The sequence below is a fragment of the Buteo buteo genome, chromosome 18 (assembly GCF_964188355.1).
Source record: "Buteo buteo chromosome 18, bButBut1.hap1.1, whole genome shotgun sequence".
In the NCBI taxonomy this organism is placed as follows: Eukaryota; Metazoa; Chordata; class Aves; order Accipitriformes; family Accipitridae; genus Buteo; species Buteo buteo.
In genome coordinates, this window is record NC_134188.1 from 5,738,531 (window position 1) to 5,882,709 (window position 144,179).

General features: G+C 40.6%; 2 protein-coding genes across 3 annotated transcripts; one reads left to right on the plus strand and one right to left on the minus strand.

Moving 5' to 3' along the window:
- The first annotated feature begins 6,184 nt into the window (after nt 1-6,184).
- Nucleotides 6,185-7,189, plus strand: GPR12 (G protein-coupled receptor 12). The gene has a single exon (XM_075050413.1). It carries the CDS (start codon nt 6,185-6,187, stop codon nt 7,187-7,189), a length of 1,005 nt encoding a protein of 334 aa, XP_074906514.1.
- Nucleotides 7,190-43,624: 36,435 nt separating this feature from the next.
- Nucleotides 43,625-118,512, minus strand: WASF3 (WASP family member 3). 2 transcript variants are annotated; one of them, XM_075050695.1, is made up of 10 exons: nt 118,407-118,512; nt 99,399-99,492; nt 70,283-70,425; nt 63,041-63,175; nt 59,594-59,747; nt 57,423-57,540; nt 51,192-51,367; nt 48,014-48,277; nt 46,011-46,381; nt 43,625-45,295 (listed from the first exon to the last, which is right to left on the minus strand). In XM_075050695.1, exons 3-10 carry the CDS (start codon nt 70,413-70,415, stop codon nt 45,138-45,140), a joined length of 1,509 nt encoding a protein of 502 aa, XP_074906796.1. In that variant the 5' UTR covers nt 70,416-70,425; nt 99,399-99,492; nt 118,407-118,512; the 3' UTR covers nt 43,625-45,137. The 2 variants fall into 2 exon arrangements, with proteins under 2 accessions (XP_074906796.1, XP_074906795.1); XM_075050694.1 differs by lacking the exon at nt 51,192-51,367 and adding an exon at nt 49,140-49,306 and having other exon boundaries at nt 43,629-45,295.
- Between the last annotated feature and the right edge of the window lie 25,667 nt (nt 118,513-144,179).

Genomic DNA, 144,179 nt, shown 5'->3' on the forward strand with positions numbered 1-144,179 from the left:
AAAAGTTATTGAAAGTACATATGCAGAAGAAGTAAAAGAAAAGCAGGATGTTTTGTTAAAGGAAGCAGGAAAGAGACACAGTAGCTACCAAAAGAAGTGTGAGGTGTACATGCAGGGAAACATCTCCCCAGACAAACAATTTTGAAGACCCTGAATACTAAGCCATTTATCAGACAGGAAAGAAAGGAGCCCACTGGCAGAGGACAACTCCTCAGAGCAGCCTTGGTTACTGAGAGCATTTGGCACCCAAGGGAAAAGGCATTGTTTTCAAACATCTAAGATCATCAGGGTATCACGTTCTTTTACCTGAAGAGAACAAACTGTGAGTTTTAAGAAAATTTTCCTTGCTGTAATAACATGCAACAAGGAAAAAATTAAATTGCTGCTACTTTTGGGTAAGGTTTTTCTTCTGGCTTGTGCCTGCATACAACTTTTATTTGATAAGGGCATCTTCCAAAAAGAAATTAAGAGGAAATGGAACCATTACTCGCCCTGGATGTGTTGTTCCAGTGCTTAATTATCTTGCTATTAAATGTTTGAGCTTAATTTTTAATCTGAACTTCTCTAACTTCAGCTTCCAGACATTACACCCTTTTCTGTTAGTTTCAAGAGCCATGCGAAACCTTGGTGAAAGCATGCTGTAATCCAGTCATCTCTTGATCTTCTTTTAAACTAACTGAACTGTAACTTCTATAAATCCTTCACTATGAGACTCTTTCTCAGGTCTTCCAATACAATTTCTGTGACTCTTTCCTGCATTCTCTCTCATTTCTCAGTACCTTTTTAAAACATGCTGGCCTGAACTGTATCCAGCTTTCAAATATTCATCTGATTGGTCCCCTGTCCAAAACTAATATTACTTCCATGTTTCTCTTCATGATTCTCCATAATCACAGCAGCCCTCTTTGTTACAGCTCTGCACAGGGAACTCACATACAACCAACTACTTCCTGTGCACAGTCAATGCTTTCCAGTATGCAGTCCCCCATGATGTAGGTATGACTACATCATCTCTTCTTAGAAATACAGTTATGCATTTAGCCGCACATATTAATAAATTGTCTGAACAAGCTGTGTGACCAAAAGCCTCCCTTCTCAGTGCCCTGCCTTCCTCTTCATTTACCATTACATCCATCTTTGTAACATACCCATTCTTTGCCAGCAGTCCTCTGGGTTATTGAATAACTGCAAGTCTGGCACAGGCTCTGCTGGAAGCTAGTGTTTTAAGAGGTTGTAGCAAAACAGGTATTAATCCCCTTCATGAGTATTTTAATGAAAATTGGCACTTGCGTTATAATGACATACGATAAGTGCCTTTCAAAAATCTGTTCCATTTGTAGAGGAACGAAATATATCTTCCCATTCATAATAACATTATGTCTGTGTGACAAGACTTATTTTCTATTAAACTGATACAGATTAGCAAGTATTCTTTTACTCTCCATTTTCTTTCTTTCCTTCAGAAACGGACAAAGGACTGATTTGGGATAAGGGAATAAACTCAAAGCATTCTCTATATAACCCTTACTTCAGTTATGCTCCTAGTTCTTTTCAGCTTGCCTAGCGATTAAGAAAAAAATGAGTGAAGACTTCAACACTTTGTTCACCAATGGGAGGAAAAAAAGTTAAAAAAAAAAAAAAAAAGGGTAAAATGGGCTGTGCAGTGCCCAGGGTATTCCAGTTCAAAGATTCTGACAGGTCAGTAACAACTGCACAATTTTGTGCATGGGCAGAGTTTGGCTCATTACATGGTCTAAGCGTCTAAATGACACTCATGTAACACTGAAGATTAAATCAATGTGAAGCTGGCTCCCTGTCAAAATAAAAAAAGATTGGCAAAGAGGAAGGAATTAAAAGGAAGTGACAAACACATCTACAGAACCTCAAGTCACTTCTCACTTTGCGGGAGAGAATCCTTGAAGTAATTAAAGGCAAGCCCAAGCTGGGCAGAGAGCATTCATAGAGAAGATAGATGCACATTTGAAAGTAAAACTTACCCATATTTTTATTGCTATCTAAAATACTTAATGCTCAGCAATAGAGAAATTACAGAGAAAAGTTCAGGAGCCAGGTAGCTGGGCTGTAAGTACTTTAACACTCTATATAACTGTCACAAGTGTTGACAGAAAAAATTATTATAATAACTCTTTAGACATTTGCATATAGAATTCTATCTATATGTTACTTTGCTGCTTTACTGGATATTCATTTTTCATCAAATTTTATGCTTAATAAGTTCATCTTTCAAAGTTTTTAATATTTTTCTGAATTTTAAAATTCATATTTAATACCACTGTGAATATTTAAAGAAGATTTTAAATCTCCTGAAAGAAAATTCTAACAAAAGCCGTTTATAAATGCACACAGGCTGCTGTCATATATTGGGGTTCTTCACACTTCCTTTATACAGCTAACCATTACTATCTGCAAGAGTTGTTACTAGAATATGAGCTTTCTTAGTATTTTTATTTAAGTTACTATGAGACTACGTATGGGGAAAAATCCAAAGGAAAAATAACTCCAGGTAAGAGTACACTGAGGTCTTGCCATTTGATTAGGTGCTTCTTCAGGGTGGTTTTGGTTATGTGGGTTAAAGCCTAGGAGCCTATAAAAAGGGATAAAGAAGAGAGGGTGGTTAGAAAGGAGTGAGAGAAGCATGGAGCCCTGTTGGATTTTCTAAAGAAGGCCTGCTAGCTGATAAGGCCCCAGGTGAAAAATATGTCAATGTGTTACTTAAGGATCATTTTTTCCTCTCTGATCTGGGCTGTTTGGTTTCTATGGACAGCTCTATACTTAACTCACTGGGTAAATCAGGATGCATCCCAAAGCCTGATGCCTGTACTGTTCAGACCAGGAAGTCACTGGACCAGGTGATGCTTTTCATCCCTAGGCTGTATGAACAGGTTTCCCATCCATAGCACACAGGGTCTGGGAAGCAGACTTGCCACTCAGGACGTGGCCGGGGCATGGCTCTGGAGAAGCAGTTCCCATGTATTGCCAGTCATAGCTACCTGAAGCAAGGTACAAGTGCCTGAACTCATCCAGACCTCCTGGACACCTCCAGGCCACAGGCTGCCTGAAGGGTGAGTAACTTCCAAACTATGCCCTAAGATAGATAACAGCATGAGACTTCACAGCCGATGCCTCAGGGTATGCCAATATTACGCAAAATCATATTGCGTTACCTGAGATAGGCCAGAGTATCTTTGTACATCACCACAGCAGTCACAGCGTCAGACAGGCATCCTAGCTCAGGTTCAGAGCCAGCACAGCCTGACCTCAGCTTCCTCTTCCAGCAGCACTAGGCTGTTCTGTGCTAGCTTGAGGGTCAGCAAACATCATCTGTATCAGCATGTTCACGAGAAAGAGACAGAAATCAGCAGTAAGACAGTGGTACAAAAGCTCTTTAACTACGACCCATTACTAATTTTTGCATCTGTTAAACTTCACAATGCCTAAAAAGAAATTTTCCTCAAAATTACAATTGTTCTGTAATGCTACAGGATGAAATCCATCCCAATGCCATCTGCCCTAATGACCAAGACAGTCCACTGTCTCACTAACAGTGACAAACTGGCAATACAGGATACAAACATTAGCTTGTTTATAATGCGTTGTAATTGGAATGGAAATCATTCACAAATTAACTAAGTGAATAAACACAGCTCTCCAAAGTCCTAAATTAAAATATTTAATTGAAATGCTGGTCTGCCCCATTTGTGAAACAAATGTTTAAACAGGATGAAGAAAAGCTTTTGCATTTTTTAATGTAACTGTTCTAAATGTAAGAGTGACAGATGCTGAAACACACCAAACATACTCAGTCTAGATCACAGGGAAGTATTTGTTACACTGTCACATAAGAAATCAGTGGATAAATCAGGATGGCAGCGATCAGCAGCAAGGTGATACTCATTTTTAATCCTTGTTATAAAGCATAAGAGTCACCAGAAATATGAATGAATCATCTTGAATCATCCAGCAAAGTTTCACAAGGCTTAGCACAATGACTGAGGTAGACCTGAATGAAGGATGGCACCGTGCATGCCTGCTGAGCGCATTACTCAACAAGGGAGAAGGAAATCTTCCCTCCAGATTCCAGTCATCCCCCATCACCAGATTTTCCAAAGTGCTTTAGGTGTACAGTGGTGTAAATGAGGACAAAGCACGTTTTCTTAAAATTGCCCAGGCTCTTCTAAAGACCAACTCATCCCACTATTTTGGCATGTCCTGAAGGACAGGCTTCTCTCCACTGACAATACAGGGGACCTTGGGAGACTATCTTCTGCGCACAAACGTCTACATCTAGTGACTAAAGCTGTTTGGTGTGGTTCCTCTGACCCAGGGGCTTCTCTGCAAGCTCAGTTTCTAACCCACTAAAAGTCCCGCTGGCCTGCCTGCACTATCCAATGTGTAACAGCTTTGCAAACCTGGGCACGTGTCCCTAACGTCACCCCTCTGAAGACGGCAGGCATCCCCATGGCCAGGCTTCCCCAGCAGGCTCTCTGGATGCTGTCCAGTGCTACCTGCTCTGGACCTGATACTGTGCATCGCTCCTTTAAATGTTTTATACTGTATTTTCATATGGTTATACACCACAGAATCACAGAATGGTCGAGGCATTAAGGTGCCTCTGGAGATGGTCTGGCCAAGCCCCGCTGCTCAAAGTAGGGCCAGTTAGAGTAGGTCACTCAGGACCACGTCATCAGGTTTTGAGCATCTCCAGGGATGGAGACCCCACAGCCTCTCTGGCCAACCCATGCCAACACTCGACCACCCTCAGAGTACAGATAATTTTGACTCATCTCACTTTTAAGAGGCTCTGCTGCGAGCGAAAGGCCAGCTGACCACTGCAAGACCAGCGAAGGGCTTGCTGGGCGAAGCATCGCATTATTGAAAGGCTTTTACTCGACCTCCGAGACCTCCTCCTCCTCCTCCTCCTCCTCCTCACCAAGGTGCACAGCCGCTGTTAACACCCACCACCACCCGCCACAAATTAAAGCCCGGAACGCGCTTTGCCCCAGACCCTCCCCGAAACCCCTTATCCGCTCCCTTCGGCACCTCAAACCCACGGAGGGTCCATCCCCTCCTTCGCCCACCGCCGCCGCGGGGAACGATCGCCTCAGGGAGGTGGCGGCGATACCTCAGGGGCGCTCGCGCGGGAAGAGGGGGGGGGGGGGCGGGGGGAGAGGGGCGGGGAGGAGCGGGGGGGGCGACCGCCCCCCCCGCTCCTCCCCGCCCCTCTCCCCCCGCCCCCCCCCCCCCGCGCGCGCGGCGGGAGAGGCACCTGCGCAGGCGCGCGCGCACGAGGCGAGCCCCCCCCCCCCCCCAACACACACACACACACCCTGCGTGCGCGCGCCCCCGCGCGCGCGGGTGGCGGGGGGGGTGGCGGGGGGGGCGGCGGCGCGCACCTGCGCTGCGCCCTCGGCCTCGCGCCGCGCCGTGAGGGGCGGCCGGTCGGTCCCGTCTGCCGCCTTGAAGGGGACCACGGCCACCCCTCTGCTTCTTCCTCATCCTCTTCCTCTTCCTTCCTTCCTTCCTCCGACCCGCCGGGGGAAAGCCCAGGTGACCGCCGCCGGGGTTGCGTGGCGTGTGTGTGTGTGTGTGTGTGTGTGTGTGTGTGTGTGTGTGTCCGCGTCGAGTTTGTAAGTTCTCAGAGGATATCGGCCTCCCCCCCACACCCCACCCCAGGCGGGGTTTCCTCACAGGGGGTCGGTGAAGGATATCCCCCCCCCCCCCCCCCATACTTGCCGCTCCCTCCGTGACCAAAAATAATCCTACTTTGAAATCGTGGCTGCTGAATAACGGGGTTATTCAGCCCCACAGCCGGCCCCCAAATTACAGCGCTTGGGGGGGGGGGGGGGTCGTTTAGCTGTTTTATGGGCTCCCTCCCCTGCCTGTGCTTTTTTTCCCTATGCAGGTGAAGGGAATTACCGTTGGGATCACTCAGCCTCTGTGTGTCGGTCCCTTGGCAGATAATCTCGGGCAGTTTTAAATATTTCCCCCCCTTTGGTTTGTTGTTTTGGTTATTTTTTTTTGTCACATTTATGTAACAAGTGCCTGCCTGCACATTAGATTGGTGTTACCGTCTAGGGCGTTGCATGCTCTGGGGGTGCTGTATCCAGTGCTGTGTCTGAACATTAAAAAAAATGTCTTTCCGTTGAAGAAGACAGGGGTTAAAATGAATGAAGATCTGAAGGTTAATTTGAGCTGGCTGCCCCAGGATCATGTAGAAGCCAGCTCTACCGAGAATGCCTCAGCCGCAGGCTCCTCCCTGGTTCCTGTCGTAGACCCAGAGCCAGAGCTTTTGGTAAACCCCTGGGACATTGTCTTGTGTACTTCAGGGACCCTTATCTCCTGCGAAAATGCCATTGTGGTTCTTATCATTTTCCATAATCCCAGTCTTCGCGCCCCCATGTTCCTCCTGATAGGCAGCCTGGCGCTGGCAGATCTCTTAGCGGGCATTGGATTGATCATCAATTTCGTTTTTGCATACCTTCTGCAATCAGAAGCTACGAAACTGGTTACGATTGGACTGATTGTTGCCTCTTTCTCAGCATCTGTCGGCAGCTTGCTAGCTATTACTGTTGATCGTTACCTCTCCCTGTATTACGCTTTGACTTACAATTCAGAGAGGACTGTCACTTTTACCTATGTCATGCTTATATTGCTCTGGGGAGCATCTATCTGTATTGGACTGCTGCCTGTAATGGGCTGGAACTGCCTCAGAGATGAATCCACCTGCAGTGTTATCAGACCACTCACTAAAAATAATGCAGCTGTCCTTTCGGTCTCTTTCTTGCTTATGTTTGCCCTCATGCTGCAGCTCTACATTCAAATCTGTAAAATAGTGATGCGCCATGCCCATCAGATTGCCTTGCAACACCATTTCCTGGCCACTTCCCACTATGTGACCACCCGAAAAGGAGTGTCTACTTTGGCCATTATTTTGGGGACTTTTGCTGCTTGCTGGATGCCTTTTACGCTCTATTCTTTAATAGCAGATTACACTTACCCTTCTATATACACCTATGCCACCCTCCTGCCAGCTACCTACAATTCCATCATCAATCCTGTAATATATGCTTTTAGAAACCAGGAGATACAGAAAGCACTTTGGCTCATCTGTTGTGGCTGTATTCCATCTAACCTGTCTCAGAGAGCAAGATCACCCAGTGATGTCTGATTGGCAGCTAGGAGGACGCTCCTTAACATGTTACTTTCCAGACATTCTTGCAATGCTGTTTTTGGTTTAGATGCATTCATTAAATGGTGTGTGATGGTTCATATAAAAACCACAGGATGCACTGACGTTTTGTAAACAGAAAACCCCAGTGACCAAAATGAATCAAGTGGTTTAAGGGAGATTTCCAAAATCAAAATAACCAGTGTTCTTACAGATTTATAATGTTGCTCAGGGTCTTTTTGTTATATTACCCAGACTTTGCCATGTTTGCCATAATTTTACATTGTTTGCTAATTAAAATTAGATTGAAACAGCATACCTCCTTTGAAATTGTTTATGTGATTGAGTTTAGTCATACTGCATGTTACAGTCTGTTGTCAGGATATTTTTTCCCTCTAATTCTTTCTGAAACAGAAAAAAAAAAAGAAAAGAAAACCCAAATCCTGTTACCCCATTTGTATGTCATCAGAATACTCTTCAAAATAATGGCCAATTGTACTGATTATATGGTATTTATTGCAATAATCTCAGTGCAACAAATTTGCTCTAAGTGAGGAAGTACTTGTAATAGCTTTTTATTTTACATCTCAGCAAGAATTAGCTTGATAATTGTTTTAACGGGTTACCTGTTCTCTCCTGAGTTCTGGCTGGATGTTAAAACAGAAGATATGCTTTGCCTTCCTTTTCAAAAGTCAGCCATATGTTTTCACTTAGATATGGGATAACAGAGCTCATTATAGTGTTAATTTTAAAAGGAATTCAGGGGAGATCTTCGAAATTGATGAAACAATATGGCCTCTTTTGGCTATGCATTTGTAACAGATGTGAGTTGCTCAGACAAGTTTATGTTTTCAGAAGTGTATAAGAAAATATCTGATAAAATAACCTACAAATTGCTTGCGACACATATTTAGCACCTACGTGAAATGGTTCCCCTTAAGTTTGTTACAAAGTAAAAAATATTACCACTTGTTTTCATTGTTCTGCTATATAATTTCAAATACTGAAGTTTATAAATACTGAGAGCATATCTAGTTCATAATTGTATGCAACCAGAACATGAAACAATATTTTCTCCTTTTCTGGCAGTTTCATCCGTTACAGATTGTGATTCTTCGCACTGTACGCATGTCAGTTCACTTCATTATAGGATGATAGTTCTGGTCTAAAAAGCAGAGCTTCCTCTCATGAATGGTTAAATTTCAAACCGCTTCTAACCTTTTACTGAAGTCACATTTGAATGCACTAGAAATAAATCATTGTTTTCTAATTTGAAGACATGATTGTCAGAGATGAAATTTTCTTGGCACCTGTCTTTGTGAAACTTAAGGTGTACCCTAATGACAGTGCATGGGAGTTTATAGTACCACTTCCATTAGTGTTGATGGGAGCTCAATGTGTTAATGCCCTGGCATCAGTAGGAGGTTATATTCCCTTGAATGTCAAAGTCAGCATACTGTATTCTTGCTTCAGTATCTTCCATTACAGTTTAAAAAAACCCAACAAACTCAAGTGTAAAAATAGCAATATTTACAGTTCAATGAAAAAATATACCTGTATAGTATAGATAGTAGAGACAACTGTGTTGCTGGTCTGGATTTTTCCAAATGGAATCTGTCCTTTTCACATGGACATTTGGATGACTGTAGCTTTTTGTGGTAAAGTTTCTGTGACATTAAGAATCATACGCTATACACAAAGCTGAATCTCAAATGTGAATGAGTTGTCTGTAAACAAGGCTCTGTAGAGGTTTTTATGAGCAATAATTAATTTTAGTTGCAATGCTGGGTTCAAATTCCATTATATACTTGGTTCAACCTTCATAATATTTGGCTCTTACTTTGTAAAGTGATTAGTTTAATAATTGCATGGCATGGTCCAGTAGAGCTGTGAACTTGCAGCTCCCTTGGCTTCACTGCAATTTACAGATGCTCAGCACAGTTAGACTATGGCCCCTGCTCAGCGTAGGATATTGGTGTTCTTTATCTACTTCCAAATGCTAATGAAACTCTAGTCATTGCATTTTGTTATGAATTTTTGTATAAGAAATAATCACTTCCTAAATATCCATGCTATGTATGCGTGCAGTTTTGCAAGTATGCAAAGTATTGGGAATAAATGGCAGCAAAAGCCATGAGCTGAATAATGTAGAATGGCACTTCTAGAAGCAAAAAATAAGTTAAAGTCATGCAAAGTTTACCCACACCCTTTTTCCCCCCCATTTGTTCTTCTGTATCAAATTGCCAAAAAGTGTTATGAAGATGAGCAGCTACAACTGTGACCAAGATTCAGTCCCGAGGGCAATTGTTGGTTTGCTTATGCAGACCTGTTCTCATCCTCTTGGATAACCTCATAGGCACTAGTGTTTTTCTCTCCACAACACCTGGGTAGTAGGGAAGCCAGAAGAAAACAGCACAGAGGGAGATAATGTAGTCCCCTCTTCTCTTGCTGGTTCACCTGGTGTCCTTGTCATCTTCCTCGCTCCACAGGCTGTCAAATCCACAGAGACTCTCCCGAGTGCCGGGGGAGCCGACCTTTTCCTTGTGCCAGAGCAGAGAGATTTGTAATTGGAAGCAGCTCTCCTGAGGAGCAATGCGAGTCAAACGGAGGAAAGAAAGATTAATTATAGAGGTCCCACAAAGCTAGCTCATAGGGATGTGATTTGCCCTTGTTTGAGGAGTAGCACATGGTTACCTTTCACCACAAACAGATGAGAAACATGATTATGCCTCCCAAGCTACTGCTGTGACCTCCAGTGAGGGTATTGTGTCTTCCAGAAATATGTTCTTAAATTGAGACTGTGCAGCATAGGCCAGAAAATTCTTCTGGAAGTCAATGACATAGGTTTGCCCACAGTTGTCAGACCAAATGTTAACATGGTTTGTAGTACCAGATAGATGCTATGTAACACACCTGTGAATGAACTCTTGGGAGTAGGGGCAGAGCTGTGGGTACAAAGCTGCCTACCTCACTTGCACAAAAGAAATGCTTGACAGACAGCCACTTTTCAGACCCTGCAGAGTTAAGCAACTCTCTACTATCACCTCAGAGTTACAGTGTAGGCCCCGGTTCTGTATGGTGAGGTGCCAGTATCCTAAGATCCATCTGAAACTGGCAGAAATCCAGCCAGCTTGCAGGATTCTGTCCTTTTGTTGTCCCATCAAACACCACCTGTGCGTAGGACCAGAGGTGTTAGATTCACCATTCTATGTACAGTGAAGTATCTTTCATATCTCTATCGTAATGACAAAAGACATTTTTCTTAATGCATAATTTAGTTTAAAGAATTGCAGTTCATTTTTATTTATTAACACACATGACCCAAAGTCAGTAACAGGTTGTATCTTGATGGGCAAAATTTACTGTAGTCAGTTTTTTCATATATTTATCCTCAAAGCTTGGGAGAGGTTTTTTTTTAATTGTCTCTTTTTTTTTTTTTTTTTTTAAACATTTCTCCTAACAGTAAGATTTCAGCAATAAGGGGAAATATGTTTTTAGCACAAGAGCAATAAAATCCTCCATGTTGCAGGTACTATAAACTGCTGAGTAAACTCAGAGCAACAGAGAGGAAGCAATATATTCTTTAGACAAAAAATAGTAACTTGCATAAGGACTTTAAGTAAGCAGAAGTCTTCCTTTGTTAAGCAGTTGCTATCGGACTGATGTGGGACATCATTTCTGGTTGGTTTGTGTTACAGTTATTGAGTTCCTGAATAGAATTACTCAGCAATAACCTCTTACCTTAGTTCTTGGATCCTGAATTTGTGCTATGTGCAAGAGAGGATTATGTACTGCAGTGGGGATTCTTATTCTTTTCATTGTTTGGCATTTAGTTGTACAGCGTTCTATGGATAAATTCATTGCGTTCAGGATTTCCGATTGTAACTTAATACTGACAATACTCCTCACTAAACAAAAACTGAGAATACCCAAATTTGTCATGCCCATCAAGATGGACATGATAAATGGTGCTAGCCCATTCTGAAGACAGCTTGGCTTTTAAAAGAATAAGATTATGGTATCATTGAAGAAAACCCCTAACAATGCCCAAGGTATTTGGATGCAAGCTGAAAGGCTTGCTATCGCTGCTGTATCTTCCTACCATGGACACTCAGTGACATAAGCAGCTGTGTCCATTCTTTGGGTTCGGGGGCCAGCCTTGAGGCATCTTGGAGTCACCAAAACCCCTCCATGGGCAGCAGCGAACTTTGGCTTAGACCAGCAGCCATTCTGTCCCCAAAGAGTTATTTTTTCTGTTGCCTCATTTTCTTAGGGTTTGTTTAGCTTTTGAAAATGAGGTACTTGTGGATTCATTTCTCAAAAGTGATAAGCAAACTGCCCTATAACTGGGAGTTTGGATAAAATAGCATCGCTACAAATCAAGCCCCTGAAACATAACTACACACTCCTTACTTTTAAAAAAAATGTGGTTCTGTAACATTCTGAACCATATTTTCAAAATGTTGGCCCTGACTTTTGTGGAGAGAAAGTATGTATGGTCTGGTTTTTGTATGTACAAGAAAGAAAAATAAGAATTGGACTGAGCAGTCACTATTTAAAAAACCACCAGCTATTCTGTCACTGTATCTGAGATACTGAATGGTTCTTAGTCCTTGAAAAAGAAACCAACTCTGGCAACTTTCTAGAAAATCCTGAATACCCACAAGTCAGTGTAAAAGCTTTGTAGCAAAAGTAGGAGGTCTAGCATGGTTGCCAGTGCAAAACAATTTGATGTAATAGCTCTCTTGTGAGTGGGAATAGGAACAGTGTACCTGCACACCAGCTGTAGACAGCTCAAGTCCTAGGTGTATAGGAGTAGCGCCAGAAAAAGGTGAACAGCATTTCTTTAAATCGTTCTGCTGCAAGAAGACAATATCAGGTAGACTGTCACTGGATACGGATCCTGTGTTGTAAGAATTCAAGAATATTTTAAAGTGCTAGTGCCCAGCTATTCAGGAAAAGGTATCATGGTGGTGTACTTTTTGAGGGGAATCAAGAACGCAGCTAGATCTATGAAAGAAGTAATTAAGGATGATATTAAATATCTACGTGTAGACTCATCACCTCTCTTTGAGAGAAGGTCTGAGAATCTTAAGGTTTTACTTGGCTGCCTTTTGGAGCAGCTGATTCTAGAACAAGAGGTTGCTCCAGTACATATATTAAATGCAGTAAATAATCTGTCCTTTACATATTTATCAAAGGGAACAAATAGCTATTTGCAGTCAGAATTGTTGTTTGCAACTAAACAACATCTTTTTAATAATACTATAGGAAGCCATTTTATGAAAACAGTTTGATAACTTCAGTAGTAAACTTAGGAAAACAAAATTTTCACGTGCTTAGCATATTGCAAACTTAGCATATTGCATGTTAGCAAGAAGCCCTGTAACTTGATTGGTATTAGGCAGCAGGGCTACTCAAAAGCATGTGAAATTTGGTGCTTAACCAAAAAAAAGGCCAGTGCTGATAACAGTACATTGCTATAATTGGGAAACACAATTTTAAATAATATTTTGATTTCCTGATATTTTTTTCTGGTTTTTGAATGCTATTATATAAAGCAGTGGTTTACCCTCTCTTTCAGTGCTACATTTAGTTTAGTTCAGTGATAGTTCAGAGATGTGCAATAGAGAAAAAAAAATAAGATGTCTCAATCTCTGCTTATAGAGAGGGGACTAAAAGGAAGGGGTGTGATTTATATGTCATGAATAAACAATAGTACAGGAAAGGTAAATTAGGCATGCATCTCTCCCCCATCTGTCAGTAAAAGAATGATGGAATTCCCAGTAAACTTTAAAGGTCTCATATCTGGAAATACTTTTTTGGTGCAAAAGGAAATTACCCCATAAAACTGGGTGCTACTGGCTTCTTCAGACCAAAAATTTGCAGTCCTTTTTAATGGATCAGAAATCTGGATGAACTGCAAGGATATCTGCTTTCATATTAGGTGCACAATGAAAGATGAGAGGGTGGAAGTCTATGGCTTGGCAGATCAGCCAGGTACTCAGTGCTTGAGCTTGGATAGGAAGGATGCTCGAATAAATGTGTCCCCTGTGAGAAGGTTATTTTGAACCGTCCATTTTGAACATTACCTGACATACATGGAGCATCTGAGAGGGGCCCTGGGGCTGCCGTTGTTCCAGGGTGTAGTGTAGCTGTCCCGTGTCCTTGAGGCTGGCAATATTGCTGTTCTCATTGAGTGCTGTCCAGAGAATAGAAAGGAGGAAATACGATCAGAAGTGAGGTCCTCCTTCCTCGAAAACGTGACCTCATATATTTTGTTCAGTTTATTACTTGTCTTGTTACCAATGTCTTACATAGCCCCATGTGAAATCAGGAGAGGGTTTTTTTGTGGAAAAATATTGAAAATATGAAAGTAGAACCAACAGCAGATTATTTTACAGTAAGTCATTATGTATTTCTGTTTCTTCTGAGGAGCAGCTGAGTCTGTAAATTTGCAGTAACTGTTTCTTTGAAAACAATATGCCTTTGCACTAAAAAACTAAAAAAGTCCATGCTGCAGTTTATTCACAAAATTATTGTGATCTTCTAAGCCAGACAAGAAGAAACAGCTGCATATTTCACCGTGTTACACAAGCTTCTTGTAGAAGAGAAGGAAAAAAAAACCCACCTGAATGTAGGTTAGATGAAACCATATTGCAGTTAACTAGTGTATCACTGCTGTGATGCAAACTAATTCAGTGCCATTGAAAGGATTAGGGGACATTTTCCAGAGGAGGTTCTTTCTCTGCAAATGGGTTGGGAGAGTAAAACTCATTTTAAAATAACAGAGGTCAGTTCAACTTGCCATCCCAAACTCCTTGAATTGGCTTTTAAGGAAATTGTCCTCACCTCACCAAACCTTTTGTTTTGCACTCTACATGTGCCAAGGCAATTTTTACAAACTTGCTGACATGCCTAGATATTTAACTGGACAAGATAGTGTTATGGGTTTCCCCCCTCCCAGGTGAGGGGAAGACTTTTATGTCCCAGAACTAGTGAACTGATTTATCTGATACCTCCAAGTAAAACAGACCTTTCTAAAAAGCAGAGTACTTACAGACATCCACTGCACAATTAGGGGCTTCATTAAATTGCTAGTGTAGAGTAATTCAGTTGATGGCCATAGGATTACAGGGGGTGGGGTATTTTCCTTTTTTTTTCTTTTTTTTTTGGTGGGGTTTTGGTCCCCCTCCCCCCCCCAGTAGTAAGATGTCTGGCACAGTCCTTTTTGTTACAAGATAAACGTTGCTTTATGGTTGGACTTGATGATCTTAAAGGTCTTTTCCAACCTAAATGATTCTATTATTCTAAGAACCTGCTTCTCATAAGTACAATGCTGTGTTCTTAGGTAAAAGCTTATTTATAAAGGTTTTAATAGTTGGTTATAATCCTTTCAAATATATCAGCAGCACTTTTTCATTGAATAACTTCAGTGAGCATTTGCCTTACACTGGAAATTTATCTGATTCACCTGCAAGGGGGGCGGGGGGGGGGAAGCAAGTGAACTGCTACAGTTTTCTTTACACTGGTGATACTCTTTTTTTTTTTTCCTCAAACCATTTGATCCCAACCATATGATCTACTGTGATGTCTGAGTATATTCCTGGTTTCTCAAGGAAAAAGCAAGCCAACTGGACATGCTGAAGACTGCATCCTGCAGGGATTTACCTTAGAAAATGGAGGGGCCTTCCACTTTTAAGGAATAGATGCCAACAAAAGAGATTTGAGTTTTTTTAAAAAGTATAAACTAATTCTTAAAAGGAAATACCTGTGTCCAGGTTTAACTAAAGAACTTAAGTACTAGTTATATTACATGCTGAATGGAGAAACAGTTTCTTAGAGTATTTTGGTATACCATTAACTTAAGTATTATGAGCTATCATACTTAAATAGCATAATTACATACTTAAATATATATACATAATCATTCTGATAATTTAATTTACTTTTTATATGTATGATATGCTAGATGTCACGCTTTATACCTTCAGTGTTGTAATGGTCCTGTAACCAAATGTAACCTCTTTGCTGAGGCAGTTTCATACAGTTAAATAAAAAACATTGCCAAACTTATATGAATGTTGGAAACACTGAAAGATTCAGTGGTAAGTAATCGATATTTCAACAAAGACAATCCGAAAGTTTTGGAAGGGAGGTGAATTCTCATGACTTTAATTTGGTCAAATCCCACTGCCAGCTTTGGGATTGCAGGAATGTGTTATACGGCTACATATGGGACAGAATACAAGAAGGATATTTATCATTAACATGAGCCTGTATAGCAGTTACATGTTCCTGCTCATGCTGTTCCCTCTCTCTCTGTCTTTCATAGGTGATTTGGTAACAGGACTGCATAGATCATGACTCTAAATAGCAGTCCACACAGTCATATAACACAGGTGCACATTTTGCACTGGCTGATGCTAACCTGGAGAATATTACAGTATCTAAAAAATCTTATACATTTATTTTTAAAGGGCACATGAAATACACATATGCTTCAGGGGCATTCTAGGGAAAGGGACTAGGACCTGTAAGATTTAGGGCCAAGGTATGGAGCTCTTAATGCATTGATTACTTATGGTCCCCATAGAATTTTCCTCTTAGTTCAGTGTTTGCTAAGATGAAAATCATCAAAATAATCAGGAATTCAGCTTCCACTGCTTTCAGGGAGGATATATTTTATAGTATGTAAATGAAAGCAGCATGACCTGGCCCTTCAAAAATTGAGATACCCACATTCTGAAAGGGATGTACTATTGTGTCCCCATGGAGGTCGGGGAGTTGTGCCCCATCCGTGGGTTTTTGTTTTGCTGCTCTTTGGTTGCCCTCTGACAATGTACTCCCTTAAGGTATGAACAACACTTGGTCCACCTTGTGGTGCCTCTGCCCCAGAGGGCTCACAAGAAAATAGCACGGAGGCGAGGCTTTTCCACAGGGTTAATTGCAGGGTCAAAGCATGCTAGGTTTGGAAGGGAGTTCTGCTCTCAGCAGAGAGCTTTCTGAAGACGTGATAGAAAATAGTGGGCCTTCTTCAGTCACATTCCAACCAAATTTCAGCTCCTTTCTTTTGTATTTGCCTTAAGCAGAGAATTCCCTTAGTTGAGGAGGAGGAGACTAACTCATTGCTGGGAGTTAGCACGCTCCAGCATGCAGCTTTTTACACAGCAGCTGTCCCAGAGCAGAGCGGCTGAATGTACAGTAGTCTGCTTCTGAACTCAGGCTGGTCCCATAGGTTAAAATGTATAGGAGGAAAATGTGGTTTTCCAGAATGTGGAAACAGTATGTGTGATTTGTGCCAAAAGTGTGGAATGGGTATTGCAGCTGAAAAGGCAGGTAAATTGCCTAGATTACATACACAGCAAAATACTCAGGCAATCTCTAGGGTTACTTGCCTGTGCTCAACTATATTTTCCATTGAAGCTGATAGCAGTCCCATGTATGTATGGAAGAGGAGAAGAATATGGACTTTTCTGTTGGGCCTCAGCCAGAGCTGAGGGCATTCTTATTTGTGTCATTATTTCTAGAACGAGCCACATTAGACCTCTATCCATTTTGCATGTCTACATCTTCTTACTCTTTGGAGCTAAAATCTACACTTGTGTTGTCCTTTTTTTGGTCTCAGCTTTACTGTCACAGCCAAAACCTACAAAAGTTGATTGTAAATGTGTTTACGAATAAAAAGAAACTTCATAGCATAAAATGTTATAACTGTGCCTCTGAAATAAAGCTGTAAAACTCTGTATTTAACTTCAGGCCATGAAATTTGGAATACCCTGGCCTAGTAGAACCACTCCTAATTTTCTAGACTTACTAACTAGACCCCCTACTCTTTTTTTTTTTTTTTTTAATTGCCAAATGCAATTAAAAATAACCTGTGGTTTCCCATGCTCATCTCATGAAATTCTCGGAGAGAGCTTTTCCTAGGAAACATTGTACAGTTCATGTAAACCCCTGATACTACTGACTGCAGTGTGGTTCCATGTTGAATTTGAGAAGCTTTAGCAAAAGCAGCTGCATGGGTGTATTTCTCATGCTACACCTCTCGTTAGGAGCCAAATGGCTTTAAACCAGTAATTTAAATTCTGCATGTTGTGCTTTTCATATGAGAACCAATTACTGGTTTAGTACATGAAGGCCTGTGGTTATTTCTTATACTAATCTAGTTTTGTTTTTTTTTTCATTTAACTGTGGTTGAAGTTTGAACCATAGCTTGCCAGTATATGAAATAATTTTAAAAGGAAGTGAAACATATTTGCCTCAGTTTCCCTTCAGATTAAAGCTTTGGACTGCAACTACAGAGCTTCTTGTTGTATACAAGATAGTAATTTAATGCACTTTATTTAAAAAAGGCACAAATTATTTTGTTTATAAAATGTTACAATTGCACTATGCTGTAAGAATCGGTTACTAAATATGAACTGTACAGTTTTGTAGTCAACATTGTAAGTGTTTAGTCATAAATGATTGAAACAATTACATGTTTCAGTTAAATGTTAATTTTATATGTGGTATATGTAACCATAAATAAATTTTCCTTTCTAAAAAAAGAATGGTTGTCTGTTTAATTTCATTGAATTTCACATTCTATTTCAAATAACAAAACAATATTCCTTCTAAAAATATAAAATTAAATATGTTCCAGTGCAAAGAGATGGCAGATGACACTAACTAAACTTGGGGGATTAAGTTCAGATGTGTAAACTTCCGTTGAACTTCTGTAGATCCCCTGCAGCCACTAACACCACAGGAGGAAATACCAGGCACTACAGTTCTGTACAAAAAGTCTGAAAGAAGAGCTAACAGGAATTTTTGAATGTAGAGTTGTAAATGAAAGCCAGGGTGCCCTTCCAAGTCTACCTTTCTTATCCAAGTTGGTTTACCTCTACTGCACTTCGCTTCTGACACACAGCCATTTATTGTCATTGTATACACTCAGTTTTGGGGAACAAAATTCAACATGGATGTACAAGAGGATCTGCACTGGGTCTTGCTAAATGGATGTAAATACTTAATAATTGAGTTAGTGATCATTAACTGGGAGAGGTAAGAGTTGAAAGAAACTAGCTTAACCTAGATTTTTTTTAGAAGTTTGGTCCTGATCCTCCAATTAAGTAACTGCAAAATCAGATGCACGATCAGAGTTCCGTTTATACAATTTGACTGTTACAGACAGGCTAAAAGAAAATGGTGGACTTTCTCATCTTCCAAATTAAATTTTTTAAAAAAATGTTTATTCCTCTGAATGGTTTTCTTCAATACTCAACTTATTTTCCAGGCACATAGATTGATGGAATGAGCTACATCTCTAACCATAAAACTGACTATTGTGTACCATAGCCAGTGAAAATGTGACTTCTGAAAGAAGTTGACCAGTGACTGGCAAAAACCCAGGTAAGTAATGGAGAGCCAGGCTGCTTCCTTTTTACTATGCAGGACTACAATCCTGCAACTCAGGTGTATCCTGGAGGAGATCTTAGTGATGTTTACTTCTACCAGACACAGCCATCCTCTCCACCTCTCACCAGCAGACATTCAGGCACCAGCTACTTTATCTAGAGAAGAAAAAATTCATATCATGGTGCAGGGATAGAGTCCCAGTTTGTCTCTCTGCAGTTGAACTGCAGCCAAAAGGACTACAGCACAATGGTGATCAGGATGTATTTGATAAGTGGGTTTTGCTTAACTAAACGTGAACTGCAATTATACAATATAGACCCTTAGAAACTATCCAATCTACTAAATGGGAAAATGAATAAAAATTAATGGGAAAAAAAAATAGAGAGGGAGGGGAAAAGCCAATACTGAAATCATGTGGTGAGGGCTGTTCAGGAATCTCTTTGGGCTTAATTGCTGGAGCCTAAAGTAGGACAATAAACTGAACCCATTCTGACCATACAATGTGTGTTTAACCTGCTTCTGCAGTCAGGAGGACCAGGAACGAGCCAGGAACAGCAGGGACGGATGGTTCAAGCATCTTGGCGTTGCTGTGTTGGTGCCCCTTCCACACCTGACAGCGTTGGCATCAGCTTAACGGCTTCCTAGCATTCTCTGGTGGAAATATCATTAAGATGGCAAAATAGCTGACCAAATCAATAAACAGAATAGTAAAAACCTGCCAAAACTTCATGGTACTCAGCCAGAATTGTGAAGGAATTCCTGTTAAAATGATGGAAGTATTAATGGCTTTACAGAACTGGTAGATATCCTGGCTGTGTTTTTGTTTAGTGTAGATAATGTCCTGCTTATGAAGCAATCCAGCAGTATCAGAAGCTCAGGAAACAGCACTGTTACTAAAACACTGTTTTGGATTAACGGGGAACTTCAGGCATTGGCAATGCTTAGACCACCCAGTAACAACTACTTTGTGGATCCTGCCAAATGTATAGTGCTTTATGCACTATGGTTGGATACCAGATATGTCAACTAAATCTGGAACTAAGCAGAGGGTAGCAGTAGAATTTTTAATAATGTATATGCAACAGAAAACTTCTGTGGCCAGTAATAAATGGTCAGTGTATTTACAAAGATAAAATAATTGAAAGCTGTCAGGACATCAAATAATTTCCATGCGACAGTAAGCAAAAGAAAGTTTATTTATATGAGGCCCACAAGTGAAAATTAAAAGACTGTAGTCCAGTGTTGTTCTTTGGTTCAGGGAGGCTCGGCTATAGCGTTCCAGGTGCACATGCCTGTTCTTACATTCTTCTCTTAAGTGTCTGTAAGTCATGTCAGAGATAAGCTGCTGCATTAGCTGGACATTTGGACACAGTGCAGCTTATCTTACCTTCTTACTAAATTCTTATGAATCATCTTATTTATAGCAAGATATCAAAGAGCGTCTACAACCTCACCACTGTCCTATAGCATGAATCTTTGATGTCTATGCAAAGTGTGAGGCCCATGCACTTAATGGATATTTACGTTCAATCTGCCAAGTATGACGAAGACATTTCCAGTTGCAGGTACTCAGGCTTTTAAAAAAAACTCCAATTCATATATACCTTTAAAAATTATTTTGAAATTATCTAGGATCATATGGGTCTAAATTTTTTTTCTCTAGAATTGCTTTTAAAGCTAACAGCTCAAACGTAATTATTTTTCTTTTTTTTTAATTGAAATATCCTCCTCCTAACAGAATTTCTCCCTGGGATTGTTACTCTTTGCATTCCTCTGACTTGGATGCAAGCTGAGCAAACCCAGTGCTGTATGGCATGTTACAACCAACACTTAGTTACTACATGCAAATCAGCTCTTACCTGAGCATCTTCTGCTTGAGGATTTTATCGGGATTTTGTTCTTTCATATCTGCCAAAGTGTTTAATCCCCTTATTTTGTGCTAATTGTAAAGATGGTGGGCTTTCAAAGCAAGACATTCCTTATCTAAAGACAAAAGGTATTTTAATGTACCAGGACACTGTCTTTCCACCAGTAGCCTAGCAGAGCTGGTTTCATCATCATTTTTTATCGTGATGTATGGGGTTTAAATGATGCTTGACAGAGAGCCTATATAAATATGGTTTTAAGCTGCATCGAGTTTGCCATCATCATCATTTTGAGCTGTCAAGCTCAAAAACATCCTCTTACAATTTCCTGAACAAGGATCATCACACTCCAAATCATTCAGCTTACAAGGGGAACGCAGAGGACATGGCAAGCTAAGGTGGGAGAGAGCCCTCACACCTCCAGTTTTAGGCATTAGACGGGTCTAATTGGGAGCAAGAGGATTCCAAAATCTCAAACTAACCTAAGGATTCCCCTTGCTCCGCTGGATATTCCCCTGGATATTACCCTCTCACCTTCGCAAGAGGGCTGACAAAGAGGGGGCTGGTGTTCAGGAAGCCTTCATGTTCCCCTCTTCTCTCTTACATACCATCCATTGCTGCAGCCTCCAGTTCCCATTTAGCTTTTTCCAAGAGCTGGCCTTTCTCAGTGGTGCCACTGGCATTACAGTGCAAGGACATCCATGGAAATTATTGTTAGTCAAACTGTGCATCTCCAAGGGCATCAGGTAGGAGAAGGAAGCATTTGCTATTTGCAAGTTTAACCCAACAGAAAAATATTTCCTTCCTGACATCCAAGCAGATCAGATAGCTAGATCCACTGCTCTTGAGAGAGAAGCAAGGGGAAGCTTCCACTTCGCTCCCACTGACCAAGAGGCAGGGGACTATTGGAGAGGAAGGGCTGGTCCCTGCACAGCCTGCAGACTCTCCCTTGGCTCTATTACTCTGCAGATACAGTTGAGTTCACTGCCTGGCAAAGTAGCATATGCTAACGCTGAGCCAGGGCCACGCAGCAGCAGCTCATCTCTCCCTTGATGCTTTGGCTCCTTCTGCAGCTTCGTTTCTTGTTGAAATGGACTCCAGGATTTATTGTCAATGCTGGATTGCCGATCCCTTCAGACAGCTTTCTGTGAGAACTAATAAAGCAGATGTGGGGTTTGTTATTGTTGTTTTTTAATTAAACAGCTGATTTTAGGGTCCCTGGAGTTCTCTGTGCTGAGGTTGGTTTCGGTTTGTGTTTTCCCCCCCTTCTGGGAAGAAGTTACAGAAAAATGTCATGATGCCTTAGTGCTTGGTCCATTTCATTCATCCTGCTCTTTCTGGACAGTGTTTACCCTTCTATCCAGCCACAGCTTGTGCACAGCCTTTACAGCAACACAGCCTTGCCAATAGATCCGTCTGGCCTTAGATCTGCAAACCCCTGGGTCTGCCATCACAGGGTAGTTCAGGCTAGCTCAATTTCAGCAGCTGCACGTCAGCTCTGGGGCTGCTCTCGCAAGCTGCCCCCTTCAACAGCAGCAGCAGCCGCCTTCCTCAGAGGGCGACAGCAACCCATCTCTGCACCCCACCCAGCATTTGCTAAAATTGACTGTTTCTGCTAGAAGCAGGGGAGGCTAAGAGAGCATTCCTGAGGTGCTGGCTGCTGCTGTGGTCACTGCATCCCTGGGGCCTGGGAGGAGCGGGGTGTGAGGGGCAGACAGCAACAGGCACTGGTCAGGGAGGCTGACTTGCCTTCCCTTGTGATAGCAAGTTGCAAGCAGGTGCAGGAATAGACATTTACCTGTCCAGGATACATTTGCTGCTCAGACATCCACGATGCATCTCCCAGAGGGAAGAGTCACCAGGCTAGACAGGTATGTGTCATAAGCCAGACTTGTCCCATGGACATGCAAGCTAGGCTGCGCTGGTAGGAGTATGTACACAGTAGACCCAGAGCAGCTTTTTGGTTTCCAGCTTGTATCAATTCAGTGTTTTCTTCACATTTACACATAATTTGTCTTAGTAGGCAATGTTGTATTCTTCTTCAGAGATGAAATAAAGCATTCATCAGAGGCCGGTAGTTTCCCCTATTCTCTTTAGCGTTTTTCTGCTTTGACTTGATTCTATTAGAGACTGTTTTAATGAGCACTCATTAAACGCATGCGTCTCTCTCCAGAGATGTAAGCAGCGGAATCTCCATTTCTGCTGCTTCACAAAATGATGTAGCGCTTTGTTTTAGTTAAAAGCAGAACAAAACGCTGCTCTGCATCCCTTTCAATCTTCTCACCTTCAGCAGTCATTTGCAAAGAGACTGTTGCTTTTTCCTCTGCTTAGAAGTTATTTTTCACACCATTTAAATGACAGTTTAATCATGGGGTAAAGGGCTTCCCCAAGCACAGGTCTTTCCCATGTGTCAAAATATCAGTGGATTCCATATTTAACATCAGACACAGCTGCGTTGCAGCCGTAGGTAAAGTTTCCCCTGTGAATAGCTTGCGTGGTAGCATATCACTGCAGAGCGCACTTCCTTTTGGAAAGCTGTTCTGAGACTAAAGTCAGCAGGGCTCTGACCCCCACAGTGGAAATCGGCAGCAAAAATCCTGAACGGCAGCTAAGTAGCTGTAAAGATGTCGAGTATACATGGAAAGGTAGGGCCATGTGTAGAATAATTCAGGCCATTTACGATAAAGTAGCAGTATTGTTTTCAAAGATACAGAAACCTTGGCAAACACATGTAAAGTGCTTCACAGCAGATGGTAATGTGAGCAGAAAGAGGTCACATCAAGCATACAGCAGATATACAAATATCTGCTGCTCTTCCTTCTTGCTTCCCTAAGTGCTTGCTGTGAGAATGTGGCAGATAAGACTAGTGCTCTCTGTCACTGTGCATTTGTGGGATTAATGACCCAAATAAATTATTACAGTGAATTTAACATCTACTTAAAAGTTTTGAACAATTTCCTGCAAAAAAGCTGGGTTCCAACACATTACCTGTATGTCTCCCTGTCAGTCGCTTATATCATCTGGAAAAGCACACCACTGCATAGCAGTTGTGAAGCTTAATATAAAATTACCATGTTGTCAAGCTTACAGTGCAGAACAGGCTGTCGTCAGCCTTCTGGTGAGGCAGAAGCAAATAGCAGTGTAAAAAAGAGCTGGTAACTTGAAAGGCTTCCAGTAATAGGGCAGGGGAAAGGTAGAGATACTTCACGGATTCTGTGAAGCTTTGGGCACTGTGTGCCACCTCCACTTGTGCACTGTAGACCTGTCTCCAGTCTGAACCAGTGAAAATCCAAGGGGAGATGCGGCAACTGGGAGCTTCTGGTCAGTGGATCAGGTTAAAGGCTATAAGAAGCCTAAGGTTTACTTGACCCATTAGAAGTTACAAAAAGCCTCACCTCCAATAGGGTTTTACCAGATACTTGCTAACGCAAATGAAGAAGGGCTTCATTTTTTCCTGGTGAAGACAGAGCCCAAGAGGTATTTTGCAACCAGCGTCCATTGGTTCAACTGCAGCAGAGGTACTATTTCCTGCAGAAAGGTCACAGGCTATTTGCAGCTTTCTGAGTCAGAAACAATTCTTAAAACTTCAGCTAAAAACCACCTAGCAGCTGTGTAAAGCACTGTAATTGCCCCTGGGCTGCAGCAGCTGACTACAAGAACCAGAACTAGAAACCAAATCCTGCCCAGGAGAGATTACAGGTTTGTTGCTGATGGTAAAACCAGAGCAAGTCTGTAAGTAGAAGAGCAGGACTGTACTTTGTGTGCACAGCATTGCGGCTAGGATGCGGTGTTTCAGAAATAAATGGGGCAACAAGCTGGTGCCTGTGTTATGTGAGAGCTCGTCCTCTCTACAGTGAACATTGTAAAAGAATTCAGGAATCGACGCGGAAACCTCTTGATAGCTCTGCTTTCCCGCTGGTTCGCCATCAGGAGAAACAGAGATCTGGGTAGCTGGCAAGGTATGGAGATGATATTTGAGATGACGGTGAGACAAGAAGGTGGGAAGCCAGCAGGGCAGCTGAGAGGGACCCAGCTTGGACCAGCCTGGAGGAAAGGGTTTCAATCTTGATGCCTGAGCTTTGAGCTGGAGGAAGGGCAGAGAGGTGGTGACAGGAGAGTACAGTCCTGGAGGTACCAGTAACCCAAGACAACATCTTACCAGTGTATAGAATCAAATTTAGCAGATTAAATTAGTAGAGGGGAACTGATGGGAAGCCTTGACATTTATATAAAGTGTATAGACATCTGTGCTTTATCCTACAATGGCTTTATAATACCCGAATTGTCATCAGGATAACCGAGATCAGACTGCTCAACAAATCAACATCACCTTGTGCTGCATTCTGATGTTAAGGGATTTGTTTTGTAAACACACACCCATGTGGGAAGGTAACAGTACAGGTAAGTCATGGGTGCTTCCGCAACAGCCCGTGAGGAGACACTGGGGGACCTCGGCTCCTTCAGCCTGGAGAAGCGATGGCTTCACAGGGACCTAACAGTGCCTACGGAGAGGTTATCAAGACAACAGATCCAGGATCTTCACAGTGGTGTGTGATGAGAGGCAACAGGCATAAGCGAAACAAGTGAGGTTGAGACTGGATATAAGGAGAAACTTTCTACCTCAGGACAGTCAGGCAGTGGCACAGGTTGGCCAGAGAGATTGTGCAGTCTCTCTTGGACGTTTTCAAGGCTCCACTGGATAAAGCCCTGAGCAACCTGGTCTGACCCTGCTTTGAGACAGAGGTTGGACTAGAGACCTCCTGAGGTCCCTTCCAAACTTCCAATGGTCCTCATGGAGATACAGACACACCTGTGTGTGTCCAACCATCTTACCCATCAGTCCATGAAAGGCAGACTGAGATATAAAAGAAGGGGGGGGAGGGGGTGTTGGTTGGTTGGTTTTGGGGGGTTTTTTTGCAAAGTTTGATCTAAGCTGTCCCATAGTGCCCTAGTAATCTCGAGTCAGAGACCCATACCATGGTCCGGAAGGCTTAAACCTTGGCAGAGCAGTAGTTCATAACAAGGAGGCAGAGATCAAACTATGTCCAAGTATCAACCTCAAAACCCACTGCTCACAGCATCAGAAAATAACTTGGATTGGATGCAGTACTTAATGCAGTGCTCCAGGTGCATTTTCAGACCTGCTAAGTCAAGGAAAATAATCTCTGCTGGCTGTGCTCTTGCTAGTGCCACCCTCTATGTGGTATCACTTCAACAGGCCACTGCTGCCTCACATTCAACTTGCTGCCCACCAGGACCTTTCCAGCCTGGACTGATGTGTGGATTTATTCCATCCCAGGTGTAAGAATTTGTGTTTATCTTTGGTGAACTTAACACAGTTTTCCTCCAACATCCCTGTGAAAGGCAGCCCTGCCCTCCAGCTTACCCATTCCTTCTCCTGATTTGTTTTCATTTGCAAGCTTACATGGATCCTATCCTGTCATTCAGGTTAGTGGTGACAATGTTAGGCAGTATTGGCCCCAGTGTCTGCCTCTGAAGAGTAGCTCTTGTCCTTAACTACCACCTGGACTTAAAATCAATGACCCTTTGAGCCCAATAGTCCTTCCACTTTTTCCACCCACACTACAAGTCCACCCGTCTACTCCCACTTCTCAGTCTGGCCACTGGTATCCCACAGGGAAACAGTGTTGAAAGCCTTGCTCACGTCAGGGTAAGCAGCCTCGCAGCTCTCCCTTGTCCACACACCCAGTGTTTCTACCACGGAGGACGCTGTGACCTTGCTCAAGCTGCGCTGGCGGTTCCTGATCACCTTCTGGTCCTTTGTGTGCCTGGAAATGGTTGACACAGGACTTGGTTCAAAATGTTCCCAGGGACTGAGCCTGTAGCTCCCCATGTTGTTGCCCTTTTTGAAGATAGGCAGAAAATTTGCCTTTTTCTAGTCTTTGGGAAACTCCCTGGATTGCCATGACTTCACAAAGATGTTAGAGAGCATCTTCATGTACTGACAATGGCCTCGAGCTTCCTCGGCACCCGTGGGTGCCTGCCATCTGGACACCCTTAGCACTAATTTCCTGAAGGAGTCTGTAGCTCAGAGTCAATATGAGGACAAGGCAGACAAAATTAAATGGTGCAGCTTGACGCAGCATGCCAGATTTTATGGTGCGACAATACCTAGTGAGTTTCTACACCATGGCAGGCTGCCTGTGCACACTGCAGGGCACGAGCCCTGAGGCAGCAACACCATGCAATAAGTCCAACGGAGGCAGCTCTTCCCACCACGCTTTGAACGCAGCTTCCCCTGCAAGTGTGAAGATGCACAAACCAGCCCTGGGCAGAAGAAAAACCAAAGGCTTTTACCCTGAAGCCGCATTTTGAGATGAAGAGTCCTACAGCAGCTGCAAGGCTTTGGTCTGATCACATATTCCTTTTCCAGACAGACGCTGTGCCCCATCAGCGAGCAACGCAGCATCACCAGATGGGCTGTAGCCCCAGAGCTGCTGTATCTCGCAGCACCCGCTGCACAACACCTCCTGCCCTAAGCCAGCCCTTCAGGGGTAGGTTTGCAACACAGAGCCTTTCTCGTCTGGGAATGACCTTCAGCACCAACAAACTCCTCTTCTCTCTTTCTCCTTGCTCGGCACGGCTGCCCAGCCCTGGCAGGAGGTGTCTCTGGATGACATGACACATTGGGTGCAGGTCTCTTGCTCCTTTAGAGCAAAACCTAATCAGGCTTTTAAAAAAAATCATTGCCCCCAAATGCAAAATTCAACTCTATTTTGAGCAAAGCTGTCACAGGAGAAATACAGCTTGTTCCTCCCCAGGGGCAAGAGAGCTGCTTCCCACCAGCCATTCCCATCAGCAGTGCTGCTGGCTCTCCCACCCTTCTTGCTCCTGCTTTCCCATCAGCAACCACTGGCAGCAGAGGACATCTTGATTTGGTCCCGTGGGTCAAATTGGTACATCAGTGTTCAAAGAACACTCCCGGACCAGGTACCCCCAACCACTTCTTCCTACATTGAGTCCTGGAATGGGAAGTGAGACAATCCCTGAACACCGCAACCCAGTCTGTTCCCATACTTGTCAAAGTATGTTTTTACATAGTCTGAAAAAGCACATTTGTGGACAATGGGAGGCTTGAGAACACAAGTTATTTTGCTTATCCAAGGAAAGCTGAAAAGTGACATGAACATAGCATTATGGGAAACACCATGTGGAGAAAATAAGAGGCATGAGGAGCACATGGGTCAAACAGAAAATGATATAACATGAGCTAACGGATGGAAGCAGACGCAAGTTAGATCCACGTCAACAGCTAGGTGTGCAAGCATTGGAAGATACTCCCCAGAAAATGGGGGATCCCTATCTGACATCTAGACTTGCCGATGCGATGGCTTGAGCCAAGTGCAAACTACTGAAATTGGTCGAGGAATAAATGGCTGTAAAATTAAAAGACCCTATAAAATATTGGTAGTCTGGCTCAATGATCTAGTGGTCATTTCTAGTATTAAATGATAGGAATCAATGACCATGGTAACAGCAGAGTCATGGGCACAGCCTCCACAGGTTACACACTGGATCTTCCTCCTCCAGCTCTTGGTATCAGCTGCCTTAAACAGTAACAAACAACTTCGGTGCCTGCATTTTGGGGGAGGGCAGAGAAAGGATGGGCCCCTAGCCATTTTTTTCACTTTTTACGTGATGCCCTTCATAATTTTAAGTGTTTCCCCCATTATTCATAACATTGGGTGCACACAAAAGGTAACACAAACATTTTAAAATTTTAAACGTTACGTGAAGGTCTGCCTTGGGACATGAGCTTTGGAAAGAAAATTAATTAAAATTAGACCAAGGTCTTCCTTGGCCTACAATGTGTTTATGTCATATCAGAGGCATAAGTGTTACTTAAAAAAAAAAGTTAACACTTTGTGTCAGTCTCCTCAACAGATAGACCAGAACAACAGAAAGATCAGAGATATGGCATGAGGCACCATTAGCATTTGGATTCCAGGTGGGAAAAATCTCCCCATACCATTAAAAGTATATCCTTTGTGAAACCGAATGGCTCACAGTCACTCAGCTCCAGCCCAAGTTGTAGACGTCTTTCGAGTCCTCAGGTCCTGATCATCTGAAAGAGTTAAGGCAGGACTTTGTGTCTGCAGGGTACCTGGCACAACATACCCTGGTCCTCACCTTAGAATCATAGATAATCTATGCTTAATACAAATAAAAAAATATGAACATCAATCACAATTACCAGGTTACCATGATTTAGTTCTCTACTTGAAATAATTTGGGGCTATCAGTCTAATTGGTGGTGACTGACCCATAATTGCTCTGACATTTGGCTCTTTTATTCACAGACTGGAAAAGAACCGAGAACACATAAATAACTTAAAGACGTCCTGTCCTGCCTAAGACCGAGGCACAAATTGTGCAGAAGCTTGCACAATTTCTGGATGGAGTGAGCCTTCCAGTCTCCAGGACTACCAACATGACATATTCACAAACACTGAAGTCACAGAAAAAAAAAAAAAAAGAAAAAAAAGGAAAAAAATCCTGCCACTGCCAGCACTACCGATCAAGTACTAATGTTTATGAAATGAAAATTTTCTATGGCAGCTGGTGTTTTGCTAAACTAATATATATTCCTTAATACTATTTTCCATATTATCTCTGACATTGTCTCATTAAATATAATATAATTTTGCTGCAGTAATAGAATAAAATACTACACATCCACAGTTTATAGAAAATCCTGTTCCCTGCTCTAGCTTGACAATGGATCAAACCGCCTGAGTAAGTGAAGTAACAGCTCATTTGTTACTGTCCCAGATGGTTGTATAAACCACTTGCTAGGGTCCTGTTCAAACCGCTTTTGTATCTGATTTTAGGCTTTTGTACTGTTGAAAAGTTTCATTGAAAACCTTGAATCTGCAACAAAAAATTGTTCCTAACTTATATTACATGCATTTTTTAAAAAATTTCACACTCAAAAATATCTGATTGAAATCTCCCTGTAAGCTGCCTGGAATGATTGCAACAGGCCCACTGCCATCCTACCCAGCCAAAACCTGCTCACCTGGCAGCTTCCAAATCCATCAGACTGGGAGAAGGACATTTCCCCAGTTCATTTGCAGTACTAACTCCTGAATGATGTGTTAGTCCTCCCTGAAACACAGTAGAAGTTGCCCTACACCAAACTCCCAGCAACTTGCCCTTGGAGGGGTGTGAGGCTGCCGGTGAGGTTCATCGCTCAGCCTGGGGATGAAGGAGGATGGGGGGAGGCTTGTCCCAAGGACAATGTGGCTTATAAACTGTGCCAAGTTTCACCTTAGAAGAAAAACATTCTTTCCTAACTTTTCATGTAGAAAAGGAAGAACCACACACACCAAACCATAAAACACATCCCTCCCTGCCACTGAAACCTGGGCTCTCTGACCTGGGTTACTTTACTGGCCACCAAAACCTCTTTTGCTTTCGGTAGGAGGGACGTCCCTGGGAGGATGCAGAAAGTGAGATTTGGGGGAAGGTGGACTCACATCACTCCCCAAATACTTGTGGAAATGAAGGTGTGTGGAGAGTCCTGTCTGTGCAGAGTGTATTCCACAATGGAGACAAACAGAGGAAACATGAAGATCCAGACGTACCAGAAATAGCAGCACACGCACATTTACATCCATCCATAAGGTGAAGCCCATTCATCACCACTCTGCTCCCCAGCAGGAGGTGGAGCAGCTGAGGAGTTCTTCCTGGGGGAGCCTGCTTAGTATTGGTGTTTCCACAACCCATGTCTATGCAACAAAATGAAACATAGCTTACATACGCCCAGCAGAGCTGCATACACGCTAGCTGGGGGTAGTGTAACTGCCACCTACCTCAGGTATAGCATGAAATCTTGCATGAGTTAATTCACCCTGCCAAGCAGCCAATCTTAGGATGCACCAGAGCATATTCTCACTTGAAATACAAAGAAACTGAAATAAACCGAAGGAAGAAGATTTGTCTGGAGTACAGCTCCCAGGACAGTAGGGCTTTTCTTCAGCTTTATAGCACCAATAAAAAGGAATTACAGAAATTACATTATTAAAATTATCTTAGGTGCATGCATATTCCTGCAAGAATTAGGCAAAGATTAAAACCAGAGCAGCTAGTAACAGCACTATCTCATCTAAAAGATTTGCCTACCGATGAGAGACAGGTACTGTCTGTGTCATCTCCCGAGGAGAAGCCGAGCACCAGGGACCGAAGGACGCGCAGCCGCAGCGAGGCAGTCCTGGCACAAGCGATGGGGCGGAGGTGCCCTTACCAAAGCCCGGGGGGGCTGTGCAGGACAAGCTGCGGTGCCACCTCCCTTTTTGTCCTGGTTTTCTCTTCTTTCCCCATTCTGGCAGGTATTCTCTTCTCCCTTGTTTCTACTTCCTCTCTGCCTCCTGCCAAAGTAGTTCAGGAATTAGCAGGGGATGCTTTTTGGCCTCCATGTCATTACATTTAATTAGAAGACACCCTCATTTGCTTTGCTTTTGCTCTCCTGCTTGGCAGAGTAATTTGCATTTCACAGGCAACTCTTGGGTCTTGTTGAACATCTTCTACCTGAACTGAGCAGCCCAGAGAGTCGCACTGAATGGCACGGCAGCGGCAGCTGTGGCACAGCCAGAGCCAACAGCTGAAGGACACCTGGAAAGTCTAGAGGATGGTTAAAAACCAACAAAAAATGAAAAATGCTGAACATGCAGTAGGCCTAGGCTGTCAAATGTCAGTGCAGACACAGAGAGCACACAGAGAACAAACCAAAGCCTTCAACCCCTCTCCAATGTAGAGTGCTAAGAAATTTATAGCAGTTGTGCCATCTATGCCCTCTGTTTGTAGTCATGTATGTGCCTGAAATTATTTGACAGAGAACATCGCTCTTGAATCCCTACCTGCTCTTTGAATGGCACAGCAGTGAGGCAGTGCTGCAGTTTCCATGCTCCTTCGTCATCAGGTTTTCCCAGTGCTGCTACCCAGAGCGATAACTCATACCAGATCCGGTGCCGAGTCGCTTTTTTGGCTTTGTTGCATATTTGCATCACCAATATTGTAATAAATCATCTGCTTTCAGAGACCAGATAGCTTTGCAATGCCATCCCCCCTACCAGCAAGTTAATAATACAGTAACTGGTAGGTGCTCAGGTGAAGATGATCACAAACACTTCCAGAACTTACGAAGTAAATCAGATTTTTCAGGGACAGTTACCTTCTCAGTGGATGCTGAATGCTAAAAGCTTTTCAGATCTTTTCTATAATAGTACAGATTATCTTGTACCCTTTCAGATTGCTCTTGACTTCAGTTTTGTCCATGTCTATTCTTAAGCCATGCTTCCATCACTGGAGCTTCCATCCCTCAATAGTCACAAGTGAAACTTCCAACTCTTGCCGTACGCAGGCTTTTCTTCAGGTCCACTCTTAAATTGATCCTGAATTATTAAAATTACTAGCAGGCCAGGAAGAATTAGTACATTGCTATGGATGTGTCAAATACACCCTGTGTGGTATGCATATATATGTGTGTTCACCCAGTGCCCAGCACAGGGCAGCCTCTCATCAGAAAAAGTGGATCTTCACTGGAAGCGAATTCAAAAGCAGCAAAGCATGTACACATCAAATCCTAAAAGAGGTTCATTGTTGAGAAGGTACTTTAGGAACAGGATGGTGAAAAGGAGCCTGTCTGCTGTATTTTTTTGCCACCTGTTCACATGAGGTTTTTGGTCTAGTTCACTTCAAGAAACTGGAATCATCTGGCAGAGCTGAAATGCAAATACAAATTAAAATGTCAGCCCTGGAATTTGTTTTGGCTAGAGATCTACAAAGATAGGAAGATACGATAATTGTACAATTCGCAGACTCTAGGCACTTCAATAGAACTATCTGTGGATAAAATGAAGCAAATTGCCTTGAAAGAAATAATTCATTGAAATAACAAATCAAATGGACTGCATCTTTTTAAAAAAGTAGTATCAGAATCTGCTCTCTTTTCCATAAAACATCAATCTGTTTAATGGGATTTGCAGTATCTAAAGCTTTCTTCCGTATTTTATTTGCCTAGATAGGGCATAACCAAAGAAATTAAATCACTTGCCCCTGACAGCATGATAAATAAGGAATGCAAAGTAGATATAGGCTTTAAATGCTGCAGTAGAGACACAGTTTTACAGAAGAAATAGCCTAACATGTATTGGCTGTACACACAAAAGTTGCCTTACAGAAGGTTATTAAGCAAGCTGGATCAACAATTTAATTTTATTCTCCAAGAAATTCTGAGAAAGCCTTAGTCTAGAAAAGTTAGTTTTGTGTAATTCACTTGGAAACCATTATACGTACTCTGAAAAAGGTAATTTTTCAAGCTATGAAAACAGCCCACCTGGAAAGCCTTCCAAAATTTCACCACGCACCCAGCACTGCCATCCCAAGGGCGAACCCAGCTGGACTCTCAAAATTCCTCACATAAGCTAGTGGACAACGCGCAGCAACCTGTGCCCGTGTTCAGTTCAAGTGAGACATGCAGAGATCGGCTCTGCCTCTGCTTCCCAAGACCCTTCCCACCAGTAGAAGGGCTCCGGGGCTCCACTTGATTTGTCTAGGAGGCACAGCCACCCCTGCCCATCTCCCTCAGACGCTTTTCCTTTGCTTACCTTCTCCAAACCGTGCTCGCCCCACTTGCGCCTTGTCCTTTAGCTGACTGTTTGTACCAGGTTTCTCTACTTTTGGTACCAGCAATCCCAGCTCCATCCTTTCAAACTCCCCAGACGCCGCCGTTCCCTGCCATAGCCCCCCTGCCTAGCTGTCCCCCATCCCTGCCTGGGCAACCAACCCCCCTCCCACCATATCACACATCCATTCTCCTCCCACTCCACAGTTTTGTCATCTCCCCCCCCCCCCCCACTTCAGTCCTCTCCCACCTGCTCGTTCTTCTTGCATCTTTGCAAGTTTAAGTATAGCAGATTTAAGACAGACCTAACTCGTTTGTGCAAAGCTGATTAAAACCAGAGGAGGAAAAAGTGATGAAAAGAGTCTGAATAAAGTCAATCTTGGACTAACAACTGTATTCATCATACAGAAGAGAAAACATGTTGGGGGGGGAGTGGAATAGTACTGCAACTTGGACTTGCAGAAGCTGCAGAGATCCAGCCAGGGAGCATCAATACTCTGGCGCATCATCTTCACTGTGCTCTGCTACTGTGAATCACCATAAACTGCACAGCATAAGATTTTATGTACCAACTGTGGGCATTCAGTCAATTTTAATTGCACTTCATGTTGTGACAAGCCTTTGGAAAGAGACATTGTTCTGATGGAAATGTTTTCTTTTGTTGTCACCTTTCCCATCTATTCAAGATCAAAGCAAATTGTAGAAAAATAGAGCCTGAAGAACAGAACAGCTGAAGCAGATTGTTATACAGCTCCTGTCAGCTCACAGGAAAGAACAACAAAATCAAGCGGCAGCAATGCCCTTCCAAGACGCGGTGCAAGCGGATGCTGTGGCTACCCTATGGGCAGACCCAGACCAGAAGCAAGCTGGACTGGGAATCGCAGCATACGCTGCAGGAACGCGCTGGCAACGTGGTCTTTCCTGAGACGCCTGCGTTTAATCTGAATCCACTCCCTGCTTGATATCATGACTGCATTAATTGGAGTACAGTTTGGTCCACGGCAAATCTCTCTGCTCATGGGTGGGCTTTGAATTAAGACCCAAGGCTCCTGTTCAGGTAATGTAGCTGCCCACCAACTACCCCTCAAATTCAGGTTAGACTGCAGGGATCACCTTTTCTGTCTGTGTTTATACACCACCTGGCATCGCAAGCTTCTGGCCATAACCTCAAACGCTAATAAAATGACAACGCCTGCAATACATTTCTAGTTCTGAAAGAACAAAAATCCCATCAGGAAACTGCAGATATATCAGGTTTATTAAGAAAGGAAAAAAATGATCCTTTTTATGCTATTAGTACTATTGGCTTGTAATCTCTTGATGCAGTTTAGATATTATGGAGTTTCCGATTTAATATTCCGCCCAGAGGATGATATAAAAGCCACTATTGATTTCCACTCCCTGTAAGCAGGCTTCATCTCTATGTAAATTAAAGATTCTATAATATATTTCACAATATAGATTAGGTGTCATTCAAGCGTTGATCTATTCTCATACCAGCAGGCTGACATTGGCAAGTCCCAGACAATAACACACCTCATGAAATCCGGTTAGGCCTTTGCGTGTTAACACCTGCATCTACAGACACATCATCAAACGCCCTAAGGAACATTTGGGATGGATTTCTTAGGAGAGGAGGAGTGGTGAACACAGCAACGCTGCAAAAAGCATCACTCACCGTCATTGTCCCAGGGGAAGAATTATCCCCTTTCTTTCCACCAGATGAGGACAGGGGAAGACGCCAACATCTTCCGCCTACCAACTATTCAAAGCCTTCAAATATTTGGAAAAAGTTCCAGAAAAGAGAGGAGAGAGAGAAAGTGAAGCAGCAGCATAAATGTGCTAAGGTCTTCCACACAACACCCTAGACAGCTTCTCCCCCAGCAGCCCGGCTGGGGAGCAGGGAAGGCGGGCACTGCCCACAGCTCTCCCCGGACCACGGTGCGGGTTTTTCCTACGTGCTCTTCCCTTAGTGACTGGGAAGCATTTGCTTTCCCTTCAGAGCGATGGTGGAGGCAGCGGTGGGACCTGCATCATCAGTCATTGCACTTCGGGTGGGGAAAGCTTAGCCTCACCTTGAAGATCCTTGTCACACACTGGAAAAAAACAAAACAAAACAAAAACCCAAACCAAAACCAACCCACAAAACCCAAACAAAAACCTCAAAATTAAAAAACATCTTACCGGAGGCACCAGGGACCACATCAAGCCCCAAGGAGCTTGTTCTGACCTCAGGGCTGACCCTGCTGTGAGCAGGACATTGGACCAGAGACCTCCTGAGGCCCCCTCCTGCCTGAATTACCCTGTGATCCTATGAAAAATCAGAGGAAAGGCTTTCTACTAAGACTCATTTCCACCACACAGGAGGGTACTGGAGTCTAAGGAAACAGCATTAGCTCTGGCTGCTGAACACGCTTCCCTTCTTGGCTGGGAGATGGGTTCCCAATTACCTCCCCATCCAAACCTGTGCTCGCTCACAGAAGAAAGGGGAAAATCTTAGGTCTGCCAAAACCTCACTCTGTCCCTCCAGTCCTTTTAGAAAAGGCAGCCTCAAAACTCTCTCCTCCTCAGAAAATACCCTCATCAAAACCAACCTAATGAGAAATAATCCAAGGGCAGTGCCTCCACAAAAACCGCACTTCTCAGGGGGAAAGAAGTTGAAGAGACATTGTTAATTATTAAGACCATCAGCAATTTTAAAGACACTGAAATTTCACCAAGGCACATAGTAATATTTGCTCTGTGGTTGTATAGAAAAATAAAGGCATTAAGAGTTTGGGGAACAGTGAAGTGCATGAATCTCCACATCTTGAACTTCATCTCCTGTCTGGGCTCTCATACAGCTAAATTTTAATTAGAATAAACTGTTATGATTGCTCCACTTGTCCACTGGAGGTCAGTATCTTTCTACAGAAAGACAGTCCCTCTTACCTGGTGTTTGCAGGGGACAGAAACCTTACAGCAACACCTCATTTGCCTGCCACAGGATTTTAAGGCTTTGGGTACAAGATGAAGACAGAAGCCTAGTACGGCTCCCTCGTTGCTAAAGAAAGCCCTCTCCTCACATATCCCTTCTCAATCAAGCCAAGGTTTTAAAAAGGTCACACAAAGAACTGAAGGAACCTCAAATTTATTGTTTTCCAAGGTATTAAGCAGGCTTGAGCAGGGCAAAAGCTGCCAGGGCCCTCCTGCAGCTCTCCTGCCGCGGCTGCGGCGTTGTCGGAGCCCAATGCCTGGCTCTCCTCTCGGGTAAAACAGCATCTAGCTGGGCAGGGAATTCCTAACTGAAGAATAAACCTGTTCAAACATTTTCGTGCTTCCTGCATTATCTGGCCCTGTATTTTAATCAAATACTAAAGCGTAATTGCCAGCCGATAGATTTTTACTGTCTAGTTAATCCTACTTGGCTCGTTTGCTAGGATGAGCTCCAGCGAAGGCGCCTGTTTAGGCTGCTACACACGCTGCGTGGGAGACGTGCTGCACCACCGCTTTCGGAAACACTCCCTCATTAGCAATGCGTCTTCTGCAACTGCCAGCACTTCGCCAGACGTTCAGCGCACCAAAGATACGGGTGTTTGCCTCTCCCACGCTGAGCAATAGATGATGCTGAAGGATGACAACAGCAGAGGACAGGAGTGACCGAGTGTGGTGGGGAAGGGGGAACAGCCATGAGCTGTTTGGCCGTCACACGTAGATCACAGCCGCTGTTTAGGCACTGTCCATACCAGTATTTTAGTTTGGATCGGAAGCACTTTTGAAGCAAATCTGCTCATTCCCACTTACCACGCTTTAATTTCCGTCACGGAGCAGCGCATGAATTTGATTCCTCCCAGACGCAGCTAAGCGCGAGACTGCTCTCGCCGCAGCAGCGGGCACTGAGTTCGCACGAAGCAGAACTCCTGAAACGTGGAGAGTGCTGCCAGCACCGCTGCTCGCTGGTCGACAGACTCGCTCCCTTTGAGGTCCACTTCTGAGTAACATGGACACGGTCTGACAGACTAGTTGACATCACGGCTGTTCAGGCTGCAGTTTTGCCTGATTCCAGTAGAGGATTTGTCATCCATAAATCACAAAGCAATTCCAGTGGAAGGAATGAAACACTACCAGGGACTCTCCTTGCCTTCATCTCTCTAGTTTGGGCACCAAATGGAAAAAACAAGGCATTGAGTCTGATGAGGTGAGACAGTTCCCATGCCCCATATCTCAAGACCTAGAACTTTGTACATTCTACATAAACTCCTGTTCTAACAAATTAACGGTGCCTCAGAGACCTTCAGTTCTGTCCTGCCAAGAGCACTGATGTTCTCAGACGGAAACTTTGCTCTCTCCATTCCACTAGCGCTCCATTTCATTCCGCATGTGCTTCCTGAGCTAACAAATTTTTCTACAGCCTTTTTACAGCACTGGGATCCTTGTTAGCATTCAAACAGATGGGTGAGAATAAACGGTTGCTGCCCAAAACTCAGAGAGAAGCAATACCTGCAGCAGGCTGGTAATTACAGCAATTGTGCAAAGCTCACACCTGGAAGCCTTAAAATAGAGCTACATCTTGGAAGCATGCTTTACCCACATATTCCTTAAATATCCTACCATCCTGAATATTCATGTTTTCCTTTCTGAGCAGAAAACATTCCCAGTTCACTAGACTCCTTTAATGATTCTTGTATTCATGAATTTTAAAGACGACCTATTTACTATTTAAATGTCAACTTAAGTCTATTCATCCTAATCGGGTATCGAGGCCAGCAGCACTGCCAATTCCGTTTGTACTCTCATTTCTCATCTGATCAGTGAAGGAAATAAAAGCTGAAGCAGGCAGATGGCTGAATTGAAGAGAAAGGTTATTACATACTGCAGCTAATAAGGTGAAGAGAATAGAACAGGGAAGGTGATCTTCAGGGAGAAGGTTAAAAGTTAACCTCGCCATTCAGAGGGTGTTTCTGTATGGAGATGAAACAAAGAGAAGTATCACCAATTATCACCGAAGCATCTTCTCCTATACTTTAGCACAGGAAAAATCCTGGCCCTTCTCTTCTTCCCCAACTCTGTCTTAAACATCTCTATTTTCCTACCTCCCATTTAAGAGACAGAAGAATGCCACAGATCTGTGGTGTTATTCTCCCCATTTAAGTGAGGCATCCTGTACTTAAATGCTTTTTCTCTGGTAACACAGTAAGCAAGAAGCAACATCACAGCTAGACAACTCCCATGTCTCTCATCTCAAATAATTCTAGTTGTTAGCAGCTGCCTCACAATTTGGTATATTTTAACTAGATTTGAAAATCCCTGAAGTGAGGATTTATCATCTCTTTCAGCAAAACCTGAAGTAAATCTATCATGCCATATAAATAATTCATACAAATTCTAGAAACATAGCAAGGAATATAGGTCAGGAGGGGCACCACAGGAGAGGGATGGAGCATCCTTTACTTAAAGCATGTGTAAGACCTAAATTCAGTTTCCTAGACAGACTATGTCAACTTGAAAAAAACAGAAGATGGCTCTTAAATAATTTAAAAAGCAAAGGGTGACTTGACAGTCACTGGCAGTTTTGAAGAGAATACAGAGGGTAAACAAAAATGAAATAATTAGATTTTTTCAGATAAAAATTTGTCTGATGGAAGTCAGAAATCTTTACTAAAAGATTTGTGAAATATCACAAAGGTGGTTTTCAACAGTTATGGCAAATCAGTGACTGGTTACTAGGAAAAGCAACAAGCCAGCAGGATCCATCTATTTTAAAGGAAACTCCAAACACCCCTAGGAACCACTGACATTTATAAATAATCAAGATCCAGGTATATGTCAGTATTTCAATATACACATTGCAATGTGGCGCTGCACACATTACATACCTTAATGTTGTCTTGTCACAGTCAGATTAAATATTTTGAGGAACCTATACAAGAGTTCTTCAGAGCAATCCAAAAAGTTCACTAAGTGCTATAAGCAAAACTTCTAAATCTTTGTTAGAGGAAAACATGCCATAAACAGAAATCATGCAGAAATAAATTTATGGGAAAACTTTTACAGACAGTCTAGAAAGTTAGTTTGATTATCATTCTGAGAATATGAAACACACAAAACAAATCCTTCTTCCTCAAACAGAAATAATATTTACAACATAATGGCAATCAGAAGCAGTTTAGCCGGCTACGTGCAGGCACCCCACGAAAAAAAAGAGTTTTAGGAAGTATGCTGAATTTGGAATGAAACCCAAACAGAACAGAAAACCAAACCAATCCAGGTGTAGCTGAAAACACCACAGAAATCAAACCAGAGAAAATTAATACAAACAAATCTGAAAGAGTGTCCCAACCAAAGTTAAGGTGAGGCCTCACATGGTTGGAAAGAGCAGTAACCTCAGAAAGATTCATATTTCATCACTAAGCTAAGCCTATAATAAACAATCCTGCTACTACCATCATCTTCCTCAGTGGAGGAGAAAGGCCCTGAACCCAGAGGCAGCACCCATTGTAACATCTACTGTTACCGGCACAGTCACGTAACAAGAGTCTATTCAAGGGAAAGAAACCACAGCCAAACAACCAAACTGCAAGTCCTGCTGAAGCAGGGAATGAGAAGATCCTTGGCTGGTAACATGCAAATTATCCATTAAAAACCCAAAGGAGGAGACTCAAGAGAGAAGGATGCAGAGGGACAGGCTGCAGGTGGAGATCAGCACTGGGCTATTGACTTCAGGCAACCAAAGGCATTTCTACAACGGCTGGTGACCCACGTCCAGTTTGTGAAGACTGACAAGCAGTGGGTGCAGGCCATTCGGCAAGTCCAAGAAAGGCAACTGGTAAGGGACTAGAAAGCTAAATTCACTAGGGAAATAAAACATTAACACCAGGATTACTCAGAAAACTGAATGAGGAATTCATCAGCACTGGTGGACATCAAGAGCGCGCCTGATTTTCAAGAACAATGGAGAAAACTGTTAGATGAGTTCTGCCACCCCCTTCAGTATAGTTGGCAGGACGCCTGTTCAGAGTTGTCGTGAAAGACAGATGCGACAGACTGCCCAGTATTGACTGGGATTAGGGTAACTGTCAGATCCCCAGCCCTCTCTTCCTTCCTCTAACCTACAATGGCAACGTCAGTGATTGCTGAACAGGGCAGATAGTTTTCACGTGGTATGACAGCATGTGAGCGATTGAAAATGCTGAGTGACTCGGAAAAGCAACACATCTTAGACAAGCTGTTGAGACATCTCAGGAAGAGCTGCCCTCAGCTCTAATCTCCAAAGCGCTCTGCCTGTGACCCCTCACCAAGAGAAATGCGCAGAAGTACGCCCTGCTCTGGCTAATCAGATAAGAACTTCTCTATTTATCTGCAGCAGTAAGAATTAATCTCCAAAGAGACTACTATATTTAGCCAAGAATCTCTCAGGGGCTACTTTTTTTCTCATGTAGCTGAAAAAAAAGCCCAGTCCAGCACAAACGTACGAGACTGCTTTCCCCACACGGGAGCACACACCTATGTGACCCACAAATGAGAATACATTTCTCCAGAGAAACCTACAGATATTTGACAGCACATGAAAAACCATTCTTTGCCTCTACCTATTAGTAGAGAAAGCAAAATATGAAATTTCTTCTCCCTGTTTTGTCCTGAACGGATGGTTTTTTTCAGTGTTCTCATTCTTTCTCTTCACCTCTTCAATGAAAGATGATGGTCAATTGGAAACCCACAGTCCTTCCAAAGTTCCCACACTTCCTTTAAAGCCCAAGGGAATTGGGAAGGGTGTTCAGTGACAAGCTCAAGTCACTCCTGACTATTCTGTGGCAGACAGCAGGGCCTGAGCAGGGATCATAATTTATTTTCATTCCCTGTATATCACTGAGCACACCAACAATGCTAAAGTACCTGAATACAGAGCTGCCTCAAGATGCTGAAAATCCCTGGACTTCTGTGTGCATGTGTGTGTCTGCATACATACGTCCGTACTCGTATCAGGAACACCTCAAACTCAGAATTAACAATTCAGGCCAGCTGCCCCCACAGGGCAAGAACCTTTCCCCAAAAGCAGACTACAGCAGGTTGGATTTCTGTTTGTTTGTTTTTTTCAGGAAGAAAGAAGTGCAATGTCACCTTAGAACAATAAAAAAAAAATAATTAAAAAAAATCACTATCAAAGCCATCTTTGGATAAGCTGTTCTAACATTTATTTTACTCTGCTGCTAGGAAATAGTACCTCAGCTCAAGACTGAATTCATGCAACTTCAGCTTCCAGCCACAAGATTCTAATGAACTTTTCATTATCATCAGGTTTATATTCAGTTCAGTTTACAGTGACATTTTAAACATTTTTAGAAATTACACATTTGCTGTATCCTTAGGCATGTTGCTTCAAGCAGAAGGGAACACCTCTTCGTTATTAAAACAAAGCCCGGCACATGAGAGAGAACATACCTGCAAAATACATCACAAGAACCAATTTCCCAAGGAGTCATTTCCCTTCCTCCCAACTTCATCTGCATACTGCAAACGAGCTCAATTTTGAGCTTGTTCTGAACAGCATGCACCTCTCTTAGAATAAAGATTTTTTTCTTCTTCATGTAGTTCATCTTAGTACAGAGATACCTGAAATACCTAAAAATCCAACTGATGTCATTTTAGTCACATGGAAATATTTTTTAACATTCAAAAGACAACTATAAAAGCTGCAGAGGCAGTATACTGAGCGATCGTTAGTCCTAACTGCAACCCCAACCGATAAATGAGCAGTTATAAATGCTTTACTAAGATAGCCTTTGAATCAAAATTGCAAGCTCGTATATTCAGTTTCTATGTAGAATTGGCGTCTTTGCTCTAAATTACCTGAATTAAGTTCAAATCAAAGATGGAAAATTTCAGCGAAATAAGAACTGAGCTTCAGAGGGACTGGAATTTTCAGATGAACGGAGTAAAGATTAATTTATTTTCCCAGGGAACAACCACAGCTAAGATGCATAAACAGATCTGTTTAATTTACAATTAGGCTACTCTATTACACAATTGGTTTATGTAAGTTCTTCCAAGCATGATGAAAAGCCTCTCCTGTTACCATACCAGGTTTTAACCTGATTACAACTAAAAAATGAAATTAAAAATATTTTTCTAGTAGACAGACACGGGTTTGCATTTTATAATAATTTGCTTGGTGTCATTAATCTACAAAGAATCTTTCTTATTAAAAAAAGTGGGGAAGGGGACTTGCTAATACAACTCATATATTCTGCCGTGTTCTTCCTGGAAGCAAAGCTGCTGTTTAATTCATTTCACCAAAAAAAAAAATTAAAGCTACCTGTAGGGAAATTTATACCTGTTTACACCAGCCAAGAATTTCAACTTGGAGCTTGAATCAAGGTCGCAAAAGAACAAAGAAGTATGCATGTTAGGAGGAGCAACAGTACCATAAAGGAGTCTGGTTTTGTAGACTCCAGCCTCCATCCCAGTAAAATTGTGGTTCCTGGGATCACAGATACCATTTGGAAGCCTTACATTTTCATTTCCGTTATTTATCGGTAAGAGATAAAGATTAATAGCAAAATCTTACTAATCTAAGGAAAGACAGACAGGGTGAAAAGTGAGATTTTATTCATATTTGTTACTTATTCACAACCCAAAGTATGATAAAATGATAAAAACAGCCTAGAATAATGTTAGTTTACATCACTAAATTCAATTCACATTTTATTAATAAAATACTGAAAGGAAAATGACAACATTGCAGGTTCAGAAAAACAGGTTGGCTACTATGACTGAAAAATCGACACTATCTTAACTGGTCACAACTGATTGCTTGTTTAATGCTTATTATTTAAAATGAACACAAATTACAAAATTTCAGACACACCCAACTCCTGTGCTCATAAAATATATCTTCTGTCATATCAAATTTCAGTAGATTGGAAAGAATTTTCTGCTGAGATACTTCATTTCAGCATGTATTAAAAGAATACTGAGAGTACTCTCCCCACCTATACAGCGATGTAACACTGCAGTCCCAGTTGCACTTTTAGCCTACCCGTCCAAAGAATCCTTTTGGAAGCCACTGTGCAAGCACAGCGCGATGATCAGAACAAACAGTCTCTCATACAGTGATGAAAACCACCACCCGGCTATGGCCTAAATTCTGTGCTCCATGGTGGACACACAGACCTCAGACTCCAGGACACAAAATAAAGCAGACTTCAGCCCTGTATTTTAAGGCAAAGACAAAACGAGCTCCAACTGAAACAGAGATGAGTACCTTCAGCTGCCACCAGTTACCAAGAGCTGTAGATGCTCACCATTATGCAGAGATTGGTCATACTTCATGTGATAAATTTTAACACCAACATTGAGGCAGCGTGTTACCACCCCACCATAAAGACAGCCACCACAGTTTGAAAAATCATATGCAGATTAAACAGCAATGCAATTGCCAATAGTTTGCACACAAACATCGTGTTCTCAGGACTAAAATTGTTAATTGTGTAAACACAGGTTAGATAATTATCTTCCATTTCTCTTTTTATTTTACATTTTTTTTAATTTTTTTTTTTTTTTTAAGAACAGACGGGGCCTCACAGAACAAAGGAGCTTTACCAAATGTTAGACCTGGAATTACACAGACTTCAGTTACAAAGATTAAAACTGTAATCTGGTAAGGAAAGAACTCTTCCCCTGCTATGAATATATTTTTAAAAGCCTCATTAGGCAAAGCAGCAGCCTGACTCTCAGTCCAGAAGGGAGAAGAAAACAAACCAAAAAAAAGCCATTTTAATACTGTACTGAAAAAAAAAAAGGAATTATTTTTAAAGAAAACAGAGACAGCCAAAGCAGACTGTATGGCAGCAACTGTTTCTAAGGAAGGAGAAAACAAGGGTATATATACGGCATAGTACCTAAACAGCCAGTAAAACTGCTTTAACTGCCAATGTTTTATCAATGGGATGTACTGGGAAAGAAATACATTCAAAGTAATAGTAGTTTTGAGTAAACATGCTACAGGAAACACAAAACAATCTGTCATGACTATACAGGTACAAACCGACAACAACAAAACTTATTTACAAACATTTATACCGCCAGGCATAAAGACCAAGTTTAATACTTGTGAAATGTATCTGATTGCTAGATCTGGACTGTTCCAATCTTCAGTAATAACAGAGTAACATTTCTACACTGCAATAACCATATGGCTTCAATCAGGTCTACCCTGAAGTCTTTGCATTTAGCTGATCTGTATCATAAAACTGAAAAGCTCTACAGGTATTTTAACTTTCATTTGTGACATGGACATGCATCCACTACCTACCTGAGACCCCCTCCAGCACTCTACCCAACAAGCAGCCAGCAGCCTAGAGCTGACACTGTTACAATCTTATCCAGTCTGCTCACAAAATGTTAATTTTGGATCAGGTGGATTCATCCTTCAAAGCATATATGTCATCACCTGCTACATTTTTAAGATAAAAAGAAAATTATATAAAATCCATTCTGTATGCAAAAAACCCCTAAGCCCTAAGAAGAGATTAAAAATAGACTAAGGTGGGCATAATTAGTAACTAATAAAAAAGCTAAAAGTCATATTTATGGAACTCAACACTTCACTCAGTCATACAGTTAACTGTCCTCAAAGACTAACAACCAGACCAATTCACAAGTACCTAAGCTGCTTAGATAATTAAAAGATTAAGATGTAAAGTCAAAAAATATATCTTATCCCTTCAAGATCAGGAAAGTAAAATAAAATGCTGGTTCTGTAACAGTGCAACAACTGCAGCATATTTTGCACGCAGCACATGATTTGCTACATTTAGTGGCACTTAAGTATTATGCGGTAAATACTGAAAGTAAGACAAGTTTCTGATCTGCATAAGCATAATCACATCATTATTACCAGAGTTGCTAAGCTACAGCATTCTGAATAATACCAATTCAATTTTAGCACTTCGATCACTAGCCTTAATACATGTCAATGTCCTGCTTTACATCTTGCTAAGAAAGCAATCACTGAAGCCAAGTATTTAATGAACTTGCCACTGGGCTTGGACCAGGTTCAATCTGACCAATCGTTCTCATCAAACTCTGAATCATCATCTGAATCACTGTATTCCACAGCAATGCGTCTTGAAAGGATGGTGGCCACATCATTTCCAACAGGCTCTCGCTTTGCTTCTTGCTCACGTTGCTCCTGCACCTTTTTCAGCTGAATTCCTGTAGAGACAACTACTCTCAGACAAAGTTTTCTGCACAAGAGATTTTAAATGTCATATTGTTATTGGTGAGTTTTTTGTATTCTAACATATACTTAGGAAGACAGAGGGGAAAAAAAAAAAAAAAGAAGAAACCATTGAGTTAGCCTCCCTGAGCAAGGAAGAGAAAAAGACAAAAAAGGCAGGTTGGAATATATTCTCAGAGACGGAATACTTCCAGACTTCTAAAACTGCCAACAATATGTTAAAACTAAATATTCAAGACTGCGTAGGTCCTTTTGATCTGAAGATGAAAGTTTTCATATTTATATTTGAAATACCATTACACCTACAGCTCTACATAGTAAGCAAAGACAGGAACAGCCATTAGTCACTGGTTAAGTATCAGCGGGCTGAAGCCTGGTGTTGGATAACTCAGTTCTGAACAGAAGCAAAAATCCATGTACATCTATTGGCTACTGTACATAATGAACACGAGTACTGTTTTTATTTGATTATGGCCACACAAACACCAGAACGTGTTTGACAAAGCATTAGAAAAAGATCCCAAGTCAGGGTTGACAGATGTCAGCATAGGTGGGTGGTAGCTGAGGTTAACTAGGGTCTCGATGACATTCTGCCCAGCTGGGAACAGAAGCCACGAACTCAGATCACTGGAAAACACAGTGCTTTCATTGAAAAAAAATAAAAAAATCTAAAACTCAGCGTCCACTTACCCATTCGAATGGCAGCAAGAAGATCACTCCGTGCATCACTTACTGGTGGCTGCACAGGTTCATGACGTTTTGCCTCTGTAGCTGGAGCCGCATGCATTGGGGAGGAAGAGAGGGATGAACCTGTAGCAGGAGGGCCTGGAGGAGGAGGAGGTGGGCCGGGAGGAGGAGGAGCAGTAACAACAAGCCCACTAGAAGGAGGAGGATGAGTAGCTACATATGTAGAGCCAGTCACCAGTCCAGAATGGGAAGGTGGCACGGGAAGCTGAAGGGGACTAACAAATGCAGTTTGTGCTGAAGGAATCATAGGGGGAGGAGGAGGAGGGGGAGGACCTGTAGGATTGTAATAATCCACCATCTGAGCTGGAAGCATCCTATATAAAACAGAACAAAAACATTTAATGCATTGAAAGTTAGGACTTACAGAATCATCACCCCTTAAACTGCTCTCATCCAACCTCAGCTAAGACAAAAATCAAAAGGAATTTCAACTGGTGAGTTAAATATGCAAGCGATTATAAACATATGAATTGTCAAATATTGATAATTACATTGAGATTTAAGGCAGATGATGAAGTTAAAGGCAGTGTCCTTTCAGCACTCCACAAAGTGAGATTTCTATCTTAATACTCCTGCCTAGTTAAGTATAAAGCTTTATTTGTTACTAAACAACTACTCTGTGAGAATATTAAATACAATGCCTACGATGACGAATGGACCAAGAAAACTGCAGACTACACGTATCACTTCCATAGAAGACTGAGTGTTAGAACAAATATTAAGAGATAATAAAAGACATAGGCATGGAGGACAATGGAAAGTATGAATAGAAAGATTCACCCAAAGGTATATCATGCATCTCATGTGTTGCTTTTGTCAAGTTTATCAATTTAAATATTATTTAATTAAATTGATACATTTGATTGATACTTTAAGGAGGAGGAACAGGGAAGAGCTAATTTTTCTGTTAAAGTGTCATTAAAAGAGTTCTGAAGCAGAAAAAATGGGAGTTAATGTAAGAGTTTTGAAGTAAAGAATTAGATATAGGAGACAGGAGTTGAAGGGGAGTTACTGATGACATTCAGTGATACATGTCAATGTATCAGAACTGTGATACACTGACAATGGTCATGTACCTGGGGACTAAGCACAAGTATTTCTGTTATAAACTGGAAATAACAGAGAAAATGCAGGTTGGAGCAGTCAATCACAGCATAACTGAGTCATCTACAGCATGATACAGTCATGAATTGGGCAAATGCTATCCCAAGATGCATCAAGTGAGGCTGAAGAACCTTGGCTTGCTCAGTTTAAAACAATGCAGGCAAGAATGATTACAACTTTCCTGGGGTTACAAGTTCAAAGTTTAAGCTATTTAAGCAAAAGAACAAACAGGCACAGACTGGTTAGAAAACACATGTTTTCTTGCTATCAGAGAGCCAGTACTCTGGAGCAAGCCTTCCTTCAGAATGCATTCAGCCCAAATATCTACATAGGAGTTCGATAATTTCTTATCTTGAATTATGGAGATGTCTGTGGCATTACAGAACTTGATTTTGTGTCTGAGGAGATCCCTTCCAATTCTGTTAAACTCCTTTAAAAAGTAATTTCAGGGATGCAACACATACTGCCATGTTTATCACCTTCGGCAATACTTATTCTGCATGCTTCCTAAAGTTTAAAATATTATTCAAATCATGCTGTAACTATTTTCAGCTTTAAAGGAAAATTATCCCCTTTTTAATATCATATTAGGAAACCATAATATTTTACAAGCATATTGATTTCACCACATTCAATACACAGTTCATTATTTCTGCTTTCACTGCTACTTAAAATTCAGTTCATACATAGAAATTATACCAATTTTTTTCTGTCCTCCCCAGGGAGATAACTAATGTTTTTGGGGTTTCTTGTGTGTATGCATTGTATGTTATGATCGTTATGAAAAACATGAATCCCTCTAGTTTTGTCAAGAATCCACTGGAATAAATCAGGCGTTTTACCCATATTCTGCTGGTACCACAGGTACTGAGCTATGTTGGCCATCTGAAGGCTGGGGTGGAGGTGGAGGTGGTTGCTGAGGTCTGTTTAAAGTAGCATGTCGTACAGTGGTGGAAGGTGGTCTGTATTCATGCTCATGGCTTTGGGATGCTGCCATGTACTGTGGACCATCTCCTGTTCCATATGAAGGCATTGCTATCTGCTGATGGAGGGAATGATTCGGAGTAGCAGGATAAGAATAATCTGTAACATCAGATGCATGGGACCTAAAATTAAAGTAAATGGATGCAGAAGAACAGATTATGTGAGTGTAACATGGTATTATCTAAATAGCTCACAAGAAAAGCTAAAAAGAATGCAATCAGAATTATTTTTCTTGCAACAGGACTCCCAGATTATCAAGCACCATTCCCTTGTAAGCCCACAGAAAGCACAAGAACAAATGCAACAAAAACCCATGGTTCAGCTTAACCCAACTTGAAAATAAATTAGTCTGACAAGTCAGCATAAAAGGACTGAAATTGAATGTTTTCAATATTTCAGCATACTAGCTGCATGCAGAATGTCCTCCTATAATGCAGAGTTTTAGAAAGGCCAAAAAAATTCAGAGCCTTCTCCAGAGTTTAGACTTCTTTAGTAGCTAGAAGGAGGCATATTTTTTTTGTCAATGATTTTGACAGTCCATTGTTTGAAATGATAATACTTATCAGGCCTGCCTTAAGTTAACAATGGCAGCAGAAAAAGGAAAGCAATACTGCAAGCACTCGCAATTATGCAGAAAAATATATTTTACCAAAGCAGAGAAAACCAATTTCGAAAGTTAGAAAATGCTTTTTATTTTGTTCATATAATTAATTTTGCTGGAAAGGCTTAGAGAAACTGGGAAACGTAAATATTAGTTGAGCAGAGAGTTCATAAAGATACAAAGTCTAGGATGCTCTGTCAAATAAGCCCAAGAGAGGGAGCAAAAGGATCTCTTCATCCCATTACTGCAAGCAGTTGTTTTAGTAATGAACAATCGTGCAGCCTGGCTTTTAGTGAACACAGTAAACTGATGCATTATCTGTAAGACTGGAAGCAAGGTAAGCAACAAAAAGCCAGGGCTTTGAGTAAAACAAAATGACAAACCCTTTGGGCATTTTGTCCTCTTTCATGCTTCCTGCCTGTTCCATTTTCTTTGCGTCACTCATGAACTCAATGCCCATTTTCCTTCTCTCCCACTCTTCTTTTCTTGTTCTTACTTTTCTCACATTAATTTGCTGGTTTCTGTTTGGATTCAGCTTGTGTTTCTCTCTCTAAAGTACAATAAGTATAACAAATACATTGTAAATTGCCACAGTCCAGACACTTGGACATCAATGTTCAATGCCCAAGTCTTACAACTAGCAAACGAGAAGAAACATGAGCTTTTTTTTTTACTTTGGCATTAAAAAAGAACCACAGTATAGCCAAATACACTTCTTCAGGACCTTATTTATAAAACTGCTCATGCAATAGCTGACAGCATAAAAATGTCTCTGAAACCAGTACTTATTTCTATATGCATGGGGTTTTTTTAATAGCTTAGTTCCTACAGTTAAGACTACCCAAAGGCGAAAAATAGAAAGCCTTCTCTCCAGCTCACTACCACTCACAAAATTAACCCTTCATGCATGTAAAATGCAGATTTCAGGATTCGATCATTGATATTTGGTTCACTGAAATTTAAACTTCTCAGTACATTATAAAATTTGAAGGGATTATATTAAGTACAAGATATCTGTCATACCACAACATCTATAACCAACATAATGATGCAGCCTACAATTTCTGGTTAAAAAAAAAATCCTACAGGTTGCAAATACTATGGATATCTGCAAACAGTCAAATACATGTTGACATTGCTGGGAGATAAAAACGAATTACTTCAATATGATTATTTAAAACTTGGCAATCCTGGAAGCAAGGAGTTAAGGCTAGAGAAAGACTCAAAATGTGTGAAACATAGAACTCATGATGAAAAAACCCACATCTTGCACTTGACAGCTGAACATCAGTGCCATTCTATCAGATCAATCTATGGAAAGCATAGTCTTAATGAAACATTACAGACTGACAAAAAGGTGACAACGTTTTGCATTAGAAACTGTAAAAAAACCCAAACTGGCAATTAAAGGATTTTAGACAGAGAGAAGGCATCTGAATAAATTATTGAAACAGTGGTAGCAATTTTCTTTCTATTTTTTTGTGTCAATTACAAAATGATCACTCTTCACAAAGACCAAAACACTACATCTACAGAGTTCTGAACAGATTTTTTTAAAATTAATAATTTAATTAATTTAATTAATCTCCAACTGGACAGCGGACTAAAGGTATCAGTCCGCACTTTGGCAGCGGTGGCTGCTTCCTCAACGTAGCCATTCAACAATTTGAACACTCAATTGTCACACACTTTTTCCAGTAGATTCTATTTATTCCTAACATTTCTACCAGCAATTAACCACAACAAAGGAAATAAAATAATGTGGGAAAATCCTCTACTGAGACCAGCTTAATAAAAAAAAAAAAAAAAAAAAAAGACTTCCGTGCACACCAGAAGGTAACTCCCACTGAGCTCAAAGGGAATCTCAGCCAACAAAGATGACTTCTGCTGTGTGTCTCTAAGCAGAGATTTCTGCTATTTCAAGCAATAATGTTGCATCTGGTTTTGTAGCTTGCTTTTTAGACAAATACAATGTCAATAAAGCTGAACTATTCCCCCATTAAAGCATTCTGTTAGAAGCTAAAGTATGCTTAACTGAGTAGATCACAAAAATATTTATTAAGCTATCAGCAGCGTAATATATGACAAACTAGAGACGAATGAAGAGGTACTGACATTATCTAGTAGACGCAGACTTAAATGCTTTTGTAACTACAACTACTCAAGATCAAATATAAAGCATGCAGCAAACACTTATTTCACTACGGTGTATAACATTATGACGACAAAATGCTCATCTGGAGCTGAAGAAGAAAAAATCATTACCGAATTTGTTATGGTTTTTATGTTTTAAAATAATTTTCAGAAGAACTTTAAAACATGCATTGTTTGTTTTGTCTATTCTAACTATTCCCAACCTGTAAAAACACCTAATTCTACTCAGTATTTCTGAACATAGAACTGTGGTATAACAAACAGCTTTGCTGTAAACAGACCTAGTATCTGGGGACAGTGATCCCTCGGAAGATGCTCCATGGTACACACTTTGAGACAACCTGTTGTCAGGTCTAAGCTCTTTGTCATACGCCATCATATTCCACTCCTGGCGTCTGTTCCTGGCTTTTCTAACCTTTTTCACCTCACGGGTGGTGCCATCTATACGCTTTTGCTCCTAATATTCAAACAAAAGAAATAAAGCATGCAAAGAGAGAAAAAAAGGAAAGGAAAAAAGCTGGTTAAAACGCAGTTAGAGTGCATGAAAATAAGACCAGATTTACAGATGAAGCCAAGTCGTCAAAAAATTTCTCTGCACTGAAAATGAGAATATCTCCTTATGCTATAAAGCTCATTAGTAGTAAGACTGCTGCTTTGCCCTTCTTCTGCAGGAACATGCTAGTATGATACCAACCTACTGTTTTTCCAATTCAGAAATGTGACTGATTTTAAAAGCCAGAAAGTTTAACTTCTTATGACATCATATGTCATTTATTTAGACTGTCCTGAAGCACTTGTAATTTCCTTATCCTGCAAATCAATCTTATGAGAATATGTTAAATGTGCTCAGGGTTATTTCGGTTATTCATTAGGGTCACAATCACCTGAAGCCTTGGGGAAGTATGGAAAAAATTATAAACACTTTCCTATTTCATAGTCTACATGAAATTATTTTTTGTTTGTTTGTTCTTTTGTTTTAACTTCATTTCCTTTCTTGGAGCTGATTAACTACCAAAATTCCTCCTAGTTTTTCCTCATTGTTGTTTCCCATTATCTTATATAAAAATGCATGACACTAATCCTCTCTGCAATGTGTCAGTAATACTCTGGCCAGTAATATATTACAGCTTGATAGCTTCATGACAAATCAGTATGTTTAGTTTTTTTAAATCCTTCTATAGAATTTCAGGCTCAATCAATGTCAGTGTTTATCTATCAGTAACATCTCCTAATAGTGGGAGTCACTGCTTTCACACCTCTGAAATGTTGTCCTCACCTACTTCTGACTACTCAGTATGAATAGAAAAACCTTACTGGTGCTTCAGTAAAAAAAATAAACATGTTTGCTCAACCCAAACTGAAAAGGGTATTTATGTGTTACTCCTTTTCTGAACATTTATGGGGGCATTGGATTTTTTTTTTTTTTTTAAATCAGCTTTAGAGCCCATATCTTAGAATACTAATTCATAAATAGGTTAATCATGTTTTATTTATTAATAAGTTGGTATTAGGCTTTTGGCTGCTAGAAAAATAGTTTCTCAGGAAAGAATTACATTGATATTCCAAGAATGCAGTCATTCAATTGTACTTAGAGAAGAGTTCAGTAAAATGCTGATATGCAAGCATTTTGCTGTAGAATCTCGACCTTCAAAGTAAGGGATAATAGTTGGAAAGCCAGTCTCACCAAAAAGAAAAAAGCACACCACAAACACAGGTATTTTACTCCAACTGTTAAATAGTACTGAGTTAATAATTCTGAAATAATGTATTTGGCATTATACAACTAACAAAAATCCATCAAATGGCTTGTTTGCCCTTGTTTTGGATCACTTGCTTGTTCATGCACGTCCGCATGAGGGACTTCCTGATCCGCATCTGCTAACATTAAGAACGACAGAGAAAATTCTTTTTGAAGTTCAGCACCCAGATGTTCCAACAACACTTGCTCATTCCTGGCCTGTGCAGTGAGTAGGTTTTTGATCTGATGCATGTTAAGTAAAGATTGTCACGTTCCTTCTTAACTACTTCCTATAAAATCTTTTTCCTCCCCAAACTTTTTAGAATCACACCCTTTATCCAGGTTATGCAAGGCTTTACTTTCTCCTTTGATACCACTTCTTCACATAAAAATTTCCCAATACACTAATTGAAGCAGAAGGGAAACAGATTCAGTCATGCTTTATTTTAAATATATACATTTTTGCTAATTGCCATCGTTGAATATATGATTTTTAAAGGTTTGACATCTGTCTTTTTCATTTGATTGCTCCAAAATTTAATTTGTTTTAATTTCTGACTTTTATCCTGGTTCATTTACTAGGATTTTGTTACTCAGCCATGCTAGATTTGAGAAGAAAGTACAAGTAAGCCTTTTGGTTAACTGAAAATACACTTTAGCTTTCTCTTCTCACACAATAGTAACTCCATCCTCTAAGGGTCACAACTATGTATTTCTTGGAAGTTTCTAGATGAAGTAAATATCCACCTTTTGACCAATGTATGATGCTGCTCAGAAGACAACCATGTTGATACAGTTCCTGTACAATCAGGAGTGCTTACATGACTGCTTACATATAACCACCTATTTAAAAGTTTGGCTTTAAAGAGATGACTATGTTTTTTATGAAAAAGGTTGCTACATATGCATGTATAAATAAACAACATAAACTAAACACAAGGCTTAGTTTGTTTTTATTGGATCAGATTTCAGTTGGATAGGTTGTTCCAGACCAGAATCTCTAAGTGTGCTAATGAATAAATATGCTGGAACCCTTTTTACTCGAACAGTATTAAACCCTACTGGTAGTGATTTTTTTGATATAATATTATATAAATACATCTCTAAAACATTCAATTTCTTCCAAAACAGTGGGGCAGGCCAATTACTAGCAGCTGACAAAACTATATATACCGCTAACTACATATACCTCTAATAGAGTAGTTTTAAGTTCTTCCAGTAATACTTTCATTACCTTGACAAACAATGGTGATAGCTCTGGTTTTAGTACCTAAGGCAATGACAGAGTTCTAGGGGAGCTGAAGCCTTTCAAAATAACTACATTTAGAAATACCTTAGGAAACTTAAGCAACATTAAGAAGAGTTACTTCCTTTAACCAAGTGTAATAGAAGCTGTGGCAGACAAGTGGATGCTGTAGGTTAAGCCAGAAAACAGGTACGTCATTCAGCTGTTGGCAGGAAGTGATTTCAGCAAACCCAACGAACATATTAGAGTCCTCAAACAGGGTTAAGTTAATTTTAAGTATGATATTTGCATCAAGAGTTAGCAAATGATATTTCAAGCATCTTAATAAAGAATTAGAGCTAGTAACAGAAAGTAGCTTCAGCAAGTATTTGCAATACTTTCAAAAAAACTGGAAGCATGAGCCTGGAGTATTTTTTTGACTTCACAAATTTACAAGATCCTATCACTCACACGTCATTAAAAATAGTTTTTGAAATGCAAGCCCTCCTAATTTAAAGATTTCTACTTATTTAAATAACTAATTATTCCTCTGAAAACATGGGAACAATAAAAAGTAAAGTAGAACAACTTTCCTTTGGTTAACCAATAATTAACAACTAGTCTACTATGGTCATTCAATTCAGAATATTACTGATATATGCACAAGTCAAAACTAATTTCATTGAACTCTTTAGACACTGATCTACTGAGAGTTTGACAGAAAAAAAACCCCACAAACCGGAGACTACATCACAGATTAAAATTACAGCTTTCTTCAGAGAAAAAGTTCACCCGAAAAAGCCAAATCAGAGAAAACCTGTGTTAGATTTCTTCAGTTAACCTGAACACAGAAACAATAAATAAGTATGGTATTTGAAGTTCGGCAGGAAAATGAAACTCCTCACAAACCTTCTGCTGCAACAGCTCAAGCATTAAGGCAAATTACCAAAATAATATTGGAAAACTGATTTCTCTGGTGCAAGGAGTACTCAGGCTTCACTGACCACCTGAAAAACTGAGGTTAAAAACCAGCTATATTCAGTCAGCTGAGTAGGAGTGCATTTGGATGTCTCATTTATAATTTGCTAAACAATACACATCTGTTTCACCTGCACAGTTTTTCATATTTTGTACTTCTCTAGAGTGTAAATTGTGTAAGGAACTCTCACTTAGCAGATTCAAAATACAACTTCAGCCACAAACTTGTTAATAGATGCTCTGGATTCATTCCTGGTCACTGCTGTCATAAGGACAAGAATAAAAGAAAATGACAGTCTGTTAAGCAACCTGTGGAACGAACGGTGCCTGTGAGACATCTCACCCAAACTCTCCAGGTCTCTAAAGGTTCCAGACGATAAAAAGCTCATTTACACACCAACTTCTGGAAACCATATTTCTTCCTGTCACAAAGTCACACGTATCCATGCAAACTCAAATCTATGCTGCTTTCTTCTTAGTTGGTCTGTTATATATTTAATCAAATCAAATAGCACTTCAGGTAGAATTTATCAGGGGGTATTTCTGTAATGCATGGCTATAATCCTACACGATTGGAATTGAGTTTGTAGACTGTAATAAGACAATTAAAATCTACAAAAATATACCATGGATGGAAATAAGTGAGATGTGTTGCCTAAAATACATTCTAAAAGCAAGTTTATACATAAAGTGGTTTTGTAAAAATCTCTCTAAAGCTATCAAAAATTTTCAAGCAATATTGTTATATTTTTTTTTAAAAAGCTTTTGTATTTTTTTCTTTTTAATATTAAAGTCAGAATGAAAAAATTAGCAGTTCATAGTTTCTTTTTATCCTTCTCTCTAGTGAAAAGATCTAAATTTGAAGGGAAAATGGTGGGAGGAAAAAAACCCTGAAGGGTACAATTATCCCTATATGTTTTTCATAAAGAAATACTGAATGAAATATAAAAAAAAAAACCTAAACTAGAGAGTGAAAGCTGCTTTAACTATTTCCAGTCTTTTAATCAGCTCTGTGACTTACCACACTGAGAATACAGTAGGATTATAACCTTGCATATGCATTTTTATACGATTACAGAAATAACCAAGTGAATATTTTCCAATACTTAGCTTTAGACAGTAACTTCTACTGAAAATATTTACTCAGCTTTTTAAACTCTACTTAATATTTCCATACTGAGATACCTGTCAAAATAGGAAACATTTTTGACTTATAACAGGAAGACCCAATTTATTTATTCCAAAACTTTTAAAATCATGAATTCACAAAATATTTTAGTTAAAACAAGTCTTCATGTTTTGTCTAAAAATATTGTGTTCAGAAAGTATTGTCTAGCAACAGGAACAAGGAATTAATAGAATTTTATAAAAACAGAATAGTAAAGCTTCCCAGTCATGCCCTACAAACTGATTTCTAAGCAGGTACCATATATATATTAGCATATACATACACATGATGTATATACCCAAATACATGTTAGCAGGTATATTCATGTATTAGACATTATGTATATACACATGTATAATACATGTATATACGCTCATATATTATGATACCTGCTTATATATACACATGTATAGATATGCTAATATATATGTGTATGTTTGTGTGTACATGTACTGAAAACTAAGTAGCTTCCTTCTATTTCCTCGGAGCAGTCTGCGCAACCTGTTTGGACTTTTATTTTAAATCCCTTATCTCTCACTGAACCCATCTAAAAGGGCACCTTCTGCCAGATAAGATAGGCAGTCATTGCTTAAAACTTTCCTTCTTAACTTTTTTTTTTTTTGGTATAATCTGCAAAAATCTTAAAGCCCTCAGATTTGATAAAAACATTGACCGCAAAGAAGCTGCAGAAGTAGCAACTAATTTCTTCATTCAAAACTAAAATACATTAAGAAAATCTTGATTGCATCAGAATGCACATCTTGGATCAAACTGCTGAAGATATTCCAGAAGGACTGAAGACACTTTTCTATGAAAAAGCCTTTATTTGTTGGTTTTAAACTTAAAAGAAACAAAGAATATTACTCCTAAAATTAATCTTGTCTTGTTGCTGAACTGCAGAATAATTTTGTGTATTATCATCTTACTAACTTGTAACAGGTGTAGAAAAAGTAAAGAGTTACTATCAAGGAATTAAAAAAAACAACAAAATATTTATTTCTGGATAAGCTTATGTTTTGCTACAGGAGTTGATACTGCTGGATAAAGTACGATGAAAATAAAGGAAACCATAATTCAAATTCCCCTGCCCCCTGCCAAAATCACAGTGTCTTTTTCCAAAGCACAACAGGGCCATTTTGCTGAGGACTAATAAGCAGATACTGGCAAAGGATTAAAGAAAGTATCTTGGAAGATAACTACTGTACTCCTAAAATTCAGTTTGCCAGCTTCTTAAAATAAACAGCATGAGCTATAAAAACTGAACCAACTGAATCTACAGCCACATATAAGAAGGAATAGTGTTTCCATGCACACAAACTAAGTATGACCTAGTAATTTTTATGCCTGGACAACTGTACACAAAACTGCAATACATACATTTGCTATTACATTTCTGCTTTTACCTTTTGTCTCCTCTTTTCTTTTCGCTTATCTTCAGTATCTTGTAACATTTTTTCTTTCCACAGATCGAAAAAATAGGAAGGATCAGTATAGAACTTCAATCCATCTTTCTTATCATCCCTGGAAATACAGTAGAAGAAAAGCTAAGAAAACACGAATTAGTTTTTTTCAAACCAACAAAACTCACCTTCGACGATCATCCAAGCTTCATCTTTTTTGCATTATAGAATGACAGCATGCCAAGTGCATTAAATGCCGCTCTTGGTAGTTACAGCTTATGATCAGCTTGATTCATGCCAAGAATTTCAGGGGTAAGGTGTGGAATCCACAGCCTTTTAGGAGGCATACTCCCAGGCTATGCCTCATCAGAGCTCAGCAGGAGCTGACTAGGCTCCGGCATCAGTCAGCTCACAGGAATGGAATTCACTGGTGCTGCAAGATCAGTGCCAAGACAGGATGCACAGGGGACGGAGGAGCATAAGAATAGAACTCAACTGTCTCAAAAGAACTGGAAAAGGAGTATTCGGCTCAATCCAGATGGGTCTTAAGATCTGAACTGAGGAACAAGGTAGGTCTGAGTACCTTCACCCTTATGACAGGAAGCACAAGACAGTCGCTATTCTCAGTGGGACTCTTCTGACTAGGGGAAGGGCTAGGAAAGGGGTGGCAACTATTCTAGGAGGGTTTGAGACAGAGCTGATCTGGGCTTGCCAGCTCCAATTAGCAGCGGGAGCCAGGGACACCCAGACTAAGAAGCCACAAAAAAGGTATGCTATCAATTCCTAGTTTGGCCTGGATATAGGGAATCTTCTAATATCCTAAACTCCTGGAAAGCAACGGGTGTAGGGGGAGTCTCATGGCAGGGCAGCTGTCATGGTCCAAACAGCATATAAAGCTTGCTAAACTGGTGTCCTTCAGAGTCCCTTTTGGCTGTGGGTCCTCACTTCTTCCCGGGCAAATTTTGACGGCAGCCGAGTACTAATTTCTACCAGCAAGACCAAGAGCAATGGAGATCCAGCATGCGGAAACCTTACAACCACTGCAGCAGGGTACAAAAAGCAGATCTTGTATACTGTCTGGTCATACAGCTATAAACCCCTTACTTTTTCTGCACTAGATCTCCTCACCACAAACATCTAACCTACTGAAGGGGGTACTGGAGCCACTTTTCCACCCCTCCAGCTTTGGTCAGACTACAATGTGAAGTTTAAGTCTTGTCCAAGGCAAACACAAATAATTTAAATTCAGCAGATGTAAAAGACTTAGTAAGAAATATAATTTAAATAAGTCTTACTAAAGTATCCCTAATAAAACAGGTCACTGACACTGTCATCCAAATACATATTAGGACATAGCTGTGCAGCACAGCTGATCGATAACAACTCTTGCTAACTGGATGCCTATAAACAAACGCCACCATTTGCCGCTGCTACAGACAAAAACATGTCCTTCAGCTATAAATCTAACAATTTTACCTTCCAAGTAAAAGCTCTCAAAAATTAAATACACTGCAAATGCTCCGCTATGTCATTCCTAAAAAAACCCTTCAAATTATTTACTGCAGATTGTGAGACAACTATGTAAAGCAGGCACTCAACCTAGTACCTCTCAAAAGTTGAAGGACACAGTAAAAACATATTGTTCACAACCCTTCTGACAGACAAGTTATACTCATTTTATGAACAACAATAAACTTAAAAGGAAACAGGAAAAGAAAACAGGAAACGAAGTCCTGCTTGCTGCTCTTTTATTCACCAATGAGTATCCTGGAAAAGGTAAAGACTGTGTGCGGGCACACATGTGCCTATGTTGGGGGGAAGAGGGAGAACACAGGGAAGGCAAAAGCAACAAATCCAGCTTTCTGGATAAATGAACCAAAGCAAGCAGTTTACTATATCTTTAATTTTCTTTTCACTTTTTACATAATCAATGACCCTTGCTCTTTGATCCTGTGCTGCCATGTAACACTTATGCTGAAATATGATGGTTTTTGTCAGGAACAACTTATGATTTTAAGTGTGATAATAACAATTTTTGTTTCCATGAACAAGGAAGTCCCTGAAAAAACAAATCTCAATAACCAGTACAGCTTTTCCCTTCTGCCGTAATTATTCTCTGCTTACAACTAGGAGATAAAGGGCAAAGTAAAAGAACATAAACAATATTTCCATACCTATAAGGTGAAAGAATATTCAGAGGTGGTGGTTTGTCACTCTGATTATAAATATCAGCCACCGGGTTAGGAATGCTGTTCTTTGAAACTACCTGCTGATCTTGAATTGTTGAGCTCTTGAATGCTTTTTTCATGTTGATATCCTGTAACGATACTGTTAGAAACAAAAATACATTTATCACAGGCCTGAAATTAACATAAGCAGATAAACAAAGTCCATTTTACACTAGCTATTTAAAATACATTCAGCAAAATATAGAAGGAAAACTGAAAGATTTTTCTTTAGTGGATAATCATATTTAATCACAAAGGCATACAAGAATTACCATAATAAATCAGATTTAAGTCCCACTGGGTCCAGAACCTCACTTAAAATAATGGGACCATGGACTGTGTCTTGGAAGATGATGCAAGAATCCTGTCACATGCAGATGTCCAATGATCTCCCCTTATTTGAGGTTTAAGCTGGACTTATAACAGCAGAAAGACTGGCTTCAAGCCTGAAACACAAGGTCTGGTATTCCTCTGACACAGCATGTTTTACAGTTACATGTGGTATCCATACACATTCAACCACATTCTAAGTTTAATTAAATTATGGCCTCCACAACCTCCTGCAAGAGAGAGTTTCACATTTTTTAACTCCTTGAGTTGAGCATCCCTTGATCTTCAGTTTTCCTCATCTCTCCATCAAGAGAAATACTTACCTTCTTTATACAGTCCAGTAATGTACTGCCATTTATCTTTTCACATACACAATTCTGAGGGAAACAATACTAGCCTCTTCATTCATTCTTTTTAAATGAAAGATTTAAGTTGCTTCTAATTGTTCCTGTCACTTTTAGCAGGACCTTCTTTCACTCTTAATATAAATTTTCCTGAGATGGAGTGACCATTGCTAAAAAGATCCAGATAATGCCAATCACAATTTAAAGATGGCAGTAAGCTCTCCACATTATCTTCCATTCTTAGACAGTCTGAAATACAGGTTTTTGACTGGAGTTGAACAGAGCACTGAAGTCTTCACTGCCTTGTCTACAATGACAGTAACCATTTCTTGAATTGATCCAACTGTTTTAAAACAGCAGAAGCTGTAGGAGTAGTGCAAACAAAATGCACTGGCTTGTTTTCTTTTTATTCCCATTGACATTTCATCTAATTTTTTTGCCCATTCATCTAAGTTATTGAGTCTTGACAACAAACTGTGAGAACTTCACATGGTAACTGAACAGTACAAGGCAAAAATGTAGTATATTGATGACCTGCAAAACCAGAAAGGCATGAAGTTTGATACAGACCCTGTAAGGTACACTGTTATCCTTTGTCACGATGGAAAACAAACCCCACTCAGACTTCTCTACCCAACTATTTTTGTTATCTGTGCTGAGGTCTTGCCTCTCACTCCAAGACCACTTAGATTCTTCCGTAGCTTTTAAAATAGCAAAAAAAATTAGAAACAGAATATTTCATTCCAAATTGTCATTTCCTCAATCCATGTCATCTGAAGCATCAAAACATCATTTTTGAGAAACCACTTTCTATTTAAACCTGCCTGTAAGTAAACCAGTAAGGTATTGCAGGCAGTTTTTTCAGATGTATATCTCTGAATTGTCTTCCTTCAAACAAGAATGTAACATCCAAAAGAGCAAAAATCCCATTTTTCTGGAGCTTTTTAATGTAAGCTATTTATGTGCTATCAAAAACTATTATTTTAAAATGTTTTTTCAACTGTAGCATTAGTTATATATATAAAATATTTTTATAGATACACTATATACTAGTTATACCTAGGAACGTAAGAAATCACGGATGCAATTAAAACTAACTATCCAGAAATATACTGAGCATTAATAACAGTACAATGAATTATTATAAAGACTTCAACTTCTACAGCGAAATAGCTAATAAAATTTCCTACTGACACTGAAGTGACAGCAGTTTGTATATATAGCTTAATGTGAAAGACGATTAGCAGTGCAAGAGTAGTAACTGCTGTCAATTTAAAATAAAAACTGATTAAATTCTCAGTCCATACACTAGTTTCCCCTTCCAATAGGCTGCTTTTAATTACTCTCCAAACTCTGGAAACTAGCCAGAAGGTATTGCATAATACAAATTAGACTTTAAAAAAAGAAACAAAAGCAAAAACAACCTCTGATGAGAACTGCACTTCCAAAAATGTTGGGACTTGGAAGTCATGAAGACTGACATGATCCACCTCAACACGGAGCAAATACAGCATATGAATATTATCTAGTTTGCTCATATTACCACCACAACATGCCTCAAAAACTAGGCTGAATAGTGAACCCATAATAGCTTAGTTTATGTTCCCATATAGCTCTTGACATCTAAGACATCAAACGAAAGGTGCTAGTATCAACTGTGATACTCTACCAGTTAACATGTTCTAAAACCAGAAAAAAAATCAGACATGTAATAACTTTCAGACAGTAACAAGCTAAAAACAGAAGGCTAAAGATTACACTATTAGATATCAACAGTAACATTTAATATTGGCATAAATAGTAGTATTAAATGTAATACATAAACTATGCAAATATAAATATTACATGATATATATAAACCATATAAACAGCACTATTAAACATATCATAAGTAGCATTAACTACTACTGAGTAAATATTACACCACTGTCTTGATGTAACAAGCTTTTTACATTTTATTAAGTGTCAGGAATCATCTAAACAGGGCATAAATGCAGTGGCTGGCTCAGACATGTAAATGAACATGTAAGCAAACATGCACGTTACAGCTTTTAGAGCCAGACAGAGAAACATGTTTTACTTACCCAAATAAGGGCTTTTGAACAATCTAATGATGTTACTTAAATCCTTTGGTTTTACTGAGTATTTATGAAGTGAATGACCAAACACGTAAGCAAGTGAGTACATAACAGCATTTTAAAGGAAATACTGTTTCTAGTGACTAGAAGCCCCTAGAGAATTTCACCTAGTTGATGGAAACACGCAGTGCCTCATTTAGGTAAAGAGCATTATAAGATCTTAGCTGACTACAGAACAGACACTACTAACACAGTTTGTGACCACCCTACCCTGAAATAAATAGATCTACCATCTCAAATGTCTTCCGATATTCTGACTTATTTCCAGCAAGATCTAGATTTATTCACTTCCGATTTATTACACTCACAAACTACAAGTTTTCCCTGTGAAAAAGGCAGCTTAATGACTCCATTACTACAAGGGCTTCTTGAAGTAACACTAAGTCAAAAATCAAGACAGTTATACGACTCAAGAATATTTTTTCTCGCTCTGCTAACATGATTTTTCCCAGCTTTCCTTACTGAGAAAACAAGATGAAGTATCAGTTCAGGATTACTTTGATAAGACAGAGATTGTTGTGTAATTAAATACTGTGGTCTTAACATCACTTCTGGCTCAATGCTTTCATGCAATTACCTACCCTCTTCTACTGTTGAATCCAGCTGGGTAACTTTGACAGCAAGGCGATCAATTCTGTCTTGAAGGGAATTTGCTCTGATGTAGAAGCTGTTGGCCTCATTAAACAATTCGCCAAATATGTCTTCAGCATGTTTGCCTGTGTAAGAAAATAGACAGGGAAATCCCTTTGCTAAAGGCTTAAAAAACACAAGACAAATGGCTTCAATATCACGAAGTTATAATAAAACACAGTAGCTGTAGGATTATAACAGTGCAATTTGTCACTCAGCAAAATTCTGGGCAACAGATTTGTACAAAAATCTCAAAATATACCATAAATGCCACCTGTAGTCTGTTTTCCTGGACATCCCGGTTAGTGTTCTACTTAAAAAACAGGAAGACTTTCAAATTTTAATCCTTACATAGCTGAACTACTGCCAACTGACGCACAACTGATCACTAAAGCCTGCCTCTGATGAAAATAAAGTCCCATCAAAGTTACTGCTGTCCATAAAAGCTTCTGAAGTAAATTTTGAAATCTAAAATCTTGCAACCATAGTCATCAAGATTTAATTATAAGCATGAGCACAAGCCAACATCAAAATGAAGGCAAAGTGAAACAGATAAAAACCAGGATCCTCATGCAAGGCAGCCCACTTACCTCTACAACTGCTCACTGTATATATGTTGCTGTCACTGGAGTCACTTGAGGGACTGAGTAAGACAGCACTGACCACATTTACCCATGGCCAGTCTGGACTGCATATAGCACAAAAGAGAAGCCTACAACCTTTTCAGCCTCCCTTTCAGCTGCTGTATTTTCCCAATCACTATGAGAGCGGACAGTCCAGTTCAGATCTGTAGCCTCAGGCCCTACTCTAAAAGTGCTACAGTGGACAGGAGTGCCACATGACAAACCCAATCCTCTCTTGGTCCACAAATCCTTGTGCATGCCCATTCCTTTCCTAGACTTCCCAAAGTACTAGGCATTTGACACTCTGCCCCAGTCTGAACCTCTCAGCCACTTGGGATCAGAATCCCTGATTTAACACTTTTCCTGCCCCAGAACTTCCCCTACAAATTTCAGATTCCACCCAAATTCATTGCTCCTGCTCAGTCAACTGACAGTACCACACCTACTTCTGTCTCAGTCCCTCCTACCCAGATACTGCTGCTTCGTTTAAGATCTCCCCCTCCACAAATTCTGCAGCCAACACCCCTCTCAAGACATCCACACTCCATCAGTTCTCCATGCAAAAAGCAAAATCCTGCTTTCTGCATTTAACCATGCTTTTTAAACAAAAAAAAATTTTTAAAACCCTAGTTCTGAATTAAACTCATTTTGTTATGACCTGTATCAATATGACTCTGAAGAGCAGAAGTGGAGGGGAGAGGGAAAGTGAAACTTTGTCTAATAGTTGGAACAATATGGAATATGTATTAACCACCTAAATGACAGTGATGTCCAAAAGAAGAGCAACTGTTGACATTTTAAGTTGGGTCCTATAACCAACCTTAATATTTTACAAAGAAAAGTACAGACATAAGTTAAAGTTACAGAAAATTTCAGTGAAGATCCCATCCTGTGAACATCTGGAGACCATAATTCAATGTAAAAAATAACCAGACTTACGAAGTCAACAGGATCTGTCCCTCTCTTGGATCATTTAGTTGGGGGAAGAGAACACCACCACCACTAAAACAGTACCTGAAAGCACTGTTTGTGATTACAAATGAAAAAAAAAAATATTAATTTGACTGCCTTGCTTTGAGTGGGAGACTTGACCAGGAACAAATTTCTTCACTAAACATAAGATCAGCCAATAGTTAACCCAAAACATTAGATATTTTGGTGTATCCAAGCTCTGCTTCATATATATGTGGAAAGTGGATGGGCAAGGTGCGCTGCCTACCCCTCCTAATCTCCTCCCCCTCCAAAACAGAAGTCCCACAACCGCAGAATAGCTGAGGTTGAAAATCATCTAGTTCAACTCCCTGCTCAAAGCATGGTCAGAGCGAGCAGGTTGCCCAGGACTGTGTCCAGATGAATTCTGAATACTTCCAAGGATGGAGGCTCCACAACTTCTCCGGGCAACCCATGCCAGTGTTCAACCACCTTCACACTGAAAGTGTTCTCTATGTGCTTCCCAGCAGCTAGTTGAGATTCAATTATAATCCCCGTTTGATTTAGCTGCTGCAAATGAAAAGTTTATTCCAAGCTATGGAACAAATAAGCTTTTCAACTCTTGAGCTAAATAAAGCAGGTATTACATTCTTCGGCTACCAGTATTCAGAGCTCAAAACATCAATAGATTTTAATAGCTGTTAGTTTATGTTAATATATTGAAATCAGCCTGCTGAGGGAAGACTGCCACATTCTAGGATTAAACACATCACCCCTAGAGAAGTCAAGCAGACAAGTGCTTGTCAGTTATCTTTCAGGAGGCAAAATAAGTCATAAAGTTGATTTGTTGGAACATACTTCTTTTAATACTGAATTCTGCTTTTTTTTTTTTTTTTTTAAACACTTGCTACTCTAAAACAAGTAAAAGACAGGTTGTCAATCTCCTGTCAGTAAAAACAGTGACATGGTAAAGCAATATTGGAACACGCTGTTCTGATTAACATGATGTAGTAAGTTTTAGAAATAAAGTAATACTTCTCTAATGTTTTCTATGTTACCATCTTTTAAATTAGTTTTTTACATCACAAAAAACAAGCAGAAAAAACTATCTGAAGTTACAAGCATGTATCTTTCAACTTAAGAGCTGATTTTGGTACCATTAAGACAGTCATTTAAAAACATGATGTGATGGCAACATACAGGCAACCTAAATATTAATTTTAAAAAAACACCAAAGAAATTATGTAGTCGTTCCTTCTAAGTTTCCCTCCAACTGCAGAAGTAGTTGAAAGGAAATTTAGTCATGATACTGCCTCACCAAATCCCCGCTCTCAACAGGTTTTAATATCAATTAACAAAAGTGCCTCTTTCTAGCACTTCCACAGGTCGTCTTCATAAAGCTGTATTATTTGATTGCTCACAAAATAAATTTCCAAGCATTGTGAGACATTTCTGGAGATCAGTATTTCAAAAGTAATTGAAATACCTCTACCCAAGTTCTACAGTAATTACACAAAACATCATCTTGCCACATCAGTTTATAACATTCCTAGCAGAGACTAGACACCACCTGAATTAACTACAGCTGATTTTCACATACTGCAGAAAAAGGTATGCATTAACACATTGAATACGTTGCCCCAAAGGTATCTTTTGTCAGCAGTCAAAATGCTCAGTACTGTAACAGGAGAGGAATTCAACGATGGTGCAGGCTTGCCTGAAGACCAGAAAACACAACAGTGTTTATTACTTTAGCTAGCTTCCTTTCACATATTTGAGTTTAAGTAGTACAGCTTTCCTTTGAATTCCTTGTTCCATAGCACAAGTACATGGAAGAACACATTCAAGCTAATAGAAAGATTTACAGTGCATTAAAAGGGTTATAATTTTTCACACCATAAACATGCATTATCTAAGAGAAAAGGTAGAGCAATGTCATCACCTGGATTCAGGTGTCAGTGCTACAAGACACTGGAAGAAAGATGACATTAGGGCTGCCCCGCAGGGAGCCAGCACTGCACTCAGGGTCCTAGGTAAGGACTGAAACATCCCACAATTAGCTGGTGTTTTGTAAATTGGAATTCACCCAGGACATGACCATTTTATCACAACATGAACCAGAAGACAGTGATTCCACCCATCCATTTGTAACTGGATTAATTAGCATTAGAATCATGCTTCCCCCTGCCCCTCTTTTTTAAAAAAAAGCAAAAGTGGTAGGCTGTTACTGACCAGGTCTTGATTCTTATCTGCCTCCTCATAGTACCTCCAGCGTGATACCTAATGCCAAAAAAAGCTAACTTCCCAACTCAACCTGATTTAGCAGTGGTAGAGAGCAGAGTCACACAAAGCTGGATGCAGTATGCTCAGGCCTGCATGCAAACTAGTGAATCTGAGCCAACAGCTAATCTACCCAAGAAAATACTAGGAGGCAAGCTGGTGGACATTGCTCTCTGCATGAAAGAAAGTATTCCAAGTCCCCACAGATCATACTTCCTCCATTTGTAGTTGTACAGCAAAAAACATTTGGTATCACTTGCATATGGGTCAAAGAAAGTAGCTCTGTACCCATGTAGAAACAAGATTTCAGCCTGACAGGTAGTATCTGAATGAATGGAGAAGCCTAAGATACAAAAATACGAAATATTTAAAGACTGACAGAAACGAAAGGAAAGAAGTTAAGAAGTGATAATGCAACTTGAAACACAATGAGTATGTTAATGTACTGACTGAAATCTAATTAAGAAAAGCTCAATAAAGGAGTACATATACAGTTTTTAATATTTAGTCTTCCAACAACAATCAGATGTAATTTATTATTTCCTCCTCATATATACAGATATGCAAAATGTAGGAACAAAACCATGGCGCAATGGATCCTGTTGCAGAGAGCAGCTTTTTTCACTGGCTGGAGTCCTACAGCCATCAGACCAAACTTCACTGCCAAAAGTAAGGGAGTATTTTGTGGAAGCTTTTTTTCAAAGCCTTTGCTCCATGACTGTTTACTAGGGTATAGCATCATGTTACTTAAAGGTACAGGCTGCAAATGCTCCCAGTCCCCCCCAGGTAGATTCTCTCCTCCCAAGTGGAGGTGAATCCCCTAGTCAAGCTGTTGCCTTATATATAAGTGCAGAGTTTCATACAGAACACTGCTCGCTCTGCCTGTGCTCTAAGCCAGCTGGCTGCAAACAAACCCAAATCTGAAGACATAATAGAAAAAAAACTTCACTGAGAGCACATTCCCTTTGGATAGGAACTTGTTCACGTCTCCTGAAAAGAGCAGAGGCAGAAGCTAGCCAAATTTGTACGCAACAGCATAGATCTGGCAGTTTTTAAAATCCACACTGAACTCACAGTGCAACATTAAAAAACAGTGTGACTTGCAAGATAGACCTGTACTTGCTCTCTCTACGCTTCAAGCTGTGGGAACACCAACGAGCTCTGATGCTGTCAGCAGGACATACTACATTAGCTCCAGCACAGCATTTTTCTATGATCATTTCCTTGCTCCCAGTTGGCTTGAAACACAGGCAAAACAAATGCTGTCTGCAGAAAAATCCCTCTGCAAACATGACAGATTTTAGACTGTGGACAAGCCTCGTGGTACATTTCACTTACTAAATACCATGTATTCATCTGTTAAAACAAAGGATACATCATTTATTTGCATAGATCTTTAACTTGACACTAATAAAGTACTTTAGGGCTGTCTACGGAGACTTCTGATGACCCAGGAAATCTGCTAAGGGAAAATTGCAGGACATGGATTGTGTAAGTAGCCAGCTCCTCAGCAACAATCCTAAGAGGATCTGAATATGCAATGTAACAGGCAGATAAGCCACAAAACCAGATCTGGAGAACTGGAAGCTACACGTTCCTAGCAAGTCAGACAAGTGAAAAGTATATTATCCACACTTTGGCAATCATTGTACAATACCAAAATGACGTCTTATCAGATATCATTGAATGTAATTAGGACATTAGCCATTCTTCTCCATTTTCTGAAACTTAAGGATGTCAATACTGAGCAACTGCCTGATAAAGCAGTAAATGAAACAATGACAATACAAACACAAATTAACTATAAATAACATTAGACACTAAATCAGCAGCTACTCTTCAAGAAAGATCAGAGAATCACTTGGAAAATTCTCTAAAAATATCAGCTCAAAGTTTAGCAGCAATCAAAATTCTCTAAATTCTTAGGGAACTAATGATAAACCAGAAAAAAATCTGTTGAGGACTTCAGACCATAATCAAAACACTCCACCTCAAAAAAACCCCAACATACTCTAACTTATATATCTAAAGCAGAAGTAACAACAGTCAGAAATACAAAACAGTTTCTATCCAAAAAGAGTACTAGCAGATCAGGACACTCCAACCTGGAAAAGATATCACCAGGAGAACATGATAAAGACTTAATAAAATCACAGATGATCACAGAAATACATAAGATGAAATCACCTTCCATTATTTTTCATAACTCAAGAACCAGAAGGTATCAGAAGGAAAAAACAGATCAACTTCTATTGTGAGACATTCTGCCACAGGTTATTGGGCAAGAAAAAAGTGCAATCCCTGTTTGAACACATCTAAGCAATTCCACACAATAGGTTTACAAATGCTTATTACTTAGGATGATTCAGATGGACCTCCAGCTCAGAAAATCCCCAAATCACTGACTGCTGGAAAGGGTAACATGCTGTGTTTCTTTTACTCTTTCCCTGTGCATATTTCCTTTCATCACAAATTAAACACCGGATTTAGTGGGACCCATAGTCTAAACTCCATACGGACTTTCTTACATCCTTAAACTACTTCCATTTCCAATGTGAAGAAACTGATGAAACGATAATTTCTTTTCTAGGACCAGAGTTACCAGCACAAACAACAGCTGCTGATTGTTAAACACTCTGAAGAAATCTCTTTTCTCATTCATTAAGAAATATTATTCTTCTTGCAAGCACTCCAGGCATGCTTCCAGAACTGCTAGTTGTAGTGTCAACTAACAGGTGTACTGCGTAGGCTACTCTTTACAGAGCTGACTGTAGCTTGCCTCAACAGCAGCCTAGAGGTTTGGTCAGTGAATGCCATTCTTTTGAACGCTTATTTTAATTGCTTAATTTCACCCATATGAATTGATCACACACATATATGAAAAGGCTTAAGAAATATTAGCACATTAAGATGAACTGAAATTTCAGTCAAATGTGTAATTTGATGCCAAGAGGCAGAAGAGTTTGCTGGCTTCATCTTGTACAACTGAACACCAAGAATAACGCAAGTACTAGTCTTGTTTCTTGCACCAATTTCTCTCACCTTAGAAAAATTCCTGGGTTTCTATGCCATAGTTTTTTGATTGTTCTTTAGGTTTTTTTGGTTGGTTTTGGTTGGTTTTGATGGGGGGGGGGGGGGGGTGTGTGTGTACATTTGTAAGTCTTAGAGAGGCTCTCCTTGTATAAACTTCAAAATACAGAAGAGCATAAAAGCAATGAAGTAGCATTATATTATTATATTACATAAGTGGCAATGCCCTGTATCATAATTTTGCTATTTAAAACAAGCCATCTTACAGCTTTTCATTTATTCAGTTTTTCATCAGGAATCAAATACTTGCAGGAAGTTACAGATACTTACTTAAGCTGCTTAGCTGGCGTATGATAGCAGCAAGGGTGCTATTTGTTACACATTCCAGTTCACTAGTAATTCCCTCTGGCAGTGCTCCTCGGCAGAGATGCCGTGGTTCAATGTTCCTTTTCACCAAAGGCATGGCTCACAACCTGGAATTTACAGAAAAATATGCATTATAGTTACAAAAATGAAATTTCGAGCTATGAATCTGTGTAGCACACATTCAGCTTTTTCTACAAAATGTACTTCACCTTTCTTCTTTTAAATGAGTTGCTTCAGCATTCCTGCCATGAGATACTGTGCAATTCCTACCGAGGCACTGGAGTTATGCACCCAAGCCAGAACACGACAAGAGCACCGCAGACAAGCATAGAGAATACAATCCACGTAAATAACGCACACCTCTTGTCTTAGATTTGGTGTAAGATTTACTGTATACACAGACTTGTGCTACAGTACCAGAATCACTGGACTAAAGTGCACATTTGCATTTATAAAAAAACTGGCAGTCCCCACAGGAGTGGCAGGAGAGTTCGCTGTCTGGAGCAAGCTGGCTTGCTGCCTTGGCAAGCAGGCCACCGACAGACTGTCCATGCGTTACAGCCCCCTGACTACACCACACACTGACCTACCCTCGCTCTGACAGTTTTCAGTCAAAATGATAAACTCGTCTGACAGATAAGGGCAAGGGCCTCAAAAATAGGCTGGGTGACAATAAGGAAGAAGCTGCAACGTGAGGAAGAAGGTGGTTTTCCACAGGTGGTGCTGAATGACAATCTGAATCAGGTAAGAGCACTTAGTGAACAGATTCTGGGAACACGCCAGATGTGGGAAGACATTTATCTAAGAAAACAAAAGGTTGTCAGAACTGGTTGTCTTGGAAAAATAGAAGAAACTAGGATGGGGGAAGCAAATACAAAAAGAGATCTCAAAGTGTCGCAAAAGGGCACAGAAAACACTGTCCTGCAGAGAGAAGCTTTGAGAGCAAGGATGCCCAAGTGGAACAGAATTCCCACAAAAGGGAAATGAGACCATATAATTTTAGAAGTTCTTAAGCAGTTTTCTTTAAAATGGCATTAACACAATTATATGATTACCTTTTTTTTAACACTGATAATTCAATGTCCGTGCACTACTTCTGAATAATATTCTGATTAAAGACCATGTGGCACCAAAATTTTCTGGTATGAGAAGTTACAGTGTTACCAAGGACATTAAGTTCTTTTGGAAAAGACTTAACTGAAAATTTCTTTTTTTTATTGCACTACAGCAATTAAAGTAACCTTTGAATTTCTCTAATTAAAATCACATTAGTGATTAAAATACCTTTTTGCTTTTCAAATGTTGCACAATAATTTTTGTAATTAAGACCCCCTCTGAAGATTTAAAATATTTTATTCTTAAGATCATTTCAAAAAAACTAACAACTGTTAAGTAATTAGCAAATAACAAATTATTTACCTGTAAGATTATTTCAGAACAGGCCAGGAAGAAACAGAATCATGACTTCTAAGCAGTAGTCTTGAATTATATTTTATATGTTTCTTAATATGAGACAGTTATTCAAATATGTCAGAATTTAAGGCCGACTGAGTTTGCCAATTTTTAAACAATACATCAGAGATGAGAGGAACAATTTTTATATTAGACCAAAAAGCTTCTTGTTTCTGTTCTGGTTTCATATTCCTCTAAAGCAGATGCATTTTAAAATATTACTTAATATTCAATGCAGTCAGTTTCCTGAACTTGATCAAAAATAGGTAAAAACTGGAAATTCACAGTTATTGAAGAGCAACATCTAACAACATCACACTGCAAATAGGCTAGCACATTGCAACAATGAAATAAAAGTCATTATGAGGAATTGTTTCACTAAGCAGTAAAATGTTCATAAATGTAATTAGTAAGAAGTAAATTAACAGGAGCACAAATCAGTGCTAAAGCAGCCAATTCCAAATCTTAGTATTACTCCAACACACAAGCTACAATTTTTGTTCTCTAATGTTAACAACACTGCCATACAAACTAAAGGCATAAAGATTCCCTACAACTATGACAACAGAATTCCTGAAATACTGGTAGGTGATTAGGCTTATCATAAAATTGTCTTTCCTTGGAACTAATTTTTACGTGCAATTCATCAGTAAAACACTCTGATGAACAAGGTAACCATATTACTGGTTTGGGGGTTTGTGGGGGTTGGTTTGGTTGCTTTAGGAGAATTACTGGGAATATGTTTTGCTATACAAGTTCATACTCGAGATTTCATTTTTGTAACCCTTCTTACATAAATTCTTATATGAAAAGACCAGAAGTCCAGGAGAATAGAGCCTAGTTTCCCATGGCTTTCTGTCTAGCATTCAAGGAGCTGGCCCCCTCTTACCTGGGAACAGTCAGAAGGTGGCTGCACACTGCCCAGCTCATCGCCTGCTACCTCCTGAAACACCTACCACACACCAAGCATCATCAAAATGTCTTTCACCAGGAGCACTAATTTAAGTCCCTTCTCCACACCATGTTCATCCTTGCCTATAAAAGCTCATTTGAAGAAAACATACAACTGCGGTTTCATTTTTTCATTTTCTCATCAATTCTTTATGAATGGGTCCAATGCATTCAAGAGCTAGCAGGGGAGAGACAGACCAACCCAAGACATCCCATTTCTTTAAAGAGCAGGCTAAAACCCAGTAGTGCCGAGGGTGGGGGGGAAAGAAAAACAACTTTCATTTTTTAATGCATTATTTAAATTATTACATATCCACCTCATTTCGGTGTGAAGTTTAATTCCAAAAGTTAAAGTGGACACTGATGAGTAAATATATGCAACAGATTAAACAACGCATTAACTGCTCCTGATCAGAGGGGAAGAAAAAAAAGAAAGAGGCTTGCGATTACGATTATAAGTTTCTGCTAATTTAAAACCTTCAATTATCTGAATCAAATGCTTACAGACCTATTGAGCTACTAACCCATTAATAAGCAAAAAGGTTCTTATCACTAAGTGTTCTTGCTACTAAAGCACTACCACACTTTTCTTCACCACAAACAACTCAAGTTATATGAACTTAATCTTTCTTAAAAGACATTTTATGAGAAGCGAGGCTAAATTTTTTTCAAAATTATGTAACAGGAGGTTAAACAAGAAATCAAGACAAAATAAGCTTCTAAATTACAGGGGCTTCATCAGGCTCAACCAGGCTGGGGTGCAGTATGTTACCAGGTGCAGAAAAAGAGCTGGCAATGGCAGTTTCACTGACTTCCACCTGTTTCGAGTCACACTTCAGCCCCAGTTTATTACTAGACAAGATACTCATTGTGATATTCTGTCACTGTATTAAAACACATTGGCATTTGGTAAAATCATACTCAGTTTCACAACATGGAGGTTAAGTAACTTCTCTTCCCTGCCATCCCCAAATAAATGGAAAACATAAGGCAACTATGTTGTTACTATTTTAAAAAATTGTATCAGTTCAGAAGATTGGGACCAATCACAGTTGATCATTTTCTTACACATTTTACCCCAGCTAAGTAGGCAATACTGCTATAAATTTACAGCTAGGATAAATAGATCCAACTCCGCTCCCTGCATGGAGCCACCTATGCCGGACACAGCTGGCTTTAAACCACCAGCTGCATCTGGCACAAGAGATGAAGGACCTAGGAAGATGCTATACTGAATATATATAACTGGCTGCACTAGAAATGTATGAGACATTAGCATCAGACCAGAAAAATGGGAGCAGGAGTCAAAGTGGGAAGAAGAAAACTAAGAGGGTGAGATGTCGCTTAACATCTCACTAAATCCATGCGTGCTTCATTGGACACGGACTGAATGCAACATCTGGCTGGATTGAACTCTGACTGGAGCACAGACAGACACTGCTCTCCAACCCCAACAGGCATCAGGAACTGCACAGCTAGTCTAACTCGATTTTCACACACATTCTGAAAGGACAGGGCATCAGAAGCTTGAATTAATTTAGATCAGTCCATTAAAAATTCACATTAGGCATGCTCCCTCAGTACTCTCACCTCCCCTTTTTTTTCTTCCAACCCCCCATAACAACTTTCATAACTGCCTTTTATTTTAAAATTAGAAGGCACTTATTCCAGTTGTTATTGCTGTAGAGGCAAGTAGGGTACAGAAAGAGATAACTGAACCATTTTTGCTTTTCTTTCCACACCTCCTCTGCAGTTGCAGGAGTATTGCTCCAGGTCAGCTCAGACCACCTTCCTCTGGACAACAGCTGTTAAACTGCATGTAAGAAGTTTGACATTGTCTTGGCAAGTCAGATTTAAAAAAAAAAAAATCAAGTAGAAAGCAGATGTACAGTAACAAACATGAAAGAGGACAAACACAATGTACAATCTTTCCAAACAACAGCAGAGCACAGCTATTATACAAGACAAGCTGGGTTTTCAAGTATTTGAGCAACTGGCAAAAACTCAAAGCACCAGCTGTTCCCCAAACCTGCCTTTTGCCCTTTCACATCCCCAAAAAAGGATTTACACTATCGCTAAAAATATATTCACTAATAGCAAGAAACGAATGCCAATTCATTATACAGCCCCTCTACTTGTGAATGTTTCGTTATTATATTTTCTCAAAGACATTGTTCAAAACCTTTTTTAAACTCTGAAGAGGTTTCTTCTTATATCCTCTAGCAAAATATAACAAAGCTGAACATTTTTACCATGAAAATGAGCTTTCCATAAACCCATCCTAAATTCTCCCTGAATATATTCTATTATTTTCAGGGAGCTTTAGAACTTTTCATTGATGACTCTCACAGACCTCTATAAAGAGAGAAATTACCATAATTCTCCTACTGTGGAGAAGAAAAACAAGAGATGGATTGAATACGCAGCTTGTCATAAGTGATGTACCAGATGGGATTCCATTCAAAACTAAGCACCTGAATTTGTATGACTACATATATATGAGCTCAGTGTCCATGTCCCTTTTGAGAGCTCAGCAGAAGCCCAGATAACAACTAAATCACTCCATCTATTAATAGATAGATACAAGAATGATACGGTGAGCTCAGATACCTCATGTTTAAGCTCTGCTATGCACCTACCTAAATTTAGGTGTCTGAATCTACAACTGAATTCCACCTCATCAAAACCAGAGAAATACCGTCGGTTTCCTGCACCTCTAGCCCCGCAATCAAGTTACACTATCTCCTAATCACACTGTCTCTATGCCTAGGGCATTTCAACATTTCAAATGTTTGCAGACAGTTACATTTTCCTATGCCTAATGTCCTAACACTCAATTCGACACGCATTCCATCTCTGAATGGCACCCAGTTTGGTAATATTGCCCATTTTCCTATTCAAGTTTCTAATTCTAGATAGTCTGCAATCGCCTCGCCTTCAAAATATATGTACGTCCTAAACAGAAAGAGAAGGGAAAGCAGGAAGATGAAAGAGCCCGAACACTAGTTTTGGAGATGCTCTCCATCCCCATTTTTTTCCACAGAGTCACTTATTATCACAGATCTCCCTGTCCTCCAAAGGCCCCTCATCCTTCACTACAAGATGCAAAGGAAGGGCTACATGGATAGCAGACACTGCTATCCTTTTATCTCAAGGGAAAGAAAGGAACAGGCATGCCTTTAATGCACATCCCTTTCTGGTTTTTTTCCTTGTGCTAAATGACTGGGAACCCAATGTTTGTGAACCTTTCCTATTTATCATCTGTGAATGTCATTTACTTTATCAGTAATGACAAGTTAAAAACAAATAAACTGGAACTAGCATATAATCTGGAAATCATTATCTTAAGCTCATGATTTGCTTAATGTCATTCATCTATACTTTTTAAAGTTTGGGTTTTTTTTAAATTCACTTCATTCCAACCAGAGTTTGAATCAACATTTTGTATACTGCCAAAGAATATAAAATATGTAGCCATCAGTTACTGTATAACACTGCTTCAATGCCCCAGAATTATGTGATATTTATTAAAAAACATCTTAACAAGACTAATTTTTAATAACATGTTCTAGTTATTCTAGTCCTATCAAGTACGCAATGCCTCTCAGCCATGTTACTATGAAAAAAAATATCAAAACAAAATAAAATTTTACTAAACATCACAATTACGGTTTAAGTACTTCTATTAGAGCTATCCCAATCTAAGGGACAGTCTACTTATTAGTTAATATACAGGTTTTTTTCATGTTTCCCCTGATTTTTAATGCAACTCTCTTCATTTTGATATTGAGTTTGCTGAAGCAAGGGCAGACATTTGTAAGATGTATGCACAAAGTCTAATAGAATTCTGTTCCTTAAGGATAACTAAAAATCAAGAACAACTTTCTTACCTGCAGCAAAACACGTCTTTCAACAAGACAATACATGTAAAGTGAAATGCCTAGAAAACACCTACCTCAAAAGAATAGCTAAAATTTAATTTGTAGCCAACTCTAGCAATGTCTTTTCCACAGATCTTCCTCCTGATTGCCAGATCTACATGAAAGCCATGACAGTCAATACTGGAATGAAAACAGGTTTTTTCTTCTTCACATCAGACCATCACTTCTGATCTTCCTTTCACATCATACCAACTTATGTATTAGCAATGATTAAATGGGCACAGAAATCCCTAAAGCAATTTTGTTTCTTTAATAGAGCTCTTATTTTAATGTCTGTTACAATTAGCTATTTCTGAAGGTTCACCAACTTGGAGGGTTGTTTTCTTTTTTTATTTGCCTAGGTTTTTTGTCTGTGCTGAGCTCTTCAGGGCAGATTTTATGGTCCAGTGATATTATGAAGGAAATCAAGATGTTAAGCAATGACAAGAGAAAGGACAACAGGGGAAGGGATGGTGTTTGGTTTTGGTTATTTACAACCTATATGTATTTTATGGACCTACGTATCCCTAGCCAACCCTCCACATCTCTAAAACCCCTGTAAGAAGCAGAACGAAATTTTGAGTCAGTAGTTACCTCTGCTAATACTGTGGGCCTGCAACACAAAAGTTTACAGAACCATTAGAAGATGAACATATTAATTCAGAAATTTCCTCTAATTAAAAAGTTGGGAGAAAAAAAGTAAATGGATCTCCACAGCACTGAACATTTACAGTTACCTTAAATTTAGTTCTCATCAGAATTTCACATCAACATTAGCTCTAAGCAAGCATACGTAAGATGACATTCACTAACGCAGGAAAAAAAAAATTCCTGAAAATGATTTAACCTGAAATTAAGTAACTATTCTTTCCATGAAAGTGTAAAGTGTAATATAAAAGAGGTTTTAAAATACTATCAACAACTACAAAGACAAATAGGAAATATGCCTCATTTTCTCTAAAGCTTGCTGGATGATTTATTGGGGGAGGCCTTTGTTTTACAACCCCATCTTTGCATTACCAGTTGACTGTGGTTCAAGAAGGTATTTGTGCATCTGCCATGCTGTAATAGCGTCAAAGGTCTTATCAACTTACACTTAAGTACTTGTGTCTACATTTCACCACCTAGTAAGTGTGCCTCAATGAACAAGACTGAAGGACCACTTTAACATTATTGCTTTAATTTTTTTTCTTTCCAATAGAAATTAAATATTCCAAAACTACAATCCCAACACTAGCTTTTCTCCATCATAGTATTTTTCCCCAACAGTTCCTACGGAAATTAAAATCTTACTATGAATTACAGACAGATTATGAAAAAGTTTCATCTTCTGCTCCAAAATAAAGGTTCATATACATGTCAGCCAATTAAATGGCCTCCCCATTGTTAAAGAAAGAAATAAAGATATTTCTCACTCTCTGCTAATGAAGCAAGTGTACAATCAGTAGCCTAACTGAAGTTACTGCATTCTTTTACCTCCATTTCTGGGTATACAACTATAGTTCTTTTCAGGCCCAACTAAAACATATCTATGGAATATAGGACATATCTATGTAATTCCATTTTTTCCAGTATTAAGTTCTCATAATCCAATTAATGGATTTTGCAATTTATATTCACCACATTTTGTCACACTGCCTAGTATGCAAAAAACTTTGCCAGTAAATTAGTTTGGATTTTTTTTTCTACCCCTCTGCCACTAAATCTTTATACTTTCTAAAGATGCCTTATAGTTTTTATAAAAATACAGGAAAACATATACACACTATATTTTTCATGTTTAAGTACTTTTTTTTTAAACACTAATATTTACTTAATTTCATCACTCCATTTCTTCACAGGATAAACTCCCCCCAGAATATCTGTCAATATCCCTCAGCTAGTTTTAACCTCTCTTTTCTCATGCATATCTTTCCTCTGAAAGCTGAGATCTTTGGTTATGTCACATTCTTCTGATTCACCTTCTCACTTAGAATAGCTTACCACACCACAACAGTACTAGTTTCAGGCTTTAAGTGTCTCATTCTCAAGTAGCCTTTCTAAATCTAAAGTCAGATTCCCATTCCTTAAAATTCTTTTCATTGAAACACAAAACAAATGGAAAAAAAACCCACTGTGGTCCCAGTGAAGCTATTTGTTAAGCTTTTAAATAAGATTTCTCCTTCACTAACACATTTTAATCTTCCTTGGTACACTTAACATCACAAAGGTATCTGTTTAAGAACAGATTTGCTTACCTGAAATCTAATATAGGCTCACAGATTGCACAATACAGTAGCTTACTGTACTGAATCCAATCACTCTGCCAGCATCGGATCCACCCATCCTTTTCTACTATTCTGTATCAGAGTACAGATAATCCAGGACACCTTCACACATGACTACAGTCTCTCCTTTCTAGATCATAAGCTGGCCTTTCGCTAACCAAATTTTGTTCATTAAGCCAAAACACTAACTATGCTTTCTCCCAAAAGAAATTAGGCTAAGGGGTACTAAAGAAATTCACCTGATTAAACTGGAAGACATCCACATGTGGTATAGTTGTTACTGTAAAAAAAAAAATCAGGGCAAAAAAAAAGTACATGAAGACCATGGACTGAACAACTCTGGAAAAATATGTACAGAAGCTTTTACCCAAATAAGTAAATTTAAGTCTGGTTTAACAGAACAATATTACTTGACACTGTGCTTAAGGGTAAAAGGTAGCTAGTCACATTAATACAGCATGCTGAATGGGGAAAAAAAAGTTGATTTGTGCCTGTGTGGGTCCATGTCCAGACTGACCACCACTTACTATTTGTTCTATATAAATTGTTCTATATAAATCACAATTTCTCTTCTGTCTTCCTTCCATATCCACATGGTTAATGTAACCACACACCCAATGACGACAACTCACATTGTTGCCTTCTGCTGAACGAACAATGACCAGTTTAAATTATCAACAAAAGATGCCGACACGTTAATCTTGTTCTTAGTGTGATGGCTGCTCATCCTGCTCATAGTCCCTTCCAGATGGCTCAGTGTGAAAGGGATGGTGGGATGGGAAGAAGGAATATTCCATACTGTTCTGAACATCTGTTCCACTGCGTTTATACATTTAAAAAACAAAAAACCTTACTGCCACTATCAATTTTATTACTTCAACCTAATACTACTAGGCTAACACCAAATATAGTGTAAATGTTACATATGCACACAAGAAAGGAAAATTGTGTTTTCAAGTCACAAGAGCATTTGTTTAGATTTTGCTGTCTTAAGAATGGACTTGTCTCACTAAGGAACTGAAAACACGTTTTTCTTTCATATGACCTCTCTTGAAATCTGTATTATACTCCAATAATTTATCATCATCCCTTCTCCTATTCAAGCAAACTGAACTGAACTGAGTCACCATTTGTTTTCCTTCAGTTTTATTTGTTTGTCTTTACTGAAAAGATATACACTATGCATTTGTTGGAACTTGTTTAAATTCATTTGAATAGTTTTGCACAGCAACTCAAAAGTATTTTCTGTGTGCATATACAGAAATAGTGGTAGCTTTTTTTTTAAGCAGAGTTGAAAGAAATAAAAAGATAAATATCTTCCTACAGTATACAGTCTACCTCTCAAATAACATTTACCCTTTAAAAATACCATCTGTTGAAAAGAAGCACTCAGCCAGAATAAGAAGGAACTCGGCACAGAGTTAAAGAGGAAGAAGCAGCGCTTTGTCTTACAGCACAGGAGAAAAGACTTAGATTGATCATCCTCCCCTTTTATATCATCTTGACACATACAAACCATACAGCTGCTGAATTATTCAGCTCTTTCTATTCTGAATAACCAAACATGTATGAAAATTTAGAAGTGTTGATACACTGATGGGGAAAGTGGCAACCTGTAAAATCTGATTTTGTTTTAACCTTTAGGACCTAAATGGCAATATTCAGTGAGGACTATAAACTGGATGAGGTCAAAAGGATCAAAATCACAAAGCAGCAGAGAGCTAGTTATAATGCCAAGCTAATTAGGTCAGAACAGCTCTCCACTAGCAGGTCAAAATATTTCCAGATGTCATCAGGCTTGGATCTTAATCAGATTTGAGCACAGAGTTGGTTGTGTAGACAGAGCCACACAGTTCTCTCTCTCCGTAGTCAAACTCAGCAGCCCAGATATCTGAGAAAATATCTACAGGCCACTCTTTCAACAACCAGAAGTATTCCCATGAAATAGCTAAGATGAATTTAGCCTTAAAGTAAATCATGGTTCAAACATCTTGCTGTGCACTTCAACACTAGTGATTCCCACCTGTTTAGTGCCTCTTAAATTTTCTAACATAGTAATACCACAGGGCAATAAAATTAAAAATTTACAAAGCCAAGAGAACTGGTATTTAATAAACACTATTTCCTAACTAACAATCAACCATACCAGGACATTTCCCACCTGAAAGAAGTTTCTTTCTTGTTCACCACCCACCTCTTCCAGGATCTTTCTGGACTACAGTCCAAACAGCATCATTATAAACACAAATTCCTTCTTCATCCATCTGACAATTCAAATAAGAGGGCATAGAGTAGCTTTTCATTTCTCTATAAACTATTGAAAGACTATTTTAAGTGTGATTCTTTCAATATGGTCTCTTGAATGATAGCCTTATACATGTTAGAGTGCTTACTTTAAATCTGGTTTGGATATCTAATACACCATTCTTCTAATAGTTTAGTTTGAGTTAGGGAAAGTCACATTTTATCTACGTTACAGAAATTGAGTAATTCTGTAACACAAGAATCATTACCATATGGTATTTTACACTACTTTAACCAATTTGATGCTGGAACAACTTGTAACAAAATATGAAAAGTCTGCAACTAGGAACAAGCTTTTTCTTAACATTCAGACTACAATAATGCACAAATAGCTTTTAGAGAACATTTGTCCCAGCCTTTCTCCTTCACAAACAGTAAATGTTATCAGAATTAAATGCCTTGATTATTTAAAGACAACATAAGTTGCAGCTAGGCCTTGCTGACTTACACTGATCCCATTTAACAGAGCCTTACTGGATTTGAAGTGCTCGAAATAACCGCCTGGGTCACAGCCCACGTGACAAAGGCCACCCAGTAAAGGCCTCAGGAGCTCACCTGCAGTGAGAACATGCCGTTCAGATCCTCAAGTGACCTCAAGCTAAACCAGAAGCAAATTCAGTAATTTGTTTCTCAGAACTCCAATTAACCCTAAATTGGAGGGAAAAGTACAAAAGGGATGAAGGACCCACTTCATGTCCAATAATATCCATTTTATGGCAATACACAGTGTTCCCTATTTCCCCTATCTAATATTTACCATTAGAATCCTTTCAGAACAGTATTTTTCAGGAAAAAAAAATCTGTTCTTAAACTCTTTTCCCCACAACAGTTGATCTGAAATGTCACAGGGAAGTGTTACGTTTTCTCATAGTTCAGTTAATCCAAAATCTAAAATGTCATAGGGAAGTGTTAAGTTTTCTTATAGTTCTTTTCCATACTTAAAAACCTCCAAAAAATGACATATGCATATATACAAGTACACAGGTTGTGTACATATATATTTGATATACACGCACACACAGATAGATACACATTTATTATACATATGACACTCTGCAATGATGTAAGAGAACAATAACATAGGTCAAACAGCAAAAGAAAAAACACTTTGCACGACAACTCAGCATTAATTTTGCCTGCCTTGACTCCTAATGTGCCTCCTCCCACTCCCAGTTCTCACCAGGCAGGAGACACTTTCTCACTAAGAAACAATGAAATGATGCTTTATCAAGTTACCACCATGTATCACGATCCTTAAAATACCTTGCAGTCAAGCAATTTCAATGTCCACCTGAACAACCAGGTTCTTGGAGACAGCAGCAGAAATTTCCTGACATGTGTCAGAAAACACACAGACAGCCCATGAAGATTTAAATTAATACAAAATAAATCAACATCCCTAAAATGCCTCAAGGTGGAGCTTCCCACCTACCCACGCCATGGAATTTCAGCAGGAAACTCAGGATTTCCCTAATTCTCCTTATTATAACGCTACTACCAACATATCACTTTCCCTAAACAGCAGAAACCTGGAAATGGCAGCTAGTCTATGTGGGGGAAAAACCAGATTTATTTGGGTGCATTTCAAGGAAAAACTGAACAAAACATTTCGTGTTTAGATCCAACAGCTGAGTCTAAGTGAATCAACATAAAAATTCCCGACTATTTTCATCCTGAGCCAAGCATACCATCTGTTCCCATGAAGTCCATCTTCTGGTGGCTACCGTACTACAGCGTTATTACAAACTGCCAGGCGATCAAGGACTGGTGCATAACTCAAAAAAGATACTACATGTAATAAAGTGCAACACTCAAGACAGTAAAAAGAAAACAAAAAAAAAAACGCAAAACCAAACAACCACACCAAAAAAAACAAAACCAAAAATCACCACCCAAAAAACCACTAGCAAGCACAAGCAGCCTTACTAAGGCCCAGCATTAACGCAGCCAGGCAACAAAGCCACACAGCTTTGTGTGTTGTGGTTACTTCACTCTGGTACCTAAGGAGGGCTGAGGTCTGATTAAAGGGTTTCCCAGGGTGGGAATGCTTTTCATATCTTTCCTACACATTATCTGCCTGTGTATGGTAACTTGAGCACTAACGATGCTATTTCTCTCTACCAGGTAATCTTCCTCTCTCTCTTCCACACAGTTAACATCTCCAAGTTAATCACAGAAACCACTCATGTTTGATGCGCAAGAAGTTAGCAATCTGTAATTTTCCAGTTCATAAAATAAAATAGTAATAGTTATAGATGGAACAGCAAAACATCCAGTTATCAGGAGCACAAGACCTCCATATACCCCAACAACAATCACAAGCAAGTAACACAGGGTCCAGCAGAAATCAACATGGATCATACCCCCTTTCCCTGGCCTTACTGATACCGAAGACATTTTTACAAATAAAGTTACATGGACAGATATCCATTTACGCCTTACCAGGAAGAGAATACCAAGAGAAATAAAACCGCAGTAAAAAAAAATCCAAATACACTTGTTGTATCTAATGTGTTGTTAATATACGAAGAACGTCAAGATTGAAAGCAGCTACATCTCGCCAAATATAAAACATTACTTTCCCTTGCTGTTTCTGGCTCTTTTGTGACAGATCCTCCCTTTTACTAGCATCCCAAATTTAGATGTCAAAGTTCTGCCCACCATTTACTTCCTAATAATTCAATGCATAATCCTTGTCTCAGGTTTTGGGTTTTTTTGTTTTGTTTTGATTTTGGGGGGGCAGGGAGGTAAATAAAACTTAAAATCAATGTCAGGCATTAGTAAAAGTAACATGTTTTGATACAGTAATGCTGACTTACAAAACCTTATTTGCAGCATTAAACAGATTTCCTTGTTAAACATACAGTAACTCCCATTATGAAACAAATAAGCTACTATAAAACCATAGTGAGTCTCAGACCGAATACAGCAGTTAGCCTTCTCTAAAAATCCCTTTTCAAGACTTGAAGGCTGAAAAGTTGTGTTCCATGAAATCTGGCATTGTATCAACAGATCTCCATGGAGCTGGCAGGGTAGAAGTGCTCCAGAAACCAGCTTCAAGGGAAAAAGAAAAAAAAAAAAAGGCATTCTTACCATGTATAATCAATCACTAAAAAGAAGCTTAAGCAGCATTTTTTCCCGAGCTAAAAGCATCAATCCTAGCTAAGATTACTGGGGATGCAGAGGTTACCAATGATAATACTGACTAATTTTTAAAGTCTGCTTTCTTCCAGCATTTAAAATCAGTGCATTTAACTATCCTTTGTGGAACCTTTTGTAAACACAAGTCTTTGTGTCTTTCTTCAACACATATATGTCTTGAAAATGTAAATGTAGCTTTTTAAGAGTCTATGAAATTTCAGAACCTAACACTGAACATTTGGAAGTATCATATTGATTTACAGCTATCTCTATAATTCTCCACTTTTAATCAATGCCAAGTGTGGGTGATTCCAAGTGTGGGTGAGCTGGGAGGAAAAATAGTATAATAGTATTACATAGTACAATAAAAGCAGAACTGAACAAAATACGTGGAGTCCACAAGAAAAAGAGCAGCATCATCCACCAGAGGTTTTCTACTTGTGGACCTCTGGGGATGTTCAAGGACTTCAAAAGGAATCAGGCAAACAGTAAGTAAGGTTAAAGGCTGCATTAGCAAGTTGTGTGGTACAATAGGAGCAGAGGCACCTGCAGAACAGAATAGTTGGTGCTGATGATCCTGTTTCCATCTTATATACTTTTTTTGGTAGGGAAACAGGGGTATTTGTTCCAAACTAGCTCTTGCCTGGTCTCATGAACCATTAGATGCTGAACATCAGGTATGCTCCTAGAGAGGACCTTTTGGTTTTAGACTCATCATAAAGGAAAGGAGTTCATATACTCCACAAATGGGGAATCTTCATCATAAACATACTCCTGGATCCAAGCCAAACCAATATCATAATGCACCCTAAAATGCCTGTTGTCATGTTTTAATTCGCTACATAAAGGTTGAAAAAGAACAGTTTTCTTTTGTTTTAATTTTATGAGGACAAGGTGGAAGAAAAGAGGCAAATACCAGTTGAAAAAACCAATCATCTTAAGGCTGAAAACCTGTCACACAGCATTTTTTTAATTATGGCTCCTTCCAATATTTACGAATGAAGGCTCCATGGGAAAGGAGGGAATAATGACTGTCATGCATAGACTGTCTGTTTCATCTATTCTCTCCTTCCCTATACTGCACTCTGCCACCCAACACTTGGGGAAGGAGCTCCTTTTCCTCACTAGCCAGCAGTCAACCACATACCAAATTCCTGGCAATACAGCCAACTAAAACCCACTGAAGGGGGAATGGACTGCCTAAACTTAGCAAGGCTGCAACTGCAAAGTAGCATTAGAAAGCCTCTAACAGTAAGGTTACATAAAATCTGTGTTACTACAGTATCTGTACACCTAGACATTAAATTTATTCTCCAAACTTGAGAAAGGCAAGAAGCAGCATCGCAATTAATACAGTTGAGAGGCACAAAGCTACTCGATATTGGCCAGCACACATGGCCCATAGAACGATCAGAAATTGGACCTAGATCACACCAATACTTAGCAATAAGTGCTTCAACCACAAGATGAGTTGTGTTTCCTTCTCAGAAGCAAAACCCAGTTATTGCCTTAGGATACACTCCACTTAAAGTTGTGCTTTTTGAGACAGCTGTAAGCCAACCACTCCTTGATTTAATTAAATGGATTCTTTTCCCCTTTCCCTGTTTCAACATTTCTGCTATTATAGCTGTTGCTCCTGGCTGAGCTGCTTCCAGGGCTGGAATCAGATTGGAAGTGAGCAGAAACTTAATCCAGAGAAAAGAAGTCAAAGCAGTTTATGGAATTACTGCCCTTATAGCTGAGACCACACAAGTGATAAGAGCACTCAATCTGCTTCAGCACAAAGGAAAAAAAGAAAAAAAAAACCACCACCACAAACCAAAACCCCAAACAGCAATTCAAGCAAACCTCCCATTTCATACTGAAACAAGACAGGGGCATTCAAAAAAAAGTTACAACATTAAGTTGCATAGGTGAATAGCAAGCTAAACACAAGTGTTACCTAAAATGTGGTAACTAGAACTGAAAGGTTAGTAAGTGCTTTCTACAAGAAATGGCATCAACATTGTCATAGAAAGAGGATTTAAGTCTACTCATAGAATCATAGACTATTCTGAGCTGGAAGGGACCCATGAGGATCATCAAGTCCAACTCCTGACTCCACACAAGGCAGCCTAAAAGTTAAACCACATACCCAAGAGCGTTGTCCAAATGCTTCTTGAACCCCAGCCAGCTTGGGGTCACAACCACTTCCCTGCAGAGATTGTTCCAGCGCTTGACCACCCTCTCAGCAAAGAGCTGTTTCCTAATACCCAGTCTGAACTTCCCCTGATGCAGCTTTAAGTCACTCCCTTGTGTCCCATCACTGGACACCAGAAAGACAACATCAGCACCTCCCTTTCCGCTCCCCCTCATGAGGAAGTTGTAGACAGTGATGAGGTCACCCGTTGGTACCCCCTTCTCCAAGCTGAACAAACCTAGTATCTTCAGCTGCTCCTCATAAGTCATGCTTTCTAGTCTAGTCCATCTTATTGGTACAAATACAGACCTAATAACACTGAAGAGTTCAGAGCTGTTGCAATTTTCTGTCAGCCTCTGCTGCCACATTTCCCAAAATCACATAGGAGTCCCAGAAAACTCTGAGAAGGTCAAGAAAATTCTTGTTGAATAGAATAGACATTTCTTATATATTTTTTCCTCAGGCTCACAGAGGCATCTGTCACATCCCAAGGACTGCATTACATGTGTGATGGTTTAAGTCCAGCCAGCAACAAAGCACCACGCCACTCACTCTCTCCTCCTGCGGCAGTGGGATGGGAAGGAGAAAATACAAAAGGCTCATGGGCCAAGAACAGGGAGGGATCACTCACCAATTATGGTTACAGGCAAAAGACAGACTCAACTTGGGGAGGGAAAAAATCAGAAGTCAGTATAATTTGATACCAATCAAATCAAAACAAGGACAATGAGAAATAAAACCAAATCTTAAAACACCTTCCCCCCACCCATCCCTCCTCCCTGGGCACAAATCCACTCCCGATACTCTCTCCCTCCTCCCCCCCAGGTGGTGCAGGGAGGCAGGGAATGGGGTTTGGGGTTAGTTCATCACACATTGCCTCTGCCACTCCTTCCTCCTCAGGGGGAGGAGGACTCCTCACTCGTCCCCTGCTCCAGCATGAGGTCCCTCCCACGGGAGACACTCCTCCATGAACTTCCCTGGCATGGGTCCTTTCCGCAGGCCAATCTTCAGTCACAGCCTGCTCCAGCATGGGCTTTCCCATGGAGTCACAGCCATCTTGGGGGTATCCCCCTGCTCCGGCGTGAGCTCCTCTCTCCCCGGGCTGCAGGTGGGCATCTGCTCCCCCACTCCCCTCCACGGGCTGGGGGGGACAGCCTGCCATCTCACCACGGGCTGCAGGGGCATCCCCTCCTCCAGCACACCTCCTCCCCTCCTTCCTCACTGACCTCAGCATCTGCACAGGTCTCCCTCTGACATTCCAATCCCCCCACTCACTACCAGTTCCCCTTCTTAAATCTGTTCTCCCAGAGGCGCTACCACCGTCACTGACTGGGTTGGCCTTGGCCAGCAGCAGGTCTGACTGGGAGCCAGGGAAGCTTCTGGCAGCTTCGCACAGGAGCCACCACTGTAGCCCCTGCCCTGCTACCAAACACAAACCCAACACAACATGACATCTCATGTATGCATTACAAATTCTGTTTACCTTGTTAGCCACATAAGTAGTTTATGCCTGCATCATTCCCATCTTTTTCATAAAGAGATGCTTTTGCTGGATGCTAACTTGGTATATATTGATTTCTGTGGTTTATTTACAGAGAGAAAAAACAGCATATGCCCATAAATATTTAACATTAAATTAATTCTAAAATCATGAAGTATTAAAGGATAATTTTTTAATAAATATACAGTACTCTGAAACAGGAGGGTAGATAGAAACTCAGCACAAAAATTGGTATCCTCTTGTCAGCAACAACAAGTCACCAATCTGATGAAAGGTACTATCACATCTCAAGAAAAGCAGTTGCTCTTAGCCTCTGGTAAAGGTCCCTTTTTTCTTTTCCAAGAGAGTAAAATGGAATCAAGGACAAACCATTAAAAAAAAAAAAAAGGAACCTATTCTCTATGTTTTAGATCTATAAAGGTCTTAATTCTTACAATTCATAGAGAACAGAACATTTCTTTACTTGCTTCCCATTAGTTTAACTGTAAATGTCAAAATAGTGTACAAATAGATTGCACATTGAACTGATCGCATTCATATTTTCAGAGAGAAACACCCATCAAAATTCAGTAACCAAACACCTGAAGAGAAGCCACTCACTTTTATACTGAGTTTTTTATACTGACAAGATGCTCTGCCCACATTTTAGAGCCATAGTCCTAACATTTCCCTCCCTTGTAAGGGCCCTGCTGACCGTGCTTTCTCTTCTCCTTCGCTTCTAGCACCACTGCTTTTTGCATCCTCTCTACTCCAGTTGACGATACAGCAAGGAAGGCTGTTGTGTCCTTCACACATCCTACAGCTGCTTTCCTCTACCAGATAGAGTTTACAAGCTTGGACTCTGCTTCACACACCTCGCTTTTGGCAATGTCATGTCTCACTACTAGTTTAGAAGTTGCTAACTGGTCCAACAAGAGTTGGAGGCATTGGTAACTAAGGGGAGAGGTATAAACCAATGCTTCCAACTACCCTTCCCCCACCCCACAGTTTCACATTCCAGTGTTTGCCTACACAGCCTATTTGGTATAAAACCTTGCTCTTAACTCTTTCTTTTTTTTTTAGTTAGAACTGTTTTCGAGCCATAGACAGATTCTGAAGACTGTTTCTCACTCTCAAAAAAGTCCAGTAACTAAAAGAATGGGACAGGGTAGTTGCTCCTCCCTCTATCCTATCCACTCCCCACATACATCCCAAACTCCCCTCCCACTGTCAGGGTAAAATATCTTATTCAAATATTGTGTTCTTATTTGAATATGAAAACTCCTCAGACAGGCCCCATAATGTCAACTCTTCCCACAAACCCTCAAGACTAAATGCAGCTTCTCTCCAAATCACGGGGAAAATGGACCTAGCTAACTAAACACTGGCAGGCTACAGATCAGGAAGCTGTCTGCAAAGTCTCTCACTGCTCTTTTTTTTTTTTTTAAAGCATAAGAAACCATTAATACCTATTTTTAAACTGTTTTAATGCATAGCTGAGGCAGCTACATAAAGAAGCCATGTAGCTGCAACCAGATGAACAGAGTTTAAGGGCAATCTGTTTAATCCTATAAATATACAAACTGCACATAAAAAATAAAAAAAGCTTTAAAAGTTAATGTTTTATTTACAAGAAAAGGTATACAACTGCAGTGAGTATTGCTAAAACATACTTTAATTTTATTCCTGAAGTTAAAGAGGAAAGGACAACCATCTAGATCCTGATGATCACTGCAGTCTCTTGTGAACTTAAAAGAAAGCAGTTTGAAATAAATTTTAACATCTATTGCCAACAAATTTTGATTATTTTCCCCACTCCGGTTCCATAATGGTTAGTCCTGAAGCTTGCCATGAGTTTGCTTCAAAATATTTTGCATATTGGACCAAAATACTTTCAATATTGATCTATCATTAAATTGTTTTGAACAAAAAAGTCTCCTAGCAGTAGACATTAATTCTTAACACCACTAAGTACATTTTGAACCTAAACATGCTGAAGTGAAAACAACAGAAAACAAATTAAATCCTAGAAAGTTTATGTCCAGGATGTTCTTGGTTTTCTTTAAACAACAGAAACAAAGAAAGACATAGAATTCTTGAGTGAACTTACTATAAGCTTGCCTCCATCCCAGCACTGCTGTTGCCATTATCCTGGTGGTAAAATGCAATTATTAGTTTAAAACCCATTCAACTGATGAGATCGCACAATCGAAGATGAATAGATTTCTTGACTTTGGCTGTAACCAGCTGGCTGCTGAGCAAAAGGAGGACTGCTCTTGCCATCTCTGTGATAAGGCTCCAGGAGGCAATACTGTGGTTGCTGGCAACCCACCTGATGTGATTTGTGAGGATCACATCAAACTGAGCAAAACTTGTACAACTCCGCTGGAGACATGAGTTTTTGTGGACTGATAGGGTAACACTAGGCACAAACGCATTGACTCTGATTCTCAAAGACTGTCATTTAAAGTTATCTATGATTACATGGATCTTCCATACACCCCACCAAATTATGTAACAAATTTATCAATGCTTACTTTACTCTGAACTACACTTTAAAATAGTCAATGTAATCTACAGAGACTACAAGCTATATGTACAGAAAAAAGAAATCAAGCCATTTGAGACTAATCTACACACAGTTCAAGAAGCAATTTAACTACATCAGTTAAATTTAGAAACTGATTTAGTTAATCATTGCACAGGCAACCAAGATTTAAACCTCATCTTCAAGCAGATCCCTACGCACTAGCTGCATAATTCAGAAGGGAACTTACTACGATGCCAATCATAGAAAAAGTTCAGAGAATAGGCCAGAGACTGCATTTATTTGCGGTATTGAAGTAGCACTGAATTTCCCACAGTCTCAGACAGTGATAATGAGAATATTTCTGTATGCGTTCATATCACTATCTTGAAAACATGATGGGCATGCTAAGGTTCTCACAGCACAGATGTCAGTTTTACCAAATTAATCCTCCTTGTATATTAACATCAAACCCATTTTGCCAGGCTGCAATTTAAAAATATAAAAGTCCCTCAACTCCACACAATCAAGTCCAAAATGTAAATAAATACACACTCAATAGAGTTTAACCCAAGACAGGGAAGAGTTGAGTCCAAATATTCTGCCTCTTCTGATATCAAGATCAGACAGAAAACAAGAAAAGCTCATAGAAAATGCATGCACCTCTTAAGATCAGAATCTGTGATCACACTTCTCTATCACTTCTTAAGTCAGTCTCTCACAAAACCAGTTCCACCTTATTTTGGCTTTACCATTTGTAATGCAAGGATTCTGAGATATTTTCTCCTCTCTCATAGGCCTTCCCCCCCCCCCCCCCCCATGAGACCATTTGGAAAACATTGTTCTACCTCTCCCCCCATCCACTGCTACGTAGTAAGTGATCTTCAGCTTCTGGCTGGCTAAGTAGTCCAAAAACCTTCCACCATTCTCCAGAAGACTATTTCTCTCTCCTGCCCAACTTACGTTTCACACTCACTCTCTCCTATTCTGAAAAGCTTCTTTCCTTCAGGGAAAATGCAAACTGCAGCCTCCTGAAGAAAATTCAGAGGAAACTTTTCTTACTAGTTTGTTTTAAATCAAGAATTTAAGTTACTAAATTATTCTATAATTTGCCAGCCACAAACACTACAGCTTATGTAACTGAAGAGTCACATAGTACAGGCAAAAGTCTTTGCGATTAAATTTGGTTTAACCCTGACTAAAAATATCTAAGTTGCTTTCACAATAAAAGTATTTCTGAAGACTGGAACAGTCTTATCCACACAGCAATCACAAACATAATATTAACATCTTTCTTCAAAACATTTAACTGAATATGCAACATTTTTATATGCCAAACTAACTATAAACATGTATTTCTTGTCATTACATACAAGCAATTCTAAAGAAGTTCTTCAGCTGGTCTAGTGAATTGCCTTTTGGGGCTGGTAAGCATCAGGGTCCATTTTCAAACCCTGCATTTGGTATCTCCTTTCCGACTACAGGCTCTCTAACCTTCTTTGTGGGAAACACTTTTGTAGTGTAGTGTTGTAAGATTACAAGGGAAGTTTAGAAAAAGCCAGTGCATGATACTTAACACAGGACAGCATGTTAAGGAATCAGCAGCTTTCACAAACATCTAACAGTTGTTATTTTATTTTGAGCAACTTGACTACGTCTGGGGGCATTTATATTGGCAAAACACACCAGGAGATCCAGAGAAGCAAGAAAAGACAGGGCACAGTTATAATCCAAGTGACAAAATGAATGACTCAATTTAAAATGAAAATGCCTTACTATGCACGCAAAACAGGTGAATTAAACCATTTAGATTTTTTATTATGAATTGTAAGTGTGTCATGGTTTGACCCCAGCCAGCAACTAAGCACCACGCAGCCGCTTAGTCACCTCCCTCACAGTGGGATGGGGGAGAGAATCAGAAGGGTAAAAGTGAGAAAACTCGTGGGTTGAGATAAAGACAGTTTAATAGGTAAAGCAAAAGCCGTGCACGCAAGAAAAGCAAACCACGGAATTCATTCCCCACTTCCCAAGGGCAGGCAGATGTTCAGCCATCTCCAGGACAGCAGGGCTCCATCACACCTAACGGTTACTTGGGAAGACAAACGCCATCACTCCGAACGTCCCCCCTTCCTTCTTCTTCCCCCAGCTTTATATACTACATATGACATCCGACGGTCTGGAATATCCCTTGTGTCAGCTGGGGTCAGCTGTCCTGGCTGTGTCCCCTCCCAACTTCTTGCACACCTCCAGCCTCCTCACTGGTGGGGTGGGGTGAGAAGCAGAAAAGCCCTTGGCTGTGTGCGAGCACAGGCCAGCAGGAATGAAAACATCCCTGTCTTATCAACACTGTTTCCAGCACACATCCAAAACACAGCCCCATATCCCAGCCAAAGCCAGCAGAAAGTGAAATTCTTTGAAGCAGAAGTTTAAAAAGAAAAATGTTACATTTCTGTAGAAATCAATCATGATTTTAAATACAAGCTTGTCATTTTATTGACCAGCTAGTTTCCAAATTGCATGTCCTATTAGAACATTTGTGATACATGAATGATCAGTGTTCAACCAAAAATTAGAATTTATGTTCACTAAAACTAGTTTTTAATATTTTTTTAAAAATCAAAGGCTGATTATTTTCAAGTATGTTCAGCATTCTGTCTTTAAAGATCTGTCCTGGTTTCAGCTGGGATAGAGTTAATTTTCTTTCTAGTAGCTGGTATAGTATTATGTCTTGGATTCAGTATGAGAAGAAAGTTGATAACACACTGATGTTTTCAACTGTTGCTAATTAAGTGTTTATACTAAGTCAAGGATTGTTCAGCTTCTCATGCCCAGCCAGCAAAAAGGCTGGAGGGGCACAAGAAGTTGGGAGGGGACACAGCCAGCGCAGCTGACCCGAACTGGCCAAAGGGGTATTCCAGACCATGTGATGTCATGTCCAGTATATAAACTGGGGGAGTTGGCCTGAGGGGCAGATTGCTGCACGGGAACTAACTGGGCATCGGTTGGCAGGTGGTGAGCAACTGCCTTGTGCATCACTTGTTTTGTATATTCCAATCGTTTTATTATTACTTTTATTATTGTCATTTTATTATTGTTATCATTATTAGTTTCTTCCTTTCTGTTCTGTTAAACTGTTCTTATCTCAAACCATGGGTTTTACCTTTTTCCTTCTGATTCCCTCCCCATCCCACTGGGGAGGTGGGGAGTAAGCGAGCAGCTGCGTGGTGCTTAGTTGCTGGCTGGGGTTAAGCCACAACAGTCCTTTTTGGCACCCAATGTGGGGAACAAAGTGTTGAGATAATGACAGATCTGACCAGAGTGCGTTAAAACGAATTTGTTACAAGGATTCATTATATTAGTTTAGTAGTCGCTGGTCACAATGTCAATGTATTGGCTCTTCGAGTTGTGGTGCTCATTTTTAGAGTTCTGTTATGTATCACCTCACTTGCTGTACATAGTCCCTGTGCTGCTACTTATCATCTGTGAGAGGTGGATTAAGCTTTTCACTTTGATGTAGTCTGTAACACTGGCTTATGGTACAATAAAATTATTGGTCATGGGACTAATCTGGTATTTGTACTCAGCACTGTCATCACCTCTACACTTCCAGAGCCATCTGTGGGAAACTATTAATAATTACACCCTTTACTTTTTCTCCTCAGAGAGCAAATCTATGGGTGAGATACCTGTCTTCACCTTCCCCTCCTCCTCCAACCTAATTACAATGGCATTTGAGAATTTTGAAAAATTTTGATACCCTTGGGATGTTGAAACCAGCATGGTCCTATCGCTAGGAACTAACATGTTCCTGAATGTGGTTCAGGTCTTGTTTAGGGTTAAACAACTATTGAAGATCACCCAGAGATCTGCCCCAAGGCTGGATAATTACGAGTGGCACAGTATGTGGGGTAGCGTGGGCAAGTACCTAGAAGAGTGGGCACCTAGTGTTTTGGAACTTCACACTTGAACAAGTGCAGAATCCTGAAAGACTAGTAGAACATTTGGAAGAAGTATGCTGTCACCCCAACCATTCCAGGGAGACACATATTACTGCAATATGCTGGGGCCTGGCCCACGCCTGTCAAGCCCTGTTCAACACTACTCAGCACCCTCAAGGGGAAGAGAAGGTCTCTGGATCTGACAAGGCGACTGGCACTGCAGCCACTCCAACCCCGGCCACAGGCACCACAGCTGAACCAGCAAAACAACCCATACCAGTATCAGTTGCCTCCACACAAAGAAATATACAAAAAAATCAGTTCACTTAGCAAAAGATGGACATGAACCAGGGTCATCACAAGAACAGAAGGAAGAGGCAGAACCAGAGGTAATCACCCAGTCCCTATCCCTGAGTGAGCTGCAGGATATGCGACAAGATTTCAGCCATCGTCCAGGTGAGCACATTATCATATGGCTGCTCCGATGCTTGGGCAATGGGGCTAATAGCCTGGAATTAGAAGGTAAGGAAGCCAAGCAGCTGGGATCACTTTCTAGTGAAAGGGGCATTGACAAGGCAATCTGAAAAGGGGCACAAGCCCTCAGCCTCTGGAGGCAACTCCTGTCAAGCATGAACGAAAGGTACCCCTTCAAGGAAGATGTTCTCTATCAACCAGGCAAGTGGACCACCATGGAGAGAGGTATCCAGTATCTAAGGGAATTAGCCATGCTGGAGATGATTTATTATGACCCGGACAACACACTATTACCCAGAGATTCAGACAAAGTCCAACGCACACAACCCGTGGGGCAAAAGTTTGTACAGAGCGCGCCATCGTCATATGCCAACCCATTGGCAGTACTGACCTGGAAAGACGAAGAGGCACCAATAGTGGGTGGAACGGCTCGCCAACTCCGGCAATACAAAGAAAATCTCTCTTCCCCTCCACAAGCCTGCATCTCAGCTGTGGAGAAGCTGTCCTGGGACTTCCAGCAATTCAAAGAGGATACCTGTAGAGACCACTATCTCAGCTATTAGGAATGAGTGTTCCTCTGCCCAAGAGAGAGAATATAGAAGGTACACACCATGGGGTACCCTGTGGTTTTACCTGTGTGACCACAGAGATGACATGAAGAAGTGGTTGGAAAACCTACCTCAGTCCTAGATGTATCGGCACACGAGTTGTGATGACAAAAAAACCACAGAAGGGGATTCTTTCACGAAAAAATGCCACTACAGTTTCCAAACAGAGCAGAAGGGCTGCTCTTACTTCTGATCCTCTTGAAGGAATTTCTAAGTCAATTTTACAAGAAGCAGGTAATGGATACTCTGAGCAGGATTAGAGTGGCCCTGCCTCCAGCCAAGTAGAAGAAAGGGACAACCGGGTTTATTGGACTGTGTGGATTCAATGGCCAGGCACGTTAGACCCGCGGGAGTACAACGCTCTAGTAGACACTGGTGCACAGTGCGCTCTAATGCCATCAAGTTACAAAAGGGGCAGAACGCATCTGTATTTCTGGTGTGACAGAAGGATCCCAACAGTTAACTGTATTGGAGGCTGAAGTAAGCCTAACTAGGGATGAGTGGCACAAACACCCCAGTGTGACTGGCCCAGAGGCTCCATGCCTCCTTGGCATGGACTATCTCAGCAGAGGGTATTTTGAGGACCCAAAGGGGTATCAGTGGGCTCTTGGTATAGCTGCCCTGGAGACTGAGGGAATTAAACAGCTGTCTACTCTGCCTAGTCTCTCTCAGGACCTTTCAAATGTGGGGTTGCTGAGGGTTGGAGAACAACAAGTGCCAATTGCTACCACAACAATGGTGCACCGGCAGCAATATCATACCAACCAAGACTCCCTGATTCCCATCCATAAGTTGAGTCATCGACTGGAGAGCCAAGGGGTGACCAGCAAAACTTACCCTTTAATAATCCCATACAGCCAGTCCGAAAGTCTAATGGAGAGTGGAGTCCAATAGTTGACTATTGTGGCCTGAATGAAGTCACACCACCGCTGAGTGCTGCCATGCCGGACAGGCTAGAACTTCAATGCGAATTAGACTCAAAGTCAGCCAAGTGGTACACCACAATTGACATTGCTAACGCATTTTTCTCAATCCCTCTGGCAGCAAAGTGCCAGCCACAGTTTGCTTTTACTTGGAGGGGTGTCTGGTACACCTGGAATCGACTGCCCCAGGGGTGGAAACACAGCCTCGCCATTTGCCATGGACTAATCCAGACTGCACTGGCAAGGGGTGAAGCTCCAGAACACCTACAATACATTGAGGACATCATCGTATGGGGCGACAGAGCAGAAGAAGTTTTTGAGAAAGCGAAGAAAATAATCCAAATCCTTCTGAAAGCCAGTTTTGCCATAAAAGAAAGTAAGGTCAAGGGACCTGCATAGGAGATCCAGTTTTTGGGAACAAAACGGCAAGATGGATGTCATCAGATCCCAATGGACGTGATCAACAAAATAGCAGCTATGCCTTCAGCAACTAATAAAAAAGAAACATGTTTTCTTAGGTGTTGTGAGTTTTTGGAGAATGCACACTCCAAATTACAGTCTGATTGTAAGCCTTCTCTATCAACTGACCTGGAAGAACAATGATTTTAAATAGGGCCCTGAGCAACAACAAGCCTTTGAACAAATTAAATGGGAGATTGTTCATGCAGTAGCCCTTGGGCCAGTCCAGGCAGGACAAGATGTTAAACATGTGCTCTATACCACAGCCAGAGAGAATGGCCCTACCTGGAGTCTCTGGCAACTACAATAAACTCCAGACTATTAAACACATTTCAATTCAACTCTACAGGAAAAGTTGTGCTTAACCTGCAGAAAGAAATACAAAATATTTGATAATACTACACTGAGTATGAACAGCAGATATCTCAAAACAATTTTTGAAGTTTTGTGAATAAATACAACCTAGGTAACATATTTCTAAACCTAGGTTCTTATTCCTGTAACAACTAATCTCTACAACCTCCTATGAATAAAAGCAAGCAATGTTGTTTCCATGCAGCATGAAATGCAACTGAAATATAACAGTGGTGTAACAATTGTTAAGCTTATAATAGAGAAAAAGGAACACCAGAAGTTAAAATATGACAGCAGTGACTTCTTTAATCCCAAGAGCAGCAGAAGTGGTCTGTAAAATCAGCTACTAGAGAGAACGTAAGTCTGGGTGCCAGATACTGGAGATCAGGGCTCTTAAAGTCAGCTACTGGAGTGACCATAGATATGGACTACCTACTGGAGACACCTTTGCACGGACATTCATGTGTGTGCACACCCCTGTTACAACAGGACACCTCAGGACACTGTAAATACATTTATAAGAGGAATAAATGTCACTTTCATTCAATAAGTAATATGGTAATCCAATAATCTAGTAGTGAAGCGTATTTTCAGTCTTTGATATGACAATTTGGTTTACCAAATCTTTTGCAGACTGTTTACTTTCCCTGACACACTTCCTCTGCCTTTGAAATTTACAGCAAGTGATATTTTTTACAAACAATTTCAGTATATAACCATCAAGTTACCTTAACATTCAATAGGAACAGCAGGAGGTGCAGAAGGGGGAAAGAATGAGTTTTCATTCATCCTTCTCCTTCCAAGGCTGCTGCCATACCTTTCACATTTTTGTGTGTATCATATTGCTTGCTCATACCTTCATCCTTCACAATAAAGTTTCCTACTCAACATTGTGAATGCACGCATACATAGCAGAGCTTTCAAGAACTCCTTTCTTTGAGTTTCTCCTAATTTAGGGTGCAATCTCTTCCACAACATACATACTGATAAGCATCTTGAGTATCATCAAGCATATAATCAGAACTCCAAATTAAAATAAGCGCATGTGAATTTCAGCTGAGGGGACAAAGTGTGCCAAAGGATCATAACCAGGGTCAGCTTTAGGACATGGGCAAAGTCAACAGTACCCTAAACACTGCTGCATACTTCGCTTATTTCAGAGACCTTGAAGAAAGGCTGGCTGCTGTTTCTGCCAAAGACAGCACTGTGGTATGCAATACAGGAAGAAAGCCACCTCTCCTACAAGTAGCTAATACTACTTCTAACCTCCTCATCCTCTCAGAAGAAAGAGCAACAAACATGCTCTCCAGCTTCTTCCTCTGCTCAAAAAGTTTCTCTTTCCCACTACAGAAGCAAGCTACAGTGCCCCCCCCAAAAAAAGTTGTAATAAGCAGATTTACTTATATTCTAGCAAAATTGTCTGCACTTTCGCAGTAGTCCTTCATTAGCACCACTCAGTGTGGCCCACATCTTCCATCACACAGTGAAGGAAGTGCAACACAGCTGTTTTCATACTCTTCCACCAACACAACAGTTATTCCTCATCTTAAAGCCTCTGGTGTGTGTGTTGCAGCTGAGACAGACTGGGGGACAGGGGGATTTTTCCCCACAAAGTTAGTTTAATGTCAATAAATAGAAAACTTATTATCCATTGCACTTTGAGGCAAACAATCAAACATTTCACCTCAGCAGATTTAGTTTAAATCTCCAAGATGACACATCAGCAAAGTACATATTAGGCAGGGTAAAAGTAATTAACAGATGCAAATTTACAAATCCGATATCTCATGAACATCCATGAATAAACTAAATTTATTTCTGTTTCCTACACAATAAGATTAGCATTTAAATGATACTAGTCTCCGGGGCTAGCAGTACTTTTGACATTTGTTTCAGGGCCTAATACAGCATATCATCAACATCACAAAAATATAAACCTCCTTCCCAATGACAACTCAAAACCTTCTGAACAGTTTCCAAACTTTGTCACTGGTCTTCAGTTTAAGGACTTACCACAGTTTTCAAAGCTATTTGTAATAGATTCACACAAATGCAAAGTAAGCAACAAGGTATGTTCAGCAAGACATCCCTTGAACAACTTACCATTTAAAATAAGGGAGTAGAGAATACCCTTTCTGGTTACACGTTTGAGAAGATAACTGTTCTGTAACTTGCTAGCACACTCAGGTGGCTTTATCTGCAAACAAAAAGAAATTTCAACTTAGTTTTTCAGTAATAGAATAATTAAAGGTCTGCATTAAAAAAAATCAGGTTCAGTGATCCGTTAAAAAACTTACTAAAATATGCATGAGTAGATTCTAGACACACTTTTAACTGTTTTGAGCTAAACATTATTCCATGTTACAGCCTAAATTTTTTCAGGATCCAAAAATAGCTTGTGTTATTTTATAACCAATGCCCTTATTTTTAACTGGATATTTCTGCAGAGAAGGTAACACCACTTAAAGACTGTAGGGATGGAAAAATGTAAGAAAATGGCCTATAGCGAAGCGTAAGACACCAGGTTTGAGCCCCTCTGAGATTACTTCACAGTAAATTAAATATTACTAAACACAAACCTACTAAAACAAAACACACTAAAAAAGCAATAAGAATCTCTTGCAAAAATTAAGTCATGAGTTGTTTCCATGAAAATATTACAGATCCTAGCATCAGGAGAATATTCTGACTTATAGATGAACATTTAGTCATACACTAAATTTTTATAAAATAAGTTTTTGTGGTTAAGACATAGCTGCCCTTTCTGCAAGAACCATACAAAGACGATCTCTGAACTAGATCGTTTGATTATAAAAGACTAATATTACAGCCATATTTTTAAAGGCTGCTGCTATACATTCCTTGGTGGAACTTGATTAGACATTTTAGACAATAAAAATTCACAAGAGAGATATAAAAACTTATCTATTTCAAGGGCACATTTATAAAATGGGATTTACAACAAAGCCAAAGCATCGAGAAGAGCAAGACACTGTTAAAGTCACTGCACACAGATTTCTCAAAGGCAAGACATCAGTGTCCTTGTACAACACCTCTTGTTCACTGTCACCACTCTAAGTTTCCTTCATCCTCCCCCAAAATATTACAGCTTTAACATCATGGTACCCTCACCTCAATTCCAGTAACCGTTGGTGCAGTGGCCACCTACTCCAAACCTAACACAGCCCTCTGGTTAGCTTGCTACCAAAAGCTACCAGTTGGCCACAGCCTTGGTCCTCACCTAAGTGTTTACACACTTAACAGAAGGAACTGTTCTGAAGTAACACATTGTAAAACGCTCAGGTACATATAGTTCATCCACATTCAGAGGTCTCCCTATCTTATCACTAGGATAGGTATACTATATGTGGAAGAAGGTGCCTTCAAAACGCAGCTTTACAATCCTGACTAAAATTATGTCAGAAAGGATCCTATTAACCTAAGTGATTTGAACCAACAGTGATTTATTCAAGTGTATCTGTGGTTCAAGAAACAGGGTTCAATTCTAGGGCCAACAATCTGGATGCAGGAGTTGAATGCACCATTAGCAAGTTTGCTGATGATACCAAACTGGGAGGTGCTGTTGATTGTCTTGAGGGACAGGAGGTCTTGCAGAGGGATCTAGACAGATTGGAGCACTGGGCAATGATTAATGGGATGAAATGCCAGATTCTGCATCTAGGATGGAGCAGTGTCAAGCACAAGTATAAACTGGGAGAAGAGTAGCTGGAGAGCATCCATGCAGAAAGGGATCTGGCAGTGCCGGTCGACAGCAGGCTCAATGTGAGTCAGCAGTGTGTGCCCTGGCAGCCAAGAGGGCAAACCGCATCCTGGGGTGCATCAAACACAGCATAACCAGACGGTCAAAAGAGGGGATTATCCCGCTGTATTCAGCGTCAGTGTGGCCTCACCTTGAATACTGTGTGCAGTTCTAGGCCCCACAACTTAAGAATGATGTTAGGGTACTCGCATGTGTCCAGAGGAGGGCAACAAAGCTGGTGAAAGGGCTGGAAGGAATGTCCTACGAGGAGCGGCTAAGGACTTTGGGTTTGTCTAGTTTGGAGAAGAGGAGGCTGAGGGGCGACCTTGTTGCTCTCCACAGGTTCCTGAGGAGGGCAAGTGGAGAGGGAGGTGCTGGTCTCTTCTCCCTGGTACCCAGGAACAGGACTGTTCAAAGCTGTGCTACAGGAGGTTTAGACTGGACTTTAGGAAGCATTGCTTTACCAAGAGGGCGGTCAAACACTGGAACAGGCCTCCTAGAGGTGGTCAATGCCCCAAACCTGTCAGTGTTTAAGAGGCATTTAGACAATGCCCTTAACATGCTCTAACTTTTGGTCAGCCCTGAAGTGGTCAGGCAGTTGGACTAGATGATTGCTGTAGGTCCCTTCCAACTGAAATATTCTATTCTTATAAACAGTTCTCCCCAATATGTACATACTTAGGTATGCAAGTAGATATATACACCATTGCAGTTTAGTTCTCACTACTAATAAAGCCTTTTCTATCTATAGATACTTATCTCTCTATATATACACGAAACCTTGGTATCTATAGATACTTATCTCTATACACACCTACATTCAGTAGGACACACACTGGAAGATATTTGTGAAAAGTGTGGGGTTTTTTCCCCAATTTGAAAGTCTCAAAAACCATTTAAATTGGTTTTAGACAGACATAGGGATCATACAGATTAATCATTAAAGAGCCACCATTTATAAAATTAAAACTCAATGGAATTAAATGGTGATTCCTTACAGTTGACCTATGGGGTTCAATTAAGGACATTACTATGTAAAGAAATAAGGAGGGTGAGAAGGGAGGGAGAGAAATGAAAGCATTTTTAACAGGTGAAACTTATGTATTTAATTATTCCATTTTACACCCTAGCTGCAGAGCTATCCTTGAAAGAGATTAGCATACTCTAGTATTAACTATTAACTACATGGTTCCAGTTTATCCCAGTTTCTCATGGTTTGGGTTTTTTCCCCCCTCCTCCTGTTTTTAAAGGGCCAGATGAGATAAACAGGTTTGTTTCTTTGGGGTCTTTTTTGTTATTAACATTTTTACTTATAAGGCAGTTAAACTAAAGCAGTTTTGCATGGATCTGTGACCTCAAATTTTGTTCGATATAGAGGAGCTTAGTTTAGGAAGATCAAACAAATCACAGAAATCCAGAAGTATGTGAAATAAAGTCCACTTTCTCTTTCGAAAAGAAGGTTAAAGTGGCTTAAAGCCATCATGCCTGCTGTTACCATGAGATTTTTATGGTTTTAATTAAGCCCTGTTTTCATAAAAGGGAATTTTAAAGCTACTTCTACTTCACACTGTTTAATATGGGTAAGGAAAAGTATGAACTTCATTATCCTAATTGCATAACCCATCCAGGTTATCTACTGCTTTACCAGACTCAACACCAAGCAGTTGATACTAACTCAAGAGATCAGATTTGCCTGTTCCCACTAAATATTCTCATAAATTCAATAAATCCTATTCTTCAGATTACTTCAGTATCTTTTTCACAACCATATTTAGTATTTTCTAATGGGGGGGGGGGGGGGGGGCAGTCAGCTGCCACAAATGCAGCATCACACAAAAGTAACTTCCACAAAGAGATTTTGAAGCAATGAAAAAATCTTGATCTGATAATCAAGTCTAAAAACCTAAATTTCTTACTACATACAATACTGCATGTATATATATATACACACATCCCAGATCTCTCTTAACAGTTCATAATGTGATTGCAGGTATGCCATCCTATTCTCTCAGTTTCTTGGCTGTGTCCCTCCCTCAGTCTTCCAACAACCATAAAATACCCATTTCAACTACATTTTCAAGTCCTGCTCCCTTTGCCTTCCTCTACTGAACATTTTGAAAACTACAAATAATGTAGATTTTCAAGAATTAAATACAGATTTACATCATGTAAGACACGAAATATTTTGACTTTGGGAAAAAAACCCCAAACATTAAATGTTTTGAAACAGTTGCAACTGGTGCTGAAAGGCATGGGCCACCAATAAATCCAACCTAGCTTCTTCTCATTTGAAGAGCAAAAGCTATTCTCTTTAACACTCTGCAGACAGGAGTGGAGGCACAGAACATATCACAGGAAAGGAACCATGCCATGTCCCAAGGCAATACCATGCCTGCCCAGGCATCAGCTGACAGCTCCAAAGCAATGTGTAGCTTATACTCAGGAATGGAAGCAACCAGATGTTTTGGTTATTACTGACCACTCTGCTCTGGGATGGGAAGAAAGAGAGAAGGGACAGCAGGAAATCTGGCACAGCTTCAAATCCACCTCTTCCCACCTCCATACAGGAAAGCAGAAACCACACAATGCTTTGGGGCTCCAGCTCCAATTCCCAGAGGACAGGGCTGAAGCTGCACAGCTGTGACAAATTGCTTCCTCTTTCCCTCTTCATTTAACAGCTGCTTGGTGCTGGCAGAAGACCAGGAGAGGAACAAACTATTACCAAAAAGGGAGGTTCAGTTAAAAGCTTGAGAACTACTGATGTTCAGTGTGTTCAGCTTTTGCTCAGAGAACACAAGCACATGCATTGCAGATGTGTGGAAGCTAGCAAGTAAATCAATACCAAATTGAGAACTTGATGCCTTATCTTCACTCTCCTACCACAAGTAACCTTGGTTTGAAATGCTCATGTAGCTCTTCACAGGTGACCTCAATGACCAACATGTGGTAAGGTGGTATAAGCACCACAATCATCTGAGCTGACCACTCATGTTATTACGGGTTACAAAATTCCTGGCAAATTCTGCAAGGAACCTTGTTCATTTTGGGGTTTGGTTTTTGTTGTTGCTGGTTTTGGGGAGTTGGGGTTTTTTTGTTTGGTTTTGTTTTTTTCAAAGCTTCCTTTATGAGGAACCACTTGAAAGTATCACCTGATCCCACACAATGTAATTCTTCTTTCAACACAGTACAGACAACATACTGGTTTTCTTACTTTAGCAACTCTTGTTGCAGATTACCATGGGAATCGCACTTTTTTTTTAAAGAGGTTATTGCCCCCACCACTTAAGATCCTATGTTTTCACAACTTACTGCCTACAGAAATAATGGTATTTTCCACTAACTAGCAGCATGAACTGGCATTTCCATAAACTACTGGCAACACGCTTCCTATCTCACCAATTTTACTCCTGCTATGCAGGTCTACTTTAGAAAAATCAAAACGTTTCAAACCAGGTTTCATTAATGGTTTTCTCTCGTCTTTTGACACACATGGAAGATCCAAGCTCAGATCTCAGAATTACAGATACTCAGTAAGTTTTAATTTTGTTACCCTTGCATCTTTGGGACATTCACACCAATGGAAATGTAAAATTGTAAATTTTAGGCATTTCTAAGTTTCACTAGTCAGCTGTATCCTTGATGCCTGTCTTTTTTTCTTTTTTTGAAGCCAAGACTTCCAGAAAGTGAGATTTTGCCATGCTGCTGTCATACACAGAAGAAAACCAAAGGGAACAAAACCTTCCACCTACCTCATTTTCAAGCATGACAATAGTGCAGAGATGCCCTGCCCTTGAAAAAGGCTTTTATTTAGGAGTAGCCTATTATCAGGTTAACATGTAAGTAACTAAATGTTCTGCACCAAAACTACTACTTTAAAAGGGAATCTTGCAACTTTCAAGTGGACAACTTAAGCTGTTATTAGTACAAGCCCATCTTCAAGTGCTTAAAAAATAAACAAATAATCAACCATCAGGACCAAGTAGGCAGTCATGGGGAAAGGACATTTTCCCAATAAAAAGTCACAGTAACAACTGGTATCCACACAATGATCTTTGCCCTCATGTGGCCCCCTGAAAGACTGAGGTTTAAGATTTTACAACTTGAATCAAGATAGCTTTCTATATGTATTCTTACTGCTACAAAAATAGTCCTGTCGTCTCCTAAACATAAAGTAAAACAAAAGTAGAATAAAAAGTCCAACCATGAACCAGCACCAATCCTCCACTGGTAATGTTTTGCTGCATTTTTCAGGTAAATAGATCACTAGCTGTATGCACATTACTTAGGATTGTACAATTAATCAGAATTTTAAATCTCAAAAACCCTTCTCCATCAGACTCTCAGCATCTGATCACTTCATGTCAGTCATTTTTTCTGCTTTTATTCAGGTAATTAACAACTAGTAATGGAAAACATCATTTGAGTAATAACAAAAAGTACCACAATATCGTGTAAAATTTTGGACAACAGGTCAATGGGATTTCAGGTACCAGTAGAACTCTCTTTTCTCCTACCAGCTTCTTGCTCTTTGAAAGATGAACTTGCCCAAACGAGAGTTACAACCTGTTCTCGGGAAATTTAAACCCAATCGGACTATTACACAAAGTGATACTGCACCAGTAATGGGAACCCACACAATACCTATTCCCACTAAGACAAGACCTCCCTAGCACAACCCTCTTTTCCCTCTGGAGGGATTATGGCACTTTTTTTAAACCAAGCCCAGTAAACTAAGATACAACTAACTAAACTAAGACTAAACTTCCCAAGTTCTTGTACAGTTACAATACAGCTGAAATATTTCTCTACCACATTGTAGTTTTTGTTAAATAGTAAACAGAATTAGGAGAAAAAAAGCTTAACACTAAATCTTGTACCAGATGCACTTCTGAAGAAATATGAAACAAATAAAAGGCATTAGCCAGAATTCAAACAAAAGCACATGAGAACACACAAGAGATGTTTTCAGATTTCATGCCCCTTTGCAACTTACATTTTGCCATCTCTTTCTGCATAAGAGCACTGATTTAATGGCTGGAAGTGATGTTATGCTATCAACAATAAATAATTTTTTATCCCCAAGCACAACCAGCTCTAAAGCAATGTATCTGTGCATTAGGAAGAAAAGCTATTAAAAACAGAGTAGGTGAAAACTGTTACTGGATCAGCTGAGTGATTTATAAAGCCTCGTCTTGGCTACCAAGAATCTACCTGGCAGAGACTACTCATTAGTAAGGAAGAGAACTTCACTTTCTCCTAAGCCTTTGGAGTATCAGTATCTGTTCCTGGATGGAACTGTTGTAAATCCCATTCTTACATAAAAGAGTTCACAACTAACATTCTTTGTTTGAGGGGGAAGGGAAGGACAGGGCACCTGCAGCTACTGCATCCTTATGGGCCAGCTGTTCACACAGGTCACGTTCTTCTCTATTCAGACTCACCAAAAGTTGTTTCAAGCCTACAGAAAAACATAATACTCAAGCTTCCCATTTTGGCCAAGTTTATTCTTCCTCTAACATCCAATAAGAACTTGATTTAAATCAGCCAGTCCTGCATGCTTTGAACCAGAAAAGAGGATCAACACTTCATTATACACCTGCAGAAATGAGCAAAAAAGCATAGAAGGCAGATTTTATAAAGCACTACTAATATCATGCAAATGAACTAATCCACAGTGGAATTTAATTATATCTACAGTCTTATCTTTCCTACAGTTACATTTATTTTAGTATTTTGTTCACAGTAGATTTAGAAGACTCAAAAACACACTTCTGACAAAAGAACACTTGTCCTTCAAGCTTTGTATTTCAAACAAGCTTTTGTTTCAAGGTTTCCTCCATATATTTTAAGTTGTTCAACCTGATATTTTAGAACTAATGAGAATATAGTAACTTTCAATAACCTTCAATTAAATTCACTGGTTTTATTCCTCTAGATTCAACACCCATACTTCCTACCCTCACAGTTAAATCTCCCTAATGTTTCCCACTCAGTGCTAAAGCACATGATTTTTCTCCATTCTAAGCATATCCCCGTAACTGAATGAACCTAGACAAACTTCCTTGGTTAACTAGGACTGTTCTATGCTGTATTTATTGTTCTGCAATGAGGCATAAAGAAAGTTATCTTTGGCCAACAAATCAAAGCTCTTCCCTGTCAAGACTGTCATCCCTTAGGTTCACAAAACTTACTTCAATGTATTTTCTAATGCTTCATATTCAAAGACATTAACAGCCATAATTCTACCCAGATGAACAAGAGTGGTGATACTCAAACTACAGATTTATAGCTATGGGTCTTACAGTTAATATCACCGTTTACCATAAGCATAAAATGAAGCCTTATTTATTTATACCTGAACCTCAACATTTAAGTCTAGCTTTGAAAAACTTAAAATTACTACAGGTTGCCTGTGTGCTTCTCTGGAGCCCAGTAACCTGGCTGAGGAAAACTCTTGACAAGCTATGATTAGCATTTAGCAGCTTAAAGGCTAACTGTGCTTGTTGTTTCAACCTTGACAACCAACCGTAAGGACACACCATTAAATTTAAGCTTCCAAAAGCATTTAACATTTGATTCTGCTGAAAATACAGTTTTACTACATGTTTTGAAAATAAAATCACTTTTTCCTCTTTTAGAAATCCATGATGATGCCAGACATATGCTTGTTTTCCAAACAACAACTGTTTAAAAGAAAGAATACTCTTTCTGATGTTCCTGCCAAAAATAACATTCTGTGGCTTAAAGAAATCTGATAGCAGGCAGTTTACTCAGTTGAGGGAAGAAGGGTTTGCATTTGGTAAGGGTTTAGATTTCGTGTCTTGCATCTACGTCCCTCCATTTTAAGCTTCTTTGGGGATGAATGTGGCAGTAGGGAGGGGTTTTGTTGTGGCTTGTTGGGGTTTGGGTTTTTTTTACATCTCCAAGCACTTCACTCTCTAAAAAAAGGCATCTGTGGGTTTTACCAGAAATGACACGAAGCAGAAGTTCATCACAATGCATTTCTTTCTTACAGGGAATACTAGGATATAAAAGAAAGAGTTTGAAAGGGAAGTAAAAGAAGACTTCAGAAGAAATGCATAGGAGAGAGTTTGCAGCAGGAGGAAGCGAAACAGAAAATTCGAATGAGGAAGCAGCACACAAAGAACATTAACAGCTTCATCTTAAGACATAGGAGAGGGAGAGAAGGAGATGGATTGAGGGTTTCAGCTGCTGTTGTCACAGGCGGCAAAAATACTACCTGCCCAATAAAGGTGGTTATTTCACTGCTGCCTTGATAGTTTCAGATTAAGGGACAAAACGAGTAACAGAAGCATGCAAATTGGACTATATACTGCGTGAGACTTATTTCTGTACATTTCAGAACACCACAATTTTAAGACAAGGGTTCTATCTGCTACCATATTTGACTTCATCCTTCATTAATTAATAACTCACAGAAATAGTAATTGGACCAATTTACTAAGTAATGTAAAATATTTAGTTGACTTGAGGCATCTAATAACACAACAAAAGTTCTAGAATTTTCCCCAATTGTGGAGTTCTACTTGCTGCTTCCCAGCAGTTTTTGAAAATAGTTATAAATCCCATTGAACAGAACCTTGCCATCACTCTCCAAGATACAGAAAATTCCTGAAGGCTTCTAAACCTGCTCCAGTATCAAGCCAACTAGCCAGACAACACTTCAGCCAGCTGAGCGAACATAATCTCCTACACAACAGCAAGCTGCAAATCCATGCAAGGCCCTCAATTGTTAGTATGGCACCAGAACAACATTATTGCAAAGCATGTACCTTCTCCAGTAGGATAGCAAATATTTTAGAAAAATAAGGTCAGAATCCAAATGAGCTCACAATAGTTTTTCAGATGCAGCTATTTCAGGCTAATAAAAATCCTTAAGGTTAAAAACCCAACCACTTATTAGTCCAACATGGAAGCTTTTCCCGTCATTAGCAGTGCAAATCCAGCACAGAAATTCAGCAACTAGACATGAAGGTCTCTTTAGAACATTATTAGCTTGAGCTGTAACTAGGTGTTGCTCCTATCTTATCTACACACTTGTGTAGAATTACCCTGAATCAAAGGATGCTTGAAATTTCAAGATAGTCTACAAGAGTATGAGCAACGTTTGATGACAGAGGCAAATGTTATAATAGCTACATTTCATTTGAGGGCTGGAAGACTATACCTCAGTGCATTCTCAGACACTCCTCTTGAAGGCATTTGTACCTCATCACTTCAACATTCAGGTATTTCATGCTTGCCATGTACAAGCTCTACAACTCTTTACTTGCTATAAAGTCATTCCTACAGTGAAGATGTACAAGACCCGTGGGATCTGAAGAATGGAGAGCTTCAAGAGAAGCAAGCTAACTGAGCTGAAAGAGACAGGCTCCCCTCCATCTAGTAAAATGAAGCTGCTGAAATGCTAATTCCTGGTTCTTTCTGCAAAAAGGGTGGGTAGAAAACACATGGCTTGCACATCTGCTTGTCTAGCATAGCCTGACAGATACCCTTTCCCCAATACACAGATAACCCAAAAGTGTAACAAAACCACTTGTATAACTGCACCAAGACATCCTCTTTAAATATGTCAGAGTTAACTGCAGCCCCACTCAAGCTCCTGAGTTGGCATGCAGAGGTCAGAAGGAACTTCAGTATTCAAACTGTGTGAAAAAAACAGTAATATGTGTATGAGTGTCTTCAAATTCAGCATAAAATCAAACATAGGTTTCATCTGAAGTGATGTGTTATCTCCTCCACATTTGCAGCTGTTTAAGCATTCAAAGCAGCAGCCAAGCTTTAAAAAGAAAAACAGTACTTTCCCAGGAAATAACTCTACAATAAACCTGTGCTGATATGAGTTCCAGAGAATTTCAACATTATATAGAAAACTCAGCAGCAAGCTCTAACCGCTGTAGAACTAAAAAGCCACATGTTCACTAAAGCCTCCCTTGTAATTCAGAAGTTCAAACTTCATTTCTTCATTTGCATGTAATGAGGCAGAAGAACTTCTCAAAGAGGTGTTTCCAAAGGCTGTTTGAAGTTTCAAACTAAAACAAGCTTCCCAGGCCTTGTCTTGTAGCACACAAGTCCCCACACCTGCCTGTTGCTCTGTTAGGACAAAACCAAGTCCACAGCAGATGAATGGTTTTCCTCAGCATCATGGAATACTGACCTTTTCCACTGTGGGATTTCAAAACAAACATCAAGAAATCAATTCCAACATTTGCTGGAATACTGTTAACATGTTTTGATATATTATGCCTGTCACCCACTATGTAAGCTCTCCAACTATTACTTTTTACAAGCAAAGTGGGTGCCACTATGAAGATGCACAAGAAACCTGGGATCCATCAGCTGAAGAACTAAGGTCTCTGGCTATGAGGAAAGCATGTGTCCTAATGCCATTTCATTTTCCAAGTCACAGGAGTGCAGAAGAGAATCTGTTTACACCTTTTTTATGAAGCAAGTTATGGATCTAAGGGTTATATACTGCTCACTTGCTCTAACCAGCCTCTCCACTCAGGTACACAACAGTGACCCAAACACCACTGTCCTCATCTTACAGGACATCAGAAACACAAAACAGAAGAGACAAGTTAGCCCTTTCTAACCTTCAAAGGCAGGCATTGCAACAAGAAAAGCAGTGCTAGGCCACAAGAAAAAGCTACTGGAAAGGGAGGAGAGGCCGACAGCTGCATATATCAGCTATGACTACAAACATTAACTATAAACCTTCAAATAAAGGAATACTCAAACTCAGCTGGCCATTACAGTCATCAGAACTGGAACAAATTTCACCCCCAGATTAAATCTGAACCCCAGCCCCTACTAACAGCTGTCAATGGTATCTCGCTCTGCAGCAAGTGAAAAGCAGATAACTGATTAACCAGTCCATGGCAGAAAGTCCTGATGGTCACATTTTATGAAACGTTCTCCACCTATAAATATGGCAGAGCTCCAGTAATTCCCAACTTATACTAACTGTCCTTTAGACACAGCCTTAACATTATATTCTCTTTGCCCTGGCAACCAGACTTGAATAAAACATTTTTATGAGATTATACATGCCTTTCAGTCTTCACTGATGAGGTCCTTTGTTCACTTTTAGTTTCTATGAATATATCAACAATAAAAGGAAATATTTTTTCCACAATCTTCTAAACAGCCGGTGAAACTCAAGTCCCCTAAGGCCTCTAAAATACTATTACATTATACCTTCCATACTCTCATAGAATCATAGATTATCCTGAGCTGGAAGGGACCCATGAGGATCATCAAGTCCAACTCCTGACTCCACACAAGGCAACCTAAAAGTTAAACCACATACCCAAGAGCGTTGTCCAAACGCTTCTTGAACCCCAGCCAGCTTGGGGTCACAACCACTTCCCTGCAGAGATTGTTCCAGCGCTTGACCACCCTCTCAGCAAAGAGCTGTTTCCTAATACCCAGTCTGAACTTCCCCTGATGCAGCTTTAAGTCACTCCCTTGTGTCCCATCACTGGACACCAGAAAGACAATATCAGCACCTCCCTTTCCGCTCCCCCTCATGAGGAAGTTGTAGACAGCGATGAGGTCACCCCTTGGTACCCCCTTCTCCAAGCTGAACAATCCTAGTATCTTCAGCTGCTCCTCATAAGTCATGCCCTTTAGTCCTTTCACCATCCTTGTTGTGCTCCGTTGGACACACTCTAGTTTGCATCCTTATATTGAGGAGCCCAAAACTGTTGGTATATTTTATTCCATCAAGGACCTCTGCCTTCATAATCCACCAATACATTAAAAACACTGAATAGGTTTTGTAAATCATGAAGAAAGCACACTAATTTAATCCAGAATATTACTGTATGCTAAGGTCCAACTAATTACCTAGTAACCTAGAAGACAAGACAATAAAAAAGAACATAGGCAAATATGAGCAGAAGTAGCAAATAACAGCATTCCAAGAAAAATAAAAAATCATCTCAATTCCTAACAAGGAGATACAAGTGTTTCCTGAATGAGGAATCTCTAACATATTACTGGTAAAACAGTAAGTGTTCAGTATTAAGAGACATGCCCCTAAAAAAATTAGGGCTTCCACTCAGGTAACCCAACAGGAAGATACAGGCAGCAGCCGTTGCGCAGGGTCATCCAAATAGAGCACTTCAACTCAACAAGATGCAGTAGCCTCTACACCTTACTAGCACAGCCCCAGCCCAAACACCACCCCATTTTAGTATTTAACTGTTCAGCAAACGGCTTAAATATAAATGAAATAGTTATATGTGCTCATAGACAAGCCAGGCACCTGAATACACAACAACATTACCCTAGAAAGACTGAAGGAGCCAATTTCAAGAACATCTCAACAGAAAAAGAGTTAGAAAAGGCTGAATGACAGCAGAGTATTTCAGCATACTTTACCTAATGAAAAAGTATCAAATAACAAGCTTATGTAAAATTTCCAATGTCTGAAAAATTGTGATTGCTAGCAGCACTTGAATATTTTATCAAGTCAATTTAGATCATGCATTAAACAGCATTTTCACTATTTATGATTTAAACTTTCCTTCCTAGTTTTAAAGTTCTATCAGCAAACAAAAGGCTGACAGAGGACTTGAGAATCACCATAATACATACAGAACTCTAAAGCAAATGCATATTGAGGTACCAAAAAACAACCCCCAAAACACATTAATGAATAGTTATAAGAGCCAAACAAACCTTAACTATGCTTTTACACCAGCACAGGAAGAAACATAACCATCCCATAAGCCTCCAAAAAGTCTGTCTCATTCAAAATTAATAATGATAAATATTTTTCATCAATGTGAATTTATCTGTGCATATTGCTGTGTAAACAAGCAATGCTTGATAGAGTTTTACCATATGAAATTATTCTATAGTTTCTATGTTGGGCAGATTTCAACAACAGGGATGTGCAATAAAAGCTCATGCCAAAGAAACAGTGAAATAGAGTTTTGATTTATGGAACTGGAGAAAACATGCCAGGCTGTAATACTGTGCACAACATTTGAAAACCTCATTTTTTCTTGTCCTGGAGAAAAATACATTTAAGTCAATCAAAAATTCTGGTTTTGACAGATTAATGGAAGTTACAACTGCCTTAGCATAGACTACTTCTATTTATATCAATTATGATGACTGTAAAATATGAGTTCTGAACAGATTCAAATTACCACTGATATCTATACATACTTTACTTATGTCACTTACCAGCATTTTAAAGGTTGCATCATATTCTGAATAATATTATAAAACCAAAGCATCTACAGAACGCAAGATTAATTCAAAAACTAAAGCAAAAATATCTGCCTGCCAGCCATGTCCAAGACACTTATTTCAGTTACATTATTATGCTCACTAATGCTTAGCCAATTCTCTTAACTCAGCACTCAGTCTGCATCAGTTCTTTCCAGTACTTCTTACCAAAACGCTCTTGCAAGGAAGTTTGCAGTTACAAATGTTTAGAAGAAAACCTACACATTAAGTATAATCTGTTTGAGAGTATACAAGTGATGGGGAAATATTTTGCTTTATTGTTTTCATTATAGACTGATGTCTGTTCAAAACAAACACAGACATCAGTCAAGTTCAACCTGAATAACTCTCAATTTTTCTGCTTCTAAAATATATATTTTAAAATACAAAAGATTATTAACTCAGTGTTGAAACATGCCTTTGAGTAGCACAAGTATAATGAATATTCAAAAATAAAATATTAAATACATTTGGCATAAAGATGTTCTATGCTTAATAGAAACACACATTGTCCCCATCACCATATTTGGCTACCAAATCTCTATAGGAATAAGGAGATTATATTTGTAACCAAAAGGCAGGAAGGAGCTCCAAGAATCTTGAAAAAGAGAGTAACTAAAATTTTGCTAAATGGAGAGATCCACCAAAAAACAAAATAATCCCAAACACACACAGCAATCAATTCTGGACCCAGCAAACACCATTACTTTAATGGCAGATTACTTCAGTATGCGAAAGGAAAAACTAATTAGTAATGTGTTGAAATTCAGAACACCTATAAATCCCTACCACAAATAAGTTTGGATTCATTTTTAAAAAAAAACAAAGAAGCAAATCCAACAAATGCTTACTATATTAACAAGCCTTCAACAACAATTCTCTAGCTATCTCACCTGCCAAAAATAAAGAAATTAAACCAGATAAGCTCCTAGTTTTACAGCCTAAATGAGCACTAAGACTTCCATTTTGATCTCCAGCTGTTTCTACACACAAATTTCTTAACTTCTTCCCAAATGTTTTGTTTCCCCTTTTGGCAGAGGAAAAAGAAACAACATCTATTAGCAGCTAAAAATATTTCAGTTATCAGAGTTTTCAGAGAGGGGTGAAAAACAACAGTGCTTTTCCAGTTAAAAAACACCCCAGTGCAACATTTCAACAGCTTTTACAAGAGGCTGACTTCTGTACAGTTAGATCTAAATAACAGTAAGTGTGAAGGAAAGCACTTACAGGTTAAAGTTGAACAAATAAATCTGGTGTAACTTCAGGTTGTTTTCATTATTACCTCTAAAGGCAGCCTGAGTTCTCAGGAGAAAATCTGTTATAGCAGTTCTGCTACAGAGCTAAGGCTCAAGATGCCTCAATTTAATTCTTAGTAGAGCAACTTATTTTCTTGCATTAAAGGTATTCTGCAAGTCTTCCATACGGAGAAGTTAATACTCACCCTCTACCTCTTTATCTGTTCTTTTAAGGGAATAAGTAGTTACTATCTGTGACCTGTAGTGTTCCTTGTACAAGGAAGCTTCTGAAGGCAATGTGCAGTTATATGTACCACAAAGACATTTATTAGTCATCTGATCCTATTAATGATCTTCATATACTGAATGACTTTAAGATTAGAGAACTAAGAAATGAGTCTGATAAGAGCAACTTCTCCCCATCAGTACTTTAAATTAGTATCTTTCCAATGTTGATGTAATTCACAACACTTAGTGTCATAGCCCACTGGACACGCATAGCCTGGCTAGTAACTTAGGCTAGTAGTGCAATTCACCTGATACGCAGCCTGTAGCTCAATATCCTATGCAAGCAAAAAATAAAATAAAAAGGAGTCACAATAACAACCACAAGAAGCCCGAAGAATTTTAACTGGAGCCACACATGAAACAGGAAGAAACCCATATATCACTATTGAATTAAAAAGGCCAAAAAGTGCTATATTATACAACCTGTATCAGATTCAAGCTCAGTTACAAAACCATACCAAGTACACACCAACTAAAGACAAGCTTGCAAGAGCAGACTGCAACTAACTGCAACAACATTTCTTGCTCATTCCTCACTAAAAACAGTCAAGGGAGCTCTGGAAGATGATGCTATGGGAGGGCTCAAAATAACAAAGATTTAACTGCATATATTTATCTTTTTACACCATGAGTCCTCCATGCAGTTCTCTCAAGGCTTTTTCCCACTCCAATTACTACAAATTACACCAAGATGTAACTGTCCATGCAGAAAGTTTAATCAAAAAGAGAAGACTTGCAAAGGCATGAAAGCTAATTCACTGTACAGGTGACACAGATATAGTGACTTAAACACTCGGCTACCATCAGCTTTTCTGGAATTCTTCACCAAAGTATCTGCTCTAGTTTGGTCTGGTTTTCAGAAGTCCTGTCCTGCTAATCACTGTATATAAGAAACTTCAAAATAATATTCCTATCACCCGTCACATAATGGCTTTTCTTCCTCTTTCCTCCATACAGGAGCATTGCCTACAGACACTGTTATTCTTGTTTCAGAGAAATATATGGCGCATACCTTCTCACTGAAGGATAAAGTAAATAAACCTGAGCTAAAGTAGTCACACCAAAGAGCACCTGGTCTGTAAGAAGTTTATATTACTACTCCTAAAATCATAATCCTGAGGTATGTTGTACAGACAAGATATATAGTGAAAAACAAAGCAGGTTTATGCTGCTATTAACTATGAAATGTCATATGTGTTGTACCATATAAATCAAACATGAAGCCTCAATAACTTATTCCTGCTATGAATGCCCCCTTTTAAAGCACAAGCAATTCTATTTCTGACATATAAAGTCATCTTTTATTACTTCCATAGACAAATAGGAAGATCAGCAAAGACCAAACAATTTCAGTAACTATTCTGCATAATCAAGGCTATATTTTAGTATCTATCTGATTAAAAAATGTTTTCTATTTTTCTTTATTTGAAGAAAATACTCATGGAAGAAAGGAGAAGAAAGGACTGGTTCAATTACATATTATTTCATGTACAACAAAACCTCTGTGTTCACTACCTAACAACTACATTCACACTGCTGCTAGCAATACAAACACAAAACTAATCCTCCAGGAAGCAGCAAGAGAAGTTTGCTTTGCACAACTCATCCCCAAAATTCACCTGGAAATAAACAGAGCTTTCACATTGCTCAAGGGGAGCATGGTCTGGTCCTGGTCTCAGCTGAAGAGCTGCAGATAAAACATCCTTCTTACTGAAAGCCACATTCTTACTGGGCAAGAATGACTTGGGGCGTTTATTTTAGAGTAGGCAGATAACTGTCCTTCCATCTTAATGTATTTTTTTCTGATGAGAACTTAAAGGCAAAAGTAAGCTGTAACTGAACATAACACCTAACAAAGCACAGTTCCACAGCTCAAATAAAGGGTTTAATCTTGAATCTTTAGTTTGCAAGCATTGTAACTTGTAACTTTAATCTAACAGGTTTCCAACTTGGGTATTAGTCTACATAATTATTCCGTATCATGTCAACCCCCATATATTAGAGGCCACACAACTTAGCATCTAAGCAACAGATCGCTGTAGCATGGGAGAGCATGCTGGAGAATAAGGATTGCAACCTTATTCCATTACTTCATTCCCTTCAAGCACACACACTATTAGCTACCATGGAAAATATTGTATCAGGCAAAGTCAAAACAACAGTTTGTCTCCTATAAACTTAATACTTTGATTCCCTAAGTAAAGCTTAAAAAGAAAAAAAAAACAGTCTTACATGATATGCAAAGCAAAAAGACCTCCTCCTTCTCACCCTCAGATTTTAAGTCTCTTGAAGTTCCTGGCTGCTTTCATAATCTGCCCCCATCTTTTTCTAATAGGAATACTTTCCCCTCATTCCCTGTAGTTTACAACAGAGGCACAAAGAACCACAGCTAGACAGCTTTTTCCCATTCCTGCACAAACAGCGCACAAACTAAACCATTTGTGCTTTGAAGTATTTTCTATCAAGGAATCTCACAACTGCATCCAATAACCCGTCACTCAAGTACTGGCCCCACTTCACAGATTGTTGCTCACCCTTAAAACTACCAGCCCTTCTCCCGCTAGTTATCTGCAGTGATTACTGAACTGTATCAGAAACAAGAAGAAAGAAAATAGATAAAGCATTTCTTAACCACTTTTCAGCTAGCGTTAGACATTCAGCAGTTGCAGTAAAACCCTGTCTTCACACGCCTGCGCTCACCCAGACTCCCAGCTTCTTCTCAGTGACACGCTCACTTAAATAAGTGGGGAAAAAACCAATTAATCTGCAAAAAACACGAGTAGGAAAAAAAAAAGGGGGGGGGGGAGTAAAAGTTCCCGAGCTGTCAAGGACTCCCAGCGCCCTTCAAAGCCAAAGACGATTATTTTTAAGTACTTCAAGACCGCCGGACATCAGAAGAGACTTGCCGGTGTGACGCCGCGGTGCTGGGGCCACTCGCGGGGGAAACACGAGTGGGGATGAGGCCCCCGCCAATTTGCGGTGCTCGGGGCTGGGCGCCGCGTTCCCCCGCGACCGCTCCGACCGAGCTGCGGGGGAACGCGGCGCCCAGCCCCGAGCACCCTAAGTCCGGGGGGGGGCTCATCCCCGATCCCCCACGCGGGAGTGGGGCGGGGAGGGGGCTCCACAACCCTCACCCGAGACCGAAAGGGGGAAGGGGGAACGCTCCCCGCGGCTCCAGGGTCTGGCGAGGGGCCGAGGCCGGCAGGAGGGCGAGAAACAAAAGCTTCCCTCCTCCCCCGCGCCGGGCTGAGGCGAAAGGGCCCCAGGACGGGCAGCTCAACCCGGGCCGGAGGAGAAGAAGAAGCCCCGGAGCGCCCCGTCGGCTGCCCTCACCGCGGCTGTGAGGAAACGGGCGCCGCCGCCCTGAGGGGGCTCCCACAGGGTCAACGGCGGGATTAATCCCCGCGGGCGGCGAGAGACCGTTAAAAAGCGGCTGCTCCCCCTCAGCGCCCCTCCCGGCGGCCGCGGGGCTCCCGGGGAACGGACCCCCCTGAGAGCTACCGGCCGGCCGCCCCCCCTCCGCCGCGGCTGAGGGAGGCGGGAGCACGGCCCCGCACCCACCTGGCGCCGCGCTCCGTCCCATCCCGCGCCGCCGCCGCCGCTGCTCGCCCGCTCCAGCCGCCGCTCGACCGCCTTCGCGGGCTAAGCCTCCGCGCCCCCCACCGCCGCCCCGCCTCTTCAGCCTCAAGCCCCGCCCCCTCGCCTCCTTTTTGACCCGTGCCCAGAGGGGCGGGGCACAGCCCGCCAATGAGAGACAGGGCTCCGCCGCGCGCATCGCTGATCGGCGTGCGGAGCAGCCTATGACAACGCCGGGGGGGCGGGGAGAGCTGTCGCTCAGCGGGCCCTACCTGCCGTTCGCCAGCGGCCGGCGGCGGGGGAGGGGAGGTTTCATCCCGCTGCCCGGTTCGCCCGGCCCCTCGTCTCCCTCCCCCGCCGACCGCAGGCCTCGCTCCCTCCTCTCACCGCGGCCGCCCGAGTGCCCCCGGGCCGTGTGGAGGCTGCCCTGCGCCTCCGGCCGCCGCGGGGCCGTCCCCCCCGCCGAGATCTTCGTGCCCCTCAAGGAGCTGCCGTCTCTTTCCCCCGGCGCCACACCGGCCCCGCGGGGCCGGCCTCACCCCCCCGGCTCCCCAACCGGCGGCCTGCCCCCGCTGCCGGCTCCCGGGCGGGGATCCCCGTTCCGCCCCCCCCGGGGCTGCGCTTTTCCCCTCAGACTCAGGGGCGAAGCGCGGGCCGCTGCGGCCCTGTCACGCCTCTCCAGCAGCCCGGCTGTGGGACACAGGCGTGCCCGGTCCCTCACAGCCCCTCACAGCAGCGAGGGCCGTCTCGCCCCTCGCCCACATCACTCGTGGGGCCTGCGCTTTCGCCCACCCACCTCCACGACCCCCTTTTCCCCCTTTTTTGCCTTCTAGAGGCCTCCGTTGCGCCTCTGCCCTCGTTCCTCTCGGCCACAGGCATCCACCGCCAGCCGGCCTGCCCTTCGCTTGCCCTTCCGACCCAATTCCTCCTGAATCCCACATCCCACCGTCGGGGCCTCGAGGAGGCCGATGTTTTTACAGACGCGCACCCGAACGCTGGCGGGGTCGGTAAGGGCTTGCTGCTGGGAGGGCGGCGGGGGCCTTTGCCCCGCTGGGCAGGGTGTATTGTGAGGGCTGCAGCTGCTGACCCAGCCCGAACAATGTGCCCTTTCCCGCTTTGCTTGAGATTTCGTCCTTTGTGGTTTATCCCTAGAACGGGGGCTTTTGTTGCTCGCTGCAAAGCCTTTAGAAAAAAATAAGTCGGACTTTATCATGTGAATGAGATTTTGGGAGGGGGGGGACGAGGGGTAGAACAATCGCCAAATGAACTTCAACGGCCCAGGGCACTTCAATAAATAATCACAGCTGAAAGTAGAGGTTATTGAACGCCATCTCGGGTCAATCTTCTTTGGCAACTGAAAGTTTGCTGAACTCAAACCCAGCTGTACCACTGGCTTCAGTTATCCACTGAAGTTATCCACTTTTGCCTTACAGCAAAGACACGGGCTCACAAGCACCTCCTTTCCTCAAAAAATAATACGTGGTATTGCTATTAATTTGAGAAAAATTATTTGTATTTAAGATACTGATATCGGTCGTGGTAAGAAGCAGCAGCTGAGAACCACTGCTGTAATCACTCAAGGTTACGTGGCAAAAAGCAGCAAGCCGGCTTTGAAGTACAGATGGTGACAGTTTTATAATCGCTAGCAAAGCAAACAGAAAAGAAGTCATTAAGTAACATAACCCTAAAAGAAGGAAGCAGCAGTCTTTTTACTCAGCATAAGGGCTCACTAAGTCAAAAATGGTAAGAGGAAAATAGTCACTAGGTTTTGCGAAAAAGTCATTCTCTATTCAAGAGTATTTTCCCTAAAACACGTATGCAGCAAGAAAGAGGAAACTCTTCAGAGACTGTAAAATAAAACGGAGGGAAAAATGACCTGGCATTATTAAAACACAGCTGCATCCATGCTCATTCAGTGATGCTTTTTTCATGCTGAAAATGGGATCTTGAAGTTTGAAAAATATTAATTTCAAACAGACCTATTACTACTAGTAATTTTTTTCTGCTCCATCGATACAAGTAGCCTGTGTGATGCAAGGCACTAACGAACATTTATTTCATTCCAGCTGCTTTCCAGGCTCTTGGATTCCTTCTCAGCTTTCATTTTTCTCCTCTGTATTCATGACATTTTTAATGCTATTTTTAATAATATCTACACCTCGTAAAAAAGGAACTCAGGCAGAGCTTTATTACTGCTGTTTTGACCTTGCCTTAGAATTTGCAAATAAGACAAATCTGCCAAACAATTTGCATATAATCCATACTGAGTTTTCATTAAGTGACGACAACAAAAAAAAAAGGTGCTTAAATTGTCTGCAATGAATAATTGAATCAGCTTTTGTCCGAACCATTATTATTTTTAAGTGAAATCGGGCTTCAGAAAAGTCCTCTGAAGGCAGTAAATACAGGTTTGGACTGACACACTAAGAGATGCCCAGCATTGATCTTTCTCCTATTAATTTCACTTGAAGGCAGAATCAGGCTTCAGAGGGTAATGAAAAGGGAGGGTTATTGGGGACCGAAGTCAAGATGAGTTAGCAGAAGTGAGCATGACATTTTCTTAATATCTGCTTATAATATCACTGACTTAGATCTAATTTATAAGAACTTCCTTTTCTTGAATAGTTAATTTCACAAAAATAAGGTACAGCATAAGAAGAAACAATATTTTAAAAGTCTGTTATATCGCTTGTTGCTTCCTGCTGAAAAGCTTATTTCATGATATGGAAATCTTTTTGTCTTTCAGGAAACACAGAATTGCTGAATAATGTTAAAATAAATAGTGTTACGCAAATGATTTACAACGCCACTGATAATCATTACAGCATCTCTGATTATTAATGGGACATTGATAGGCCCCTGAAGAGTTTCTTGCTGAATCAGCTTTTGAAATAAATTGCTTTCCCTCCAGCCACAGCCACACCCCAGAGAAAGGGGAACCATGTCTCGACTGAGGTAATTGATTTAGGATAGATAGCGGATATAGGCAATGCGCAACATAAGATGCTTTATGAATTACTACGTCTCTGTTAATGGAGTTTATTTTCCATTAACGCAAAACTATTTAGCCTTAATAAGGCTGCGTACATGTTTCTCATACTATTCATATTTTCAATGTTACTGATATTTCCATATTATTCATGTTTTTCAGGAATATTTTCCTGGGACTATTAACTATTTGCTTTTTTTTGTTCGTTCTCCTTTTAATATCCCTGGATCGCTGGAATACTGAAAGACTAGCAATGTGTATGAAACCAAGATGCAAGTAGATCCTCAAAGGAAACATTCAATATAATTTCAAAGAGGCACCATGTAATCAATCTCGAGAAAAATAGCAGGGAAACAAGAACAAAAGGAAGCCTAATAACTTTTCAAGACAGCTACTTTCATCAACCAAACAAGAGTTGTTATTCTGCCAATTAATAGTAAGGTCCATTAACTGCAAGTCATAAAAACTATTTGCTATGCAAAGCGCTCATTTTTCTTTGCTGGCTCTGATGCTTTGGTAGGGCAGCGTAGTAGGATATCCTATGAAGGAGGGACTGGTGATCTATAGCAGGAGTGGACATAGTCTCTTAATGGTTTTACAGCATTGTCAGTTGAACAAGCTCTCTTTATAAAAATAAACACATGAAAGACACGATTCCAAGTTACTGGGGAGATTAAAACGTGATATACAGAAAGCTGTGGTTAGTAATAGACTGTTGACCTAGCAGCTGTATGATGCAGGGCACAGCTCAGACTAATGGGTTGAAGCTAGGAAACAAGAACTACAGGGTGAATATCTAGCCCAAAAGAAGAGAAGGTTAGTTTACAAGGATAGTTGGGTTTCTGCAAACAGGACTGTATGAAGTGTTTCAAAGTGTGCTATACCAGACACTTTTTCATCAGCGAATGATGAGCTAAATTTTATTTCTCCTGGCTGGATTCACTATAGCCGTATGCTTTTTACAGACCCAGCAGTCCTTTCCTAAACTTCTATGCCCTGTTGCATTATGAGCACCAAGCATAATGGAGGTATAATGTCGGGGGGGGGTGGGGTGGAGAAAATCTCTTACTAGGTAAAAATAGGCTCTCCTGGTGTCATGGTTTAACCCCAGCCAGCAACTAAGCACCACGCAGCCACTCACTCACTTCCCCGCCACCCAGTGGGATAGGGGAGAGAATCGGGAAAAAAGTAAAACTCATGGGTCGAGGTAAGAACAGTTTAATAGAACAGAAAAAAAAGAAACTAGTAATGATAATCATAACACTAATGAAATGGCAATAGTAATAATAAAAGGATTGGAATATACAAGTGATGCACAATGCAACTGCTCACCACCCGCTGATCAACGTCCAGTTATTCCCTGAGCAGCAATCCCCCCACACCCACTCCCCCCAGTTTATATACTGGACATGACGTCACATGGTATGGAATACCCCTTCGGCCAGTTTGGGTCAGCTGTCCTGGCTGTGTCCCCTCCAAACTCATTGTGCCCCTCCAGCCTTCCTGCTGGCTGGGCATGAGAAGCTGAACAATCCTTGACTTAGTATAAACACTTAATTAGCAACAACTGAAAACATCAGTGTGTTATCAACATTCTTCCCATACCAAACTGAAAAACATAGCACTATACCAGCTACTAGGAAGACAATTAACTCTATCCCAGCTGAAACCAGGACACCTGCATAAAAATAAAAGGGTAAGGAATAGCAATGTGTTGCTCAGTGTTAGAGGATTTATGCAGCTGAGTTCTGGGAAGTCCCTAGCTGCTTTCTCACTCTACTGAGCCCATAAACAGACATGAATATTGAAAGATTCACGATGACTGTGTTTGATTGCTCCCAGTCCAATAGTTATCTGTAGCCTTGCTCCATCTGATTTGTCTGTCTCTCTTGTAGCATCGTGGGTAAAGTTTACCAACACGGACTGCAATCATCCACTTTCCACTAACTTTCAGCAAGAGGTTATCATCTACCTCCCCTATGTACCTTTAGAAATCTTTCTTCTCGTCCATAGAAGCACACAAAAGAGTGAGTGCGTCAGTGTTGTACTCCACTAACATCTTTGACTTTGGGAAAGTCAGGGGGACAGTTAGACACAACCAGAGCATGAAGATTAGCTATCTGACCATCATGTGGCTCTGGCTTATATTTGAACCTCTGTGATTTGCCTTAGGTATAAAGATACTTGGAATGACACATGGATGTGCAGAACTTCAGAGCCAAACCCAACCTTGTCCAAGATCTTGGAATGTCCCAGCAGCATCCCACCCCTTTGGATGGATATTAGCTGCAGTCTAGGGTGTAAGATAGGGTAGGGGAAGAATAATGAAGGAGATAGCTGTGGTGAAAGGGTTAGCTGTGTTAAATGATTTTCCTTTTTTTTTTATTCAACTGTAAAAATCGTGTGGGTGCCAATAAAAAAATATGCTCCTGGAATTGTTAGGAGGCATATTACATAGCAAACAAACATGGGGAGTACAGTCAAAAGTGAATAAAAATATAAAAAATATGAAAGCATCCCAGTCTTTCAACTATACAAGTATGCATAACTCATCAGAATAAAACCATCGTGGGAATATTTTAATTACTGACCTCAGTGTCTGCCTCACAGGAATCAACTTCTCTATATGCACAGCCATTTATGTGCCTGCTCTTAGAGTGCAGTCTTTTCATGGCAGGGACCAAATGTGTATAAAGTTTGCACAACAACAAGCACAAAATGCTTCTGAACCTCCCCTGACCCAATGTATGAGGCCTACTCTTAGGAGCCCTATGGCAAGTGCACTGTTATATCTTGTTACATGGCAGGGGAGGGACACAAGGCCAGTGAGACCATTTTCTTTCCTTCCAGCACCTTGCCAAGGAGCATATTTTCCAGTTGAGATGCCCTTCTCCAAATCCCTGACCCCAGCTGCTAGACACAGCTGGATCACAAGTTAGGCTTACCCAGTGGACTTGGCATCTGGTGTCCCAGAATGGAAGAAGCTGAGATGTAAATGACTGAGGTATGGAGATAAAGGTAGGAGAGCACCAGAAGAAAATTAAATGCATGCATCTCATTTAGTTTGGATGACGTGAGACAGATTTTTATTGAGACCACCTTTCAAAAATATATGTAAATTAACTGAAAATAGAAAAGTTCACACTAAAATTAAATAGGGAGAGTAGTGATAGAGACACAAAAAATGGGGCCAAAATGACATCAAGAGATCTCTTAATCTACCCTCCTGTGCCAAGGCTGGATAAATGAGAGAGATATGGTTATGGACTGATGTACGTTTGATTATTCCAAAGTATTTAATCTAAAGCAGAGAATTCCACAATTTTCTCCTGCATTCTTGCCTAGCGTTTATTGTCAGAAAGTTTTTACTAATGTAACTCTTCCATGATGTCATTTTAGCACATTCTTTTCTCATGCTATCCACAATGGACGTGGAGAACAGATGACAACCTCTGATTATTTGAAAGCTTCTCACATCTCTCCAGTCATTCATTCAATAAATTAAACCTCTAGCTCTTTCATTCTTGCCTCACAGGACATGTTTTCTAATTCTCCAGTCATTTTCCTTTCTTTCCTTTGGATTGCCTCCACATTTGCTGAAGTTCACTGCACAGAACTAGGCACGCAGCAGTCAATAGCAAAGCTGCATGTTTGCTTTTACTGTAATAGTATGACATTGTTGATACATATTCCACTTGTGAGTCACAGTAACCTCAACATCTTTTTCAGCAAAAACTTCTGCCTAGTCAGCTGTTTCCCATTCTGTGTTAATACACTTGATTTTTCCAGATTAAGTGCAGACCTTGCATTTTCCTTTTTGAAGTTCATTCTGGTTTTTTGGACCAGCTGTCCCATTTGTCAGGATCATTTTGATTGCTACTCCACCAGGTTTTGACATCTGCAAATGTGCTAAACATACTTTCTACTTCATCATCCAGGTCACTGAAGTAAATACAAAACATTACCAAACTCAGGACACATCCCTGGAGACTCTCAGCCAAGAGTTTTCTGTTGTAACAGTGAACCTTTGATAACTATTCCCTGGTTACTGCTTTCCAAACAATCTTCTCCAGCTTCTTAAAAGAATGTCATTCAGACATGTCGCATAGCAATGTAAAAACCCTCTATCTATACCAACATTTTCAAGGAAGCTGAAGTTAAACATTTTCTTAAAGTTCATTTTATATTCAAGTTGATTACTTATCTTGGGTATCTAATATAGAACACTTATATGTGCACAAGAGACACAAAATTATGTTTCAGAATTGTCAGTGAAAGCCAGGCGTTTTGGGCACCAGGCAGGCAAAAGTTGAATTTTTACTCGTACAAGGTTCTTAGATTTTGAGCATCAGCAAGTAATTTGTATTTGAGTGTTTGCTCATATGACTGAGGGTCAACATCACTTTTACACAGATGGGAAGGCCTCCTTCCATTGCTAAAGCTCCAAATTATCACTTCCCTATGCTTCCCCAGTATCCCTCAGTAACTTATCTGGCAGTATTGCATTCATTGAAAATATTAGCCTAAAGTTGAGCAGTGAGTTAGAGATATTATAAAATTTTGCCTACACTTTATCAGGAATATGATATTACCACTCTAAAGACTGGCCAGTGATACCTGGTATGAGAGAGAGGGACTTTGGTAGCCTTTAGGGAGCTTCGATACCCACACTCCCCCTCAAACAACTGCATTGCTTTAAATATATTTTTCCACCATAAGCCCTCCAAAGGTTTCCTTCTTTGGCAGCTCCAGCCACTATAGACTGAGCTCCTCTTTTGAGCAGCCCTGTGGTGAACGAAGATGCCTTGAATAGGGCAGAGCTGAATGAAGACCAAGATTAAAAGCAAAGTTAGTTCCTGCTTCAGAAGTAATAGTGATTGTGGCTTGATCAAAAAAGCCACTAGATATTAATTTTGAAAAATTATCGGAGCGAAAGTTAGGTCTTCATCAAAGTGTTAAAATAGTTGAAATACTGTCAGTTTGAAAGACCAGCTTTCTAAAAATAAATAGAGATGAGATGGGTATTTGAAAACAAACTGACTTTTTTACAAGGCAAAGCTTTAAGCATAATTAATATGTCACCGGGGGATTTTTCAGCAAATAAATATAAAGCTAAACTGTTTAATTATCAAGATAATTTCAGCAACTTATTACTGCTTCTCCTGGTAGGATAGACTTCCCCAGTAGTCCGGAATGTTACTGAAATTAGCTAAAGCTAAGATCCAGCTGATAGTTTAAAATGCAGAGCTTGAAAACAGAAAAAAAGGCCTATTTTCATAAACAGACACACTTTTAATCTTGAAAACCACAATCTTTCTTTCTAATGAAGTGTGGAAGTGCTATATGTATTGGATTTCTTTTGTGAAGAATATTCTTTAATTGTCCTTAACAACATAGCTTCAGCATGTGAATTCTCTAGCTTTTACTCTTCTTTTTGGCTGAAGCTAATACAATTTAGCTACGTTTTACATTTGAAAACCAGGGAAATCATGCTCTTCCTCAAAACACAATGCACATTTCATTATGCAAAGTTGAAGAGCAATCACTGTGTTAGGTTTCCATCTTGCACATTATATCCTAAGCCTCCTGTTGTCTCCAATTACACTTGTGTACCCACAAAGCATGAAGCATGAGTCTCTTCAGATATCAGTCATGAGTTCAGTCCTGCTGATTGCAAAGCTCCCTTGCCCCTGCGTTATCATAGGACCTTTTGGCTGAGCTACATAGGGGTTTGAATTTCCCCCTATACTTTCTGGTCAGTAGGCTCATCTCTTTGCAGGATGAAACCTTATATGAAAATAGCATGAAAGGTATCATTTTCTGTGGGTCTTAAGTCTGCCTGAAAGCTGCATGGATTCCTACGGTCTTCAGGGAGATGCCTACAGTCTCCATTCTCATATACAATTCATATACAAGTGCCCCAATGCACAAGCAAATCTTATGCATGTGCATGCAAACCGGAATAGGCAAGAGGCATTGCACTGCACTCGGAGTTCTCAGTGTGTCAAAAGGAAAAGGAGTGCAAACTCCCAATAGTAATTAAGCCTTGCTGGGAAATCGAGCATGTGTCATATAGAATAGGCTGTCTCTTCTGTTTGCCTTCACTCCCCTCCCCCCACCCCCCACCCCAATTTGAGTAGAAAGGAATCAAAAAATGGAATGAGGGGGAGATTTTTAAGTAAATCTTAACAGTAGCTTTTCAGTTGTAGGAAACCGTTTGGATAACAGCATTAGAGGAGGAATTCTTAACTGACACAGGAGGGAAATAAAAGCAACCACAGCAAGACAGAACAAAAACCTGACAGAATAAAGAAATCTTAGTCAACCCACAGAGAGGCTCTATGGGGGAAAGAGAGTGGTGGAGCCCTTATGCAATGTAGATGCTCAGGGAGGGAAGGCAGAAGGGAGAAAGAGAGGCTATTTGCTCGTTCAGTTTTAGCTGGAATGGGAGATGGCTGTCTTTCCTACCACACGTCAAACTGAGCTCCGGAACTCCGGAACAAAAACAGCTCAATACAGACTGTCTGCAGCTAAGTCTTTTTGATCCTCCTTTTTCAACCAATAGTTCATGGGAAACCTACCCCCCCCCCCCCCAAAAAAAAAGTCAGTTTAGAAACAACTGTCATTACATAGCATATTTTCCTCATTACAAGGCACTTAAAGAACAAGAAAAAGCCATCTGCTGTAACTTGGCTGCCCTTTCCATTTTAGGTTAATCCACACTTCTGGCTTTTTCATCATCATTTCCAATTAAATCCTTCTCCAAAACAAATTTAGATGTTTTTTCAATTTTTACTTAAACCTCCTCATTCAACTGCAGTCCTTTTGCAAGAGTATCTGACAAAATCATCATATCTTATTTGAAATATATCTGCCTAAACTTTGTACACATAACTGATCTTCCGCTTTCAGATTGATCTCTGGGAAAACAACTGCAAACTCCCATGTGACTAGTAGCCCCAGCTTTGTGCTGGATGCTGAAGTACAACAGCATCATAGCATACCTTGAATTTTAAATACTTCCTTGTACGGAGTTCTTCTGAAGAGCTTTCTGTTCACTTCCACTTTACGTTTCTAGACTACTAGAAGAAGCTGTTGTATTGTGCTTTGTACAGTCAGAGAATTGCACCGTGTCCTGTCTCTTGGGGAGACGTTTGATTTTTGTTCTGCCTAGTTCTATCTATTGTGCCTTAATCTAATGCAGAAGTATCTATGTGGAGAGCAGAATGATGGGAAATGCTTGCCCTGGAGTTCTAACGCTGTCTCTCCTGTTTCAGTCTTGTTAATGAACAGCAAAACAAAACAACAAGCCGACAAGTCTGAGCTTCTCTTAGATATCACAGCGGGCACATGGAATGGCTTCTCCCAGGCATGCTGATCACTTTTACCACATTTATAGTACTCTAATAAATGCTCTTGGAGCCGCTCCAGGCAGCTGTAATTAATTCTCAGTGGGATGCTCATAGTGGTCACCCCGGATCAGAAAGGTCAAGACTTTGTCTGTGCCTTTACAACATCAGTAAAAATTAAATACGCACTTTCCCCAAAGGTCATCACAAGCCGAATACACGAAACAATCAATCTCAATCAGTTTCCCATGCCCTGCTGTTTCTCATTATTTCTGCAGTTATCCTAAAAATTAAAAGTAAACACGTAAACAAATCGAAGTAGAAGCCGTTCTCAGTGTTGACCTCATCCTCTGTCCCATGCAAGCAACCGGTGAAGATACAAACAGCAAAAGCAAGACGGCCCCCCAAACGCATTCAGAGGGCCGTTCACCTATGGGGAGGGCTCTGGCTTTAATTAATCTCCCTGCCTTCTTAGGGTGGCTAAAAGAGGAAAATCCAGGCTGGCAGACATCTGTTGCACGCAGCAGCGGTTCAAGGTAAAAAAAAAAAAAAACAAAAACAAAAACAAAAAAAAAACAAAAAAAAACAAAAAAAAACCGTGTAACCTGAAGGAAAAATTCTTCCCCCACCGGGGCCGACGCCGACGCTCAGCACCATGGACAGGGCGCGGCCCGGCTCCGCTGTATTTTCCAGCCCTTGTCATGCCCTTTGAAAAGGGCGATGTGAAATTGGTTGTGAGTTTTTCTTTCTGTTGTTTTTCCTTTGTTTTTTTTTTTTTAACTCTGCATATCTCAGAGCCTGGCAGTTTTACGAAGGGGGAGGAGGGAGGAGACCTCAATGCAACCGAAGCACAAAAATAAGGAAGAGAAATGGAGCGGTGTGTGCTCAGCCAAGAGAAGAAGCATCGGCCAAAGTAATGCACAAAATAAAACTGGTTCTGGATCGTTCTAACCATTCCGTTACGCAAAACTGCAGTCTCCCTGCGGGGGGGAAACATCAGTCAAATCTTCCTCCGTAACACTGGTGTAAATCCAGGTGCCTCTTTCAACATCACTGTTTCTCTTCCCAGTGTCAGAGAGGTCAAATTTGACCCTGGTGTTTTGTAAAAAAAAAATTTAAATTTTGTAGGAAATTTTTCCTGCTTCTTCTACTGTATTGTTCCTTTATCTGACAAATATCAGTTTCTTTCACTGGCCCAGTGGAAATCATGAACACGATATCACTTCTTTCAGAAACCATGCAATTTTGCTTGTAAATGTCAAGTTCTGTTGTTTGACATGGCAAGTGCCAGCCTCGGGGCCAAGGCAACCAGGTTGGCTTAAACAAGTGCAAGAAACAGTCTCCAAATACTATCAGGCACTGGGGGTCATTACACTGCTAATTTCCCTTGGGACACCCTCCTTCTCTGCTCATAGGCTTCTCACAAACCCCTCCAAAGCCTTTGTCTCAGCCTCACCCTCCTTACATCAATCTCTGCCTCTCTCTCCTCCACCCTTTCCTCACATGTGTGCATCATCTCTCTCACACTGTTTCTGTGTAGTTGTTGTGCACCCCCATTAAACCAGCCAAGGAACAGAAAATGTTCAAGCCTCACTGCCTTTCCCTCACTGCCCCACTTCCCTCAAAAAGCCAGGGAGCCAAACTAAGGTGGATACCATCATACCCTACATGATGTTTTCAGGGGTATCTCTCTTATATTTTACTTACCTTGACTGCAACTCATTGGGCAGCCAAACTGAACAGTACAATCTCCGTAGATCTTTGGCTGCTGCTAAAGTACAAATGAGAAGAAATTATAAGTCTTCAACTCATACACAAGATAATTTTATTTTCCATCAAACAGTGGTCTTGTAAGAGATGCAGACAGACAATGGACTCTGGCTGGTGTTTATTATATGAAGTGCAACAACTCCTATGATGCAGCCCTCCCTCTCTGCTCTATCTATCTATTGATTCCCATCACATAATTAAATTGTGAACTCTGAAAGGGAAAGCCATCTTTCATTTCAAGTACTGATCAGCGTCTAGCCCACCAGGGCTCTGAGCCCTTATTAGATCTCTAGTAATACTGCAATGCAAATAGTAAGGGAGCTGTATCTGCCTGCTCACTAACCCCAAGACTCCACACTTCCCTAATGCAGGGGATCTTATATATCCAATAACACAATAGCTGGAGTGACAGATCATTACAGCGCTATTGTGCCAGAAGTGTTGTTATGAGTATAAAGGATTGAGCCGGTTATTAATCATCTCAAAGCATATTACAAGGGCACAAACATAAATCACAGCACTCCATCCAGTTGGGTAATTACATTCTGCCACAATAAATTCCTTCTAAAATTTCTACCAATAATAGTATTTTTCATTTCCAGTCCTAACTTTGTGCTTTGTTGCTTTACACCACTAAACAGCTGATGTATTTCTCTTCTGAGGTGATCAGTTGCCTTCTATGGAAATTCAGATGTACACAGAGCTGCACTATATACTCTATGTAGCCATCGGAGAACTCTGTAAAGCCCTTTCTTCATATTAAATTATGTATAAATGAACAATTTTCTTACTCTAAAGAAAATGCATTAATTATGTTTAGCAACAGAGCTCTTTGGGCAGCCTTTTTGAATGCCAAAATAATAAACATTGACTCCTGAATCATATTTATCCCATGATGTCATCAAATCCAAAAGCAGCCAGGAAAGAGAGAAAATACTCTAATCTCCTCTTAATGCACCTTTCAAAATCTCCACACAATTTGGACAGTTCTGAATATAAAATAGCAATGTCATTTGCAACTGGCTATTTATTATTTAGTATACAGGGCTATATAGCCTGTGCATTCCTTTATAATACATGAAGGGAGCTTTCAATTAGTAAAGCAGGGAAGATTTGGCCCTTTAGACACTTGAGGATGTTTGAAAAGCCTTGCTGAACTGCAGTTTCTGAAGACTTGTGCTGCTATTCATAGCTACTACTTAGGATTTGTTCCTCAGAGAGAGCAATTCCCCCTGACCATGGTAAAGTGTTTGTGTCCAAATGAAATGACATATTGGAGCATGCCATGCTGGTGGCAGTGCAGGTCATTTCCTTTATTAAAAAAAAAAAAAAAAAAAAAAATCACTTGCTGGTTGCCTTACGTAAGCCCCGATGCACTCTTTAAATCGGCCTCCAAAGAAAGGATAAATGGACCATCTTTTCAAAACAATGTCTTGAAATTATGTATAACACCTGATATCATCAGTTTTGCAGTTATCTTTGGAAGCTTCTCTGGTTTAGCAGCAAACTAAAGAGATAAGCAAACACATACTAGGATCTGCATTGTTGCTTGGAAACAATCAGTTTGGGAATGGCATAATCCTATTAGTCTAAAGACGACCAAAATTTTAATAGACTACATGCAATTCAGATGCAAACTCCTCCTCTTGAATCAAATTTTACTACACATATATAACAGTTTTCCTCCTTTTTTTTTTTTTCTTCCCTATTAAAGGGCGTACATAAATGCCTCATGGCATCACAACAATGAATAATGATGTGCTAAACCTTTATTGATTTGCTTGGCATTCTCATAGACTCCCCACTCCCAGAACATATGCACTGAATTACACACTCATGTTTGCAGTATAAAAAACACACTACGTTCAAAAGAGAAGACTGAAGAGCTTAAAGGACTCCTAATGGAATACAGAGGTCCAGATTATTCAAGCTGGGCTTGGCACAAGAGCACATCTGGGAGCACAGGAGGGATGCTCACACCACAATTTTAGGCAACTCAGTTAGTTAGCATGTCTGATTAGAGCCCTGCTGTTGTGAATGGAGAAACAACAGCATCTCCTGTAACTGAGCCAGAGCAGGGGTCTAACTTACTGTCCTACTCTTTCTCTGTTGAGTATGGAAGGAGCCCAGCTACCTAAAAAGATTGCTGAAGTTGAGCAGAGCAGGCTCAGGCCAACTCTGATGTATTTTCAGCTGTCTCAGGTGTCGGGTCGACACCCTGTCTGTGCTCATGCTGCGTGGCCAGGCTGGAGGGTGCTGGAGCATGGCTCCGTTCCTCAGCTCCAAGACGTAGATAGTTCTAGTGGTGACTCATGAAGACAACTTTCCAAATTCAAAGTGGTGCAGAGCATCAAGAAAGAAATAGAGGATGAAGCCTGTAGTCTTCCATGGCTAGAATTCCGTTTTCAGAAGTACTGAACTACACACTGAAATCCATCATTATTCAGAAGAGCTCTTATTTACATGCTGAACTCCCAGCCGCTTCAGTGGAGCAGAAACTTGTGTAAAGTGTACCATACACACAAGTGCTTTCCCGGTGAGAATGCCTCCTGCCTCATGGTCATGGCTGCTGGCTTCAACCCAGCCAAGAACGATAGTCATCTAACCTTACCGTATCAGTGTGAAATTCACTTATTGGCCATGGGCAGCTCCCTCTGAACAGATAGCAGGATCAGAGCCACTACAACAATCCAGATTCATTTCATACCTGGTCAACAGCAATGCAAAGAGTGGGAACAGCCTTACAAACAGACCTGCTTTTTCACCCCAAGACACTTCTCTTCGAGGCAGAATTGATGTACGGAGGGTGGGAATAATGCCAAGGCACCTACTGATGTTGCCTATTCTGAACTCCATTCTCTCAGGCTGTCAAGAAAGCCTGCACTTTGAACGGGTACAATATTCCTATTAAAAGCATGAATTGTGAAAGTACAAATGGGAGATGATTCTCAAAAGGCATTTTTATAGCCAGCAGAAAGCTTCATGCCAATTGCTTAAAAAGGCTTTGAAAGTTTTCCAAGACAGCACAACACAGGCCCAGATCACTCCTACCGGTTTAGCTTCATAATTGCCTTCCCTTTCAACACTTATTTTTGTCTTCAGTCGAGTGTCTCCCTCCCCGCTGCCCAAGTCCCCTCTTATTGCCAGCATCCTTCAGAAAGGGCTGAATAGAGCTTCCCTTCCCACCCCGCAGACAGGACCCAGCTGTGCCACAGGTCACCGTGGGCAGAAGCACAAGGTGCGCTTATCCAGCTGTGCCCAAAAATATTGCCAATGTTCCCAGCATGAAGTATTAGGGAGAAAGTCCAGCTCTCAGGCGCAGCGCAGCTGACTGCCAACTCCCGAAACCTGGGGCGATTGGCAATTTCTGCTTTGCCAACACAACGCCCGTGAAGCTTAACCTATTCTGTCACCAAGAATTACATGACCAGCTAAGAGGAAACATTTTCAGCTAGCCCCTCTGAGCGTTGGGTTTTACTGAGGTTTCTGCAAGTAACTTGAATAAAAGATCATACTAAGCTCTAACACGAGTTCCCAGAGTTTCCCAGAAGCCTTTTTGCACCTGCATAACGTCTGTTCTCAGCCAGTGCTGAAGATCCCATGAATTTTTAAATGCTGTATTTGGATCAGAATTTTTCTCACCTCCTTTGCTGCCATTTCTGTACATGTTGCAGAAGAGCTAGTGTGACCTGAGCTCTCTAAGGCTGTCCTAGAGACCTTTACTTCTTTATTAACTGTTCTTCTGGTGTCTAGACCTCCTGGGCACTTGTATTTCCACTTCAAGATCTCCAGTGGTGCTGTCCTCACTCCTACATCCAAGGACTGTGAAACTTTTGAGCTAGCTGCTTCAGGAATGCAAATCAGTGGATGAGAAGATAATAACCTTTTCTCATTTGTGTTCCTTAACTACTTCTTCTGTTAGTAAAAAATCTGCTTTTTTCCTTGTCTTTTTTACACCTTCAGCACTTGAATGATTAGTCTACTTCTTATTTCTTCCTCTTTGGATTTGTTCATATATTGCTAACACATTTTTATCTTAGAAAGTTTTCCTGGGTTCTCCTGTGTCTAAACATGGGATTCTTCCTTATTAATATGTTATTGTTAGCTGGCTGTTATTATACATCTATGTGGGATACAGCTGTTGGTGCACCTAACTGGTCCTGATGGCCAGCTTTTGCTGGGGATAGGTCAACACAGTGTGAGAGTGATGATATTAAAGTATCTCAACACCCATTTTTATTTTCTTCTCTGGCTTTTCATAGCCAAAATCTGCATGTGCCTTTCTACTCTGAAGTTGTAGCCCCCCTCTCCCTGTCCCTATCGCAGATATCTGCAAGGAGTAGGGGGGTCTTTCAACTCCACATGTGATCTGAGCTTTTTTCTTGCTTGCCCCTTCAAGAGCCTGAGTTTGGGATGGCTGTGGATGTGGTTCACATGGAAATGCCTCCAGTCGTCACAGCACACATTTTGGGAATCTGGGCCCCCCACAGGGACCAGAGGCTGGCATCAGCAAGAAGACACTGGTGAGCCAGCAGCATGGAGCCCAGCTGGGTGAAAAGGGGAACATTCAAGGAAGTGAGCCTGGTATTACCAAGGGAAAAATTGCCTTTCCAGTAAGGCTGGAGGCAGCAGATCGTGGCAGAAAGCGCATGTCCACTTGCTGAGGAGTTAAGAGCTTGCCTGTTTGTCACAGACCACAATGAAGCTAAGGATGAAGAACGAGACACAAGCACTAAGCTTTCCTGAGAGGCTTAACCATTTCAAGTACCAGCACCCACAGCCCCGTAGCCCTGTAACTACAGCACTGCCACTGCTTGTAAGGGCCCGTTATGTGCGGTGCTGAGTTTTCAAGGTCTCAGGACTGAGGTTCATCAGGCTTTTTTGTCTGAACTTGTCTTAACCTGCCTAGAGCTTTGTTTTAAGCCTGGTTAGCTGTATTTGCATTTTTTTTCTAATGACCAGGCAGCTATGGTTGATTTGGTTTCCTTTTGCTTATTTTTGCATGCTGTAACCATAATGTTTACATTGACAGTAGCAACAAATAGCTCTTCCATGCAGAATGAAACATTTCTGCCTAATACAACGAGGTGGTGTAGAGGAAGGCAGGCTGGGCAAGATAGGAGGGCCCTTGAATGTCGGGACACAGGACACGGCGTACAGGCATGGGATGATAAGAAAAAGGGCAGAGGCTGACATGGCAGAGCCCAGGGCTGTAAACAACTCACCAATGGGTAATTAAAGAAATGAAGCCCTGGGAGGTGGACAAAGCATGTTTCAGGGGTAGCAAACAGAGCAAAGGACAAGTATCTAACCTGAGTAAAAGGTGCCATATATGTAAATTTGATTGCGATGCAGAGTGGCAAATCAAGGTGTGAACCAAATGAGCAAACTTACAGAAATGATCCCAATTGGCTCCGACAGGGAGGAGGAAGAAACCATCAACCTGACAAGGGACTCGGGGTGCTGATGCCCCCCACCACCACTCCCCAATCCTGTCAGTCTGAAGCCATCAATCTGAGCACCCAGAAGGGCAGTGGAAGGGGTTGCAAAACACTGAAAAAGGACCAGACACTAGGACTGGGTATAATGATTTTAGCTGTATTGTTATTATTGAAACTTTTTCTATAGGAGTAGTATTTGCGCTTTTTTCTTTCTTTTCCTATAATAATTAGATCTGGATTAATAAGAATTCTTTGATTAGATCATTTGGATTTCAGTTATGCTAACAGCAGATCCTTAGCTCTACATATGAAATGTGTTTTCTTTTTGTCCATAACAAGATTTTGAGCTTAACACGTTCAATAAATTCCCGATGCTTTGGGGACTGAGGCAATTTCTGATTTCTCTCTCTGTTAACAGCTGTGCACACCAGACACCTGAAGGCACTAACATTCTCACCATTCTCCCAGAGCAATGTGAGTAAGAGCAGGAAAGAGATGCTCAGCAGTCACAGAGCATCCATTACAGCCACTCAGCCGGAGTAGCAGCTTCACCGAGGCCCTAAATAACCACCCTAGTATAAAGGATTTCTAATTCCTGTAAGAAACATTACTCTTTCACATAACTCTGTAGTGCATGCAGATAATTCCCGCCATCCCCTAGCAGCTCTATGCTATGTGTTTTAATGTGCTCTCCCTGCTTTTCCGAGTATGACAGAACGAGGTCCTGAAAAATGTGAGATCATCCCCAGCATCTTTGTTTCTGCAGTGTGGCAATGGGGCTGTAACACTCTACAGAGACAGTCTTCAGCCAAGCATCACAGCGCAGAAGAAAGCCCCAGCTGATATTGGACATGTAGGATCCATTATACTGGTTTCTCGCCCACAGAGGCAGAGTCAGCTCTTAACTATTCTGGTTTTATGGTCATTTTGCCTGAAGAGAGCAATTTAAAGCAGGTGCAACACCACCAAGAAATGAGGCCAGTGACCTGGAGTTTGAAAGGGATTTGAGCATCTAGATGGAAGTACAGCCTTGCTGAAACTACCCCACACTCCTTGGGATACTCCTCCCTCTACTACTGACTGCTTGGCATTGCTTTTCCCCTGGTTATTTCAGCCCTTCTGACATATGTTCAGAAATTTCCAGATCTCTGATGAAATGGATGAATTTAGGAGATGAAATGCCAGCATTTCCTTCTATAATCGTCAGGATAAGCCACTAAATTTCTAGACCTGCTACCTGCAAGTCTCACTCAATATCAGGAGCTCCAGTGGGAATTCAGTGCCTCTGAAAGTCCAGCAAGGAAAAAAACACAGGCTACAGACAAACTGGAGAGGATATTGGTGAATGAAATGGAAGACTAACTCCCTGAGAGATGCGGTACCCCCTGGAGAAGAGGATGCCCAATCTGGCTGCTGGATAGATTTTTAGGTTGCTTTAAGAAAAAAGTGTAATTATGAATATGTAAGAAAAAAGTTTTCATTGGCAGATTAGCATCTAAATCCTTTGCAGAAGTGAATTAAAGAGGAATTTCAGTGAGGAAAAGACAGTTGTTGGGGACAGGAGAGCAATCCCCTATGCACAGTGTATATGCCCTTACGACATGCATGCATTTTCATTGCATTTCCCAACTCTCTCTCTGCCCTCTAATTTAAGGTTGCATGTTTCGATAGTAAACATCTCACAGCTGCAGAAAGGAAGTCACAGACAGCCTGTAATTTACTGCCAAACATTGCTCTGAAAAAGTTTGCAATTTGTGATAATGGTATTGTTCCTTCAATTCTGTTCTTGTAGCTCATCCTTCATTACACACAACACTTTACAAAGCCTTCTGTGTTTAGCAGCATTAGCCCCTCAAGCAAGAGATTACAGTAAGAATATTTAAAATTTTATTACTGCAGCTATTTTTTTAAGTCCCTAGTGGCGGTAAGTACAAGGTATGAGTGGGTAGTGCCAGGAAAAATCATTCTTGTTCCTATCAGGCAACAAATAAACCCCACATGTCTAATACAATTTGGCATAATAAACCCTCAGTGCAATTAGTCCGTAGATTAGTAATTTTATAGTTCAGCTGTTCAGCAATGACTCAAACCTGTTGTATGCCATCTTTCACGTAACAATATAAATAGCTTTAGCAAGCAAAACAGAAACCTGCAATTTATTGTTTGAAAATGCACTTTTCTATTCCAGATCTCTGATCTTTTTCCTGATAAAACTGTCTGAAGATGATCTGGATTAAATGGATGGGCTTTACCCAAAGCAGTCTGAGGCTCAGCTAAGAGTATTATCTGTGTCAGCCCTGAATGGACTGGAAAAGTGTACCCTCGCCCAACAATAGGCCATTTCTCTGCTAAAGAATTTGCACTTTACTGCTTTCCCAGGCAAGATATGCATCATCTCTCACCTCTAAGGAGGGATGGGGGTGTGCACAGAGAATCACTGGGCAGAATCACGCAGGCAGGATTCAAAGCAGATGGATTTGCTGTTTCTTTAGGCTAAAGGCTGAGGTCTGCTTCTAATTATGATACTGGTCAAATCCACATGGGATTCAGATTTGTGAAATCCAAGGGGTTTATTTGGTTTTTTTTAAATTTATTTTGATTTGTGATATTGGTCTTGATGAGTTTTCCCATCAATGACTCCTTCCAGAAACATTATTTAGTGTCACCACGGGCCTCCCGAGGAAGGGGGAGCGCTCCACTCCGCTGCGGAGCTATTATTCACAGACCACGTGCAATTGCTCAGGATCTATGATACTGTACTTGGCTCCCAGATTATTCCTGTACTTCTGGATTGTATCAGTACTCATTGTGTCCTCTGGAGTGTTACATTTAAATGGTTAAGCTTCTCCTTTTCTGTGTTCCAGTATGCTTGTTTTTTTCCCCCAACCGGGATACAGCTTTCCTCTAGAGAAGTAATATTCAGTGCCTCAAAATTTTCTTGTGCTGTGGAAATACACCGCTTCCTTTTTGAAGACAGGACAAGGGGTGATGGCTCTAAAGTGAAAGAGGGTAGATTTAGATTAGATGTAAGGAAGAAGTTCTTCACGGTGAGGGTGGTGAGGCTCTGGAACCCAGAGCACTTGTGGCTGCCCCATCCCTGGCAGTGTTCAAGGCCAGGTTGGATGGGGCTTTGAGCAACCTGGTCTGGTGCAAGGTGTCCCTGACCATGGCAGGGGGATGGAACTAGATGCTCTTTAAGGTCCCTTCCAACCCAAACCATTCTATGATTCCAAGAGTCTCTGTTTTAACCTAAAATATGATTTTATCCTCTGGGTTTAGAAACCCACTCTGCACTATAGCCCAAACTCCACTGCCTTATACCCCATGTCTGTCTTCTCACCTTAGTATGATGAGAAAGAGGGAGCCATGCAGGCTAGATTGCTCATCTACTTGATGGAGAACTGACCCAAACTGGTAGCTAAATGTGGCTTCTGTTAAGCAGATAAAAGTTTTTCTGACTCTGGTAATATATATCAAAAGGAGCAGGGCTCCTGGGAGGCCACCACGGTAGACTCTGCTGCAATTAGTAAAACAGAAACAGGAGTATGAATGATCTACCCTTTTCATACCAATCATTAGCTATATTTAATTCAACACCAGGTCAATAAAGGCTTGTGATCTGATAATTTCTTTAAATGGAATGAACTTAGACTAGGCAGTCAAATTGATACAGCATTTGTGAATTTGGATTTCTTTTTCAAGAACAATTTGGTAAGGTTTTGTAAAACTAATGTGACTCTAAGGATGTTAAATATAGAGGTGATATAATTAGAAGATAGTTCTTAGTTAATCAATATTATAAAATTCTCTGAATGTTTTGGTGGATAGATCATCGTATATAGTTTTAAATAAAAATACAAAAGAGAAAAAGTCATATTTTCAGAGCAATTGTTTGATTGAATTTTTTTTTAAAATGCATTGCTGTCTTGTTCTGTCAAGATGAGAAGTTCAACTGCACAAAAGACTGTGCTTTGTGAGAGTGCTTAAAAAATCTACTAACAGAAAATGCTTGCTTTTTTTTCTGATTTTTTCTTAAAGAAATCCGTAACCTCTGTCAGTAATTGTGTGACTGGTCAGGAGTAAATCTAGCAAAAGTGTTATCCAGGCCCTATCTCATTGCAATGTAACAGCAGTAAGAAGTGTCCTCTATGTGATTTTTTATTATCAATATTTACACCTTAAAGTCATTTCATAAATATAATATGCTTCAGTGTATTTCTACCGTATCCTGAAATAGAACTTTTACTTTGGTTTCTTCAGGGAATGGTGTCTGTAATTTTCAGGGATTTCTGGCACATGTGTAGGTATGAGGCATCTTTGAGCAGCAAGGTCTGTTTTGGCAGCCCTTATATTCTAGCTATTGCCCAGCTTTCCTCATTTAGCAAAGAGCTCCACAGCAGCAGGGAACCCCAGAAGACATCACGGAACCTGTGTGAACAACACATTAAACACCGGTTGCAGAATAATTACTGTCTTTACTTTCATCTTTGCATGACTGGCCACATGCAGTCTCCTTCCAGTGACCAGCACGCTGTGACATTCATCTCCTGTGTGAAGGCAGATTGCAGCTCTAGGATGAGACACGAGCTTTTGGTGGAGCACGGACTGACCCCCAGAACGGCACCATGCACATTTCTGAGATCGGGCTGCACCTGGGAGAGTTTTCGGAAGACCTTGCTTCGCAGGGCTGCTGACTTGTGGGAGCATGACTGAGAACGTGGCGTGATGTGATTAGATGGGGTGATACTTCACATTTGCTGTTGGCAATGTGGGAGACATTTCACCTACTCGTCCCTAGAGGAGAAGAGGAGCTGGGAAAGATGTTGCTTCTACTTGCTGAGGTCGGGTTTCCACCAGAACTGGGCATTAAGAGATACCAGCCCTAAGAATAGCCTTTTCCAGATATTTTGTGAGTCCTTAGGGACCTGATCACATCTCAGGGTGAAGGCTCCCTCACATTTCTCTTCTCTTTATCAAGTATTTGTGATATCTGCAGATTAGCACCTCGCCCTCACGTTGCCAGGCTCCTCCGAGCCCACCTCAAGAGTAAACACAGACACTGCTGGTAAAACAAAGCCCCATTTACCCACCAAGAGATAAGGTCAGGTTTCTGTTAGACGACTGCAAACTAAATTGCCAGCAAAGCATAAATACAGTTTTAATCTCAGCCCTGCAACACAATGTGTCTGTTTGCTTAGGCTCTCTTACCTAGGACCTATCAGAAGAAAGGGCTGAAGGCACCATCCTGCCGTCAGGGTGTCATCCTCTGCTGTCCAGAAGCAGAGACCTCTTCCCCAGTGTGGAGCTGGTTTATAGACCTTAGGACTGGGGTCAGAGTTAAAAAGACAAATGCTGAGGAGAGTATTTAGGAGTCAGACTGGAAATGAGGACCACCTTAAATATCTACAGACCAGCTTTCCTCTGGTCTCTGGACGAGATAACAAAATACATTGCTGTTATATACTTTTCCTGTCATTGATCACAGAAAAAAAATTGTGAAGCTCATAAGGTTTGCTGCATACTTGCAGCTCAGATGCCCATTTAAATATTGCCTTATTTCCGTCCTTCTCCCTCCAGCAAATGTCACAATCAGCACAGCAGAGCTTCTGAAGGTCTTGTTTTCCTCTGATAGCATGAAGTAGCCCAAATAATATCACTGGGCTGTGGCTAGAAAGCTTCACTAGGGAGGAGAATTAACCCAGTTGAATAAACATGGGTCGGTTTTGGCTAACACCTCAGGGTGAAATCTCTAGGTCACTTCGGCTGAAAATGACAGTATGAAATGGGTCAGACATCCAGGCCTCGGCTCACCCTGTTTTCCAGGCTCTAAAGTCAGTTTTCAGAGGCGAAGCAAGCAATGAATGTTTTCCTGCTGACCCAGTGGGGTTAATGGGCTCTGGGAGGGCACAGGGGAGCGCTGGAGCCTGCAGAAGAGAAGGATGGAGACAACCATCCTGGGGGAGGACAGGACAGTGGAGACGAGGCAGAAAGGGAGCAGAGCGTTGTTGCAGCGACAGTGAGATCCTGCAGCACCATCCGACTGCGCCCCGGTCTCTGCACAGTCGGCAGAGAGGAATAATCACGTTTTGAAATGGCTGGTTTTAAAAGACACAATAAATTTCCTGACCGACACCTCCCTGGTAAATGTGTATAAATTCCCTTGGATAACATGCTGCTCGGAGAATTACAGGCTCTGAGTGCCTGGGTAAGTTTTACTGCTTTGGTTTCCATAGGCTGGCTAATGGCTGTGAAATTCCCTCCCAGCTCTTAGTTTGAACACTGCATCCGCAATTGAAAAGCACTCACGTGTCTACCCCTATGTTAGATAAAGAAAGAGGCTACATGGGCTATATGGTATGTTATACTCCTTGATGCAGCTAGAGGGATACCAGAAAGCCCCGTCCATCAGCAAAGCTGTAACCTTAAGTGAATAAATACACAGAACAGCTTCTCCAGCAAAAACCAGCTTTGAGCACCAGGAAGAATAAAGTCCTAATTCTGCAAAGATATTATCAGCAGCCACTGCAGCACCTATTGTTTCTATTCATAAGCTCCCTCCTGTATCTTTGCCTCTGTTACTACATCAATTTCAGGCTATTGAGAAATTCCTGAGTTCCCAAATCATGCTCAAGCTACTGTAACCCCTGGATGCACTTGAAAGCAGCTGATTCTGATTTGTTTTTTTCTCTATTATCTCAAGTTTCCTCCCTTGACCTCTGGAAGAGATACCATTCAAACACTCTGAAAAGAAACTCTGACTTGCTAGTTACATAAACTTTCCAACAAAAGGCATGCATAATTAGATCACCCAATTTTGTGCAGTAGCAGAAGCCTTATTAACAGACAGCAACCCTAGAAAGACAGCTTTTTCTTAACTAAAGCAGAACTACAGTGCTCTGAGGCTGTAATGCTGAGAAAACTTGGGACAGTACTTATCTACTATAGATGACATAATGATGTTAATTAATGGACTCCAGAGAGTCTCCTTAGTTTGTCTACAAGCACATTTAAATAAAAACTTTTCTACTACTGACCTGAACTCTCTTTTACGGACCAGTTCTGCATTGCATTTGCTATGGAGACAAACACCCTGCCCATACGTAGAGTAAAATAGCTGTATGGCAAAATAGGGTCATAGGGAGTTCACTCGGCACAGAGTAACCACTTGGTGTTCCTGCCAGCGATGGACATACATCACGTCGGACAACGCTAGATGTTACACACATTTGCACAAAGCGAAGCTAAAGCTCAGCCAACGATGGCGATGGTCACTTGGTTGTTAGACAACTGCTGTTACAGCTAAAGAAGTGCACATGAGCTCCAGGCAGATGATGGCTCCTCCATACACGGCTGTTGTTGTGTTACTACAAAAGCTTGTGACCTGCTCCTCAACATGGGGCTACCCTCCTTACTGGGCTACGTGGCCACCATAGGTAGTGAAAAGCATCTCTTGATGTTTCTCTGGGCACGTAGACCAATTTGTATCTTTATGAGTGTCTCCAAACAGACAATATCAAGAGAAGCTGACGCTGTCCACAGGAGATACGGACCTAGCTGTTGTCCAGATCACAGCCACAGTTCGGGGCTGTGAAAGGCTCAAACAGTTTCATTTAGAAGAATGTCCTCTCCCATGGGAAATTAGGAGAATGGAGGCAAGGAAAACCATCCTGGAGAGCTCAGCTAATCTGAAAGGACTCCAGTGGCCTCACACAGGCACAGCATGGTGTCTTCGGAGGGTTGAAGACTGTGTTTGGGTCTGATCTTGCATCCCTGCGGACACAGAGCTTTGGGCGCACAAAAGGCTGAGTTGAAAGCACAGCTGGGCCCACGGGCACATCTGCAGGGACACGGAGCGTGCTGGTGTGTGCAGGGTGGTGGAGGAGCGTGGCATCTGGGTGTTCCCCTGCAAGGATCTGCCTGTAAGCAAGGTGCCTGCTCTGCCTTTATAGTCAAGGCAGTCTCTGGCTCTTGAGGAAAATTTTACTCCTCTAAAAGTAGACATTAGCTTGGCTAAGTTGGATGCTTGGCAGTTGCAAAGGATTCATCTACACTGTTGTTTTGGTTTGGATCACACGTGAGCTTTAGAAGTGATTCTCCTGATCAGCTTTCCATGGATACTGAGAACAGCCTAAATACTCCTCCCAGCATCCTCCTCTGTATTTTAGGGGAGCTGCAGCAACCAAACAATTGTCAAATTTCAAAGCTTGAC

Excerpts from the sequence above, each read along its gene's own strand:
- WASF3 (XM_075050695.1), bottom strand. The coding sequence starts at position 70,415 with ATGCCTTTGGTGAAAAGGAACATTGAACCACGGCATCTCTGCCGAGGA. Across the intron at positions 63,176-70,282 it reads ACGCCAGCTAAGCAGCTTAA|GCAAACATGCTGAAGACATA; the intron begins GTAAGTATCTGT and ends TTTCTTACACAG. Across the intron at positions 45,296-46,010 it reads TCTTGCTGCCATTCGAATGG|GAATTCAGCTGAAAAAGGTG; the intron begins GTAAGTGGACGC and ends TTGTCTCTACAG.
- GPR12 (XM_075050413.1), top strand. The coding sequence starts at position 6,185 with ATGAATGAAGATCTGAAGGTTAATTTGAGCTGGCTGCCCCAGGATCAT.